The sequence below is a fragment of the Coregonus lavaretus genome, assembly GCF_964263955.1.
Source record: "Coregonus lavaretus genome assembly, chromosome: 24".
Classification (NCBI taxonomy): Eukaryota; Metazoa; Chordata; class Actinopteri; order Salmoniformes; family Salmonidae; genus Coregonus; species Coregonus lavaretus.
In genome coordinates this window covers 22,874,799-23,018,977 of record NC_140011.1, presented here as the reverse complement: position 1 = coordinate 23,018,977, position 144,179 = coordinate 22,874,799, and the positions used below count along the sequence as shown (strand labels likewise).

General features: G+C 44.0%; 5 protein-coding genes across 11 annotated transcripts; 4 read left to right on the top strand and 1 right to left on the bottom strand.

Annotated features, from left to right (window-relative positions):
• The first annotated feature begins 15,299 nt into the window (after positions 1–15,299).
• Positions 15,300–41,113, top strand: LOC311100036 (far upstream element-binding protein 3-like). 4 transcript variants are annotated; one of them, XM_084140775.1, is made up of 17 exons: positions 15,300–15,476; positions 20,173–20,284; positions 24,339–24,372; positions 26,331–26,380; positions 26,549–26,620; positions 26,984–27,041; positions 28,637–28,799; positions 29,097–29,195; positions 29,644–29,851; positions 30,376–30,476; positions 31,151–31,292; positions 35,088–35,248; positions 35,508–35,581; positions 37,385–37,461; positions 38,898–38,969; positions 39,161–39,291; positions 39,683–39,826. In XM_084140775.1, exons 1-17 carry the CDS (start codon positions 15,378–15,380, stop codon positions 39,710–39,712), a joined length of 1,683 nt encoding a protein of 560 aa, XP_083996901.1. In that variant the 5' UTR covers positions 15,300–15,377; the 3' UTR covers positions 39,713–39,826. The 4 variants fall into 4 exon arrangements, with proteins under 4 accessions (XP_083996901.1, XP_083996900.1, XP_083996902.1 ...); XM_084140774.1 differs by having other exon boundaries at positions 30,376–30,482; XM_084140776.1 differs by having other exon boundaries at positions 30,376–30,482; positions 39,674–39,826.
• A 6,074-nt stretch (positions 41,114–47,187) lies between these two features.
• On the top strand, positions 47,188–50,889 carry LOC311099453 (PR domain zinc finger protein 12-like; the record flags this gene model as incomplete). Of its 2 annotated transcripts, none has more annotated exons than XM_084140137.1 (5): positions 47,188–47,407; positions 49,043–49,233; positions 49,590–49,745; positions 50,072–50,180; positions 50,435–50,889. In XM_084140137.1, the coding sequence occupies 5 exons, from the start codon at positions 47,188–47,190 to the stop codon at positions 50,887–50,889; spliced, it is 1,131 nt and encodes a 376-aa protein (XP_083996263.1). The 2 variants fall into 2 exon arrangements, with proteins under 2 accessions (XP_083996263.1, XP_083996262.1); XM_084140136.1 differs by having other exon boundaries at positions 50,072–50,186.
• Positions 50,890–56,778: 5,889 nt separating this feature from the next.
• LOC311099307 (exosome complex component RRP4-like) lies at positions 56,779–63,752 on the top strand. Its single transcript, XM_084140028.1, has 9 exons — positions 56,779–56,926; positions 61,328–61,429; positions 61,632–61,677; positions 61,782–61,871; positions 62,074–62,139; positions 62,396–62,464; positions 62,591–62,767; positions 62,975–63,103; positions 63,349–63,752. The coding sequence occupies exons 1-9, from the start codon at positions 56,799–56,801 to the stop codon at positions 63,427–63,429; spliced, it is 888 nt and encodes a 295-aa protein (XP_083996154.1). The 5' UTR covers positions 56,779–56,798; the 3' UTR covers positions 63,430–63,752.
• Positions 63,753–68,291: 4,539 nt separating this feature from the next.
• LOC311100275 (tyrosine-protein kinase ABL1-like) lies at positions 68,292–118,401 on the top strand. Of its 3 annotated transcripts, none has more exons than XM_084141128.1 (11): positions 68,292–70,082; positions 103,839–104,003; positions 105,414–105,709; positions 107,432–107,704; positions 108,068–108,152; positions 108,275–108,452; positions 110,323–110,507; positions 111,934–112,086; positions 113,040–113,129; positions 114,974–115,099; positions 115,285–118,401. In XM_084141128.1, exons 1-11 carry the CDS (start codon positions 69,950–69,952, stop codon positions 116,928–116,930), a joined length of 3,330 nt encoding a protein of 1,109 aa, XP_083997254.1. In that variant the 5' UTR covers positions 68,292–69,949; the 3' UTR covers positions 116,931–118,401. The 3 variants fall into 3 exon arrangements, with proteins under 3 accessions (XP_083997254.1, XP_083997256.1, XP_083997255.1); XM_084141129.1 differs by lacking the exon at positions 68,292–70,082 and adding an exon at positions 95,024–95,620; XM_084141130.1 differs by lacking the exon at positions 107,432–107,704.
• A 102-nt stretch (positions 118,402–118,503) lies between these two features.
• Positions 118,504–134,825, bottom strand: LOC311100276 (ras-related protein Rab-14-like). The gene is made up of 8 exons (XM_084141131.1): positions 134,710–134,825; positions 127,893–127,951; positions 126,292–126,345; positions 125,020–125,197; positions 124,120–124,186; positions 123,378–123,465; positions 121,039–121,069; positions 118,504–120,931 (listed from the first exon to the last, which is right to left on the bottom strand). The coding sequence occupies exons 2-8, from the start codon at positions 127,942–127,944 to the stop codon at positions 120,751–120,753; spliced, it is 651 nt and encodes a 216-aa protein (XP_083997257.1). The 5' UTR covers positions 127,945–127,951; positions 134,710–134,825; the 3' UTR covers positions 118,504–120,750.
• Positions 134,826–144,179: the final 9,354 nt, after the last annotated feature.

Below are 144,179 nucleotides of genomic sequence, written 5' to 3'. Positions count from 1 at the left end.
ATCTTCTCCAAGTCATTAAGGTTTTGAGGCTGACGTTTGGCAACTCGAACCTTCAGCTCCCTCCACAGATTCTCTATGGGATTAAGGTCTGGAGACTGGCTAGGCCACTCCAGGACCTTAATGTGCTTCTTCTTGAGGCACTCCTTTGTTTCCTTGGTCGTGTGTTTTGGGTCATTGTCATGCTGGAACACCCATCCACAACCCATTTTCAATGCCCTGGCTGAGGGAAGGAGGTTCTCACCCAAGTTTTGACGGTACATGGCCCCGTCCATCGTCCCTTTGATGCGGTGAAGTTGTCCTGTCCCCTTAGCAGAAAAACACCCCCAAAGCATGTTTCCACCTCCATGTTTGACGATGGGGATGGTGTTCTTGGGGTCATAGGCAGCATTCCTCCTCCTCCAAACATGGCGAGTTGAGTTGATGCCAAAGAGCTCGATTTTGGTCTCATCTGACCACAACACTTTCACCCAGTTCTCCTCTGAGTCATTCAGATGTTCATTGGCAAACTTCAGACGGCCCTGTATATGTGCTTTCTTGAGCAGCGGGACCTTGCGGGCGCTGCAGGATTTCAGTCCTTCACGGCGTAGTGTGTTACCAATTGTTTTCTTGGTGACTATGGTCCCAGCTGCCTTGAGATCATTGACAAGATCCTCCCGTGTAGTTCTGGGCTGATTCCTCACCGTTCTCATGATCATTGCAACTCCACGAGGTGAGATCTTGCATGGAGCCCCAGGCAGAGGGAGATTGACCTTCTCACCAAGCTGCTTGGCGATGGTCTTGTAGCCCATTCCAGCCTTGTGTAGGTCTACAATCTTGTCCCTGACATCCTTGGAGAGCTCTTTGGTCTTGGCCATGGTGTAGAGTTTGGAATCTGATTGATTGATTGCTTCTGTGGACAGGTGTCTTTTATACAGGTAACAAGCTGAGATTAGGAGCACTCCCTTTAAGAGTGTGCTCCTATTCTCAGCTCGTTACCTGTATAAAAGACACCTGGGAGCCAGAAATCTTTCTGATTGAGAGGGGGTCAAATACTTACTTCCCTCATTAAAATGCAAATCAATTTATAACATTTTTGACATGCGTTTTTCTGGATTTTTTGTTGTTATTCTGTCTCTCACTGTTCAAATAAACCTACCATTAAAATTATAGACTTATCATGTCTATGTCAGTGGGCAAACGTACAAAATCAGCAGGGGATCAAATACTTTTTTCCCTCACTGTATATGTAGATCAGTAGATGACGCTGTTGCCTAGTGGAAGGTTGGTTGGTTGCACTTGTGTGTTTGGGCCTTGTTGCTAGGCTAGCTGTCATCTACTGTAGTGGAAGTGATGAGGCTATTTCAGGTCTGTGACGGCACAACTGGAGTGAAAGGACAGGCCAATTGGGGGTAGACGTATATCATGCTCAGCATGTGTGCTCTGCTTTGTTCATTATTATCCAAACTGCATATGGACAGAGACAGCCTGGAAGGGACAAACTTATGAAGCTTTTGTATTGCAGTTAAATGATACCTTCTCTTTTGAGTCTCTCCATTGACATAGATGTGTGTCTCACTGCAGAATCAATGTTAAATGATTGAATTTAAACTAACTGTTTTTAAAGTGTTTTTAAATCCAGGCTCTGTCGTAGCCGGCCGCGACCGGGAGACCCATGGGGCGGCGCACAATTGGCCCAGCGTCGTCCAGGGTAGGGGAGGGAATGGCCGGCAGGGATGTAGCTCAGTTGGTAGAGCATGGCGTTTTCAACGCCAGGGTTGTGGGTTCGATTCCCACGGGGAGCCAGTATGAAAAATATAAAAATAAGGAATGTATGCACTCACTCTGAATAAGAGCGTCTGCTAAATGACTAAAATGTAAATGTAAAGTTAGTGTCTTATTATTTTTCATTCTTCCACTCACACTATATGATCCAAACCCCCTCCAGGTCTTTGGGTGTCCCACACCGTTGAAGAGGGGGATAGGCTGGATGAGGGGTGATTGGCCGCCCTGAGCCTGAGGTGGACCCAGGCAGGAGCCCTCCTGCTGAGCTTAATGGCCGGTGGGGGATCCCCAGGTGCTTTCAGTCCCACCAGAACCCCTCAACCCTGCTCAATTACACCGCAGGCGTCTCAGTCTGCCTGGTCAATTACCAGCTAGCCCTGGCATTTAGAAACGCGTGCATACGTTCAGCAGGTCGCCTGTAATCACTGGCCTTTTGGGGGGGGGGGGGATTGCTTGTGCAGAAAATGAGTGATTCAGATTAGCCAGTGAAGCTGAAGGAGAAAGGAGGGTAGGGTAGTACGACTGTCACTCTCAATCTGTGTTCTGTGGTGGGGGCTCAGTATAGCTCTGTGTAGGGGGAAGATAGTTATGACCTTTCACCTTTGTGTCTTACCCCAGGTCATTAGCCATATAAATGAAGCAGACTGATATGTGAACACTGCTAGGTGTGTGTGCGTGCGCACATTAGTTTGTGTATGCGTGAGAGAGTGGTGGAGAGCTGTGGTCTGTGGCAGCAGTCAATGTGCCACAGTTCAGAGCATTAAACGCTAGCCTGTGCAGGGATTGGATGACATCATGAGAACGGCCTCTGCAGTGTGTACCATGTGTGTTGCCGGTGTCGTCTCGTGTTCCAGCGCCAGCCAGCCTCCTGCTCCGCTCTGCCCGCCTGCCTGTGGCTTCACGGCTACCTGCGTCTCGGCCAGGTATGAAAGCGGGGACACCTGACCAAGGGAATTAATCATCCTTGACCCTGAGTCAATTACCCCTCATTACCCACTCTGTGTCGGCCTCTCCAGGGAGCAGTGCCACAATGGGACAACATGAAAGTCAACGGCGTCACTGAATGGAGCCCTAATGGATGCTCTTCTGTCTGTCTCCGTAGGAGCCGATCTTCACTCTCTGTCACTCTCTCACTGCACACAAAGGACACCATTGTTCCCAGGTTACTGTGGCCTCTTGAGACGGAGCCTCTAGTATTCTGTGACAGAGAGGGTGCACTGGTGCAGGTGATTTGTCTCTGCTGTAGCGAAGATTCTGAACTACATGGACTGTAGTCCAATTTGTAACTGCAATATCTCAAATTGTGAATTACTTCAGTTCAAATTATAAAAAAATTATTTCTCTCGGAATTCATCTGTACCTGCTCTTCAGTATATAACTGAACGAGAAACGGTATCTTCAATCAAGTCATCCTCATAACGTTTTCTATAAACCAAAGTTAATGGCAAACATCGTAACAGTAAAGGAGGGAGAGCTGGGAGTCTATTAAACACATACGATGAGTCTATTCTCTAACATCAGAATGTCGTGGGTCATTTAATCCTAGCCTACCTGTCTGATGGAGTCTGGGGTCCCAGGTTCACTGACCTCTGCTCTAAACGTCAGACAGCACAAAAGAAGCTGGAACAATAACAGTCCGCAGGAGGTCAATTACCTGCAATTAGAATGCAAGGCAGGTCCCGTCATTATGGTGAACCTGTAACCTAAGACCACAGCCCCATAAGCTTCCTCTATTATGTCTGTAGTGCACTTCACCCTGGGATTGGGAGTGTAGACTCTGCATCACCTGTGTCCACCGTTCCCAGCTATACACCTGGAAGGGTGGCAGTAAGGCATGAGCGCATTCCTTCCCTGTGTTCTCTCCATCTGCACTGAGGTAGTCTCTCGTGACAGATGGAAACATTAAGAGTCCAGTTCTTACATGAGCTTTGGTTCTGGGTACCGAGTAGATTGGCACTGAGGAAGGAACTGGATGGGTGAAATCAAATTCACAGTATGCATTTACAGTACCTTATTGCCTTCAACTATCCTGTGTTTACAGATCAGTGCAAACGAAGATGTGTGGGGAGGCAGACATTTTTGACTGTTGAAATGCACCCAAATAATATGTATACTACCGGTCAAAAGTTTTAGAATACCTACTCATTCAAGGGTTTTTCTTTATTTTTACTATTTTCTACATTGTAGAATAAGAGTGAAGACATCAAAATGAAATAACACAATGGAATCATGTAGCAACCAAAAAAGTTTTAAACAAATCAAAATATATTTTATATTTGAGATTCTTCAAATAGCCACCCTTTGCCTTGATGACAGCTTTGCACACTTGGCATTCTCTCAACCAGCTTCACCTGGAATGCTTTTCCAACAGTCTTGAAGGAGTTCCCACATATGCTGAGCACTTGTTGGCTGCTTTTCCTTCACTCTGCGGTACGACTCATCCCAAACCATCTCAATTTGGTTGAGGTCAGGGGATTGTGGAGGCCAGGTTATCTGATGCAGCACTCCATTACTCTCCTTGGTAAAATAGCCCTTACACAGTCTGGAGGTGTGTTGTGTCATTGTCCTGTTGAAAAACAAATGATAGTCCCACTAAGCCCAAACCAGATGGGATGGCATATCGCTGCAGAATGCTGTGGTAGCCATGCTGGTTAAGTGTGCCTTGAATTCTAAAAAAATCACAGACAGTGTCACCAGCAAAGCACCCCCACACCATAACACCTCCTCCTTCATGCTTTATGATGGGAAATACACATGCAGAGATCATCCATTCACCCACACCGCGTCTCACAAAGACACAGTGGTTGGAACCAAAAATCTCCAATTTGGACTCCAGACCAAAGGACACATTTCCACCGGTCTAATGTCCATTGCTCGTGTTTCTTGTCCCAAGCAAGTCTCTTCTTCTTATTAGTGTCCTTTAGTAGTGGTTTCTTTACAGCAATTCGACCATGAAGGCCTGATTCACACAGTCTCCTCTGAACAGGTGATGATGAGATGTGTCTGTTACTTGAACTCTGTGAAGCATTTGTTTTGGCTGCAATTTCTGAGGCTGGTAACTCTAATGAACTTATCCACTGCAGCAGAGGTAACTCTGGGTCTTCCTTTCCTGTGGCGGTCCTCATGAGAGCCAGTTTCATCATAGCGCTTGATGGTTTTTGCAACTGCACTTGAAGAAATGTTTAAAGTTCATGAAATTTTCCGTATTGACCTTCATGTCTTAAAGTAATGATGGACTGTCCTTTCCCTTTGCTTATTTGAGCTGTTCTTGCCATAATATGGACTTTGTATTTTACCAAATAGGGCTATCTTCTGTATACCCCCCCCTACCTTGTCACAGCACAACTGATTGGCTCAAATGCATTAAGAAGGAAAGAAATTCCACAAATTAACTTTTAAGAAGGCACACCTGTTAATTGAAATGCATTCCAGATGGCTACCTCATGAAGCTGGTTGAGAGAATGCCAAGAGTGTGCAAAGCTGTCATCAAGGCAAAGGGTGGCTATTTGAAGAATCTCAAATATAAAATATATTTTGATTTGTTTCACACTTTTTTGTTTACTACATTATTCCAAATGTGTTATTTCATAGTTTTGATGTCTTCACTATTATTCTACAATGTAGAAAATAGTAAAAATAAAGAAAAACCCTTGAATGAGTAGGTGTTCTAAAACTTTTGACCGGTAGTGTATGTAATTCTCGATGTTATGAAACCAATGTGTATTACAATGTGACATTATCTGCATAGCATGTAGAGCAAATTAGTCCATCAATATTTTAGAATATGAAACCAATTTCACCTGGTTGGGATGGAGTGTAATGCTGCCTAATCCAGCACCAGAGGGTTTAACAACGGTCCCCAGAGGATTTCCCAGAAAGCTAATGGGCCTGGAAAAGATGATGAGGTCATCCTCTCACTGCGGAGTGAGGCGGGGAGATTTACGACAGGCCGAGACACACCACAGATTGGTTCTGACTATTACTATGTACTGTTCTACTGTGTAAAGTGGAACCACTGGGATTAATGGATGTAGGCACTATGTGACTTAATCCCACTTTACTGGGATGAGATGTGAGGACGGTACAAGGATGTTTCACAGACAGTGACATGTGACACCAAAGATGTCTTGCCAAGTCCACCACCATGTTCGACAAATCAAATCAAATGTTATTTGCCACATGCGCCGAATACAACAGGTGTTGACATTACCGTGAAATGCTTACTTACAGCCCTTAACCCACAATGCATTAATTTTTTTTATAAAAAAAGTTAAATAAAACAACAAAAAAAGTGTTGAGAAAAAAAGAGCGGAAGTAAAATAAAAGAACAGTAGGGAGGCTATATACAGGGGGGTACCGGTGCAGAGACAAGGTGCGGGGGCACCGGCTAGTTGAGGTAGTTGAGGTAATATGTACATGTGGGTAGAGTTAAAGTGACTATGTATAAATAATTAACAGAGTAGCAGCATCGTAAAAAGATGGGGTGGGGGTGGGGGGGGCAGTGCAAACAGTCCGGGTAGCCATGATTAGCTGTTCAGGAGTCTTATGGCTTGGGGGTAGAAGCTGTTGAGAAGCCTTTTGGACCTAGACTTGGCGCTCCGGTACCGCTTGCTGTGCGGTAGCAGAGAGAACAGTCTACGACTAGGGTGGCTGGAGTCTTTGACAATTTTGAGGGCCTTCCTCTGACACCGCCTGGTATAGAGGTCCTGGATGGCAGTAAGCTTGGCCCCAGTGATGTATTGGGCCGTACGCACTACCCTCTGTAGTGCCTTGCGGTCGGAGGCCGAGCAGTTGCCATACCAGGCGGTGATGCAACCAGTCAGGATGCTCTCGATGGTGCAGCTGTATAACTTTTTGAGGATCTGAGGACCCATGCCAAATCTTTTCAGTCTCCTGAGGGGGAATAGGCTTTGTCGTGCCCTCTTCACGACTGTCTTGGTGTGTTTGGACCATGATAGTTCGTTGGTGATGTGGACACCAAGGAACTTGAAGCTCTCAACCTGTTCCACTACAGCCCCGTCGATGAGAATGGGGGCATGCTCAGTCCTCTTTTTTTCCCTGTAGTCCACAAATGAGTTGCAGTATGTTTAATGTGAAGCAAACCCAGGCTGTGAAAGTATATCAGAGAAACATATAACAGCCTCTCCTTTTGCAGGCCAACCTAGCTGTCTAATATGTATGGATCCTGTGTTCACAGCGGTTGGGACAGACTTATTTCTGGTGTCAATGGACACTGGTATGTTACTTCCTCTCCCCACAATCTATAAACAGATGGAGGGCCATTATGGTCAAAGCCTTGTCTTTGTTTGGACCCAGCCAGTGATGAAATATTGATGGAAAATTAGAAATATTTTGCCTCCTGCTTAATGTTGCCCATCTGAGAGGGTTAATGAGTGTTTGGGATTCCCTGTCTCCTGTTACAGCTACTAGACTTATGGGGTCTGTCCCTCTGGGGCCAGGGCTAATCGATAGCCTTTTACAATGCCAGATTAAGTTCCCTGACTATCTATTGGTCTAGTTAGGTCTTTGTGGCCAGGCTGAATCTTGTTCACCAAAATACAATATATAAATATGTTGGGAAGTTTGGTAGATTTACAATGTGGTCCCTGCACAGACATATGGTCCCTGCACAGACATTCAATTTCATCATCGGCAAAATAATATCCAACACACTTTCTTAGCTTTTCATATTCACAATAGTATTATAACAGTATTATGTTACCTGCTGTCTACTCCACTCCATTCATACCTCTCTTTTCCTCTTTGTCACAACAGAGTGTTGGTGTAGGGATAGATGTGAATGATTGTTTTCCCTGTGCCCCATTCAGACCAATACAAATCAATAGATGACAAATCCATGGGGTTTAAAGCTTCTCTGAGAGGGGCTTTCCTCCCCCAGCCAGTCCCATAGAGGGAGTGGGCAGCCAGGAAGTCTTCATAGATCTCACCAGGGAGGAGCAGCCAGGATCAGAGGGGTCTGGTCTCTATCTATCCCATAACCAGCTGCCCTGTGGTCTCAGACCAGCCCCAAAACCCACCGCCCCCACCAACTCCCCAAGGCAGCAGTAATGTAGTATGTTTATCTCAAATCAATAGATTTATCTCCCTTGCAGTGACTACGCTCTCTGGCTCCCTCCCTGGAGTCTGCTGGTTTGTTTGCAGGCCCACTCATTATGTCCTTCGATTTGTTTCTGGAAGAGGTGGTGAATGGATGAGTGGCCTATCAGGTTCAAGGTGGTGATCCTGCTTGAGTGTGAGTGTATCGCTAGGAAGCTGATTTTAATGTTTAATGGCCCTGTTTACACTGAGTATACAAAACATTAGGAACACCTGCTCTTTCCATGACAGACTGACTGGGTGAATGCTATGATCCCTTATTGATGTCACTTCTTAAATCCACTTCAATCAGTGTAGATGAAGGGGAGGAGGCAGGTTAAATAATGATATTTAAGTCTTGAGACAACTGAGAAATGGATTGTGTATGTGTGCAATTCAGAGGGTGAATGGGCAAGATAAAATATTGAAGTGCCTTTGAATGGGGTATGGTAGTAGGTGCCAGGCACACCGGTTTGTGTCAAGAACTGCAACACTGCTGGGTTTTTCACGCTCAACAGTTTCCCGCGTGTATCAAGAATGGTCCACCACCCAAAGGACATCCAGCCAACTTGACAGAACTGTGGGAAGCATTGGAGTCAACATGGGCCAGCATCCGTTCGACACCTTGTAGAGTCCATGCCCCGACGAATTGAGGCTGTTCTGAGGGCAAAAGGGGGTGGAACTCAATATTAGGAAGGTGTTCCTAATGTTTACTATACTCAGTGTACTGTATATGTGCATATGGTGTGAGTAATGATTGATGCTGATTGGCAGTGGTCGGTTGGAGTGGGACTTGTTAGGCATTAGCATCTTCGTACATTCTGAAATCTTCATCAGAGCCACTTAGAGCCATTTTTTTCTTAATGACCACTTTACACTGCTACTCTAATCAGGGAAATACACAGTGCAATGGTAAAGTATATAAACTCAGCAAAAAAATATTATCTGTCTTTCAAAGATAATTCGTAAAAATCCAAATAACTTCACAGATCTTCATTGTAAAGGGTTTAAACATGCTTCCCATGCTTGTTCAATGAACCATAAAGAATTAATGAACATGCACCTATGGATTGATCGTTAAGACACTAACAGCTTACAGACGGTAGGCAATTAATGTCACAGTTATGAAAACTTAGGACACTAAAGAGGCCTTTCTACTGACTCTGAAAAACACCAAAAGAAAGATGCCCAGGGTCCCTGCTCATCTGCGTGAACGTGCCTTAGGCATGCTGCAAGGAGGCATGAGGACTGCAGATGTGGCCAGGGCAATAAATTGCAATGTCCATACTGTGAGACGCCTAAGACAGCGCTACAGGGAGACAGGACAGACAGCTGATCGTCCTCGCAGTGGCAGACCACGTGTAACAACACCTGCACAGGATCGGTACGTCCGAACATCACACCTGCAGGATAGGTACAGGATGGCAACAACAACTGCCTGAGTTACACCAGGAACGCACAATCCCTTCATCAGTGCTCAGACTGTCCGCAATAGGCTGAGAGAGGCTGGACTGAGGGCTTGTAGGCCTGTTGTAAGGCAGGTCTTCCCCAGACATCACCGGCAACAACGTCGCCTATGGGCACAAACCAACCGTTGCTGGACCAGACAGGACTGGCAAAAAGTGCTCTTCACTGACGAGCCGCGGTTTTGTCTCACCAGGGGTGATGGTCGGATTCGTGTTTATCGTTGAAGGAATGAGCGTTACACCGAGGCCTGTACTCTGGAGCGGGATCGATTTGGAGGTGGAGGGTCTGTCATGGTCTGGGGTGCTGTGTCACAGAATCATCGGACAGAGCTTGTTGTCATTGCAGGCAATCTCAACGCTGTGCGTTACAGGGAAGACATCCTCCTCCCTCATGTGGTATCCTTCCTGCAGGCTCATTCTGACATGACCCTCCAGCATGACAATGCTACCAGCCATACTGCTCGTTCTGTGTGTAATTTCCTACAAGACAGGAATGTCAGTGTTCTGCCATGGCCAGCGAAGAGCCCGGATCTCAATCCCATTGAGCACGTCTGGGACCTGTTGGATCGGAAGGTGAGGGCTAGGGCCATTACCCCCAGAAATGTCCGGGAACTTGCAGGTGCCTTGGTGGAAGAGTGGGGTAACATCTCACAGCAAGAACTGGCAAATCTGGTGCAGTCCATGAGGAGGAGATGCACTGCAGTACTTAATGCAGCTGGTGGCCACACCAGATACTGACTGTTACTTTTGATTTTGACCCCCCCCCCCCCTTTGTTCAGGGACACATTATTCAATTTCTGTTAGTCACATGTCTGTGGAACTTGTTCAGTTTATCTCTCAGTTGTTGAATCTTGTTATGTTCATACAAATATTTACACATGTTAAGTTTGCTGAAAATAAACGCAGTTGACAGTGAGAGGACGTTTATTTTTTTGCTGAGTTTACATTTGGATAACCTTCACCACTAGAGGGCTAGATGAAGCACATCATATTCTGATATAATCCCTGTTGAAGAGCAAATGGAATCAAACGAGACAGAATTCAACTGTAGATCCATGTCTTTCTCACACAATGAGAGAGAATAATCAATCGGAACAACTTGCATTTTATAAATACTTCCTTGACGTTATTTTCGTTTCCATGTGATATTCATTTTCATTGTTGTGGAAACAGACATACACATTAACCAGGGTTGTAAACTGTGAGCCTGAAGGGAAATGTCTGTTGCTTTTAAAGTATCAAGTATATTCTGTTTACTATTCCTGCTGATGTGGGTTTTTATTTCTGTCTGGGTGGGTTTGAGTGGCTGTAAGCACTGTGGGCTCCTGTCATCGGAAAGGATTCACTTTAGACTTTGACTTATGCAGTGATGACAGGCGAAGATTTAGCTGCTGGGAAAATGGCAGCCAAACACCCTCTCAGTCGCAGATAGACATACACAATAAAGTGAATCTTTTCAGAGGAAAGAGCTGGGGAAAGAAGAGAAGAATAGGACAGGTGGGGAGGGAGGGCAGGAGAGAGTGGTGGAGGGAAGAGGTGGGGTTGATTGGTGGCAGGGAGGGGTCATGCTGTCCCAGAGGAGAGAGAGAAATAGTGGAAAATATCCGTAATTTTCACCACAGGATCCGATGTAATTGAGCCATTTAAAATACAGATACAGAGCTGAATCAAAGCAAAGTGGCTGGGGGTTGGGGGCTGAGGAAGCTGAAAAGAAAAGGGGGGGGGGAATAAGGAGGTAAACGTGTACATTTCCTGTTATTGGAGAAAGCCAGTCTGTTTTCAAATGTTCATCCGTCAATCTTTTTTTGTATTGCAGGATTTGACCTGTCAGGGATGTTTTATTTTTTATTTTAAGGTACTCCTTCTCCAGCCATCATTCAGTTTCATTTAGTTTCTCCGTTCTTTTTCACTTTTGTATCAAAGTGATACTTACTGATCAGTTGCCTTTTCCTCCTGCCTGATATCCTTTTTCATTTTCCTTTTGTCTGTAGTTTTCTTATAATTACACTACACTGGTAGTGAAAATGATATTTCCTCTTTACTGCCTTTGAAGTTGCATTTTATGAAACTTTTTGGGGGGGAGATTTCCTCTCTCCATAGACAATGATTTGTATTTGAAGGAAAACTGAAAGCTGGACAGAGATAGGGATACTTAAGAGGGTTCTCAATGAAACAATATCCCTGTATGTATCCTGCCTTTAGAATTCCACATCCATGCTGAGAGCTACTGCAATTATAAGGCAATTACAGTTTCATATGGCCCCTTCTTGAGGGAGAGAGGGTGAAATATTCAGCGGCAACTGGGATAAGTGTGCTAGTGTTTGTGTTTAACCTTTCTATTTCCCAACAATCCCCAGAAAGGTACTGTTTTCATAATCCTGCATTTTCTGAGATGTTGTCATTTAAAATGGTGTTAAATTAGCTTCTTATTTATAGCTTCTGTCCACATATGTTTATTTTTTCAAAGTGATTACTGAACAAGCCCAATATCTGGATATTTAATGGTTCTGGGGTCATCTATAATGTAGCGCAATCAAAGCATTTATAGTATGTCTGTCATTTAATGAGTGACAGTGTCAATGTTCAAAGTATTGGCCATATGTTGTCCTCTGACCATCTGTGCTCAGTTATTCATATACCACCGATATTATAGCTCGTAAGCAACCAATATGTTTTATATTGTCTGTTGATAAAACACTTTGAGAAAGATGCAAATCCTCACTCATATCAACAAATGCATTTTAAAAGGCAAATGAGCAGTCAGATATGTATGCTTGCACTTTTTTCACAACTGCATGAATGCGTAGGCTTAGCAGTACTGTACTTCACTCGAAACCAGTTCAAACACCTGCATTTAGACAGCAGCCCGATTCTGATATTTTTCCACTAATTGGTCTATTGACCAATCACATCAGATCTTTTCACATCAGCTCTTTTTCAGAGCTGATCTGATTGGTTAAAAGACCAATTAATTAAAAAAATATCAGAATTGGGCTGCCTGTCTAAACGCAGCTATGGAGACTGACAATTGCTGGTCAATTGTATATGTGCATTTATTCCTCCTAACCCATTTATACTGTGGTAGGTCTACGTCACAAGCCTGAAGCAAGTGGAACATTCAGAGGAAAGTCATGTTTTTGTAATTTGGAAGGAATCCCACAGGCTGGTTATTCTTCAGCCTGTTGTTGTAAAGCTTAGCTCTTGCCACACACACAGACACACACAGTGAGAAAGTTTGTACATTTCTGTTGTTGTAAAGCTTAGCTCTTGCCACACACACAGACACACACAGTGAGAAAATGTGTACATTTCACCACAGACAACCCAGGAGACAAGAGACCCTTCTCAACAATGATGGAGAGGAGAGGGAGCAACATGACACTTGATCAGCCTCGTATGGTAACCACACTCTGCACGCCCCACCACCCCCTCCATTCTCATGAAAGTTCCCACTGTTGACTGGCAGGACTCCAGAGGCCCACCACACCTGCTTTGGCTATCCCTGTTCTCCTGCACCGCTGGGAGAGAGAGAGACTGGGGGCTGCAGGCGGCTGAATCTTTAATGGTTCTGTGTGAACGCCTGACTAACGCTTTGCTACCAGAATTGTACTTCCCTTCCTACCCATCCCTGAGTCTGAATACATTACCGAGCACATGGTAGTAATAGCGGCGCAAGATCATACTTCACTAAAATGTGAGATCTTAATTTAGTGGTGTCAGTCTGGCTATGGTAATAGAACCCCCTACTTCTAGGCCACTTAATTTCTTCTCTTCATTTTGGAGGTGATAAAATGCATGAGGCTGAGAAGGCAGGAAAATTGATATCTCTGTGTGTCCGTAAGAGGCAGCAGACCAAGGCAACGTCAATCTCCTTGTCTCACAGGCCACTATAATCAGTCATGTCCAAGCAACCCCCAGCATTGACACACATATGTCTATATCCCACACATACTGTATACACTGAGTACACAAAACATTAAGAAAACCTGCTCTTTCCATGACATAGACTGACCATGTGAATCCAGGTGAAAACTATGATACGTTATTGATGTCAATTGTTAAATCCACTTCAATCAGTGTAGATGAAGGGGCGGAGACAGGTTAAAGAAGGATTTTTAAGCCTTGAGACAATTGAGACATGGATTGTGTATGTGTGCCATTGAGAGGGTGAATGGGCAAGACAAAATATTTAAGTGCCCTTGAACGGGGTATGGTAGTAGATGCCAGGCGTGTCAAGAACTGCAACGGTGATGGGTTTTTCACACTCAACAGTTTCCCGTGTGTATCGAGAATGGTCCACCACCCAAAGGACATCCAGCCAACTTGACACAACTATTTGGAAGCACTAGAGTCAACATGGGCCAGCATCCCTGAGGAACACGTTCGACACCTTGTTGAGTCCATACCCCGATTAATTGAGGCTGTTCTGAAGGCAAAAGGGGGTGCGACTCAATATTAGGAAGGTGTTCCTAGTGTTTGGTATACTCAGTGTACGTACAGAGAACACATTGTTTGCATTTTCAGGGGGAAATTAAAGCACTGCACTGCCAGGAAAATAAAAAATAGGCTACTCAAACAAATGTGCTTTCATTATACATTCAGTTTGTCTCCACATTAATTTTGGACTGATGCCTACTTGTATCTTGTTCTTGTTGCATTGGGATTGGATGGAATTTAAGGAACATTAACTGTTTTGCATAAACCGTCTATAAATTTGGGGCTTTACTTGCTTCTTTCCAAAGTGCTGGAATCTGCCAGATGTGTAACAATAGATGTTTCCACATGTGCAAGGAGAAAATGAGACGGAAATTCAATATCTCTCAATTTTCATCTCTCTGTAGGCCTACATGTCAACTGTTTTGAGTCCAACCAGATTGGTTACTTGATTGTCTTCCCCCATATTACACAATAAAACATGCCTTTATTCATAAGGCATAGGCCTGCATGCAAAAACAGACATTTTGCTAACTGTGGAGGCAATTGTAACACATGCAAAAAAAACATTTTAAAAATAGTTTGCCTTGTAGCCCATTATCTGAGTAGGCTACATTGAGTGTTTAACAAAGGAGGTCACAGTGTTGTGCTACTGCATAGTAAGTGGGCAAGTTTAAAAATACACATCAGCTTGTACTTATTTTTCTATTAAAAACATTCCTAAAGAGTATTCCAAAACATATAAACACATTCACTCCTAATGCCTCATGTAATCAAATGTTTTCATATTGATCAACATGCTGCTCATGCGCTTTAAAAATCCCACCACCATCAGACCGGTTTCCACTAGTTACCACAGCCACAAAGTCAAAATTGGCTATATTGTAAATATTAATGAAAACAAACAAAAATATATGTTGGGTCTTAATTTAAAGTTACGGTTAGGCATAAAGTTAACAGTGTAATTAAGGTTAGGTTTAAAATCACATTTTAAAGCTGCAATATGTAACTTTTTGGGTGACCTGATCAAATTCACATAGAAATATGAGTCATAGATCTGTCATTCTCATTGAAAGAAAGTCTAGAAGCGGTAGATATGTTCTATGTGCGCTATTCCTATGTAGATGTGTTCAACGTACGCTATTTCTATGCTTCCTGGTCTTAAGTTTCGCATTTGCGTATTTTACTTTCGGTTTTGTACATCAGCTTCAAACAGCTGAAAATAAAATAATTGGTACAATGATTCTCTACACTATACTTGCTTGTTTTGTCACATAAACTGAAATTAGGCGAACTATTATAATTTTTGCAACCAGGAAATGCATCTTTAAGAAGATAAATGTAGAAATAGGCGGAATTTATGACTTTGTGGCTGTGGTAGCTAGTGACGACCCATCTGACCTCCATCAGTACTACTTCCGGTTAAAATGGTCACGCTATCTGTCAAGTAACGCGTGATTCCAGAAAATACAGCTATCCAAAATGGATGGTTCTGAATCTCGCGGTATTGTGTAGAAGGGGGCACAGCTTCCTCTTCCTGGGGTTGGCGCGTGTGCTGCTTGATCTGCTCGCTAGTCTCAAGTTTTTTTTTTGGTGTGTCGCTGAGCTGTTGTAGTAGGGATGATGATGATGGCGGAGTTGGTACAGGGACAGGCCTCGGTGGTTCAGCCTGGAACGAAAGCAGATGGCTTCGCCGACGCTTTACACCGGGCCCGACAGGTAATTCATTACAACGAAGAGAAACCAATTGATTTCAGACGAGAAACGAACAAAACCATTCGGCGTGCTGGAGGAGTGCACTTTTTTCTACCAGCGTACACACAGACCCCCCTTTACTCTAAAAACACACTTCTCCCGTATGCATAGCTAGCTAACTAGCCACACTAGGTCCAAGTGACTGCATGGCTGTGCCTGCAGATTAAGAGAATGCGGGCCAAAACACGCACATAAAGTCAAAAGAACAAGCAAATTAATCAGGCAAAGCATGATTGACGCAACATAGAAATCACTTGCATGAAACTAAGGTGAGGGTAACTTTAAAGCAGGGCATAAGCAACAAATTGCAACCTGTTGTAAAGCCACATAAGTTGAAGCTAGTTAGCACTAGCTAACTATTTTACCACCACTAGCCTCGACAAGCTACCGGTATGATCGTGGCCTAGTTTCGTGGTGAAGCCAGAATATCAGCTGATTTCAGCCACGCGCTGTCAAAAGTTAGCTTGCTAGCAGAAAACGTCAACTCGATGTGTTAAATTGCAACCAATCGCTCATTTACACTGGATAAAATAAGTTGACTAGCGAACTACACCGATGTAGCCATGTCAAACAATTTCAGAATTCAGTACCTAGTTAACGTTGGCGAGCTGCTAAGCTATCGAGGGATTCAGTTTGGTAGCAAAACTAGCTAGCCTCGATTATACAAATTAAGCCAGTTAACATGCACGGAAAACTAGCTAGCATTACAACGTCAACAGCTAATGTTAGCTAGCTAACTTAGTGGAAAATGTGATCACTGAACTTTTGTTTGTAGGGTGTCAGCTAGCTAGCTACTGCGTTGCCTAATAATATCGTCACTAAATAGTATTGGACGTTATCACTCAGTAGCTACTAACGTTAGCTAGCTAACGTTAATGTTACAATAACGTAACTCCAGTTTTGGAATTACCTACCGGTAGCTAGTTATCTAACCTTATCTAGCTAGTTAGCTAACGAGTTGTAACCTCATAATTATTTATGCATTTGTTTAGCTAGCTAACTAGCTACTTCTTGACATCTCAAAGTACGTCGCTTATGTCATTTGGGCAGGTGATGAACAAATGCTAGGTACTGTAGTTGATCAGAATGTATTGATCTGTAACCTCCCAAAACACCTCTGAATTCGCAATGCTATCTCATTTGTAGACTACAATATTACAATTGACCATCAAACCACACCTAGCTACATAGATACTGCAGTGCAAATTATTCAATTTAAAATGCCAGTATCATGCATGCAACATGGTGAAATTTTCCTGAGCTGACTATTGTAATTTATTATTTCAGTACATAGGCTATTGCACACAGTGAAGGAACCCTTTCAACTGCTCCCCATTCATTCCTAGTCAGTGTCTGCACTCAGGGCCGAGTTCTTATGAAGCCTTGACTCTCAGGGCTAAAACCCACACCTGTTCTCACCTTGTCATATTTCCCTGGCCCTGAGACTAAGAAAATAATTAGCTGAAATCCTCTTAACTACATATTTTAAAAGCAACTATTGGTCTTCATTACCATAACGGACACAACTCATATATTCATAAAGTAATCGCCCTGACAGGCAAAGACACATTCCTGCGAATAAACCCAGATGAGCATATGGCATAAGCACATGTTTGGGTGCTCTGGTGTCGATTTCATAATGCCTGAGGTCTCTCCCCCACTCTCTCAGCTGTGTGCCCATGCGCTACAAGCGCGTGTGGCTTTGTACTCATGCACCACGCTTGTGGGACCCCCTGATAACCGTGGCACCATGCTGTCCCTTGCGGCTTCCCTATAGGTCCCAGGTCTGTGCTTCTGAGAAGAGGAATAGGACAGCCATGCCATTCGGCCATTTAGCTTTTATGAACTCCGTAGGGGGAAAAATACAACTGGACCAGAGACACTGCTTGCCTGTACAGAGACCAAAGATATCAAAACACTGTTTCCTAGTGCTGAGCGATTAGTGCTTTTTGAGGTCAGTTTCGGTTAGATTTATAAAAAAATGATCACTGTTTTCAGTTTCAATTATGTTTTTAAACATTAAATGCATTATGTGGTTTGAATGCTATAAAACAGAATACAACTATTCATACAATATGGTAGTGACTGCCCATTACTGACTGCTTATAATTTCCATGATTTATTCACATTACTTTAATAAAATATTTCAGTTGTGCATATTACGTTTGTTTTATTTGATGACTTTATTTAATTCCAAGTAATCTCATCTCTATAGAGCTGCTGTCTGACAAAATCACTATTTTAGTAGTTCTTCAAAGTAAATAAGGCATCATTTTATGACTGCTGAATACCAATTTTCAATCACTTAGATAATGTATTTTCAGGTAGATACCTTGCGAAGCAACAGCTCTCTATTTCTCTCAATCGTGTTTTTCTGTCTCTTCTCTCCCTGTCTGTGACTGACCCATACAGACCAGACAATGGATGATGGTCATTGTAGTTAATTACCATGTTTTCTTCGCTAAACTATGTAGAATATTGGCCTATTGGAAACTACAACTACCTACTACAGCGCACAGTCCTGGCATGATCTGATTTATCTCAAGAAAACTGCACATTGAGCGCACAGAAAAACAAAATTGAATTCAAATAATTTAACAGATGTAGGTCAATTAGTTTAAAAAAACTGAAAACACACCTAACCAGAATTCTGGTTATTCGCTCAGCACTACTGTTTTCTTAAAGGAGCACACCACCCCAAAATAGCCCTAGTACGTTATGTTTTCTGTAGGCCCTGTATATCTGTATCTGGTACTGTGACTGAACAGTAGGCCTACTGTCATTCAATGTTGCTGATGAGTTGCTAATCTCTCTCTGGTCAAGTAAATACATGTAATTTCTCCTTACATTTTACATTTTAGTCATTTAGCAGACACTCTTATCCAGAGCGACTTACAGTTAGTGAGTGCATACATCATTTTTAAATACTGGCCCCCCGTGTGAATCGAACCCACAACCCTGGCGTTGCAAGCGCAATGCTCTACCAACTGAGCTACACGGGACGGCTTAAAGGTGCAATATGCAGAAATCACTCTTCCATTTACTGGTTGCAAAAATTCTAATAATTCGCCTAATTTCATTGTACAATCTAAACCGCTGTGAAATATAATTTCAATAACCAAAAATATTGTATTTTTAGCTGTTTGAGGCTGGTGGACAAAAACGAAAGTAAGAGGCAAAAACGAAACTTAAGAATTGGAATAATAGAAAAAGCTTTGGGCTGGATGTGTCAACGTGTAGTTCATACATGCAGAATTACTGTTTTACCTCAATTAGCCACAAAATCCCTTGTTTGAAAGTGACTGTTTTTCTGGAGGCTGTGCTGCGCCATTTTCCCCAACGTGTGCCAGCCCCCTATCAATTCGAGTTAAATCCAATGAGCTTCAGCCCCTCACCATTGACATCTAGCAAGAGGCACATGATGCATCCAGAGCAGAGCGAGTGAGCAATGACGTGGTACACGTGCACATATGTGATGTAGTACGCAATTTATTTTCAGGGACCACTTTTAGCTATCGCTACTTTCAGAACTACTGGCCAAAAACTATAGTACCCGGAGAATCTTTCACTTGTCAATGTTGTTTTTGATATAGCTGCATATGTTTGCAAATGTCAATGTAGATAAGTCCTTTATGTAAAATAAAGAGTTACTTTTTTTTTTTTTACTTCAAGAACCTTAACATCAATACCATAGTGTAGTATGCAGAGATTGGCTGAATTACCCCCTGGCAAACAGGCCTCACCAACTTCGAGGGCATGTTCCCTGAGCATCAGAATATCCTCTGGCATTTCTTCCCTCGTGGACCTAGCCTGCCCCAAACCCCCTTGATAGTCGGCAGCAGTTGTTTTGTGAGGACTCTACTAGACTACTAGGCCAGAGGACTATACTAGTCTACTAGGCCCAAGCCTTTTGCCAGGTAGTTGATTTATCAGTGTGCGGCTGACATACCATCCCCGACATTTCCCAGAAAGAAGGTTTAGCTCTAGGGAAGAGGTGGAGCCCTCACTCAGCCCCCTCCGTGGCCCCCTACCCAGTTCAGCCCTAACTGGGAACAGGAGCCATGTTGGAAAGCTGTTTTTCCCCTCTCACTTTCAGCGGCAGGCAGCTCTGTGGTGGCTCTGAAGTAGATAATGATGCCTGAAGTTGATGGAAGGCTCTAATTGTCAGCCTCTAATTTGTGTCATTTTATTTTCATGTTGCCAACATTTTCTGAAACTCTATACTTTTTGAAAGGCTAGAGGTAGTGGCAGATGAGGGGTTTGGGAGAAACTGGCCTCATGCTTTTGTGCACCGTTTTGATTTGAATGTCAATCTGCGGAGAATACATGTAGTTAATTGGTGTTGGCAAGGTGCTAATTTTGGGCGATGAGTTGCAGGCAGTGTGGCGCTGTTATATCTAGTTTCATAACTAGGTAGTTACTGCCTTTCAATTGAATTCAGTTGTAGGGTACTGAGAGTAAAAAATGGCTCTGTTGACCACTGAAATTAAAACTTGAAAAGTAGTACTTCGTTTTGGGTAATAGTTTGACTGGCTAAATAAAGATCAAATAAAACATTTCTAATGATATAACTAGTTAAATGATCTAGGACAGGTTATGTGCTGCTATCAGTTTGTTCACTCTACCCCTCCCTCTCTCTACATCCCTCTTGTCTCCTCAGATTGCGGCTAAAATGGGAAGTGACCAGATGCCCCACATGAACAACTCCTCTCCAGTCCTAGACCCCTCTCTCTACGGCTACGGAGGCCAGAAGCACTCAATGGATGATGGAGGTAAGCCGGCGGTGGCAGTGCGTCTCTCCCCTCTCCCTCATGCACCATACAAAACAATCTTCCCGTTTAACTTAAGCTATAACACTTACCCAGTTACAGTATACTCAACTGGGTACTCTGTAAATGGCTTTGGGGAAGAGCGCTGCACTCGAGTGTGTCCTTCTGGTTTTTATGCAATCTTACCATACTGTATGAGGAGTGTAGTACAACACTTAACAAATAGTGTTGGCTTAATCAAACCCTGTTGTCTGACGAGCCATTGCAAACACTTTTAAATCCACTCCATATATCCGCTGTCTTGAGACCGTAGTGTAGCCAACTGACCTGGATAACCAGCGACCCCAGATCAAGAGATCAGTCGTGACGGCACTACGTAATGTGAGAGATCTTGTCACTTGTTTATGTATATTCAATGTCATGTAGCCTAGCCTATTTGTGGAAGGTGTAGGAGCTAGGCAGTATGTATGTCCTCTGTAGCTCAATTGGTAGACCATGGCGCTTGTAACGCCAGGGTAGTGGGTTCGATCTCCGGGACAATCCATACGTAAAAATGTATGCACACATGACTGTAAGTCGCTTTGGATAAAAGCGTCTGATAAATGGCATATTATATTATTATTATGTCGAGCAATGGGGCCCTCTGGATAGCAGGTCTGTTGCGTTTTGAATGACATGGCATTGTACTAGTAGTGGGCAGGCTAGGATCTGGGCTGGCCTTGTGTAAATGGGAGGGGAAATGTGGAAGTGGGAAGAGTAACCACTAGCCAGGAGGAGTTAGGAAGTGCTCTGACTCTCTGTAGCTCCATTCAGACAGTCAGAGCTCTCTCATCCTCGTCCTGTGTTATTTCAGGGCAGGATTACTGTCCACCACCACAAAGTAAATTAACTGTTAGGTCAGAACAGAAGCAGATCCCTAGTTACAAAGAGGCCATTGAGGGGATTTCTCATTCTAACCCTTCCTCCTCCTGCAGAGCGATGCTCTAGCTGCGACAGATATGATTGATTGACACTGGTTGCTTGATAAACCACAAACTGCAGGTTACATGCCTCCAAAGCTGTAAGGGAGAGAACGGGCCCAGTGCAGCCAGCAGCAGCAAGTGAACCAGGTTTGTGGTTAGAGGCAAGTCCACCAAGTAGAGAAAAAGGAACTGTGCTTCTAGAAATGTGGATAATGCTGATTGAGCCCATATCAGTTGTTGCTATTCATAAACAGATTCATTTTTGTAACCATTGTCGTTATGGCTACTTTTTGTTATGCCAATTAAGTGTATTTACCGATTTTAAAACAATTCAATAGACAGCACAGCTGATATCTGGATTTTATTGCAATTGAGTGAGCCCTACATTAAGGAACTTGCATTGGCTTCACGATCACACTACCATTACTATGGCAGTGGTTATAGGAAATAGGAATTGTAATTCTGAGGTGTTAGTGTGTTTGCCCCATCTTGCTGCTGAATCAGTTCAGCAAATGGGCTGCAGCAGTCCAGCTGCCTTGAAGGAATTGCAGGGGATGAGATGAGACCAGTTCATGGGGGGGGAAAAGCCTTGATGTGGAAAATTACCTTATTCCAAGCTTACAGGCCCAGTAAAAGCAAGAGCAACATAAGTCAGCTAAACCTTATGTAAGGCTTTACTCATGACTTAACTCCAGCCTCTCCCAGAGGAAGCAGTTCTGTCTGAGCATTTGAAATTAGGATGTTATAAAATAGAAAATGGCTTGACCTAATCTAATAAGGGATTAAGAGGTATTGTCTGATGGTCACAAGAGTCAGTGTAAACATGGTTTACTATGCATTTTTGCTTTGAAGCCTTCGATTTACATTTCAGCTCAATTCTGTTTTGTTCTCGTCATTTGAAGCCTGTCAAACTAGAAATGTAACTGAAATGTATTTTCATTTTCCAACATCTGCATTTTTTTTTGGGCCCTAACGGTGGGTGTTTTTCTGATTTCAAATGTACACAGTATTTTGTCTGCGAACGAATTCATGACATGGCCTAATACATGTATCTAAAGTGTATATCTGTCATTGCTCATAGTTTTCCCACTCTGTAGGTTAGTATTTACCTACATACTACTCACTCAAACAGTCTCTGTTTAGAAGCATATGACAATGGAGCACTCAGTACATTTGAACTAGCCTATCTTGTTTACCAACTAAATGTTTTCAATTCACCAAGCAGGTTTGGCAAGCTGTCCTTAGTTATCACATTATTATTTTGTAAGTTGGCGGTTCATGCTTCTGAAATTGTAGCTAACCCATAAGGGTGTGGCTTTGCAGAATGGTGGAATGTTTCGTGTGGCTAACCATAAGCACCCAAAATGTAGATTTGGGCAATTTCATGTCCATGAAGCGGAAACTCCAGTCAGTTATTGTCCTCTTATCCTGTCATGGTTTGGTATATTTTAGCTCTGAATGCATGGCTGAATACGTTGTGTGCAATTCTGGTGGATGTTTGGCTGGCCAAATCACTTGTTTTCAACAATTTGCTCTTTCGTTTCTTAAGGTTAACCTCTTAAGGATCGGACCCTTTTTTTCAATTTTCGCCAAATCTAACTGCCTGTAGCTCAGGACCTGAAGCAAGGATATGCATATTCTTAATACCATTTGAAAGAAAACACTGAAGTGTGTGGAAATGTGAAATTAATGTAAAAAAAACATGCGTTTTCTATTTGTTTTTGTTCCATCATCTTTGAAATGCAAGAGAGAGGCCACAATATATTGCAGTTTAGGTGCAATTTAGATTTTGGCCACTAGATGGCAGCAGTGTGTGCAAAGTTTCAGATTGATCCAGTGAAGCATTGCAATACTGGACTATTTTGTATCAAGTCTGCCCAAATGTGCTGAATTGGTCAATTGATACATTTTCATGTACATAACTATAGAGAACATACAAAAATGATATGGTAATAAAAAATGTAAGTTTACACACTCCCAGGAATGTCATACATGATGGATCATTAGCTTATACACTAACTTTAACACATCTAGATGGCGGAGTGGGTGTGGAGCCAGAGACAGCAGGGGTTCAAACTGTAGAATCCAGTTCCTACATTTGATTATAAAAATGGGTTTTATCAAACAAAACTAGGCTACATTTTATCTCTGGGACCCTTAGGATGACAAATCAGAGCAAGATTACTGAATGTAAGTACATTATTTACCTTCAGAGGTGAATGTATCAAACCAGTTGCCGTGATACGTTTTTTGTTGTTGTGCACTCTCCTCAAACAATAGCATGCTGTTTTGTCACTGTAATAGCTACTGTAAATTGGACAGTGCAGTTAGATTAACAAGAATTTAAGCTTTCTGCCCATATAACACATGTCTATGTCCTGGAAAGTTTGCTGCTACTTACAACAGTCATGCTAATCACATTAGCACACGTTAGCTCAACCGTCCTGTATACGGGACACCGATCCCGTAGAGGTTAAGCTACACAAAATATGAACAGTCGGCTGTTTTGCTGTATAAATATATCGGTCATCCCTGTTAGGTCCTTAATGGTCATTTTTAAATGGTACTATTTAACACCGTTTACGCTAAGCGCAAGGCCTCTGCAGTGTAATGTCTGTGAATTGACACCACATCATACACGCTTTATATTCATAGGCATTTCATTTCTTTACCTCAATGCATTTCCAACAACCAAATACGTGCAAACGACCGTAAAATGTAGTGGACCTTGTAGATATCAGTTTATGGTGTTCTGTCAGTAGCACCATATCATTCAGTGACCCTTTAAGTCCACTGCTTATTGCAACCTGTCAAAATGCATGTCTGCGCTGATAACCAGTGACCCGGGTACTATCTCTGAACCATGCACACGCCTCATTTCCATAGCAGTGCACACCCCTGCTGTGTGTCAGACAGAGCCATCTCCATCTGTTTTTTTATCCAATCTACCCGGAGTCACTCCTCTTGGTCCTGCAGCTAAAATGGTTATTTTGTATTTTTGAGTTTTGTAGTGATTTGGAGTTAATTTGGTCTCAAGCTAATTGTTTTTCCCTTTTCTCTTCCCCTTCCTATTTTCCCATTCTATCGTTTCTCAGTAGGTAACCAGCTGGGTGGAATGGTACATCAAAGGTGAGACTCGTCTTCTCAAATGACTATTTGTATTGATGGATGTGTGAGTAGATATTGATTGATAGATCAATCAGGCTGTGAACCTCACTATTGCCCCTGTATCCAGTAGCATCTCAGATATGCCCATGTCTTGGCCTGTTTGTTCTTCTTGTCATCAAACTTGGCACAGAAAGAGACTTTCATTAATTGAAGAAATACCTAGTTTGAAGTTTTAATGTCTCAAAACTGGTCTCAAGTCGAGCGGAGTCCATGTTGTGTAGAAATCGACAGGCATAAATCCAAATGAATGGGAAACATGGGCGCAACCTAACAAGATGCAGTGTTTCTCCTATATTCATTTAGCACGCCACTGCTAGTTCATTGCCGCCACTCCAAAAAAGATGATGCATTTATTTTATTTTTGTCGTGACAGTAAAACGTTTTCAGTGTAAACTTAAACGACTCAAACCAGATATAATGTATGTAGAAAAGAGAATGGATCATCTTTGAGAACGAACAATCACCATAATAAAAACTAGACAGTCAGGGGGAATCTAAAATTCAAAAAATGTCAGTCAGATAGCATAAGAACATGGCATAAGCCATTTACTATTCTGTGTTGCTCTCCACATCCCCCAATTCGTCACACCTCTTTGAAGCAGAGGTTCTGTTGTCTTTAGGTCCTGTAGGTCTGATATCTGATTGGAGGTTCACTTTACAGTAATACTATTGGTCAACAACTCAGATTTTTAATCCAAACAGCTCAATGTTATAAAGGGTTTTTGGATTGTCTTTTGTTCTTGACCTGCTCTGGTGAGATACTGTACCTACTCTCTCTTTCAGGCCATGAACACTCTCTCCTCCCCAAGGCCTTTCAGGCCATGAACACTCTCTGCTCCGCAGGGCCTTTCAGGCCATGAACACTCTCTCCTCCCCAGGGCCTTTCAGGCCATGAACACTGTCTCCTCCCCAGGGCCTTTCAGGCCATGAACACTCTCTCCTCCGCAGGGCCTTTCAGGCCATGAACACTCTCTCCTCCGCAGGGCCTTTCAGGCCATGAACACTCTCTCCTCCCCAGGGCCTTTCAGGCCATGAACACTCTCTCCTCCGCAGGGCCTTTCAGGCCATGAACACTCTCTCCTCCACAGGGCCTTTCAGGCCATGAACACTCTCTCCTCCGCAGGGCCTTTCAGGCCATGAACACTCTCTCCTCCCCAGGGCCTTTCAGGCCATGAACACTCTCTCCTCCGCAGGGCCTTTCAGGCCATGAACACTCTCTCCTCCCCAGGGCCTTTCAGGCCATGAACACTCTCTCCTCCCCAGGGCCTTTCAGGCCATGAACACTCTCTCCTCCGCAGGGCCTTTCAGGCCATGAACACTCTCTCCTCCGCAGGGCCTTTCAGGCCATGAACACTCTCCCTCTCTGGTGCCTACATTATTGTCTTAATGTCAGTATTGCCTTATAACTTAAGCTTTAGGCCTTGTATAATGTAGTGTTCATTTTAAAGTTATTAAATAATACTTGTGTTTTGCATTCGCTTCTCATGACCATTTCTTGATCTTAGTCAGCTAAACGCATACTTATTGCATGTGGCTTTACTATAATATTAGATGGAGTCAGATTAATAAAATGTAGATTGTTAAATATTATTTAGCCTTACATTTTGTCTCAGCCCCATTTGTAAAATGAGATTTGCTTTAAAGCAGCAACATCGTCAGAGACCGTGCCGTTGGCCACGCCCACTACCAACCCAACCCCCCAACCTCACTCTGTCACTGCTGCTGAGAATACCCTAGGAGAAACACTGAGATGTATCATTGGGTTGGGGGTGAACTATCCTTTCAAGCTTTCATAAGTATGATAATAAAATCCTATAATTTATAAGTAGGCCGTACTACATCACAGTAGATACTGTATACACCCTTAATGATTTTGTACTTGGGCCTCGGTCATTGATTGTCGTCTTTGTGTCTTGCAGGGCTATTATGACAGAAGACTTCAAAGTGCCTGATAAGATGGTTGGATTCAGTAAGTAAAGCTATTTAGCTGTTGATAATACTCCCACAGACATTCTAGTGATTGTCTCCAACTTACAGTACTCACATTTACTGTTTGGGGTCGTTTTAAACTAACACGGGCTGGGATATTGACCTTTTAACTGTTGTAATTCCCTTCTCACCTCTCACCCACACTCAGTCATTGGAAGAGGAGGAGAGCAGATCACGAGAATTCAGTTGGAGTCAGGCTGCAAGATCCAGATTGCTGCAGGTAAGTTCTGCCTAAAGAAGAGACAGTGGCCTGCTATACTTTAGTCTGTCATGTCGGTACTTGACTGAGTAGCTACTAAGGTCTGTGATACCATTTCCAGGAGGCCCAGAAGCACACCCTGAGTACGAGGCAAGCGCATGACATAACCTGCTCAACAGGTTCAGCTTTGAGAAACTGAAGCCTTGTCAAATCCCGTCTGCGACCATATATACGCCCACAATTAATACATTGATGTGGCATTTTGTAGTGAAATAACCAATGCGACTTCATAAACATTAATCAATAATAATAAGGTAGCATTTAGGCTGTTAACATGGAGGTGTGTGTCTGGATAATGGAACTGTTTGTTGTGTTGTGTAACAGACAGCGGAGGCATGATGGACAGGGCCTGCACCCTAACTGGAAGTCCAGAGAACATTGAGTAAGTTACACCACATTCCCCTCAGGGACTTGGTACCAAGATTATGGCTACATTGTGATCAGATAGAAATGTATTGTTGGTCAAGTAGAGTAAGGAAACGTCAGCTCTATGCCTGACATTTCTATCAGCGACGTGGCACTAGAGCTGGGGGATACGACCATATTGGGATCAATAGAAATGTTTTGTGATAACGGTAAATCGGCAATTTAATTATGATAAATTATTTGGCGGGGAGGTCATATCGCAATACAGTGTTGTAGTCGAGTCACTAAACCTCGGTCTAGTCCCGTGTTCGAGGTCGAGTCATGAGTCTCTATGGCTGAAGTCTGAGTCCCAGTGCTCAAGTCCTGGTCCAAGTGCTCAAGTCCTGGTCCAAGTGCTCACGTCTGAGTCACTGGGTCTGAGTTAAACCAATATTAATGTGGTCATGATTGCCATGCAATAGCCTATGAAGCATAAGTTCTTCACACACAGGCTAACACATATTTTAATATAATGTTCAATAGTTATGTCAAATCAGTAATGATGTTTTGAAGGGATGAATGGTCTCTATACGTAATTGGCTATTGCGACTGTCAGATTGACCAGATAAGTATTTGCAATAATTGTGACAGGCTCTCAGCTACTTTTTTGTAATCACCCGCTGATATTTGTGTAGTTTTTTTATTCCAGAGTGAAAGCTAAATGGAGACTAGCTATTGTCCCTCTCCCCTTGAGTATTAAAAACTAGGCCATCTTTGAATTTGATCTCTCGCTCTACCCTCCCAATTTCCTCAGATTGCTTTACTCAATACTATAGTATTGAATTTGCCGAAATCTTTGTGCATATTTGCCTAAAAGCTATATTATTCACCAGCTAATAAACACTTAGCTAGATTTTCTAACTCTTCTGATATTGTTGCTATATAGCAATGTAGGCTAATTGATTAATCTATCAGTAAATGTAGGCTAATGTCCCACAAAATCTTTCCAGCGCTATGCCTAGTGTACGTGATGTAGGCCTATTCACTGCAAATGGCACGCTCGGCTCCGCGAGGGCATCAAAACCATACTACACAGCCTACTCCGGTTGTAAAGTGGTGCTATGAACTCAATATTAAGAGGTGAGAAATACAGAAAGCTGTGACTATCCTCTAACTAGAACAACATTGGTTGCTGTATTTTTCCTGCGTAGCATTTTGAAGAACGGTCATATGCTGATGCTTCTCAGAATACATCTCTCCCTCCTCCGTGTCACAGTGTGGAGAGGGAGTGAGTGTCAGCAGTTGACAGTGAAACTGGGACCGGCAGATACTTTCATAGCAAAATTGCCGAAAATTACAGACCTAAGCAAAATGCTTCGGTAAGAGGAAGGCGGTGTTGGTTTATCTTCCCAGCTCTTCTTGGTGCCCTCTTGAACTCGACCCTAATCGCCATCACCAGATGAATGTTGTAGTGCTGCTAGTAGGAGGCACCCCCTTACAATTGCTTCTTGACACTATTCAATATATCGTTTTTGCACATGGAGAAACCCACCATGTATAGTTTGTATGCATGGTCTGGCTGTTTATGAACATGGAATTGAGTGGACTGTGCCCCGCCGCCTCTCCCACCAGGCAGGCCAAGAGGCTGCTGAGCCAGATTGTGGACCGGTGTCGGAACGGCCCAGGCTTCCACAGCGAGATGGACGGCAACAGCGCCATCCAGGAGATCCTCATCCCTGCCAGCAAAGTGGGCCTTGTCATTGGCAAGGGAGGGGACACCATCAAACAACTGCAGGTATGGGGCAAGAGATGCTCGTAGTGGGTTCTGTGGTTGAGGCACACACGTACTAAGAACATGCGCGGTCTTAGTGATAGTTTTTAAGCCGCTAAATAAATGTCTTAGGCAACTGTTTTGGGTTATTGAAGTTAACTACACTAGTTTAGGCAGTTCTTCAAAAGCCTTGGGTGTTAAGATATCTACTCGTTAGTGGTTCATTGTCAACATTATTCAACCATCTCGCTTCCTCTACATCTGGAATAGGAAGTTCTGATTTGTGTTGACCTTGTGGTGTTCCCTGTTTGCGCCCCACAGGAGAGAACAGGAGTGAAGATGATCATGATCCAGGATGGCCCCATGCCCACTGGAGCAGACAAACCCCTGAGAATCACTGGGGACCCCTACAAAGTGCAGGTCAATCAGTCCCTCAAACCTGGCTCCCCTCCTTCATATCCATGCTCCACGCCTTCTCATATACTAAACAAAAATATAAAGGCAACATGTATAGTGTTGGTCCCATGTTTCATGAGCTGAAATAAAATATCCCAGAAATGTTCTATAACATTTTGTGTGCACATTTACATCCCTGTTGGTGAGCATTTCTCCTTTGCCAAGATAATCCATCCACCTGACAGGTGTGGCGTATCAAGTAGTTGATTAAACAGCATGATCGTTACACAGGTGCACCTTGTGCTGGGGACAATAAAAGGCCTCTAAAATGTGCAGTATTGTCAAAAAAACACCAATGCGTTTGAAAGAGGCAAGGAGAGAGGATTCAAGGTATTAATCAGCCTTTTTGTATGTCAGTTAAAATATGTTATATTTGAACCTTTTCTGTGCTGGTGGCATGGGTGTTTTGCAGCAAGCACGAGAGCTTGTGGTGGAGATAATCCGGGACAAGGACCAGGGAGACTTCCGGGCCGGCAGGGGAGACTTCGGATCCAGACTGGGGGGAAGCAGCCTGGATGTGGCAGTCCCCAGGTTTGCTGTGGGCATCGTCATTGGCAGGAACGGAGAGATGATCAAGAAGATCCAGAATGACTCTGGGGTCAGGATCCAGTTCAAACCAGGTGAGACCGCCCCCCTCTACTAAACGCTTTTTTCGTTGTGCTTGGCTAATACAATTGTCAAGGTTAGTGATGGCCTCAATCTTCAATCGATCTGGAATCTGTTTGCCTGTCTTGTTCTTCAATCGACTCACATGGTGGTCGTAACAACAAATGATGTCATAGAGCAGGGTTCTTCAAAAACACATCTGTTTTTTATTTCTACCTGGTAGTTAATTGCACTCACCTGGTGTCCCAGGTCTGAATTAGCCCCTGATTAGAAGGAGAGGATGAAAAACAGAGGTCTTTCGGCCCTCCAGGACCGGAATTGAAGAACCCTGTCATAGAGAATCTGTGATGTTCACAGTGAGTCTGTGCCATGATTAAACTTCAAAGCGACTTAGTCATGCATGCATACTTTTTACGTATGGGTGATCCTGTGACTCGAAACCACTACTCTGGCGTTACAAGCGCCATGCTCTACCAACTGGGCTACAAAGAACCACATTTAATATTACAGTTCTGACTAGTGTCCCCCTCTCCTTCAGACGATGGCATCAGTCCCGACCGGATTGCCCAGGTGATGGGCCAGTCTGACCGCTGCCAGCATGCAGTGCACCTCATCAACGAGCTGGTCCACACGGCACAGGTACAGGTACAGCACTCATTCCATTTTTTTTTTACTTTAAATGTTTTGCCATGAAATAAACAACCCCTTATGAAATGTATCAGATTGGTTCACTCCTGCCTTACAGTATTTCTAAGTAAGCTATGCCCCCCTTAAACTCCTTGTTGCATGTGTAGCAGTCCTCCCTAGCTGGCTGGCTCCCGGACAGGGCCAGCCTGACCCTGACTCAAGCCTCTCTGGACCCCCTAGCCATGTGGCTGGGTGGTGGGGGGGACCTCCTCAGACAGGTGTACAGACAGGTAACAGGGCAGTGGGTCTCCACCTCCTCACTAGTTTCTCTGTCACCTGATCCACTGCCCCTGAGCACAGAACTTACACTGGGTGGGTGAGCCTAGTCTCTGAGGCATGTCTCCAACCCTGGAGCATACCGACTCCCACATGGTGGCACACCTGGTCATATCCCAGGGTTTACTCTTTCTATCGGGCCCAAGGTGAAATAATGCAAGTCACATGAATTTGAAGAGAATGCCTATCAATCTGAAGTATTTAATTTCTTTAATTTGACCTCGGACATTGCTTCACTGTTGATATTTGGGGGGAAATGTTAGAGGGGAATGTGTCAAATGTTTGTGCTTTTGGGTGTGCTATGGTGTCTGTTTAGGAGCCTGTTCTCACGCTCTGGTTCCTCTCTACAGGAGCGGGATGGCTTTGGGAGTCCCGTGGGGCCCAGAGGCCGGGGCAGAGGCCGCGGAGACTGGAACATGGGTGCGCCCGGTGGACTGCAGGAGGTGACGTACTCAATACCTGCCGACAAGTGTGGCCTGGTGATTGGAAAAGGTGAGAAAGCAAACACGTTGAGTAAATAATTTGGGTAGTTTTACGTTTGTTGTTGTTGGTAATGGGTCTTGACAACCACCAATCTTTGTCATCATTTGGAAGCATTTGTGAGTGAGCCAATAACCAATTTAAAGTCCTACTCCAGTCTCCTTTTCACCCCATTTAACACCTGAGTTACTTAACAAAGGCACATCTCAATAGGTGGTCCAGGTATGAAATGGAACAAGAGGGGCGCATTTACTCGTTGGTTCTATATTGTTCCTCAAGCAAGGTGGGAGGCCAATGACGTCACATCAGACCAACTCTTTGAATGCCCTTCTCCTTGAAGTTTTCAGTTGTCAAAAAAAACTATTTTGCTCAAAACATATTTTTTGACCCTTTAGTGTGTGTACTTTACTGTATTTATACATGGGATCTTTTTTCAAAAGGAAAAGTACAAAATACATAAACTGAGGACATCCCCAACTGTGCCTACTCGGGGAAAACCGAGCGTTAATGCGTAATTTCGTCTTTCATTTGAGTCTTTCTTTTACCAGTGGTGTTCATCACTTAAGAGGCATACGCAATTTATCAAGAACCTTGATTATGCCCAAAGTGAATCATTGCCAGTCCATTAGCTTGTGCTTGTTCTCTCGTGATGAAATGCCATTTAAAGTTGCACAATGAGCCAGTATGGTGTGGGTCCAGCCACCCCCTCACCCTCCCTTCCCTCCAATCACCCCTTCACCTCACCCCCTCCCCTGGCTCATGTATGCAGCACAAGTGGCATTCTGTCCCGTCCCTAAGGGCTTAATGACAGGGATAATGCATGTAATGTGACATTAATTGTTAAAGGTTCATAATAACAGCCCTCAATCACGTGGAAGGTTTCCTGGCATCTAATGAGGCCCTTTCAGCTCAATTGAGTGGAGTGAGGGAATGAATGAGAGGAATTAGCTTATTGGCCATTCATGCTCACTCCATTGCCAGCTATTTTAAAAGTCATTGGCCATTGCGCTATGGAGGAGCCCTGAGTGTGTTCCTGTCGTATGGGTGTGTGTGCTGTGGTGGGCGTGGTTAGAGGGGGGCTCTTTACCTATGATAGAAACAAGGCAATAGAAATGTCAAGTGGCTTTTGTGAGATGGGGGGGCAAATAAACCTGGGCGTTGCGTCCCCCTCCGAACCCCCCCTCCCTGCATTAGCATATGAACTGGTCCAATATGGCTGTGGGTCTGGGCCCTGTCAGCCTAGCCTTAGAGACTGAGGTGATTAATATCTTTACGATGCCTTTATGCAGCTGCTTGACCCACTGATTACACCCCCAAAAACACACAGAGCCTGGTAACTTGGGGCTCACGCCACCCACCTACCCATACAGGGCATAAAATGTACTTTTTGGTCCACCAGCCACTGTGGCAGGTAGATTTAAAAATCTACCAGCGAGTCAGATTCTTTACCAGCCAAATAATTTTTTCCCCGCTAAAATAACACCAACAAAACACAATGGATGAGCATGTTTGTAATGTTTCTAAAACAATAAATGCATTATTAATAAGAAGTATTGTGGTACATTGTCACAAAAAATTAAATTAAACAGTCTTTTAACCAAAATATCACCTGCTCCTTTAAGGGCGGGAGGTTACCGTGGTAGGTAGCGCGACTCTAGTCATGTTTGTGCTTGTGATATTGAGTCTGACGAGTAGAAGCATTGTCTTCTTTTCCCTAGCAGTTGAAACTCAAACATAGAAAAACAACCTAGCTTGAGACAAGAACAATGTAAATTGCCAAGAAACACAAGGATAAAATCTCACCTCAGTAGACTTTTTAGTTTCAAGTAAATTAGACCAACTTTTATGCCTGTGCCGCAGCGCTTCTAAAAATGTCTTTCACTCTGGTCTTTACGTGCGCACAGCCCCCGGCTAGGCAGAGTTGCAGCGCGAGGTGGAATAGGCTATATAGGATTTGTAGTTCTTCGACTTTGTGCGATTAATTGACCAGCTATTAAACGAAACAGAAAAATACTTTGAAAGCAGTTACTGCAGCATTTATTTTTACCATAAATGTGATCATACTTGACTTTTTATTCACAAATGCGAGTGAAATGCTCGCACTGTGGAGCCCTGACCACCCGCCAACGTGGCTGGTGTAATGGGCATCTTACCCGCCAATGCCAAAATCTTCCCGCAGGTGTTGGGTGTTTAATTTTAGGCCCTTCACCCATACTCCCATGCTTTATCTTTTCTACTTTAAACGTTTTTGCTTTTTTTTATTGGGTTGAACTATACGCCTACTGGTTTTTAGATTAAATATACCATGGCTTGTACCAAGGCGCAACAGAGGGTTGTGCATTTTACCCAGTACATCACTGAGGCTGAGCTTCCTGCCACCCAGGACCTATATACCAGGCAGTGTCAGAGGAAGGCCCTAGAAATTGTCCAAGACTCCAGCCACCCAAGTCAGACTGTTCTCTCTGCTACCTCACGTTAAGCGGTACCGAAGTCTGGAACCAACAGAACCCTGAACAGCTTCTACCCCCAAGCCATAAGACTGCAAAATATTTGTCATTGTAGCTATTGGTTAACTATCTGCATTGACCCTTTTTTGCATTGTCTTGACTCATCACATACGCTGCTGCTACGGTTTTATCTATCCCATTGCCTAGTCAATTCATCCCTACCTATATGTACATATCTACCTCAATTACCTCGTACCCCTGCACATCGACTCAGTACTGGTGCCCTGTGTATATAGGCAAGTTATCGTTAATCATTGTGTATTTATTCCTTGTGTTATTTCATTTTTTTCTCTCTGCATTGTTGGGAAGGTCTCGTAAGTAAGCGTTTCACTGTTAGTCTACACTTTGTTTACGAAGCATGTGACAAATAACATTTTATTTAATTCTCACTAAACTTTAAGCGCCTGGTTGATGTTCCCATACTGGTGGCCAACTTGTCTGGGTTCCCTCACCCTTACCCTAAGTCCCTCGCCAGTTGCACTTTGTATCCCCTCCTTTTTGTCCTGCTTACTAAACCAGTCTCAATAATAAGGCCGTATGATGTGGTCCCAGCGAGGCCCAGTTCATGAAATGAATAGTGTGGCTCTTCATTCCCCTCTGCTGTCTGACTGGGGGGACCTCATAATGGCTTCATTAAGGCAGAAGTTTCATTTGGATGACAATGGGTTAATGGCCCATGTGTAGTCTATTGGCAGCAGGGAAGAGGCTACGGGAGGAGGAGAGGTTTGGATGAGCGTTTTTACTGCGAGGTCAGCTGGGGTCAGCCCAGTGTCAGCCACCAGTGAACAAATGTGTAATTGATGTTGGGACAGCCCCCTCGCTCCTTTCACTGGGATGGCAGGAGGGGGGAGAGGGGTTGTAATTGTATCCCCCCTCCCCTCGCCACACAACGCAACATGGAGTCGGGAAAGCAAAAGGAGACTAACGACATCCCAGAAAGAGGATACGCTTTAATTTGTCTCTTTTCTCCCCCAAGTTTCATTTCTTCCTGCTGGTTTAATTGCTCTCCTTCACGTCAGAAAGCTGCCGTCTGATTCGTCAGCGTGGGGGAGGAAGTGTTGTCGTCCTTTTGTCTCTGATTAGCACGGATGTTAAAATAGAGTGGGGATGAAGGTGTAGGTATCACTACCACTAATCCCCAGTCGGATGAGTTTAGCTATGTGTGGTGAAGCCTAGAGGATAGAATCAGACAGCAGAGGAAGCACTGTGTTGGTGGTTTTACTAACTGATTGATTGGAGGTCAAATTTAAACTTGCTCACTTGTTGCTGACTCAGGTTGTGAATTTCCTCTTCCCTAAAGGTGGAGAAACCATCAAGAACATCAACCAGCAGTCCGGAGCGCATGTGGAGCTGCAGAGAAACCCGCCGCCTAACACCGACCCCAACGTGCGCATCTTCTCCATCCGCGGCACCCCCCAACAGATGGAGATGGCCCGCCAGCTGATCGATGAGAAGATTGGGGTAGGTGGTCCTTTTTATTCCCCCCCAAAAAGCTATTGTCTGGCCTGATATTCATGAGGGCACATGTCAAAGGGGGGTGCAACTGGTTCTTGTGGCCCTACCGTCCACCAGTATGTCACCCGGGGTTAAACATGAAGAATCCATCAAATGGACTTAATGGAGTGCGTCAGCAGCCAGCGCTGCCCTTTGGCCTTGCCTGTTCACCCCCCGTTTAACCACAAGTGTGGTCTCTCCGGTCCTTTCTCGCTCTCTCGTCTAGGCCTCAGGAATGGGGGGCAACAGCAGTTTTGGTCTGAACCCCTTCGGCCAAGGACCAGCTACCCCTCATCAGAAGTGAGTAGCTTCTTGGTCCCCCCACCTTTTACCACTGTTACATTTGTCTAACTTGCCTTCATCTACCTTCCCGGCTGATACTTACACTGACCAAAATATGAAAACAATGATTTAACAATTCCCATGCTAAAACAATTAATATAAATACAGTGGGGAGAACAAGTATTTGATACACTGCCGATTTTGCAGGTTTTCCTACTTACAAAGCATGTAGAGGTCTGTATCATAGGTACACTTCAACTGTGAGAGACGGAATCTAAAACAAAAATCCAGAAAATCACATTGTATGATTTTTAAGTAATTAATTTGCATTTTATTGCATGATATAAGTATTTGATACATCAGAAAAGCAGAACTTAATATTTGGTACAGAAACCTTTGTTTGCAATTACAGAGATCATATGTTTCCTGTAGGTCTTGACCAGGTTTGCGCACACTGTAGCAGGGATTTTGGCCCACTCCTCCATACAGACCTTCTCCAGATCCATCAGGTTTCGGGGCTGTCGTTGGCAATACGGACTCCCTCCAAAGATTTTCTATTGGGTTCAGATCTGGAGACTGGCTAGGCCACTCCAGGACCTTGAGATGCTTCTTACGGAGCCACTTCTTAGTTGCCCTGGCTGTGTGTTTCGGGTCGTTGTCATGCTGGAAGACCCAGCCAAGACCCATCTTCAATGCTCTTACTGAGGGAAGGAAGTTGTTGGCCAAGATCTCGCGATACATGGCCCCATCCATCCTCCCCTCAATACGGTGCAGTCGTCCTGTCCCCTTTGCAGAAAAGTATCCCCAAAGAATGATGTTTCCACCTCCATGCTTCACAGTTGGGATGGTGTTCTTGGGGTTGTACTCATCCTTCTTCTTCCTCCAAACACGGCAAGTGGAGTTTAGACCAAAAAGCTATATTTTTGTCTCATCAGACCACATGACCTTCTCCCATTCCTCCTCTGGATCATCCAGATGGTAATTGGCAAACTTCAGACGGGCCTGGACATGCGCTGGCTTGAGCAGGGGGACCTTGCGTGCGCTGCAGGATTTTAATCCATGACGGCGTAGTGTGTTACTAATGGTTTTCTTTGAGACTGTGGTCCCAGCTCTCTTCAGGTCATTGACCAGGTCCTGCCGTGTAGTTCTGGGCTGATCGCTCACCTTCCTCATGATCATTGATGCCCCACGAGGTGAGATCTTGCATGGAGCCCCAGACCGAGGGTGATTGACCGTCATCTTGAACTTCTTCCATTTTCTAATAATTGTGCCAACAGTTGTTGCCTTCTCACCAAGCTGCTTGCCTATTGTCCTGTAGCCCATCCCAGCCTTGTGCAGGTCTACAATTTTATCCCTGATGTCCTTACACAGCTCTCTGGTCTTGGCCATTGTGGAGAGGTTGGAGTCTGTTTGATTGAGTGTGTGGACAGGTGTCTTTTATACAGGTAACGAGTTCAAACAGGTGCAGTTAATACAGGTAATGAGTGGAGAACAGGAGGGCTTCTTAAAGAAAAACTAACAGGTCTGTGAGAGCCGGAATTCTTATTGGTTGGTAGGTGATCAAATACTTATGTCATGCAATAAAATGCAAATTAATTACTTAAATCATGCAATGTGATTTTCTGGATTTTTGTTTTAGATTCAGTCTCTCACAGTTGAAGTGTACTTATGATAAAAATTACAGACCTCTACATGCTTTGTAAGTAGGAAAACCTGCAAAATCGGCAGTGTATCAAATACTTGTTCTCCCCACTGTATAAACCGTGACCGTAGGTCTCTTAAACTGTCTAACATGCATATCTCTTTGTTTTGTGGTGGTAGTGGACCCCAGACATTCCTGGCAGGAGGATGGGGCACAACATATCAGACATGGCAGCCTCAGGGCCAGCAGGACCCCAGTAAGTCAGTTAGGGTCAGGGTGGGATACCCATAACACTTAACACTGATATCGGTCTGCAATTTCACTACAATTCCTTGATTATATAAGGAGCCCATGCAATCATCAAAATAATGCCAGGCTTATCAGTCCCTCCCCAGAGAAATGAAAGAAGGCAAAGAGGTGGAAGGAGGACTAAAACTAGCTATGTCTTATGCTCTCTGCTCTGCTTACTGAGCTGACTGAAGCAACACAATGTTATTTCTCTAAAAAGTATTTGCCAGTTGAACAGCAAGTTTGTAGGACACAGGGAATTGGAGAGATTAAAGACTTAAGGCTGGTTTTGGCGCTGCTGCAGTGCATTTAAATACAACTGAAGAGTGGGGCAGGGTAGTTCTCGCATTCAAAATGTGACTAACCGTCCAGATAGGGGCTGACATTTTTTTTGTTTCTCTATTCTGGGAGATGTCAAATGGGGAAGAAACTTTTCAAAGCCAATTTTCACTCCATGGATGTTCTAGTTAGGGTTTAGGATAGGTTCGGGTAGGTGCCACAAGCCATAGGACACAGCGGGCCATGTCTGGATGGTATCCCTCAGCCTCCATTGAAAGACTGTCATGCAGTAACTCTGTCCTCCAACAGTGTTATCTGTCTGGTTGCAGGTCTCAATGGATCCCAGACCGGCCAGATGGATTATTCCAAAGCATGGGAGCCATATTATAAAAAGATAGGCAAGTGTCAGTCTTCTGGGGGAGAACAGAGAAGGGAGCTCAATATTAACATTGTGTACTACCCCTTCTCGCTTGTGTAACACCTCCACTAAGTCTGTCTCATTGATCCTAGCCCCATGTACTCTGTAATATGTTATTTTGTGAGGGCATTGTACTGAAGCTCATAGTCTCATAATACTTTTAATAGAAGCAAGTGCTGACTGAGCCTTTCTCTTGGTTTGGACTGGCTTCCTTGTTGGTTTGGGTGGCCTAGCAACAGTTGGCCCCTACTGGTGACCCATCTGTCAAATGTATATCTGTCTGCAACCGTTCTCCCCTTTCTCCCTTGCTGGGAATGTCCACAAGCGCCTGTGCGCAGTATACACCTCGGAACCAGACATCAAACCTTCCCTCTGCCCTTGTTTAAAGATGTTGCATGCAAAGAAACTGTGTATGGGCAGAAATGTCATGACACCTTGACACCATTTGACTGCGATGATTTGAAGTCAGAAGTTTACCATTTTGGTTACATGTTTGTGCAGCTGGATTGCTTAGTGTATCAACGCCATTTCAAAGGTGTAACGTGAGCAGATTCTTGATTTTATCAGCCATGTAGATTAGCTTTTGTTTGAATAACTGAATATATTTTAAATTGAATTTATGGAGCCAAACATATTAATTGGGGAGATCTTGGTAGCCCGTTTGGTGTGTATTGTATTGACTCATCCTTGTTTTATATTGTGCACAGGTCAGCAGAGCCAAGCCCAGAGCAGTGGCCCTGACTACAGCAAAGCATGGGAGGATTACTACAAGAAACAGAGTAAGACTACACCCACATGGCCACCAAACTCCTCCAATAGACTTGCCTTTTTGAGTGCATAACATCAGAGGAAGTAGATATCTGCTCACTGTTTGATGCTGTCAGTAGTGCTCTATGCTCTGGTGCCTCCCTCTCCCCTGACCTTCCTCTGTCCCACCCATTCCGCTTCCCTGTACTCACCCTCTCCCCAGGCCAGTCAGCAGGCCCCGGCTCCCAGCAGAGCTCCCCTCCGGACTACAGTGCTGCCTGGGTGGAGTATTACAGACAGCAGGGGGCCTACTATGGCCAGGGTGCACAGCAGACACAGGCCCCAGGCCTTCAGGTAAGAACCCAACCCAACTCTTCGCACCCTCTCCACCCCACTTCCCCCCTGAGGGCTGTTAGTGCCCAGCGTGGTACTTCAGGAATGTTTAAAATGTTGCTGAAGGCATAGTTTCATTCAAGTACGGAAGTTTGAGTTGCATGAAATTGCATGAAATGTCCCATGTAAAAGCCATTCTGGCATCAATTATGGTGTTGGTAGATGCGTTTAACTATGTTTCTGTAAGGAGATGTACTGTAACTTGTATATAATATAATAATATGCCATTTAGCAGACGCTTTTATCCAAAGCGACTTACAGTCATGTGTGCATACATTTTTACGTATGGGTACATTGTAAATGTATGTCTGTCCATTGTCACTGATGTGAACCTGTTTTGCAGGATCATTAGAGAGGACACCCTTTAGTTGAAGATTTTTGAATCACTGAGAGGATGAAAACAAACCTTTTGTAACAGAGGTTTCTAGATTTGCAACGCCTTGAAGACTTTTACTTTTTTCTTAGTGAGAAACACTAGCTGTAGAATGACTTATACAATAAATAAATAAAAAGAATATTTCTAAATCAGGAACATTTAATTGTTACTAAATACTTGTGTACACCATTATTTTGAATGGACAATTTCCGGGATCCTTTTTGGATTTATGAGAGAGCTGTTTTGTTTTCTAGTTTTTCGTTTTTGATTCAAATTACATTGCCAAAACGAACCCCGGAGTTGTAACATTTCAGTAAACGCAATATAATCTATTTTTTCTAGTTCTGTTGCAATAAAATCGCAATTATGTGCTTAGCAGTCTTGAATAAATTTTTGTTTTGTCATAAGATGTTTTAAGAATGTGTAAAAATGTTTCTTTTCCTTTTACAAAAAGCATTTTAATTCAGTGAGATGAAACTGTGATATTTTGTTACAGGAAAATGTATAATTTTGTTGCAAAATACGAGTGATGTTGGCAAATGGCAGTCAATTCCTAATTTAATTCCTGTTGTGCTTTGTATTGTTTTTCATTGTCTTTTATTGTACTCTGGTTTAAAAAAGGTGCAATATCTTATTTCATTTTTGAAACAAAGATGGATTCGCTAATATTTTGACAGGCGTTTAACTTGTAGTTCTTAGATGAATTTTTTTTAGGCATATGAAAATGTAATGAATAATTTTTTATTACAATGATCTGATATGGGAAAAGGGGATGTTGCATTTTGTGAGTTTTTTTGCCTTTGCTATCTTGTAAAACTATGTATGTATGCTCAGATACTTGACTAAATACTTTATTTAAAAAAATATATATAATTAAATCAAAAGTTTTTTTTCATGGAGTCATTATCACAGGAAAACTGTCCCTGTTTTTCTGTTCTGTTTTCATACTGAAAATGTTCAAAGATCGTGAATGTGTAATTTGAAATGTGATGTTGCATCTTGCTATGGACAAAAATGAGAAATGCTAGGTTTTTATGTATGTTTTGTACCTAAATAATTCAAGACTGCTAAGCCTCTGGATTCTACCTGTGTAATAATTAATTGTAGTTTTTTATATGCTAAGTATTACGATCAAAATTGTCTTATTTGGTACCACCCAGTTTCCCTAATGCCCCATCCAGTACACACTGTGGACTCGTGCACAGTCCAATGCTAAAAACTTTTTAATTCATTATTTTTCTTTCTACTTTGTGTGATCTAATATATGTATGATTGATTTAGTTACGAAATGAATCTAGTATTAACTTCATTGCTTAATGAAAAGGGATATTATAATTTCGAAATGTTTAATTTTAGTGTTTTTTCCTCATGTGTACAGGTAACCGTGTATTAAAAACGTCAAGACTACCTTTATTGTGTTCTGTTAAAATTGTTTTCTTTTTTGCCATTTGAAATCTTGGTTTTCTTGTCACATTCCAGTATTAAGTGTTAAAGATTTGATTGGGTTTAAACTGTGACACCTTTCCTCCGAGCTCTGTTGTATGACTAAGAGTATCCGCTATACATTGGGTAAATATAAAGGTCAAACTGTATGGTATGTTATATAAACAGAATATATATTTTTTTCTGTAGAACATTACTTTGCCAGTTCACAAATTCAAATGTTCCGCAAGCCTCTCTTGTGGTTGAAGTATACTATCTTTATTAGTTGCTACAGTGCCTACAGAAAGTATTCACACCCCTTGACTTCCACATTTTGTTACAGCCGGAATTCAAAATGGATTAAAGTTATTTTTTTTACTCACTCATCTACTACACACACAATACCCCATAATGACAGTGAAAACATGTTTCTATAATTTTTTGTCACATTTATTGAAAATGAAATGCAGAAATATCTCATTTACATAAGTATTCGCACCCCTGAGTCAATACATATTAGAATCACCTTTGGCAGCAATTACAGCTGTCTGGGTGAGTCTTTAATAGCTTTTCACACCTTGATTGTACAATATTTGCATGTTCTTTTTAAAATTCATTCAGCTCTGTCAAGCTAGTCAGCCATTTTCAACTCTTGCCATAGATTTTCAAGCTGATTTTATGTCAACTGTAACTAGGCCACTCAGGAACATTCAATGTTGTCCTGGTAAGCAACTTGTGTATATTTGGCCTTGTGTTTTAGGTTATTGTCCTGCTGAAAGGTGAATTTCTAGGATTTTGCGTGTGCTTAGCTCTATTCAGTTTATTTATTTGTATTTTTATGCATTGCAGTGATTGACAAAGTTTGAAATGCACTTGCCCATCGGGAAAGTCAGGAGTATTTTTTGGGTTGCCCAAAGACTGATCACTTGCTCGAAAATGTTAAGCAATTTACCTGCAGAAGTGCTATTTTTCCTGCCTTTCCTCCCGTATGTGTAGGTGAATCAGAAAGATCAGTACTGGAAAATCTTTGGGTTCCCATAAAACCAGATAAAAGGTGTTTTTTCTTTAACACAAGGTCCTGTGTGATCTCAGCTACATGAATATGGTAATTGTGGTTTCTTACCATTTATGTATGTAAATGCTCGTTCCCCCCAATTCGGTGCCTTTTGAGATTTGTAGCTTGGTTAAAAAAAATATGTACTTTATTTGGACCTACTTTTAACATTCTGTCAAAGAGCACATGTTCAATTTCATAAACATATTTTCCCATCGAGGTTAAATAAACAAATGACTTAAGTTCCAAATAAAGTAACAGGGTTGACTGTACCAGGGTTGACTAGTTCATCTTAAATCGTCCATAAATCCCATTGTGACGGGGAATGGAAGCTTGTGTGGCAATCGAATGCAAACTTCACCAAAAAATTGAAAGGAAAACATTCTAGCCTGCAGGGTGGAAGGCTTGACGTGTTATGCTCGACTCAGTTTTCCACCATAAAAAGGGCAGAGTAGAACCGGCTCACCTGCTTATACACTGATTTCACTATTAGTTGTTCATATTTTTATTTATTTAAAGGAATAGTTTCACCAAATTTAAAACGAGAGTTCAGTTCAGGTAACAAGGTTGACCTTAAAATGAGGGACAGACGTAAATGTTTCATGTTAGTAATTCAATCTTCAGAAATGACTTTGTCAAAGCATCAAAATAACTAGGGCTTTACAATGGTGAAAAATGTTGGAGTTAAGTGGGTTCAAATCTTCCTAGAAGTCACATGCGTGGCGGGACATGCCAAAATGCAGACTTTTGGCACTTTAGGAAGTCTTTTCATATTGATTTAATTCTCCATGTGGTCTATACTAAAGGGCACTTTATTGAATATAACAGGCTTTTAACATTCAATATTGGTGCACAATTTCTACTTAAAATATCAACGGGACGCACGCAAAAGGCACTAATTTCGTGGAACGACCCAAATGCTTTTCATAGACGTATTGGCTGATTTTAAAACAATCCCAATATCAGGGAAAGGGGATTAATTGATCAGCTCTGCTGTTAAACCCATTTTAATGCATTATCACTGTGTGAACTTAATCTTATGTGACCATGCACTAAAAGGTTTGTGGACAAATTAGTGCATGCTATTTTTGCCTTTGCCATCGTTTTCAACCTTAGTGTCTGTCCTTCTATACGCTCATGTAGTTAATGAGATGTCATTTGGACAGCGCTGTACCTACCATCGCCTCCAGACCTGGAGAGGCAGAGCCAGGCTGGACAACTTTTGCAGGTATGGCAAAACACTTGTTGGAATTCTCCTGGAGTTCTCCCATAGTTCAGTTAGGCAATGTTCTATACTATAGCAAAGCTTTATAATTCCCATGTATACAAATGTAACGCATAGGTTGAGCATATTCTTGGATCCATTTTTTAATTTTCCTTATTCTTTGCTGTAGTCTCTGTGACTCTTCTCATTGTCCCTCTCCCTTTGTGGCCAGTCCACAGGGGTGTCCCCAGAGCACCGTTATTGAGAAGCTTTGTCATCCCACATTTTTGCTCCCCGTGGGGGGCCTCAGCCACAGTGGACCCTGCTCTGCCCCGGCCCTGTCCCCCCATTGATACTGTGCAGCTGTTTCCAAATCCAGCCCTTGATTTTGATCCTCTTGCTTTTTAATATGAAGCCCCTGCGGACAGTCCCTGGCCTGGTTGTCCATTGTGAAGGCGTGATCATTTAGTTGTTCTCCAGATCACCTCCAGACTGGGGCTGAGAGCCATGATTATGAAGGGGGGACCATTCATTTTGAATAGGGTCTCTACGCTGCTGTATATGAAACCTAATCCCTATAGTATCACTAACTGTATATGTTTTGTTTTAGGTGTACGCCAGGGGGTATTCATATAGAGAATGTGATGTGGACAGTATGTATTATGGCTCATTCATTGTTCACAGCGTTGGTCCTGAATAGCTGCCCTGTACAGCAATGAATCGTTTATTAAATGGGCTTTATTGATTTGTTTATGCAGGGTTGTCCATAGAAAAATGGATTCAATTACATGTTGTGCAGTCTGTTTTCACCAGTCTAAGTCAACAGTGAAACAAATGATTTGATGAAATGCAAGCATTTGATTGTATTCTAATTAATTTGGCCATTTTAATGTGTTTACTTAGTACCAAGGCTGCCTATCTGAGTAGGGGGGAAGTGGGGGTGCTCTCTTTCTATCTCTCAAACACACACACATCTGCATTCCCCCTCTTTGCCCCCCTCTAAAGCTCCAGTTTCGTTAAGCAGGTGTCCTGCCCCCTGTCCCATTCCAGGGAAACCCCTTATGGGAGGGACTGGACCTCTCTCACCTTTCATGCAGATAAGCCGATCTACTGTATCCACCACGCTGGGATATCTATCTTAATCTCTTTTTAATGGCCCCAAGGAGGAGCCCAGGGGAGCCCTGTCTGCCCATCCCTCTCAGCTGATGTCCTGTTGAGGTTGTAGTTGGCAAGCAGCTTTTTTAGTAACAGGAATGATTCAGCTTAGAAAGTAATGGCAATTTGTCTTCCGGTTGGCAATGTTTGTTTGGTTAAAATCTAAAAGGAGCTTGGTGTATTTAATATGATTTATTCAGCCCACTGTAATGTTGAATGCTTGTTATATAATAGCATGGATGCATGGGGTGGTTTTAGTCTTTTTTTAGGACGACTGTTTTAAGGAAATAATGTTTTAAACGCTGATTTACAGTTCTTCTTAAACAAATTATAGGGTTATTATGTGCTTGGTCTTTTTCATGGGTGACTACAAATATTGAAGTAACATGCCATGTACGAAAATGAAATAAAAATGAGTCTTTGCAGCTATAATTTGGTTATTGAAATAAAATAAGTCCTTTTAAATGAAATTAGGACTGCTCTTTGTTTTAAGCTCAACTCATCTCTGCCGTTGAACAATTAATAGCCTATAGTGTGTAATGGATTGCACCCTTTAAAAAAATGGTTTAAATAATATATAGGCTAATGTACTTTGTAACGATATAAGAACATTTAATTGTTGTAGGCCTACAATATTAATCTGAAATATTTTTATTTTATACAACTACTTCATTTTTCTTTATGAATTTTAGGCCTAGTGGCTGGTTGCCCTAGGCCTAAAATGTGAGAATCTTTAGCAAAATATTGGAAAGCAATCTATGGCATATTTAAAGGCTATTGTTTAATCCATAGGCTACACTTTAAATGAGCAAATAGTGGCCTAAATTGTTTTTCAATAGATATTGACGTGTCCATCGCTTTACCAGACAGAAAAATAAAAGGTTAATGTATAGATAAGGAAATCAAATCCATGCCTTACCCTATTCAAATTAATTGAATCCCTCTTTAATAAAGACTGGTCCCTCCCCCTGGCCCTTCCATTAAACGCAAAGCTGAAGCCTCTTAGTAAAATAAATGCTGAAATGCAATAAATGTAAATCAATCTGAGAACGAATCAGATTCAGCGAGGGGGACATTTTATCTGGGAAAAGGGACACGTAGGAGGTGCCCCTCCTAACAAAACTTTTTTTTTAAAGCAGCTGTTTGCACAGTCATCCTTTTTTCGTGCTTTGTCACTCACCTTTCTTTACACTATCTCAGCATTCAAAACAACCCGTTCTATACTTTGCATTTAGAATCCATATCTTCTTTTCCATTGGAATACTAGTCCACATTCGTCAGAGACCAACTTTTCGGACCATCCCCTTGTAGTTGTTGGAATGAAAGGCGGAGTGCATGGGTGTCAAAGTGCCCTCAAAACACCATGAAAGATTGATTTGCAGCACTTTTCAGCCCCCTGACATTACTTGGAGAGGAACTGAATAGGAAACCCGCGAGCCGGGGACGGAATAAAGATGTTCTCTCTGCTGGAAGAGAAGGAAAACTGCTCATTTACCCCCAGTCCATCAAGCCCGAAAAATAGAGAGGAAAAAACAGAGAGAACTGTGGCTATTGAGAAGAAAGGGGCTGTATATACTCATCTAAACGCTGTCACAATATACTGAAGGGCTATGAACAACCATGAATATTAAACCGCTTACTTCAACAAGGGCTAGAGAAGTGAACCACGTCAAAGCAGCTTTGCATTTTTTGCATGGGAACAATGCGGTAAAGCACGTTGAGCTTGTTTCTATTATATTATTCCCGCGCTATAACTCCCTGGAAGAAAATTAATATTGCCAACCACATGAATACGGAATGCCTGAGAAAGAACGTTTAAGCAACTCCCAGACCCAATGACCTGAATATGATGACAGACAAACTTTTTAACTAATTGTTGAACCAGTTTAAAATGGACAGCATTTTCATTCTGTTAAATAAACGTGGGACTCATTGTGCTGTAGCCTATAGCGTTAGAGTGGAATATAAAAACATGCATTTTGCATGAATTATTTAGCCATATTTGCATTTGATCTACGCTATAATATGTTATACGTGTTTTAATTTAAATAGGCCCTACTCAGTAACATTAAAATGTAGAATTTATGTGTAGATTGTTATATTTTACTTAAACTATTGCGAAACTGGCGACCAAGTGTTTTTTGGAAATAGTTTTATAGAAGCCAGTCTTGGACATCTCTCATGAAGAAAAATCTCATCTGGTTGGTGTGTAAAGGGATGTTGAATAATTGTTAGCGACAAAAAATTTAAATAATACTCTAACTGATTTTTGTTCGTTTATTTACAATCATGTCTGCATTAAAGACATTATGCATTTATATTGCTGAGTAGTCTATTGGCTTAGGCTCATCGTTGTCTCGCTCCATTTCACTCTCACTCTTTCGTTCTCTCACTCACACACACACTCTCTCTCATGAAAGGGAAGGACCGCCTAATAGAGGCGGCTTTTCTTCTGCTGGAGCAGGTCCATACCATAAGGGGAGTGTCATTAATAACTAATTAGAGAGGGGTCAGACCAGCAACTTATAAAGAGGACCCTCGCTGCAGGAGGACGGCACATTTCCATCCAGCCGTCTCACGCGAAGGAATATCAACTTTGCATTTAAAGACTTTCATATCTGAACACGGCTTGCAATAGTTTGCGAGATGGGCTCGGTTTTACCTGCAGAGGCTTTAGCCTTAAAGTCTGGATTTAAATGCCAGAGTCGATCCTTGTCTGATATTATCACCTCAGATATTCTGCACAGTTTCCTGTATGGACGGTGGAGAAATGTGATCGGGGAGCACCTGATGGAGGAGAGGCAGAGCAGCATCGGTCCCAAGACAGCCTTCACGGCTGAGGTCCTCGCGCAGTCGTTTGTTGGAGGTAATTGACTCTTTTGGAATTCTTCCAATGATTTCTGTACGGGCAACCAGCCACTAGGCCTAAATAATGTATAGCCTAGGCCTATCTGTTGTAATTGTTAACATCTTAACGCTTGTCTCGTTAAATGTAGCCTAATTATTATAATACCAAATTGTGACAAATAGGCTATAACCTGGGTGAAATCTTTAAAAATATATATGGTTAATTTTACTAGGCTGCAAAACGACCTCCAAAAAACCAATACCCTCAACATGTTGACTCAACCTAGATTTATTTTCCATTTCACAATTTCTCTGTTATTTTAACAAGTGTCCCTCTTGTTAACCATAATTAACTAAAACGCGTGTAAAATAGGCATTTGGTAAGAATGTATTCAACACAAGAACCTCAGTGAGGTCTCATGTGTCATTGAGAGTGAACCAAAAAAAGTGGGAACCTTCACTCCTCTGTTCTAGATTTCTTCCCAAGGTCTCTGTGACTTTCTCATTACTGTTCTCCAGTATTTTCATTATTTGGCCCTTTTATTTCAACCCATTTAGCGCATTAAACCATTTAGTGCTTTGAGACCTTGCATTTAGAAGCTTGTTAGGCGTGTAACTGTTGCTGACTGAAAGACGAAGGGTATTAAACTCATTTGGTTAACTTTGTGCTTGACCTGAGAAAGTTTCCACTTAAACCGAAGGGAGAGAAAGGTTCCCTTTCTTTGAGATGTCCCGGGTTTTATCCCGCATTCATCAATCTCCGGACAGTCTCTTTTCCTCTTTTGGCAGCTATGGGCTCCGGCGCTTTTCTCTTTCTCTCGCCTTAAAAGATTTCTGTTCCTCAGATAATGCGCCGTGAAGGCTAATTCTATTGCCATTCATACCATGTCAACCATCTAATCGCCTTTCCATTTTTTTGTTTGAGAAATTCCTGGGCCTTTTAAACAAGTCCTCATTTCATTCAGCGCAATTTTATTGCTACAAAGTTCTTAAAAGGATAATGAATTTGGAATTAGCCGTTTCTTTCCAGTAGGGTATAATGAATATCACATCTGAAGCATGACAAATGGCTGGACCCTGAGCAATAGAAGACCATTTAACCTCTCTCCAAGCCGTCTTTTCGCAGTCCCAAATACATTTTCTTTGATTCTGACATTAAAGAAACCCAAGAGTTTTCTTTAAAAAAATTGAATGAGGATGAAAATGCTTGCGAGGGTTTTTTCTTTGAAACAATAACTTTCAATTCATCCATTTAATCGAATTAAACGGTGGATGAGATGTTAGGCTACCTAATATTTCGTGACCAAAATAAGATGCAATCTATTTGCTGTGTTGGCAATTACAAAATGTAAACACCTAATTCGTAAGACGCTTAAATAATATTTTAGACCACCCATGTAAAAATATATATTTGTTCAAATTAATGTTTTTTTTATCAAAACGCTATCAAAGCATCATATTTAAAATGTATGCACAATGCCTGACTTAAACCACTCCTATCCTCAACGTATTTTAGGCAAATTGTTTAGCTTGGGTAGGCCTTCTATTTCATGCATTTCACATTAATGCATTTATAACCATGGGATTAACCAAATTAACAGGTTTAATGAATTGTACACAGCAGTCAAATAACCTACTATTTTTCTGTTTGCAGAGGTCCAGAAGCTGTCTAGCCTGGTGCTGCCCAGTGAGGTGATCATTGCCCAGAGCTCTATCCCTGGCGAGGGCCTGGGCATCTTCTCCAAGACCTGGATCAAGGCGGGCACAGAGATGGGTCCATTTACTGGCAGGGTCATCTCCCCTGAACACGTGGACCTGCTGAAGAACAACAACCTCATGTGGGAGGTGAGAATAATCTGGGCAGCTACTGTATCTAGGGACTGAACTGCTTTCACAATTAGGCAGGAGAATAACAGCAATGAATCTCTGTATGCCATGTTTTTGTGAAGGAAGCACATGTGCAAGGGGGCATAATTGGTCTTGTTCACCAGTAAGCTGTATGTATAAGCGGCTATGTCACACATGGACAATAATAATACCCACTGGGCAAAGACATCAATTCAATGTCAATTCCACATTGGTTTAAAGTAATTTCATTAAAATAATGTGGTAACAACTTTGATTCAACCAGTGTGTGCCCAGTGGGTAATGATTTGCGTTAAAATTGTACCAGACTCCTAACCTCTTGCTGTTGATCTCAGGTGTTCAACGAGGATGGCACGGTGCGCTACTTCATCGATGCCAGCCAGGAGGACCATCGCAGCTGGATGACCTACATCAAGTGTGCCCGCAACGAGCAGGAGCAGAACCTGGAGGTGGTGCAGATCGGTAGCAGCATCTTCTACAGGGCCGTGGAGGTGAGAACCAAGCCAGATACTGTCACTCACAACTCTGACATGCAGCCTTCACAAGGACCGTTGAAAGTGTGTGGTGGCTGCCATAACAAGTTCTGCAGTTAAGCCCATTCGTTTGTAGGCCTTCTTTGTTGGTGTAGAATCTATAGACTGTATAAAAGGGTAAAATCTCCCCTAGCCTGTATAGGGCAACCTATTTCAGCTGCTGAATAGCACAACCTGCTGTCTGTACAGAGATCTGCGACTCTTGATGTGTAACGCAAAGCTGGTGGAGAGTATCATCGGAACAAAGAATCCTTCTTTAACATTCATCCTCTTGCTCTCTACAGACTATCCCTCCAGACCAGGAGCTGCTAGTGTGGTACGGAAACTCCCACAACACCTTCCTTGGTATTCCTGGCGTTCCCGGTACAGAAGAAGAGCATCAGAAAAAGAGCCGTAATGGTGAGATCCCTTTTCCTCTCGCTATGGGGGTTAGAGAACCAGATCACTGTCTGACTCAGGCCCCTTTACCTGTGGGGCCGGTGTGTTGTGGTCTCTGCTGCAGCCAACAGATTTACATCACTCTTATTTATTTCAAACTACTGCAAATAGACTGATTCTATTCCATGTCAAAATCAACATTTTATATGTGTCACATCAGTTAATGAATTAAAGATCTCACCTTCCCTCTGTTTCTCCTTCCCCTTCAGAGGACTCCCACTCATGTGACGGCTCATCATCTTGCTCCCCCTCCTCCTCCTCCTCCTCTTCCTCCTCCTCTTCCTCGTCTGCGACCAGCCGCATGCGTTGCGTCATCTGCCACCGGGGCTTCAACTCGCGTAGTAACCTACGCTCCCACATGCGCATCCACACCCTGGACAAGCCGTTCGTCTGCCGCTTCTGCAACCGCCGCTTCAGCCAGTCGTCCACCCTGCGCAACCACGTGCGACTGCACACCGGAGAGCGACCCTACAAGTGCCACGTGTGCCAGAGCGCCTACTCCCAACTGGCAGGGCTGCGGGCACACCAGAAGAGTGCCAGGCACAGACCAGGGGCGGGGGGCGCAGACACTTCCTCTCAAGTCTCACCTCCACCCCCACCGATCAGCAGCCTGTCCCAACAGCAGGTCCCCCTTGTTCACCATATCCCCACCATGGTGCTATGATAGCAGAGAGGAGAGAGAAACTTGCTAATGGAAACGGCTCTGCACTTTACCCTTGCACACTTGGGCCACAGGTTGCTTTCGTCATCATTCTCAGAGAGGCCGCTGTTTGCTGGTGTGGCAGGCATCGCTGTGTCTGGGTGTACTGTATGTCTGGTGGGTTGAGCTGATGGTACAGCCGTTCTCACATACTTTTTACTGGTTGCCTTATTTACAATCTAGTCTGCTTAGACTTACTGGGTATTATGTTTGTAATGGTCAAAAAAAATATCACAAAGAGTGTGTCAAAAACACTTTGTTGTTCCAAAGGAAACTGTTGTACTATTGCCTGTACAGAGAATCTGAACAAAGGACTGAATGTTGGTTCCAAGAGTAGGCTATTTTTAGGCTAACTGTCCATTTCTCATTTGTTTGTATACTCGATACAGTATTTCCAGGATGCAGCATATCAAAGGAAATACTTTGCTATTCTAGTGAATAATTATATTGGTCAAGACGAGTACTCTGTATTTTAGATAATTATGTTTTACCATAACAGATTTTGTTTTTGGGTGGTTCCTTCATGCTGTCATTAAATACAACTATCCTCACTCTACGTCCTGTCATCATAGGCCTACCAACTCAGGAGGAAGGTTGTTTGAAAAAGTAAAGTAACAAAGGTGAATTCCAATTAAATGTACAGTATGTAGAAATAGGAGCGCAGCAGTGTACATTTATTTCAGCCCTATCAAAATTTTACACTGTAATAAATAGTCCCTTTATCTCTGTATATTCATGAAAGTGTTGTGTAATTTTGAACTGTATGTGAATGTAAATACGTGTGCTTTCCTTATATTCTAAATAAAGAATGATATTAACACATCTGCGTAGTGGTCTTTACTTTGGACCTTTTTGTAGCCTACTATGAACTAGCGCAGTGGAGGCTACTGAGGGGAGGACGGCTCACAATAATGGCTGGAATGGAGCGAATGGAATGGCAATTGAAACCATTCCACTTATTCTGCTCCAGCCATTACCACAAGCCCGTTCTCCCTAATTAAGGTGCCACCAACCTCCTGTGAACTAGCGTGTTGTGAATGTTTGTTAGGTGTAAAGGAGAGCATGACAGACAAAAGCACACAAGCGGCTATAATGGAGCAATAATATTTATTTGGGAGGACTGTAGCTTTTCCTTGCACCACTTGGTGGGGATTCTCATCTTCCTCCCTGGGCCTCCTGCGAAAGACTGAGACTCTCTGTGGATGGGTGTGTGTTGACTCCCTGGCGAGGGGTGAATTATTTCCCTGTTCGCGTGTTGGAGGAACCTGTAGTAGAGGCTGCATGGGTTGTGGATGAGGTGCATCTGGAGGGAGGTATTGTTGGGGAGCCACATCCGGCAGTCGCAACACGGGCACCATCCTCCTGGCGGACCTGGAAGGGGGTGAATGTCTTCAGGTAGCTGGCCTGAAGATGTCCGGTGGTTGGCCCCCGGATGTGAAACATCCTACCACTGCCATCCAACTCACACTTGAATGGTTCAGACCCTGTAGTTAACAGATATCAGTTAATAAAGCACTGTCCACACAGATGTCAAACACATTTTATACTCCATACACTGAGCATACAAAACATTAAGAACACCTGCTCTTTCCATGACAAACTGACCAGGTGAATCCAGGGGAAAGATCCATTATTGATGTCACTTGTTAAATCCACTTCAATCAGTGTAGATGAAGGGGAGGGGACGGGTTAAATAATTATTTTTAAGCCTTGAGACAATAGAGACATGGATTGTGTGTGTGCAATTCAGAGTGTGAATGGGCAAGACAAAATATTTAAGTGCATATGAACAGGGTATGGCAGTAGGTGCCAGGCGAACCTGTTTGTGTCAAGAACTGCAACGCTGCTGGGTTTTTCACGCTCAACAGTTTCCCGTGTGTATCAAGAATGGTCCACCACCCTTATAACATCCAGCCAACTTGACACAACTGTGGGAAGCATTGGAGTCAACATGGGCCAGCATCCCTATGGAACACATTCAACATATTGTAGAGTCCATGCCAATGTTCCCTCTAAGCTGTGCATGCCCGGGACTGCTGAGCAGAAGAAATATCCGCTCGCGCAGAGAAGCACGAGATTGAACTTCACTAAATTTTCTAGAGTTTTCCCCCTGAGTTAACACTATCACTATAATGGTAGGACACTCTGGTAGGCCTACATTATGATCAAATAGCCACAGTAGCCTACTTGACCACTGTTAAAACTGTAACTTAAAGCGGGTACAGCCTCAGTGTTCACAGGAAACGGGCGCTGGAAGTTGCACAGAATTTTCACAATGTTCAAGTTTGCGCTCAGCAGACCTGAAATTTGCTCAGTGCTGAAAAGAATTAGAGGGAACATTGGTCCATGCCCCAACGAATTGAAACTGTTCTGAGGGCAAAAGGGGGCGGGGGGTGCAACTCAATATTAGGAAGGTGTTCCTAATGTTTGGTATACTCAGTGTACATCTCAAATGTATATTCTTACCTGAGTAATTCCAACTGGAGGCACGCTGGAGCCTCAGTCTCTCTTCAATGTGATTGGCTCTGTAATTGGGCTTGGAGGCCTTGTGGCGTTGGAATGTCCTGGAGTGGATGGCACTGGCCTGAACAAGAGCCCTCGACCTCGGCTCAGGACTCTCCCTGGGCCTCCAGACCCCAGAGCTCCCAACTGTAGCTGGAGCCAAGACCCCCAGGTGACAATAAAGAGTAACAAACTGTTAGACAGTGCAGAGAGAGGCACAATATGATCACGCCTAACAGGAATACTGCATTTCACAAGATAAGTACAAATATGACAGAGAATATCACAACGAAATGACAACAAAGCAGAAAGACAGATGCTTTACCTGGGGTGTTCCTCATATTGGAGCCATGCTGAGGCATTGGGTCCAGTGTAGCAGTGACAAAGGGGCTGGAGACCATAGCCTGAGGGATTAGGCTGGCTGGGACAGACCCACATGAAAAAAGACTACAGTTTACTATAGAACATTATAGTACTATAGAATTCAATAGTAAACTGTAGTATTCTGTAGAATACTATACTCCACATTGTAGTATCCCTCGATCATGTTAAGTACTTACTATAGGATTTTGTAGTATACTGTAGAATACTATAGTAAAACACGACAGTTTTTTAAAGCTGCAAAATGTGGCTTTTTGAGCGACCCAACCAAAATCACATAGAAATGTGAGTTATAGATCTGTCATTTTCATTGAAAGCAAGTATAAGGAGCAGTAGATCTGTTCTATGTGTGCTATTTTTTGGGGGGTACGAATTTATATATACACTGAACAAAAATATAAAAACAACATGCCACAATTTCAAAGATTTTACTGAGTTACAGTTCATATAAGAATATCAGTCTATTGAAATAAATTAATTTGGCCCTAATCTATGGATTTCACATGACAGGGAATACAGATATGCATCTGTTGGTCACAGATACCTTACAAAAAAGGCAGGGGAGTGGATCAGAAAACCAGTCAGTATCTGGTGTGACCACCATTTGACTCATACAGCGCGACACATCTCCATAGAGTTGATCAGGCTGTTAATTGTGGCCTGTGGAATGTTGTCCCACTCCTCTTCAATGGCTGTGCGAAGTTGCTGGATATTGGCGGGAACTGGAACATGTTGTCGTACACGTTGATCCAGAGCATCCCAAACATGCTCAATGGGTGACATGTCTGGTGAGTATGCAGGCCATAGAAGAACTGGGACATTTTCATCTTCCAGGAATTGTGTACAGATCCTTGCGAACTGGGGCCGTGCATTATCATGCTGAAACATTAGGTGATGGCGGCGGATGAATGGCACGACAATGGGCCTCAGGATCGCATCACGGTATCTCTGTGCATTCAAATTGCCATCGATAAAATGCAATTGTGTTCGTTGTCCGTAGCTTATGCCTGCACATAACATAACCCCACCACCACCATGGGGCACTCTGTTCACAACGTTGACATCAGCAAACTGCTCGCCCACACGATGCCATCTGCCCGGTACAGTTGAAACCGGTATTCATCTGTGAAGAGCACACTTCTCCAACGTGCCAGTGGCCATCGAAGGTGAGCATTTGCCTACTGAAGTCGGTTACGACGCCGAACTGCAGTCAGGTCAAGACCCTGGTGAGGACGACGAGCACACAGATGAGCTTCCCTGAAACGGTTTCTGACAGTTCGTGCAGAAATTATTTGGTTGTGCAAACCCACATTTTCATCAGCTGTCCGGGTGGCCGGTATCAGACGATCCTGCAAGTGAAGAAGCCGGATGTGGAGGTCCTGGGCTGGCATGGTTATAAGTGGTCTGCGGTTGTGAGGCCGGTTGGATGTACTGCCAGTTTTTCTAAAACAATGTTGGAGGTGGCTTATGGTAGAGAAATTAACATTCAATCCTCTGGCAAAGCTCTGGTGGACATTCCTGCAGTCAGCATGCCAATTGCATGCTCCCTCAAAACTTGAGACATCTGTGGCATTGTGTTGTGTGACAAAACTGCACATTTTAGAGTAGCCTTTTATTGTCCCCAGCACAAGGTGCACCTGTGTAATGATCATGCTGTTTAATCAGCTTCTTGATATGCCACACCTGTCAGGTGGATGGATTATCTTGGCAAAGGAGAAATGCTCACTAACAGGGATGTAGACAAATTTGTGAACAAAATTTGAGAGAAATAAGCTTTTTGTGCATATGGAACATTTCTGGGATATTTTATTTCAGCTCATGAAACATGGGACCAACTCTGTACATGTTGAGTTTATATTTGTATTCAGTGTAGTAATATTACAGAATTTATACCTAGTATACTATAGTATGTTTTCATGTGGGGAGGCACCAGAGAATACATTAGGACCAGTCGGCCGGTTTGCAACTGCTGTCTGAGCTGGTTATGAACGACAGAGAAATATGTCGTTAAGAAACCAACAATTTTTTATTCAAAACCTTGAACGTCTTATTGATCACTCAGACACTTACCTGACTCAAACAGACTTTGCCAGCGTGTTTTGAGTTTAAAGGCCTTCAAACACACTCTGCCGCAGAGTTTCTGGTGGGGAGGACATAACCTGACTGGGGGTCTGGGGGTCCTCCCTCAGAAATGTTTTGGACATCTAAAGCTAATCTCTACACAATCTAATCTGACCCTTTTGGGGTCACTTTTATTGTAAAGAAGAATATAATATGTTTCTAAACACTTCTACACGAATTTGGATGCTACCATGATTATGGATAATCCTGAATGAATTGTGAATAATGATGAGTAACAAAGTTATAGATGCACTAATATCCCCGCCAAAAGGCTAACCTCCCCTGTTATTGTAATGGTGAGCGATAAGCATGTCTTAGGGGTATGATAAAAATGTTTGTTTTCCCCAATTTGTGGGCGTGGTCGAGGGGAATTCCGTATTATTAGGTGGATATGGACTCGAAGTAAGGGATAGTCATAAATGAATGTGACAGTGACGCTGGAATCTCCTGTTTTTGTCAACCACTCATAACATTTGTTATAAGGAATACATACAAATAATACATTTACTATTGTTTTTATATCGACTTTTGTGATTTTCTGTTTGTTTATCTATTGCCCTCTTTACACCTAATGATAATGAAAAATGCTCTCGGTCGGTTAAAATATCGCTTCAAATCCAGATGATGGCGCAAGACACTAAAGAAACTAGCACCCTTACGTAAACAATGTTGTTTGCAAAGAAATGCATTGTCTATTTCATATTATTACTCATGCAGTTTGAAATATTGCGAAAATAAGTTATAAAATTAATGAATGTCGAGAGACATTATCTAGATTTTGTGGAAATCCGCTTCGGTACATTCTGAAAGGCCAAGTATCTGATGACGTCAATTACACGCACCGTTCACATTTACAGAAGACAGAAAACATGGCTGCGGACATGAGATTACCAATTTTTCGGAAACAAGTATCGTTATCACCCTCTCTGTCTGCTTTAGATGGAAAAGATCTAGTTGTGCCCGGTGATGTGATCACATCAGATACAGGGTTTATGAGGTATGTCTGTCTACAAGCTAGTATGAACCTCACGAGAACAAGTAAACAATCCGTCAACATGCTGCTCCCATTTTATAACATTTTGAGTCTGAGTTTTTTTCCCCTTCTCTTTACTGTAAATCAATATTAATCCACGTATTGTTTGCCTCATTTGCTTTATATAGGTAGCTAGCTAGATAGCTAGGGTGATGTTGACTAGATATGGCAGGTCTCACTTGTTAGTGCATAATACTCTGCAAGTTTCACTTGTACAGTCGTGGTCAAAAGTTCACAAAGTTCGCTGCTTCAGTGTTATGAGATATTTTTGTCAGATGTTACTATGGTATACTTAAGTATAATTACAAGCATTCCATCAGTGTCAAAGGCTTTTATGCAAAGAGTCAATATTTGCAGTGTCGACCCTTCTTTTTCAAGACCTCTACAATCCACACTGTTATGCTGTCAATTAACTTCTGGGCCACATCCTGACTGATGGCATCCCATTCTTGCATAATCAATGCTTGGAGTTTGTCAGAATTTGTGGGTTTTTGTTTGTCCACCCGCCTATTGAGGATCGACCACAAGTTCTCAATGGGATTAAGGTCTGGGGAGTTTCCTGGCCATGGACCCAAAATGTTGATGTTTTCTTCCCCAAGCCACTTAGTTATCACTTTTGCCTTATGGCAAGGTGCTCCATCATGCTGGAAAAGGCATTGGTCGTCACCAAACTGTTCTTGGATGGTTGGGAGAAGTTGCTCTCGGAGGATGTGTTGGTACCATTCTTAATTCATGGCTGTGTTCTTAGGCAAAATTGTGAGTCCACTCCCTTGGCTGAGAAGCAACCCCACACATGAATGGTCTCAGGATGCTTTACTGTTGGCATGACACAGGACTGATGGTAGCGCTCACCTTGTCTTCTCCGGACAAGGTGTTTTCCGGATGCCCCAAACAATCGGAAAGGAGATTCATCAGAGAAAATGACTTTACCCCAGTCCTCAGCAGTCCAATCCCTGTACCTTTTGCAGAATATCAGTCTGTCCCTGATGTTTTTCCTGGAGAGAAGTGGCTTCTTTGCTGCCCTTCTTGACACCAGGCCATCCTCCAAAAGTCTTCGCCTCACTGTGCGTGCAGATGCACTCACATCTGCCTGCTTCCATTCCTGAGCAAGCTCTGCACTGGTGGTGCCTCGATCCTGCAGCTGAATCAACTTTAGGAGACGGTCCTGGCGCTTGCTGGACTTTCTTGGACGCCCTGACGCCTTCTTCACAACAATTGAACCTCTCTCCTTGAAATTATTGATGATCCGATAAATGGTTGATTTAGGTGCAATCTTACTAGCAGCAATATCCTTGCCTGTGAAGCCCTTTTTGTGCAAAGCAATGACGACGGCATGTGTTTCCTTGCAGGTAACCATGGTTAACAGAGGAAGAACAATGATTTCAAGCACCACCCTCCTTTTAAAGCTTCCAGTCTGTTATTCTAACTCAATCAGCATGACAGAGTGATCTCCAGCCTTGTCCTCGTCAACACTCATCTGTGTTAACGAGAGAATCACTGACATGATGGCAGCTGGTCCTTTTGTGGCATGGCTGAAATGCAGTGGAAATGTTTTTTTGGGGGGATTAAGTTCATTTTCATGGCAAAGAGGGACTTTGCAATTAATTGCAATTCATCTGATCACTCTTCATGATATTCTGGAGTATATGCAAATTGCCATTATCAAAACTGAGGCAGCAGACTTTGTGAAAATTAGTATTTTTGTCATTCTCAAAACTTTTGACCACGACTGTGCAGTACTGTAGCTATTCAATTTATTATGCTAAACTCCATCCATGTGTTATTTAGCTAGCTTGGCGTCCCATATGGAAAATAATACTGAAAATCAAATAATAATCTTGTATGGCATAAGATTATTTGTACAAAAATCAAATAAGTCATCTGTACTCAGGATCTGGTATAATGTTTTTCCTTATATGTCAGTGGTGTATTTGTATATGTGTTAAATTATATGCCTTATATGATATACATAATTGAAATGATATGCCTTATATGATATACACAATTGAATACTTGATTGTGCTGCATTTCCTACAAATATATGGTTTGACATATTTGAATATTACAAGAAAATGTATGTTCTGAGAATGTAACCTCTACAAAATAAATGCTTTAATTATAGGTTTTACATAGGCTTTTATGTCAACATATAAAAAACATGAAAATACAATATTTGTATATCAATTTTCACTTTTAGGTATGAGTTTCCATGATTAAGGCTGGGTATTTTGCATTTTTCAAACACCTGAAACAGCTTTTTCCTGCAATCTAGAGCAGGGATGGGCACTACAAACATAAGAGGATACACAACTAAATAATAACAAAAACTGAAGGACTAAAAAGCCCCCTAAGGAAAAGCAAAGCTAAAAAGGTGTGTTTTAAGATCTCTTTTAAAAATGTCCACAGTTTCAGCCCCCCTAAGGTTCTCTGGCAGGCTATTCCAAAAGCTGGGGGCATAGTAACTAAAGGCTACCTCTCCATGCCTCTTGGTCCTAGGCTTTGGGATAGTTAAAAGGCCAGTGCCAGAGGACCTGAGGGACCTACTGGGTACATAACTTAAAAGCATGTCTGACATGTATTGGGGTGCACAATCGTGGATTGATTTAAAAACCAATACACCCAACACATCAGTTATCATATTAAAACTGCAAACATTTGCCTCCACCCTATAGTAAAATGTGTAGAATTGCAGGAAATTAGCTTTAAAACTGCTAATTCTTCTATCCGCCGCATGGCAAAATGGGTAGAATTGCATGAAATGAGTTATACAATTGCAAAATCTTCTCTCCGTCCCGTGGCAAAATGTGTAGAATTGCAGGAAATGGGTACGCAGACCCACAAGCCACTGTGGCCCCTCATGATGAGTTCTGTTTTTTTGTGGCCCCCACCCCCATCAAAGTTGCCCATCCCTGATCTAGAGTATATCATGGCTGCTATGTGTAGCACCTTTAATTAAACTAACTATGTTTCTCTGCTGAAATCTGGATAAAATATGGAATGGAATGTGAGTCTTATTCAGTACATTTAGTAATTGCTTGCCAGCAGGCATGCCAGCTAAGATAGTTAGACAAGCTAGCTACTCTAACTTTATGGATAGCCTGAAATGGCTTCTTGGTAGCTAGTTATGAGGTTAGGAGATTGGGAACCGATATGGGCTAGCTAAAGCCTAGGTGGCTAGTAGTGTTACAGAGAAATAACAACAAAAAATTCAACTATATCTATATTAAACAGGACAAATCTGAGGGGGCACGTGCCCCCTATGGGCATGATGCCTCCTCTTAGCTTTGTGATTTATCACAGACTACTACCAATGTGCTATCGAGAGAATGATTGTTAAGAGATCTCCACTTAATAACTAAATAGATTCACTGCTGTTATCAGTCATTCCTCATTCTCCTCCTCCCCCTGTCCTCTTCTCTCCTCCTCATCCTCCTGTACTCGTCCTCTTCTCCTCTCCTTCTCCCCCACCTCTCCTTCTCCTGTCCTCCTCTCTCCTCCTCCTGTCCTCCTCCTCTCTTCTCTCATCTTCTCCCCTTCCTCCTCCTCCACCACTCCTCCCCCTCCTGCTTTCCCCTTCCTCCCCCTCCTGCTTTACCCCTTCTTCCTCCTCCACCACTCCTCCCCCTCCTGCTTTCCCCTTCCTCCCCCTCCTGCTTTCCCCCTTCCTCCTCCTCCACCACTCCTCCCCCTCCTGTTTTCCCCCTTCTTCCTCCTCCACCACTCCTCCCCCTCCTGCTTTCCCCCTTCCTCCTCCTCGCGGTGGACTTTGTCACATTGCATGCTTCAATGACATCAGACAGTGGTATGCAAGTGCTTTGAAATGTCCCATGTATGTGAGACCTTAGAATGCTTCGCTTACATGTCTCTTGTATGTTTTTTATATAATACATGCAACATTTCTGTTATGTCTAAATGTTAAATACCCATATAAGTCAGATATTACAATAATATTCTATGAATCTTGTAAGTATATTTGCTGCTATATGTATTACTTACAAGTTTCAGGTAGAACATGAAACAATCTTGGTAAATTATTCCTTATCTTTTCCATATGGGTTACTATACTATTGTACTATACTAAATTTTTCTTCAATTAATCATACAACGTCTGCCAAGTTAATTTTAATTATGTTCAAATCAAATTTTATTGGTCGCATACACATATTTAGCAGATGTTATTGCGGGTGTTCCTAGCTCCAGCAGTGCAGTAATATCTAACGATTCACAACAATACACACAGATCTAAAAGTAAAATAATATAAATATTAGGACGAGCAATGTCGGGAGTCCAGAGTATACATGACATTGACATTGAAAGTGGATATATAGTGAGTCTTGATTAGACCAAACTGCTTTTCATTCTAGGGGTCATGGGACTTACATGGATGAAGAAAAACTAACAGCCTCTGTGGCTGGAGAGGTGGAGAGGGTGAACAAGCTCATCTGTGTACGGCCGCTCAAGACCAGGTAAGTGGACCAGGTGCCACAGTAATGTCTGTAGTCCTAGGCTTAGATTTACCCCAGTGGTTAGCTACTGCCTCAATGTTTAAGACAACTTTTCCATTGTGCAGCATCTGCTGTTATTGTATCACAGTCTGTTTGTCTAAAAATAAAACTATATGACTTGTTATTGATTACCTTTGCCATGTTTATCTGTTCTGATTCCCAGGTTCAATGGGGAGGTTGGAGATGTGGTGGTTGGAAGGATCACAGAGGTATGTTTCCATTTGAGGTGGTGATACGGTCAGTAAAGCTAATAATGACTTGGGGTGATCGTGCTTCTCGTGGTTGGAGCTTAGTGTTTCTCTGCCATTTGTAGGTGCAACAGAAGCGCTGGAAGGTGGAGACCAACTCCAGACTGGACTCTGTGTTGCTGCTGTCCTCTGTCAATCTGCCCGGAGGAGAGCTGGTGAGTGGAATAGACAACATAGATCTGGGAATTTGGAAGTGTCTTTGGGTAATGTGCGCTTGGTCCTCTCTTCCTATAAGCACCCAGTGCAAGCATATTGTTATGACACTGTTGGTCAAACTTCTTTGGATATTTATTTACATTATTCTCTCTTTCTCTCTGTCTTACCATCAATCAATCTTTCTGTATCTGTCCTTCTTAGAGGAGACGGTCAGCAGAAGATGAGCTCACCATGAGAGATTACCTTCAGGAGGGGGACCTCATCAGTGTATCCTCTGCTCTGACCTGAATCTGTAACCTGGGCCCTTTTGCCTTCGTAATGTCCATCCTACCCAAACTACTATGAAATACATGGAATCTTCATTATCTTTAGATTTTTTTTTTTTTTTTTTTTTTTTTTTTTTTTAGCTCTACCGTCTACTAGCAAGTGTCATTCTCTCATTGATAAATGCATTAACTTCTTTCTGCTTCATAATTCGTATGTGACTATGGTCAAGATTATCCTTGACTAGCTCTTCTCTCAGGCAGAGGTACAGTCTGTTTTCTCAGATGGAGCGCTCTCTCTTCACACCCGCAGTTTAAAGTACGGAAAGGTAGCTAAGATTAACTACCCAATGTGTGATCAACAATTTTGATGTTCTATGGTTTTTAAAGTGATTGAAAATGTAAACCATGTACCTCATATTTTCTCTTATTATTTTGCAACCACATCACATCAGCTGGGGCAAGGAGTTATTGTGCAGCTATCTCCCTCTCTGATCAAGAGACAGAAAACCCACTTCCACAACCTGCCGTGTGGGGCCTCCATCATCCTGGGCAACAATGGCTTTGTGTGGCTGTACCCCACCCCAGGACAGCAGGACGAGGAGGCTGGAGGATACTACACCAGTCTGGAGGTGAGAGCTGCCTGGGGCTACACAGCTGTGAGCGGGAATATAAGGGATCCAACTTCTATGTAGTTAATATGAAGTGTTGTGCTTATAACTGTTTGACTTTTACTATATTTATATTATCTACCCAAATCCTTCTGTTTCCCTTTTTCACCATTGTATTTTGGCTTTCCTCACTGTAACCTCTCCCTCTCTCCCACCTCACCCCCTCAGCCTGTCTCTCTCTCTGATCGGGAGGTGATCTCGCGGTTGAGGAACTGCTTGCTGGCCCTAGGGGCACACAAAGTGCTGCTGTATGACACCAGTGTGCTCTACTGTTACGAGTCATCACTCCCACATCAGGTAACGCTCTCTGTACTGATCTGGCTAATGGAAAGAGGATCTGAGAGAAGCAAACCTTTCCATTCATTGTGCCTCAGTTAGATCATTCTTTTAAAAGGGACTCGATGGCAAGCCATTTTGCATGACACACAATCTATAGCCATCCAAGCCATTCATATGATGACATTGCATTTTTAGCACCTTTCATCAGATTTCAAAGTGTTTACAAAGCATATAAATTTACCTGTCTCTCTATCTCTTTCTAGATCAAGGATATCTTAAAACCGGAGGTGATGGAGGAGATTGTGATGGTGACGCGTCAGAAACTGGTGGAACAGGAGGGTTAGAGTATCAGATTCAACCTTTCTGTGACCTTTAGCAATGGAAGGTTTGTGATCCCTGCATTCCATGTCTAGGCACCAAGGCCTTAACTGTGTTAGGGACTGAACCCCCGCCCAAGGTCTGAACTCGCCTCTCAACCAGAAGATACCTGGGTCGTTCCACGAAAAGAGTACCTTTTGCGTCCCTTTGATATTTTAAGTAGAAATTGTACCCCAATATTGAATTGTAATAGTTATATTAAATGAAGTGCTCTTTATTATAGACCACGTGGAGCATTCAATCATTTTTTTAAATATATGAATAAAGGCTTGCAAAAGTGTCAAAATTCCATCCGTCAACACTGTGTCACTTCTAGGAAGATTTCAACCCACTTAATCCAAAAATGTCTCCCACGTTTCACCATCGTTGTAAAGCCCTAGTTATTTTGTTGCTTTGACAGTCACTTCTGAAGATTATTATTTATTTAATGTGATAAGGGATTCATTTACATCTGTCCCTCAATTTAAGGTCAACCCTGTGAACTGAACTCATTTTAATATGGTGAAATTATTCCTTTTGAAATATCTTTTTCAAAAACATTGAACATCTAATAGTCAAATCATAGTGTAAAATCAGGTGAGCTGGTTATACTCCTTTTGTCCATTTTCTGGTGCTTTGTGGTGGGAAACAGAGCGGGTCGTGCATAACACGTCAACCCTGTTACCCATAGATAGACAGGCTAGATTTCTTTTGGCAATTGAATTTTTTTGTGAAGCTTGCATTCAATTGCCACTCCCTGTTGCACACAACAAGCTTCCCATTTCCCCCTGTCACAAGGGTATTTATGGCTGATGTAAGATGAAATATTCAGTCCTGTTACACTTACTATAGTCATTATTTTATTTAACCTTTTGATATGGGAAAACATGTTTTTTATTAAGTTGAACATGTGCTCTTTATGACAGGATGTTAAATTAGGTGAAATCAAACACTTCTTTTGACCAAGTTACACTTCTCAAAAGGCACCGAATTGGTGGAATGCCCCACCTGTAACCTGCAAATCCCCTTTTTGATAAACTCTTCAGGCTTGACCAGGAAATGCATTTATCTCCTGTTTAGTTTATGAAGAAAAACTACAAACTATAACTGTTTCTCAATAGAAACCTGTGTTGGAGCGGGATTGTAATTGATTTACTGTATTGGAATGTTTTTGCATTCTGCAGCCAATGACCCTGCTGTTCCTCATTTCTTTGTGATCAGTTTATAGAGAACTGTATTTGTATTTATTAGGGATCCCCATTACCTGTTGCCAAGGCAGCAGCTACTTTTCCTGGGGTCCAAACACATTAAGGCACTTACATTACATATAAAACAAAAGATAAAACAGTACATCATATAACATTATTACACCACTACATATCTACAATACAAAATGTATAATACCACCATACAACAATATTACAATGTAAGTGTGTAGAGTGTGTGTGCTAGCGCTTGTGTGCGTATGCATGTGTCTGTACCTTTGTGTGTCTCTTCACAGTCCCCACTGTTCCATAAGGTGTATTTCTACCTGTTTTTTAAAATCTGATTCTACTGCTTGCATCAGTTATCTGATGTGGAATAGTGCTCCATGTAGTCATGGCTCTATGTAGTACTGTGCCCTTCCCATAGTCTGTTCTGGACTTGGGGATTGTGAAGAGACATCTGGTGGCATGTCTTATGGGGTATGCATGGGTGTCCGAGCTGTGTGCTAGTAGTTTAAACAGACAGCTCGGTACATTCAGCTTGTCAACACTTCTTACAAAAACAAGTAGTGATGAAGTCAATCTCTCTTCCACTTTGAGCCATGCGAGATTGACATGTACATCATTAATGTTATCTCCCGTGTACTTTTAAGGGCCAGCCATGCTGCCCTGTTCTGAGCCAATTCAAATTTTCCTAAGTCCCTCTTTGTGGCGCCTGACCACACGACTGAACAGTAGTCCAGGTGCGACAAAACTAGGGCCTGTAGGACCTGCCTTGTTGATAGTGTTGTTAAGAATGCAGAGCAGCGCTTTATTATGGACAGACTTCTCCCCATTTTAGCTACTGTTCTATCAATATGTTTTGACCATGACTGTTTACAATCCAGGGTTACTCCAAGCAGTTTAGTGACCTCAACTTGCTCAATTTCTACATTATTCATTACAAGATTTAGTTGAGATTTAGGGTTTAGTGAATGATTTGTCCCAAATACAATGCTTTTAGTTTTTGAAATATTTAGGACTAACTTAATCCTTGCCACCCATTCTGAAACTAACTGCAGCTCTTTGTTAAGTGTTGCAGTCATTTTAGTCGCTGTAGTAGCTGACGTGTATAGTGTTGAGTCATCCGTATACATAGGCACACTGGTTTTACTCAAAGCCAGTGGCATGTCGTTAGTAAAGATTGAAAAAAGTAAGGGGCCTAGATAGCTGCCCTGGGGAATTCCTGATTCTACCTGGATTATGTTGGAGAGGCTTCCATTAAAGAACACCCCCTGTGTTCTGTTAGACAGGTAACTCTTTATCCACAATATAGCAGGGTGTGTAAAGCCATAACACATTTGTTTTTCCAGCAGCAGACTATGATCAATTATGTCAAAAGATGCACTGAAGTCAATTTCTCTCAGCCAATCATCAGTCATTTGTGTAAGTGCTGTGCTTGTTGAATGTCCTTCCCTATAAGCGTGCTGAGGGTCTGTTGTCAATTTGTTTACTGTAAAATAGCATTGTATCTGGTCAAACACTATTTTTTCAAACACTATAGATATGACTACTATATTGTGATCACTACATCCTATGGATTTGGATACTGCTTTAAAGCACATTTCTGCCGCATTAGTAAAGATGTGATCAATACATGTTGATGATTTCATTCCTGTGCTGTTTGTAACTACCCTGGTAGGTTGACTGATAACCTGTTCCAGGCACTGGTTACAGTTTGAAGCTTTTTCTTGAGTGGGCAGCTTGATGAAAGCCAGTCAATATTTAAGTCACCCAGAAAATATACACCTCTGTTGATATCGCATACATTATCAAGCATTTCACACATATTATCCAGATACTGACTGTTAGCACTTGGTGGTCTATAGCAGCTTCCCACAAGAATGGGCTTTAGGTGAGGCAGATGAACCTGTAGCCATATTACTTCAACAGTATTTAACATGGGATCCTCTCTAAGCTTTACAGGAATGTGGTTCTGAATATAGACCGCAACACCGCCCCCATTGGTATTTCTGTCTTTTCGGTAGATGTTATAACCATGTATTGCTACCACTGTATCATCAAAGGTATTATCTAAGTGAGTTACAGAGATAGTCAGAATATGAATGTAATCTGTTACAAGCAAGTTATTGACTTCATGAACCTTGTTTCTTAGGCTACATATGTTCATATGGGTTATTTTTAGCACTTTTCTGGGTTGCTTGATTGTTTTTAATGCTTTACTGGGAAGTTTATCAGAAGTAGACTTGCTCATGTTATTTATATTGGAGCTGATAGTGCAGGGTGAGCTGCACACAGTGGACTTCCTACTAGGGCACACCGCCTCAGTGCTAACAGTTTAACTCTCATTCATAGGCACATGATTACTGCATACAATAGCTGTAGGATCAACAGAGGTATTCAGGGCAGTTAGGGGGACATAAATTAAGTTACTTACATTGTGTCTGCCAACGCCCCTGGGATAATGTACATTTGATGCAGCATTATGACAACACTGCCACACAATGATACGGATTAACTGAGCTGGTCTTGGGTCATTGATAAATCATTGTCTCAACCCAGCCTTGAAATGTGTGGACAGAGTCCAGGAGCCAAGATGATTTGGATGGACTCCGTCATTCCTGTAGAGTATCATCTGTTTCCAGAAGGTGTTGAAGTTATCTATAAAAGTGATTCCAACAGAGCTACAATAATCTTTTAGCCAGGTGTGTAATGCCAGTAGCCTGCTGAATCGTTCACACCCGCGGCCCAACGATTGTAGCGGACCTGAAATGATTGGCCGCTTTTTGGAATCTTTCAGTGCTAGAATCAGTTCTTTTAAAATAAATTTCAGAAGTTCCGAGCTAGCCTTCCCACTGTCGTTTGACCCCACATGGACTACTACAGCATAACCTCCAGGCAGCTGTCGTAGAACGGTCGGAAGCAGCCTTGTAATGTGTTGTACTCGTGCTCCTGTGTAGCACAGGGTTTTTGTTCCGGGAACCAAGATGTTTCTTACAATAGAACTGCCGATGACGACAATGGCTGAGGAGGTCCGAGGAATGCTGATAATGTCGTACTTTTGTATGAATAACTACTCTTGTAAGAAATAAATACCAAGCTCTTAATGCATCAAGCTATCAGTGTGTGAGACCTTGATATAATCATGCTTGCAAGTGGTGTGTTTTTATTTAGAGGTTTCCCCAATACGACTATCTTACCTCAAGAGGGCACATGTTCTGAGGTTATGAGAGATCCTTGTGGAGGAATCTTAGACAGCACCTCTATGTCCATCCCAAAAAGTTCTCACCTGATTCTTTCTTTTTTGTTTACTCCTATTTTCTGAAGATGAGTTGAAACGACTCCAGTCAGTAAGGACAAAATAGAAAGGACAATACATACCAGCTTGCAAAGCCTTCATCCTAACTTTTTGATTAGTGAAACCAACTCTACTGCCTGCCCTCTACTTTACCTTTAGTGACACTGCTATTTATCAACAGTTGATACTTTGCAATGATTTTATTACAGCATGTCCCATCAAAATCAAAGAAGAGATGGGTCTGTGTGGGCCCTATCCCCATCTACTAGCCCACGCACGCTCTGACGTAAAACGTATCCCCACCCATATTTTAGCAAACCACCTTGCTTACGGAAGTAATATGGCGGCTTCAGCGGCGACTATCCGACCGAAGTTTATTGCTCATATTTTATCGAAAGCGCTATGAATAAGTGTAGAAACAGGGAGATAGCAACGACGGACTTGTTATTTGCACATGTTGAGAAGGAGCTGCGTAAACTCCCTGGCAACACACTGGCTGGCTCGAGAAGTTTGGAGTCTGCGCCTTGGTTAAAGTGCCTGGGTCGGGATGCACTGGAGAGAAACTACAGAACGGTGGACACGGAAGTTTGACAAATAATTGAATAACAAGGGTTGGGAGGACATTGAGCCAAGTCTTCATTCTTGTTGTCAATATTGACTCAAACGAGACGACAACGTACTCAGTCCGAAGTTATCATTGGTTATTAGCAAGTTAGCTAGCTAGTTAGACAGATGTTGACTGTTCCGATGTGTGTTTCCAGGGTCTCGCGCGCCATCTAGCCAGCAAGGCTAGCTCCATCGTTAGCTGTAACTAGCTAGCTAGCATTCCAAAGCTACTGAATAACATTGTTCAGTTGTCTGCAAACTAGCTAATTTAATTAGTTTTTAAACCTTTTATATTAGTTTTCTGTTAAAGCCAGCTGCTATCATCTGAGTAATGCTAGTTAGTTACGTTTCCCATGATTGCTCATCAAACTTATTTTAGCCCGTACTAGTGCCATTTGTCATGTCTAAGTGTGGCCTGATAAACATAATGGGATATGACAGCAAAACTTTAGCTAAATGTCAAATATACATTTATGCCTGTCAAATGAGTGGATTGCATGGTGCTGAAAATCAATACGTTTGTTAAAGGGCACAATCAGAACACATATTATCCAGTTATTGTAGTCTAGGAGGAAGTTGCTACAGGGCCATGTGCAGTATTGACATGATCACAACTCTTGTACAACATGTAGCCAGTATCTGACTAGGCAGATGTTATATGACTTGTGTCTGCAGAGGGACTGTGTTGGGACTACCATGATTGTTGCCTGTAGCTGTCTGCCTCGGTTGTTAACTCTATGAACCATCTTACCAGATATGGAACTGAGGTTTCTCAGCTCAGCTGGTAAATGTAGGAGTTATTGTGTCTTTTCTATAATTCTGTGTAATTCTTCATCTTGATGGTAGCTTTCTCAGCTGTTCTAAGTCCTCTTACTTTTAAAGCAACCATGTCGATGGAGCACAATAGTGGCTTAGGCCTACATTCTATTATTTCATGCTGGATGAATGTATGTCATCACGATTAGGCCTTGGATCTTCATTAATGTCTTTTGATTGGGCCTCCTCCAGTATTCTTCTATCTGACTGCCTTCCTCTTACAAATGAAACCCACAAGTGCCATTACAGATCTTATCTAACAGTAACAGACTCCACCAAAGCAGTCAATGCATGATAAAGAGGGAGGAATCAGAGTTATAAGGACCAGCCGGCCCATTCGCCACTGCATTGGCCTCCATCCAAAACTCCTGGATTGGTGTCAGCGGTGGGATGCAGAAGTGAGCATCTCCCACCTCCTCCACTTTCCAGTCATCACCGCACCAGGAGAAGCCAAACTGACTGAGGGAAATCGCACCAGGGAGGGGGTCCCTGCTCTCCATCTCCTGCCCACCAGGTTCCCTAGACCCAGGCGGTGAGAGAGCCCAGTTTGGAGACCCGGCTGCGGCCTGGCACCGTGCCCTTATGGGGCAGCAGCCGGGGAAATTTGTTGGGGACCAGAGGAGACCGAGTCTGCCGGCGCTGAACTTCATCAAGGGCGGGAAGAGGGAGTCATCACGGCATGGAGCCCATCACTGTAACGTCTTCGCTGTGCACGGTAAGAACACACTGTTTCTGTACCTACCCCCTACTTTGGTCATTAACAATAGCTTGTCTTTCTTCTTTCCCTGTCTTCTCTTCTGATCTGCTTCTACTTACCTCTTCCTCATTCACAGTTCAGTAGAGTTTGGTCATGATTGGTTTCATCATGCTTGTTCACCCTTAAGGTCAACCTTTATGATCGTTGGTGATATAGGTTTCAGCTCTGTGATGAGGCAGGTACAGTTTCTATTAGGACCTGCATCTCAGTTCGTTTTGCTATGATTGGTTTCATCATGTTTGTTCCCCCTTGAGGTCAACCTTTATGATTGTTGGTGATATACAGTTGAAGTTGGAAGTTTACATACCCTTAAGTTGGAGTCATAAAAACTCGTTTTTCAACCACTCCACAAATTTCTTGTTAACAAACTATAGTTTTGGCAAGTCGGTTAGGACATCTACTTTGTGCATGACACAAGGAATTTTTCCAACAATTGTTTACAGACAGATTATTTCACTTATAATTCACTGCATCACAATTCCAGTGGGTCAGAAGTTTACATACACTAAGTTGACTGTGTCTTTAAACAGTTTGGAAAATTCCAGAAAATGATGTCATGGCTTTAGAAGCTTCTGATAGGCTAATTTACATAATTTGAGTCAATTGGAGGTGTACCTGTGGATGTACACTGCTCAAAAAAATTAAGGGAACACTAAAATAACACATCCTAGATCTGAATGAATGAAATAATATTATTAAATACTTTTTTCTTTACATAGTTGAATGTGCTGACAACAAAATCACACAAATTATCAATGGAAATCAAATTTATCAACCCATGGAGGTCTGGATTTGGAGTCACCCTCAAAATTAAAGTGGAAAACCACACTACAGGCTGATCCAACTTTGATGTAATGTCCTTAAAACAAGTCAAAATGAGGCTCAGTAGTGTGTGTGGCCTCCACGTGCCTGTATGACCTCCCTACAACGCCTGGGCATGCTCCTGATGAGGTGGCGGATGGTGTCCTGAGGGATCTCCTCCCAGACCTGGACTAAAGCATCCCCCAACTCCTGGACAGTCTGTGGTGCAACGTGGCGTTGGTGGATGGAGCGAGACATGATGTCCCAGATGTGCTCAATTGGATTCAGGTCTGGGGAACGGGCGGGCCAGTCCATAGCATCAATGCCTTCCTCTTGCAGGAACTGCTGACACACTCCAGCCACATGAGATCTAGCATTGTCTTGCATTAGGAGGAACCCAGGGCCAACCGCACCAGTATATGGTCTCACAAGGGGTCTGAGGATCTCATCTCGGTACCTAATGGCAGTCAGGCTACCTGTGGCGAGCACATGGAGGGCTGTGCCACCCCACACCATGACTGACCCACCACCAAACCGGTCATGCTGGAGGATGTTGCAGGCAGCAGAACGTTCTCCACGGCGTCTCCAGACTCTGTCACGTCTGTCACATGTGCTCAGTGTGAACCTGCTTTTATCTGTGAAGAGCACAGGGCGCCAGTGGCGAATTTGCCAATCTTGGTGTTCTCTGGCAAATGCCAAACGTCCTGCACGGTGTTGGGCTGTAAGCACAACCCCCACCTGTGGACGTCGGGCCCTCATACCACCCTCATGGAGTCTGTTTCTGACCGTTTGAGCAGACACATGCACATTTGTGGCCTGCTGGAGGTCATTTTGCAGGGCTCTGGCAGTGCTCCTCCTGCTCCTCCTTGCACAAGGTGCAAGGAGGAGGTAGCAGTCGGAGGTAGCAGTCCTGCTGCTGGGTTGTTGCCCTCCTACGGCCTCCTCCACGTCTCCTGATGTACTGGCCTGTCTCCTGGTAGCGCTTCCATGCTCTGGACACTACGCTGACAGACACAGCAAACCTTCTTGCCACAGCTCACATTGATGTGCCATCCTGGATGAGCTGCACTACCTGATCCACTTGTGTGGGTTGTAGACTCCATCTCATGCTACCACTAGAGTGAAAGCACTGCCAGCATTCAAAAGTGACCAAAACATCAGCCAGGAAGCATAGGAACTGAGAAGTGGTCTGTGGTCACCACCTGCAAAACCAGTCCTTTATTGGGGGTGTCTTGCTAATTGCCTATAATTTCCACCTGTTGTCTATTCCATTTGCACAACAGCATGTGAAATTTATTGTCAATCAGTGTTGCTTCCTAAGTGGACAGTTTGATTTCACAGAAGTGTGATTGACTTGGAGTTACATTGTGTTGTTTAAGTGTTCCCTTTATTTTTTTGAGCAGTGTATTTCAAGGCCTACCTTCAAACTCGGTGCCTCTTTGCTTGACATCATGGGGAAATCAAAAGAAATCAGCCAAGACCTCAGAAAAAACATTGTAGACCTCCACAAGTCTGGTTCATCCTTGGGAGCAATTTCCGTTATGTTTGGAGGAAAAAGGGGGTCGCTTGCAAGCCGAAGAACACCATCCCAACCGTGAAGCACGGGGTGACAACATCATGCTGTGGGGGTGCTTTGCTGCAGGAGGGACTGGTGCACTTCACAAAATAGATGGCATCATGAGGAAGGAAAATTATGTGGATATATTGAAGCAACATCTCAAGACATCAGTCAGGAAGTTAAAGCTTGGTCGCAAATGGGTCTTCCAAATGGACAATGACCCCAAGCATACTTCCAGAGTTGTGGCAAAATGGCTTAAGGACAACAAAGTCAAGGTATTGGAGTGGCCATCACAAAGCCCTGACCTCAATCCAATAGAAAATGTGTGGGCAGAATTGAAAAAGCATGTTCGAGCAAGGAGGCCTACAAACCTGACTCAGTTACACCAGCTCTGTCAGGACGAACGGGCCAAAATTCACCCAACTTATTGTGGGAAGCTTGTGGAAGGCTACCCGAAACGTTTGACCCAAGTTAAACAATTTAAAGGCAATGCTACCAAATACTAATTGAGTGTATGTAAACTTCTGACCCACTGGGAATGTGATGTAAGAAATAAAAGCTTAAATAAATAAGTCTCTCTGCTATTATTCTGACATTTCACATTCTTAAAATAAAGTGGTGATCCTAACTGACCTAAAACAGGGAATTTTTACTAGGATTAAATGTCAGGAATTGTGAAAAACTGAGTTTAAATGTATTTGGCTAAGGTGTATGTAAACTTCCAATTTCAACTGTAGGTTTGAGCTCTGTGATGAGGCAGGTACAGTTCTATATCGTGGAGCTCCGCCCCATAGGGGAGCTCTGCTCCTATTGGTTTACCCCGCTGCCTAGGCAGCGAACAGCCTGAGACAAAATGATGCACACACCTGCAGCCAATAGGAGTACAGGTGTCCCTATAAGAGGGGACACTTCCCCTCAATCAGCCTCCCTTTATCTTCAGCGACTGGACTAGACTGAAGACGCCTACGAGGAGACGAAGACTCAGGACGAAGAAACGCTGTCGATTCCAGTTCTCGATGTCGTAATAAAATGAGCACACCTGGAGATTTTCCACCCCCAAAAGCTATTTTCAGAGCTCAATTTCGCTGTTTCTCCATGGCGACTACTGACCCTCACGACTTATGTTTTGTGTGTCTAGGGTCACAGCACGCAAGGGACGGCCTCAATGTTCCCCCTATGTGCGCCAGCTGCGCCCTCCTTTCTTTGAAGGAGAGAAAGCAGCGCTGGGCGTTTCTTAGGGAGGATATCCCCCTCGTGGACGTGCTATCGGTGTTAGCCTCAGCTTCTGAGGCGTCATCCGAGGGCGCCGACTCAGGGGAAGACAGGGATGTTGGGGAGGAGATGGATATTCCTTTGGAACAGTCTGTCTCAATGACACAGATCTTCAAGACCCCCTTTCCTTTGGAGAGCAAGAGGTCCTGTTCGTCCCTGGGCGATGACGACACGGGCTCTGAGAGATCAATAGCCCTGTCCTACGCAGCAGCCTCTCTGCGCTCAGAGTTTCCGGGCTCATTGAGAGGGCTGTAAAACGTTCGGAGATAGAGCTGCACCCCATTCCCTCCAGGTCGGAAGTGGATATGATGGAGGGCGGCCCTTATTCCCGGCCGAGGAGGGCGGCGGAGCCCCTGTCCTCTCTTGGCAAATACGTTGAGGGCTCATGGGAGGCGCCTCTGGTGGCACGTTCGCCGGCCAAGGCATACCTCCCGTTCACCAGAGTGGAAGGGAGACAACAGGGCTTCACGAAGGGAATCCCCAGGTTTGAGAGCGCCATGGCTGCGTATCTCGTACCGGGTTCGAGTCCCTGGCCCTCTTCCAAAAAGGCCACCTTGCCGACGCAAAAGGACAGGTTCACAGTGCAGCTGGTAGAAAAGTGTTTTACGGTGGGAGCCCAAGCTGTAGCAGCAGCTAATAACATTGCCCTCCTAGCGGCTTTTCTGTCCCGTCTAACCACGGGTAGGATTGAGCATAGCAGGGAGGAGGTGGAAGAGGCGTCCAGAATTTCTGCCGCTATTCTCCACCTGACACAGGCGTCGGCTGTCTGTGCGGAGGGGTCCATGGCCACCTCGGTGGTCATTGAGCGACACCTGTGGCTGTCTATGACGGCAATGAATGAAGCCAATAGAGTGTCGCTCTTGAACGTCCCCATCTCTGACGACGGCCTCTTCTGGGTCACTGTCAAAGACGCAACGGAGTGTTTTATGAAGTTGGACGAGGAGAGGAAGCAGCTGGCTAGACACCTGCCACTGGCAGGGAGGTCTGGCCACCTCCACCGCCTGCAGTAGACCTGGCTCTACTGCAAGGCGTCGTGCCCGGCATCAGACGGTGACTTCGAGCAGCAGGAGAGAGGCCCCCCCCCCAGCTGCAGCTGAGGTCCCAACGATTCCGCCGGCCAGGGAAGTCATTCGGACGCTGACCTGGCAGCCCAAGGGTAGCCAGAAGCGGCGACGCACATGACGGGACGTGGGGGAGAGAATGGAGGATGGCACGGCGCATAGTGTGACTGAGCCCGCTATTCCCCCCCCACCCTTCTGTTGAGGGTCCGGAGGAGAATGTTTGTGACGTTTTTAATAAAGAGTTGGCTCCAATTGACTTTGTCACAAGAGAGGCCCTTTTCCATAATACATCTGAGAGTGTTCAGACCTCTTCACTCTCTGTCTCTCTCTCACCACTCTGAGTGTAGCTCAGCACACCAAGGGTGCGTAGTTGAGCACACACGAGGCGAGTGTGATAAAGGTAACAAGGCGCCGCCACCAGACTCCTAGGAGTACTGCAGTGAAGGTTTCACATTTAAGTCATTTAGCAGACGCTCTTATCCAGAGCGACTTACAAATTGGTGCATTCAACTTAGGATAGCCAGTGGGACAACCACATCTTGATCACAGTAAGTACACTTCTTCAAACAAGCAGCTGTGAGCAAAGTCAGTGCAATCAGGGACAACTACATCTTGATCACAATAAGAATGATGACGCAATCGCTAGTTGGGGACGGCGCTCTTTCTCAGGCTAACGCCTCAGTCAGTGCAGTTCAAACCCGTGCTGCGTTCACGGAGGGCCGGGATATCGAGGTTACGAGTTTAACCAACGTATCTGCGCCCCCGTTTCTCTCAGAACGCGCTGATGTTTCCTCTCCCTTTCTTGGGAGGCCTGCCTTGGGCTGTTCCACCACTTCAGAGCTGGGGAATAGCGGCGGCGAGGGCCGTCGAGGAATACAGGTCCTTTTTACTGAGTGTACCACAGCTTCGCGCTCTTCCGCTTTCTCTGCATTGATGGGAGTGGCGGCGAAGCTGTACCCTCTCACTTTGGCTAGACCAGACGTTGCAGAAGGGTTATGCCATCCAATTCCATCGGACCCCTCCCCCATTCAGGGGGGTGGTGGAGACGGTGATGAAAACGCCCAAAAAAGTTGCCGCTCTCATTGCAGAGATGACGGAACTTTTGGCGAAGGAGGTGGTCATTCTCATCGACGGGGCTGTAGTGGAACAGGTTGAGAGCTTCAAGTTCCTTGGTGTCCACATCACCAACGAACTATCATGGTCCAAACACACCAAGACAGTCGTGAAGAGGGCACGACAAAGCCTATTCCCCCTCAGGAGACTGAAAAGATTTGGCATGGGTCCTCAGATCCTCAAAAAATTCTACAGCTGCACCATCGAGAGCATCCTGACTGGTTGCATCACCGCTTGGTATGGCAACTGCTTGGCCTCTGACCGCAAGGCACTACAGAGGGTAGTGCGTACGGCCCAGTACATCACTGGGGCAAAGCTCCCTGCCATTCAGGACCTCTATACCAGGCGGTGTCAGAGGAAGGCCCTCAAAATTGTCAAAGACTCCAGCCACCCTAGTCGTAGACTGTTCTCTCTGCTACCGCACGGCAAGCGGTACCGGAGTGCCAAGTCTAGGTCCAAAAGACTTCTCAACAGCTTCTACCCCCAAGCCATAAGACTCCTGAACAGCTAATCATGGCTACCCGGACTATTTTCACTGCCCCCCCACCCCATCCTTTTTACGCTGCTGCTACTCTGTTAAGTATTTATGCATAGTCACTTTAACTCTACCCACATGTACATATTACCTCAACTACCTCAACTAGCCGGTGCCCCCGCACATTGACTCTGCAACGGTACCCCCCTGTATATATAGCCTCCCTACTGTCACTTTATTTTACTGTATATATAGCCTCCCTACTGTCACTTTATTTTACTTCTGCTCTTTTTTTCTCAACACTTTTTTTGTTGTTGTTTTATTCTTACTTTTTTTTGTTTAAAATAAATGCACTGTTGGTTAAGGGCTGTAAGTAAGCATTTCACTGTAATGTCTGCACCTGTTGTATTCGGCGCATGTGACCAATAAAATTTGATTTGATTTGATTTGGTCATAGTAGTTCCCTGGGAGCAAAGGAACAAAGGGCTATATTCGCCCTATTTCCTGGTGCCGAAAAAGACGGGGAATGAGGCCGATTATTGGATTTACGCATTCTCAACGAGAGCGTAGCCAAACGGCCCTTCCAAATGCTAACGACAAAACGTCAACTGGAATGTGTCTAGAAGGGAGACTTTTGTACGAGCATAGACCTAAAGGACGCGTACTTTCATGTGCCGGTGCACCCGCGTCACAGGAAGTTTCTGCGGTTCGCCTTTCAAGGGGTGGCGTACAAGTTCACGAGGATGCCATTCGGGTACGCCCTGGCACCTCGCATGTTTTCCAAATGTATGGAGGCGGCATTGGAACCGTTGCGTCGTCAGGGAATAAGGCTACTAGCCTACCTAGACGACCTACTGGTTCTCGCCCCGTCAGCAGAGCTGGCGTTCACTCACACGACAGAGACAGTGATTCATCTCACGCGTCAGGGGTTCGCTGTGAATTGGAAAAAGGGCGCACCCTGGCTCAGTCATCAGATTGTCTATCTGGGGATACAGATAGACATTGTGACGATGAGGGCTTGAATTTCGGACCCTCGAAGTGTTGCTATGTTGCTAGCCCTACGACGGTTTCGTCCGAATCACACGGTAACAGCGCTTTTGGTCATGTCACTCTTGGGTCTCGTCGTCATCTCAGCGGAACCACAAAATGGGCCTTCTGCGCATGCGCAGAATACAGCGATGGTTCGCCCAACTACGAATAGACCCAGTGCGTCATCGTCGTCGGTTGGTGGTGGTTCCCCTCTCGCTCAGTGCAGATCTTAACTATTGGAGAGACCCGCGTGTTCTCACACACGGAGTCCCAATAGGCAAAGTGTCCTCCTACATTCCAGTGTTTACAGATGCCTCTCTGACTGGATGGGGAGGGACATGTCAGACCCAAGCGATAGGTGGTGTGTGGCCTCTCGAGTCATCACATCAACTTCCTAGAGTTGGAAACGGTTCTACTGGTTCTGACCCACTTCGCGTCTACCCTTCGGGGTCGCGATGTGCTGGTCTGGTCAAACAACCAAACCATAGTAGCCCACATCAATCGCCAGGGAGGAGTCAGGTCTCCTGCACTCCACCGGGCGGCGGGGGAATTGTGGCTGTGGGCTCACGAGCACCTTCACTCATTGAGAGCAGGACACATTCCAGGCTACTTGAAAGTAGGGGCAGACATCATGTCTCTAGGGGGTCCTCGAGATGACGAGTGGCATCTGCACCCGAACATCGTTCTCCAGATTTGGGAATGGTTCGGGAGAGCCGAGGTGGATCTATTCGCGTCACAGGTGAACGCGCATTTCCCTCTTTGGTTCTCTCTTCGAGCTCAGGACGAACCGCCACTGGGGAGGGACGCATTTGCGCACCGACTGTGCCGAGAGTTCTCCTGTATGCTTTCCCACCGCTGTCCTGCATTCTCCCACTGTTAGCCAGGGTGAGATCAGGCGGGCTGTCAATCATATTGGTGGCTCCCGATCGCCCAGGGGCTCCATGGTTCGCGGAGATAATTCAGATGTTGATTGCGCCACCTTGGCAAATTCCACATCAACGGGACGCGTTGCCCATAATCGGCCAACCACTGAAGGCTTGGCTCCTGAGAGGGACAGGCTAGAGCGCCGTGGGTTATCTGATTCTGTAATCAGAACCATACAGGGTTCACGTGCCACTTCCACTTCCAGGGTGTATGTCAGCAAATGGAATGTGTTTTCACAGTGGTGTGCCACAGAAAATGTGGACCCTGTGTGCTGTCAGGTTGAGTGTTTTCTCGTTCCTACAGTTTTTATTTGATAAGCAACGTTCGCCCGCCACCATTAAGGTGTTTGCAGCGGTGATTTCGGCTTGTCATGAGGGGTTTGGCAGAGACACTGTCTTCAGCCACCCTCTGGTGAAACGTTTCCTTTTAGGAACACGGAGGCTTAGGCCAATGCCTAGGGCCACGGTTCCTCAGTGGGATTTGGCTCTGGTACTCGGAGCGCTCTGTGAGTCGCTGTTCGAACCATTGAATCAAATTCCCATCAAGATGCTGTCTTTAAAGACAGCACTGTTGCTAGCTTTGACTACTGCTAAGCGTGTCAGTGATTTGTGTGCTCTTTCGACGAGACCCGACTGCCTTGCTGTTAATGGCGATTTGAGCAGAGCGTTGTTACGTCCTAACCCGGCATTTATGCCAAAGGTTATTAAGAGCTCATATAGATCACAGACCGTGGAGCTGTGGGCTTTTTCTCCTCCTCCTCATAGAGAGAGGAGTGAGGAAAGGCTCCATCGCCTGTGCCCAGTACGCGCCTTGGCGTGTTACATTGAGCGCACAGCAGCGATTAGGTTATCGCCTCAGCTGTTTGTGTGTCACGGTGCGGCTGCACTAGGTAGACCACTTTCGAAACAGCGTCTGTCTCATTGGCTTTGCGAAGGCATTGAGACTGCTTATGAGGCAGCGGGGTGACAATTGTCTCAGGGTATAAGGGCCCACTCCACTCGTGGAGTAGCGGCTTCTACTGCCCTTTTCAGATGAACAGGGGTAGAGGATATTTGAGCAGCGGCGTCGTGGTCGTCACCGTCTCCATTTATCAGTTTCTATCTCTTGGACTAGGTCTGTAACACTGGCTCGGTCTGTACTCAGCGTAGCTGATAGGAGGCCTTGAGCTAGGAGAAAGGAATGCAGGACTAAAGAGGTAGGTCTGACATATATGACATGACTCCTGACTGACATGTTCAGTACAGTAGAGGGAATGTTATTGATCTGCCTACCAGTATTACTGGGTTGGGGCGGAATAATAATAATAATATGCCATTTAGCAGACTCTTTTATCCAAAGCGACTTAGTCATGCGTGCATAAATGTTTGTATGGGTGGTCCCGGGGATCGAACCCACTACCTTGGCGTTACAAGCACCGTGCTCTACCAGCTGAGCTACTGAGGACCACTGATGAGGGAAATAGTTTTGGTAACTTTGTTACATTACTATTGGACCCGTCATCAAATATTGACGGAATTGTGATGTCATCTATCTGCTGGTTCAGATTAGTATGACTCATATTCTGGTTATCTGCCCACTAGACATTGGCAATGCCATTGGACTAGGTGGGGTGGATTTGTACCGAGGACACAGTATATTGTGACACAGTGTGTTACAGTACTGTGGGACTTGGTCGCAGCCATTGCTAGGCCCAACCTTTTCATTTAGGTGGGAAGTGTTGGGCTCGGCAAGGAGTACATTTTGGAGCGTTGCGCTCCGGCTTAAACCAATAGGAGCAGAGCTCCCCTATGGGGCGGAGCTCCATGATATAGAACGATAGTTACCGGAGTTGTAACTCCAGTTCTATGAGTGGAGCGGAGCCCCATAGGACTTAAGGCCCTGCCGACCCTCTCTAGTCTCGCTGAAGATAAATATCTCGGGAGGCTGATTGAGGGGAGGCATCCCCTCTTATAGGGACACCTGTACTCCTATTGGCTGCAGGTGTGTGCATAATTTTGTCTCAGGCTGTTCGCTGCCTAGGCAGCAGGGTAAACCAATAGGAGCAGAGCTCCCCTATGGGGCTCCGCTCCACTCATAGAACTGGAGTTACAACTCCGGTAACTATCGTTTCTATTAGGGCCTGCATCTCAGTTCGTTTCACTATGATTGGTTTCATCATGTTTGTTCCCCCTTGAGGTCAACCTTTATGATCGTTGGTGATACAGGTTTCAGCTCTGACGAGGCAGGCACATTTTCTATTAGGACCTTCATCTCAGCTATCATTTGACCTTGCTAGTATGCCCACTTTATTACTCAATCTTCTGTGGCAGCATTATTGATTTGTGTGAGAGGGTTCGTGTGGGTGTTTGGTCATGGAGATTGATGAATAATATCCCACTGTGATGTCAGCTGAAATGGCGATTAAAAAAAATAAAAAATATATATTATTATTTTTAACTTGATTTTTATCACTGTATTCCACTTATTGGTGGGTTGGACAGTGTTTGTGTTTACTCAGCTTTTCAGATGAAGCTTACCATAATAGGCTAATGGAGACAGCAACAGGTGATGTAAAGGGCCTGCTTTGACTGAAAGTCAGCCCGAGTTGACTGGATAAGCACCAGGAGATGCATCTTCTTGTTTTCACAGGGGCACTGTGCAAACATTAAGCATAAACATTTTCAGGTATCCTGTATAGAACACTTTGTTTTGGTAGCCTGTTTGTTGACACGTTCCCTTTTTAATCAGATTGCATGCCAATGATACTGAATGTGTCTTTTAATACAGTGAATGTCTTTGCAGGGATAGATTCTCAGAGTCCTCTTGCGTAACAATAATGGGTAAGGATGCAAATAAAAGGTGCTGCCAGTAAATGGAGAGGAAGACTGGAGTGATCTCTGGCAAAGGGTCAGTGGCAGGATTGTTTTTATTGTGTTTTTTCTCCTTTCTCCTCCAATGAGTCGGAGAGGTTACGAGGTGATGTGAGTCATGTAGCGAGAGGAGGGTGATGTCAGCACTCAGTCACTCACATCCATGTTGTTCTACCCGGGGCGCCTTCGCTAGCTAGTGAGCTGCTAGCCTACGCAAAGCTTCTCACCAGGCAGGTTTAGACCTCCGCACACAGCCAGGGAGAGCGGCAGAGCAGGGCAAGCAAAGACCTGTCTCCCCCCTGCACCACTATGTCACCACCCAAGAACCTCAGAGTTGGGCTTCTAGAGAGAGTCATTGGAGTAGGTTGGTCTTCACTACCTGATTTACTCTAACCCCTGGTAATATTGGTTTTTGTGGGGGTTCAGGAAATGGAAATGCTGTGTAAATGTAAATGACAGTTGAGGAGATGCTCTGTTTTCTTTCCCTTTGTCCCCTCAAAAACAAGCCTGAAACAGGAAGGAGGAAAGCGGTGTGGGTCTAGGATTGAGATTGTAGGGCAGAAAGGGATGTGAGAGGAGTGAGGAGGCCATTCCCCCAGGTTCCTGACTGACTTTCCAGGCTATTGCCCCCTTGTGCTGCTAGCTAGTCTGACATGGTCCTCCTGCGTTTATCTTGGCCTCTTCCAGAATTCATGTAGACTAACATAAGAAAAAGACTGTCTGTTGTATAGCTTTTAAAGACCAACTAATGCAACTGCCATTTTATTACAGCCTTGGAAGAAATCGAATGAGGCAGGCCTACTTTCCTGATGTAGGCCTAATAATTATAAGAGATTCATTTATTTTGTCTAGAAAACAACTCTGACATCTGCTTGGTCATACACTGTTGTCATTGGAATATGAGATTTTCCTTGTCTGGTGCTTTTTATCCCTCTGTGCATGTGGTCGCTTGATAAGAGTACTGTCATTTAGGCTAGATGACTACCGCAAACCAAGAGAAGGGTAGCCGAGATCAATGAGCCAGTGGGATAATAAACTCTCAAATGTTATAGACTTCGTGTATTTTACATTTACATTTACGTCATTTAGCAGATGCTCTTATCCAGAGCGACTTACAGGAGCAATTAGGGTTAAGTGCCTTGCTCAAGGGCACATCGACAGATGGGATTAGAACCAGCGACCTTTCGGTTACTGGCACAACGCTCTTAACCACTAAGCTACCTGCCGCCCTAAATTACAGCACTAAATTATGGTAGCATGATCTAGTTTAGAAGACTATTGCTTCTGATGATAGCCATGACATACTTCTTCAGTCTCTCCACATGAGGAGCATTGGCAAGACTAGTTAGCCTACCCCCCTCTAGTGTAGGCATGTTGTGATATCACCCCCACTTCCTGGTGTCCTATGCCAGGGATCTGGGCTGTTCTAGCAGCTGCATTCATCATGTACGGCCCATGGAAGAGTCAACCCTTGTTTTTTCCCCTCTGTCTTTTGTCTGGAACTCATGGAATCTGTGCAGTCTAGACACCAAAGCTAACCCCTGATCCCTTTGGGTCCTGAAGACGTGGGCAGCAGGCGCCTCCTGGTAAGATTTGCCGCTCATTCCGGCCAGCTTTTGGGCCCCTGGTGGCCTGTCCCTGGCCACGTCGCCTAGCTCTAGAGACAGACGGACCACTCTGATGTGTCAGAGGAAATAGGCCTATACTGGGCTACATGACTCTATGTTACTGTTTTACTATCTGATTCTGTTTTAGATGGATGATACATAGACTCTGACTCTTGATGTGATGTTGAGGACTGTCTCTTGAACGGTGAATAAATTTGGTCAAGGAAATGTAATTTTGTGAATAGGCCTACTTCTAATGCTGGCATGTAGTTTTTACGCATATTTTGACGGTTCTGCAATAGTTAGGCTAGCTGGTGGAACTTACCGGTAAGTAGATATTTACATTTCTCATGTCGTCTGTTTCCATGTTAGAATGTCCCACTGCGGGGGTGGTTGATTGCACAGTCGATTCTCTGTAACGGCCTTTGTGCCCCTGCTTGAGCAACACCACCTCGATGAGTCAGTTTGATCACCTGGAAAGGAGTGGTCAGCAAAGCCACTTTGGTCCCTAGCTGATGACTGGCTAAAGCAGGTATGTGTGTGTAGACAGAGGGTGAATCTCTCCTTTAGGTCAGCTTGACACGTCCCCTCTCTCTAGGGGGCAGGGTGTACCAACACTCTTTAATGGACTCCTTACCTAGTTTCCTATCCTCCATAATGTTTGGAGAAAAAAAACAGAGGTTTTGAAACTAATGTCATCACAAGTAATGCAGTCTCTTTTCACACTTGCACTTGTCAAATTGAGGCCCAGTCCATATAGGTAGAGCTCAAGGCCCCACGGACCCAGGGTTCACACACCATTAGCCTACATGTAGCCTAGCTTGAAGGCAATGAATGAACACTGATGCTTTTGCCAAATCTCTCATTTGGCTTTTCTCTGTTTTGGACTTCCTCCTCCATTCATAATGGGATGTTTTGACATCTGGGGCATATCCTCTTCACCAGTGTTCTCAATGCCAGTCTTATCTGTACTCCCCACCCACCCACCCCTCCTTTCTATTCATTAATTGGCCCAGTGTAAAGAATATTGTGTGTTAAATAGTTAACCAAATAGCTACCCAGACTATCTGCATTGACCCTTTTTGCACAAACTATTTTTGACTCTATTCACACACACTGGACTCTAGCCACACACTCACACATACTGACACTCCAACACATACTCACACATAACACTTCCAAAAAGGCACACATTTGCCACACACACACACTTCCACACTCATCACATATGCTGCTGCTACTGTCTGTTATCAATGCTGTTACCTTGTCACTTTACCCCTACCTACAGTGCCTTCAGAAAGTATTCAGACCCCTTGACTTTTTCCACATTTTGTTACGTTACAGCCTTTTTCTAAAATTGAATAAGTAAAACAATTTCCTCAGCAATCTACACACAATACCCCATAATTTCAAAGTGAAAACAGGTTTTTGGAAAATGTTGCAAATGTATAAAAAACAAGCATGGCAGCATCATGCTGTGGGGACGTTTTTCAGCGGCAGGGACTGGGAGAATAGTCAGGATCGAGGGAAAGATGAACGGAGCAAAGTACAGAGAGATCCTTGATGAAAACCTGCTCCAGTGCGCTCAGGACCACAGAATGGGGCGACGGTTGACCTTCCAGCAGGACAACGACCCTAAGGACACAGCTAAGACAATGCAGGAGTGGCTTCGGGACAAGTCTCTGAATGTCCTTGAGTGGCCCAGCCAGAGCCCGGACTTGAACCCGATCGAACATCTCTGGAGAGACCTGAAAATAGCTGTGTAGCAACACTCCCCATCCAACCTGACAGAGCTTGAGAGGATCTACAGAGAAGAATGGGAGAAACTCCCCAAATACAGGTGTGCCAAGCTTGTAGCGTCATACCCAAGAAGACTCAAGGCTGTAATCGCTGCCAAAGGTGCTTCAACAAAGTATTGAGTAAAGGGTCTGAGTACTTATGTAAATGTGATATTTCCGTTTTTTTTATTTTATACATTTGCTAACATTTATAAAAAACAGTTTTTGCTTTGTCATTATGGGGTATTGTGTGTAGATATATGAGGGGGGGAAAAACAATTTAATCATTTTTAGAATAAGGCTATAACGTAACAAAATGTGGAAAAAGTCAAGGGGTCTGAATACATTCCGACGGCACTGTAGATGTACATATCTACCTACATTTCCTCGTACCTCTGCACATCAACTCTGTACTGGTACCATTTCTCATTGTGTATTTATTCCTTGTGTTAAATTTTAAATATTTTATTGTATTCTGCATTGTTGGGAAGGGCTTGTAAGTATTTCACTCTTGGTCTACACCTGCTCTACACCGATTTGTGTTGCTCCAGAGGCAGCTTGAGTAGTATTGCCTATTTTGCAGAGCGAGAGAGTTGAACATAGGGCAAGCCACAGCAGTGGAGTCAGGAATGTGACCTCCTGTGCATTCCTCTCTCAAATAGCTGGTGCAACCCCCCCCCCCTCTCTTTCTTGCTCTCTCATTTGCTTGCTTGGTCTTTCTCTGTCTCTCTCTTTTGCTCAGGCGCCCTTCTGTTCCTTGCTCTTACTTTCCTACTGTCTCCCTCTCTTGCTCTCGTTTCATAACAATTATAGATAGACATATTGCTCAAATACCATCAAGTGAACCACTGAGGCAATTGGTCCCAGTCGCAGAAGAAGGTTTGATGGGTATGGAGTTCGGAGTTTTGATAATGTAATGTAACATGGGTCATGATCATTAGGATAAATCTGACCTAATCGCTATGATAGATAAGCAGGCAATGATTAGCGCGTGTGAATGAGATGGCTAAAAGTCATGATGGTGAAATATGAATTAGAGGGGGAACTTGAGACTGAGCTAGTTTGCTAATGGGCTAGAGAAATAGCCAACAGTGATAAATGAATACATTGTACACATTCTGCAGTGCATACACATGCTTTTATAATCATCTGGGGTACTATTGTTCGTTACCTAATGCAGGCTGTAGTGCAGATGGGACTCACCAGCAGCCTGGCTTCGGGGTCGAGGAGTTTGTTTAAGCCTAGCGTGAAATGTGTGTTTCATCACCGCTGTGCTAACCGGCAGGGCAGCAGCGGGCCCTCTGGACGGCTTTTAAAACAACAACAGAACCCTTAGCAAAAAACACTCATCAGCCCATCTCTGAGTCCGCCTGAGCAGAATGAGCAAGAGGATTTAAAGCTTCCGCCCCACTTCACATCCCCCTCTCCCTATACTCTCGTCTTCTCCTCACCCCCCTTCCCCTACTCCTCTTGGTGCTCCTCCTCCTGGTGCTCCAGATTATCGGAGCAGACACACGCTCCAAGTCGGGGCAGGAATGCGCTGTGGGAGCTCTCTGTCCCTGCCACCCTGCCTCCCCTCTGCCCTGGCCTAGGCCTGCAGCTCAGCTGTTGTTTTCTCTGTGGACAACCTGGTACCTATGATGCGAATTCCATCTTGTGATAAAAATTCCGTCCAGTCACAGCTTGTTTAATTCTAATGCCTCGGTCCCCTAACCGAATGCTGCGGCCGCAAATGTCCATTTTGCGCATTGCTTCCAAAATTCTTAGAAGGGTTAAGCTAATTTGTGAACTTTTTGAAAACGAACTTGAGGTAGCCAGCCTAATTCTCTGTATAAGTTAGACCGTAGCTGATTGCTCTTGGTCAAGAGGTCCAATTGTTGTTAATATTAGATGAGTAGTGTCTAGTAATTCAGCACTGTCCTTTCTATTCTATTTTTTAGGCAACCTGAGTAGTTTTGGAATACATTAGTCTACTGTATTACAGAGCAATAAACATTTTATTTATATATATATATATATATATATATATATATATATATATATATGTATATATATATATATATGTATGTATGTATATATATATATATATATATATATATATATATATATGTATATGTGTGTGTGTGTATATGATAATGCATACAATCTCAAAACAAAGGATCCCAGTCCAGACCAATCTACATGAGTTATCCTGTCCTTTGCATTCAAAGAACCTCCGATCCATCCCGACTGCAGCAGCGAGCTATACAAGGGGCCGCTATGCTGGCTGCATCTGGATCCACTTAAACACAAAGAAAACCAACCAGTGACTCCTCCACTGCAGCTCCCAGCCTCCTATCATAGGCTAATAACCACTCTCTCTCTCTGGACAGACAGGCCCTCTCCCTCTCAGACCTAGAAACATCTGCAGGACGTCTCGTTAAGGTCGATAGCCTGTAAAAAGAGCTGAGGCATTTACTGCATGTGCCCTGTTCACTGCGTCTGGGCTAAGTGTATACAACTGGCCTGGTTTAGACTGAAGTAACTGAGTCTGCCGCCACTACCATGTATTATTTTATGTAGATGGACCTCATAACCGTTAACAGGGTATCTGTGCTCACCAAATGGGAGATAGACCCAGGTATGGTCAGTTCTGTCATAGAGGAAAATATTCCACCAGCTACCCCCCCCAACCCCCCCCCCCCCCCCCCCCCCCACATGGTATACATGTTGGACGATGTATACCATGTGTATCCCGTACATACGAGTAATACAACTTGAAAGACACACCTTGAAAGAGTTTCGTCTGCTTCGTGTATTCTTTTTTGCCAAGGAAAATCTGGTACCGTAGTATCGCGATACTGGTATCGTGACAGCGTCCTGTTGCATTTTTCCGTGGTAGGCCTCATTTGTCTGATAGCCCTCTCCTGCTCCATATTGTTTTAACCTCCTTTCTTTCTGTGTCAGATGATTCATCATTCATGAAAACAAATGACGCTTTTGGGATCCGTAAGACTTGGCCACTCCACTACCAAAACATTTCAATTATGGCATTGTCTCTGACTATCGAAGAGGCCGTTTTGGGTTTGTGAATATGTCTGTCTGTGTGCGTAATCTAAATCCTATTCCTGTGTTTGTGTATACACAAGTGTACTGCATCTCCCTCTGCTCCTCCTACCAGTAGTGTGAGTGTGTGTGTGTGTCTGTGTGTGTGCGCATGTATCTGCCTCGTGTCTGTGTTGAAACATTTCAACTGCATTCACTGTCTCGACATTCCAGCATGCGATGAGGAGATTAGCACAGGTGCTGCTTCCTCGCCACGACTGAGAAGAAAAGGGCCATCAGTGGTATCTGGCCATCGCATCATAAAAGGCCCCATCCACCAATCACATGGGCTCGGTCTCTCTCAGCTATGCCCTGTAGGAGGTCTGGGCTGCCTGAATCAAAGGGCCAATGGAGCAATGCTGACAGAGGGTCTGTTTTGGCAACAGGTCTCCTACTATATCCTAACTCAGGCAGGTATGGCTAAAGAGAGAGGAGGGGAGTAGCAGTGGGGATACAGTGAGGGAAAAAAGTATTTGATCCCCTGCTGATTTTGTACGTTTGCCCACTGACAAAGACATGATCAGTCTATCATTTTAATGGTAGGTTTATTTGAACAGTGAGAGACAGAATAACAACAAAAAAATCCAGAAAAACGCATGTCAAAAATGTTATAAATTGATTTGCATTTTAATGAGGGAAATAAGTATTTGACCCCTCTGCAAAACATGACCTAGTACTTGGTGGCAAAACCCTTGTTGGCAATCACAGAGGTCAGACGTTTCTTGTAGTTGGCCACCAGATTTGCACACATCTCAGGAGGGATTTTGTTCCACTCCTCTTTGCAGATCTTCTCAAAGTCGTGAAGGTTTCAAGGCTGACGTTTGGCAACTCGAACCTTCAGCTCCCTCCACAGATTTTCTATGGGATTAAGGTCTGGAGACTGGCTAGGCCACTCCAGGACCTTAATGTGCTTCTTCTTGAGACACTCCTTTGTTGCCTTGGCCGTGTGTTTTGGGTCATTGTCATGCTGGAATACCCATCCACGACCCATTTTCAATGCCCTGGCTGAGAGAAGGAGGTTCTCACACAAGATTTGATGGTACATGGCCCCGTCCATCGTCCCTTTGATGCAGTGTTGTCCTGTCCCCTTAGCAGAAAAACACCCCCAAAGCATAATGTTTCCACCTCCATGTTTGATGGTGGGGATGGTGTTCTTGGGATCATAGGCAGCATTACTCCTCCTCCAAACACGGCGAGTTGAGTTGATGCCAAAGAGCTCGATTGTGGTCTCATCTGACCACAACAGTTTCACCCAGTTCTCCTCTGAATCATTCAGATGTTCATTGGCAAACTTCAGACGGGCCTGTATATGTGCTTTCTTGAGCAGGGGGACCTTGCGGGCGCTGCAGGATTTCAGTCCTTCACGGCGTAGTTTGTTACCAATTGTTTTCTTGGTGACTATGGTCCCAGCTGCCTTGAGATCATTGACAAGATCCTCCCGTGTAGTTCTGGGCTGATTCCTCACCGTTCTCATGATCATTGCAACTCCACGAGGTGAGATATTGCATGGAGCCCCAGTCCGAGGGAGATTGACAGTTATTTTGTGTTTCTTCCATTTAAGAATAATCGCACCAACTGTTGTCACCTTCTCACCAAGCTGCTTGGCGATGGTCTTGTAGCCCATTCCAGCCTTGTGTAGGTCTACAATCTTGTCCCTGATATCATTGGAGAGCTCTTTGGTCTTGGCCATGGTGGAGAGTTTGGAATCTGATTGATTGATTTATTCTGTGGACAGGTGTCTTTTATACAGGTAACAAACTGAGATTAGGAGCACTCCCTTTAAGAGTGTGCTCCTAATCTCAGCTCGTTACCTGTATAAAAGACACCTGGGAGCCAGAAATCTTTCTGATTGAGAGGGGGTCAAATACTTATTTCCCTCATTAAAATGCAAATCAATTTATAACATTTTTGACATGCGTTTTTCTGGATTATTTTGTTATTCTGTCTCTTACTGTTCAAAGAAACCTGATCATTTCTTTGTCAGTGGGCAAACGTACACAATCAGCAGGGGATCAAATACTTTTTTCCCTCACTGTATGTAGTCGCCAAGTCATCGGTACAGAGGCAGATATGCATGTACACACACACACCATTGAGTTATCACCCCGGTTGCCTTACACACTACCCTACCCAAAACCTTACACCCGTGCCCCACCCTGAGTGGCCCATCTCCCACCCCAGCTGTGCCATGCTGATGGGGGATATGTGGAACCCAAAACCCCTCTCCTCATCCCCAGGCCTGCAAGGCCGAGACACCCAGGCTGCGTTCTCCAGTGACCCTGAGTAAACACACATGCCTGGTTCCTCACTGTCTGACTGACCGAGGTAAGTTGAGGGAGTCGAACACTGATGGCGCTAGGCTAGTTAGGCACAGCGATGGAATGAGGAGGCTAGTATGGTGTAATAACACTACAAATGCTGATTTGAACTACAGCTGGGCGCCTCTCTGTTTCTCTAATTAGAATTCTGGGTCTAATACCTCACGTTCCCACACTAAGATGGGCAGGACGATGGCCAAGCTTTGCATGGCTGACATTTGTGACATTGTTAGTCTCCTGGTACATGTGAGACGTGTGTGTTAAATGTTCAGCTTAGGTTACTTACACCTAGTGTGTTTGAGAGAGACGCTAAGACGACTTGATGATAAACTGACTGACGTCCTCGCTCTTAGTCCCATGTCTGGATGTGACTATAGGGCAGTTGGCAGAAAGCTGCCAGGATTATATACAGTGCCTTCAGAAAGTATTCACAACCGTTGACTTGTTTCACATTTTGTTGTTACAGCCTGAATTTAAAATTGATTAAATTGAGATTGTTTTTCTATACACAATACCCCATAATGTCAAATTTTAATTTTTTAATTTTTACAGATTATTTAAAAATAAAAAGCTGTAATGTCTCGAGTCAATAAGTCTTCAACCTGTCATTTAGGTTAGTATTGTGGAGTAACTACAATCTTGTTGATCCTTCCTCAGTTTTCTCCTATCACAGCAATAATACTCTGTAACTCTTTAAAAGTCACTATTGGCCTCATGGCGAAATCGCTGAGCGGTTTCTTTCCATTCCGGCAACTAAATTAGGAAGGATGCATGTATCTTTGTAGTGGCTGAGTGTATTGATACACCATCCAAAGTGTAATTAATAACTTCACCATGCTCAAAGGGATATTCAATGTCTGCGTAAAAAGAAAAATCAATCTACCAATAGCTGCCCTTCTTTGGTATTTTATTAGGATCCCCATTAGCTGTTGCAAAAGCAGCAGCTACTCTTCCTGGGGTCCACACAAAACATGAAACATGACGTAATACAAAACATTAATAGACAAGAACAGCTCAAGGACAGAACTACATACATTTTGCGAGGCATTGGAAAACCTCCCTGGTTTTGTGGTTGAATCTGTGTTTGAAATTCACTGCTCGACTGAGGGACCTTACAGACATGTATAGAGATGAGTTAGTCATTCAAAAATCATGTAGAACACTATTATTGCACACAGTATGTCCATGCAACTTATGTGATTTGTTAAGCACGTTTTTACTCCCAAACTTATTTAGGGTTGCCATAACAAAGGGGTTGAATACTTATTTACTCAAGACATTTCAGCTTTTCATATTTAATTAATTTGTAAACATAATTCCACTTTGACATTATGGGATATTGTGTGTAGGCCAGTGACAAAAAAATCTCAATTTAATCCATTTTAAATTCAGGCGCATAACAACATTTGGAAAAAGTCAAGAGGTGTGAATACTTTCTGAAGGCACTGTATGTAAATGAGATATTTCTGTATTTCATTTTCGATAAATTTGCTACATTTTCTAAAAACATGTTTTCACTTTGTCATTAGGGGGTATTGTGTGTAGATGGGAGAGAGAAAATCTATTTAATCCATTTTGAATTCAGGCTGTAACACAATGTGGAATAAGTCAAGGGGGGTGAATACTTTCTGAAGGCACTGTAGATCCGTATTCCCTGGCAATACCAGTGTTTCTGTTGTGTTGGAAACCTATGGTTACTTCCTCTTCAGTTTATTGGTAATGTCTACCTATCACCACTCTACTACCTATCCGAGGAGGCCTTTTACTCCTTTTCATGGTCCTTTGTACCAGATATCGTCCATATTAGTCAAAGGTCATAGCAGCTGTAATTACCAATTGGACATTTAATATTTTTTTTTCAAATGAAGTTCTTCAAATGCATTCCTAGGTGACATACACTAGAGGGGCAAGTGTGAAATTACTCAATTTTCCACATAATTGTCACTTTTAAAATATCGGATACTACCTGGACATGGTCTGAATATTTTCCTTGTCCCATGTAATCACAAAGCTGTGTAAGGGTTTTTGTCAACACTAAAATGTTATCTGAAAGGTGTTTCCGCCACGTTGCTTTGTTTAGTTTATCTCTCCTGTGCTGGAGGGGTTGGAAAAAGGGATCAGAGAATGGAGCAAAATAGGAAAAGGGCCGAAAATCATCCTGTGTATGTCAGCTAACTGTTAACACACAGAGAGACGGATTATATGAAACGCAATGGATTAATTCTCTTAGGAGCTTATCACCAAACAATACGCTTCGTGTTTCTCCATCTGCAACCTTTTCCCCCCTCGCTTTTTCACAGCGCCTTCTCTCCATATCTCCTCATCCCCTCTCCGCTCTATGGTGAGTTAATGGAGTTTCGGGGAGATGGAGGAAGCAGGTGCGTTTCTCTTTGATTAGTGTGTGGGTGAGATGACACGTTTACCATGCCAGGCTGAGAGGATGTAGGGCCTGGTGGCATGTGACTGTATGCTCTGGGAACTTAGGTCATTACTAAGTCTCACACCATGTGTCAGGATGCCCTATAGCAGGGGTTCTCAAACTTTTTGGGGCCGGGGGACCCCTTTTGTGATAGCATATTCATCAGGAACCCCCTCATAATCAGAACACAACTTGAGTGATATAAAAATAGCATACAAGGGGTTTTACTATGACTTAGGCAGTGCATGGCCGGACAAACCAAGTCTCGGGGCCCTGGAAAGGAACATTTTAAAGGCCCATCTCTTGGCATTGAAAATAACATTTAGCAGTTTTCAAGCTAATATCCTGCAATTCTACACATTTTGCTATGAGGCAGAGAGAGAACATCGCAGTTTTAAAGCTTAAATTACAGTGCGTTTATGTAAAACAAATAATAATAGTATTGAGTTAGTGGATAATTAGTGAAGGACTGTGGATACCAATATCCCTGTGAGTCTCCCAGGCCCATGTTGCCCAGGGTTAAGAACAAAGTGTTGATGAATAATATGACCTTGTTGTATTGTGTTACACACTTTAAACTTATTCCACGGATCCCTTGGCCAAAAGTCGTTTAATCTGTTGTTGGTAACATTCAATAGCGGACCCCATTTTGAGAACCTCTGGCCTATAGATGCCTAGATGTCATCCCCCTCCACGCCCAACATTAGTCATACAGTTAAGATACAGTAACTGGAATGAAAAAGTTGACCAATACAAACCTATGATGCTTTTGGATCCACAGTCCATTGGGTAGCCTTAAAGTGGAAATTTACTTTTTTTTCAGCTGAAAGACAATGCACAGCGCATACATTTACATTGACATTTTAGTCATTTAGCAGACGCTCTTATCCAGAGCGACTTACAGTTAGTGCATACATAATTTTATCGAACCCACAACCCTGGCGTTGCAAACGCCATGCTCTACCAACTGAGCTACCCATGATGTTGCACAACGATTGATGTCAATAAGTTCCTGTTTTAGTCAGTGACATATTTGGGCTTGAAGCATGGCATTGTTTATTAATCAGAAACATCTACAAAGTTTTTCCTCTTCGGAGTCGCAACTGAGCTGAGCCAAACAGCTTTTCTTTGCACCGCCACTTTTTTACCAGAAAATTTAAATAATCCATTGGATAATTTGTAAATGTTCCCTTATTTTTGATCTAGTCTATAGCGTGTTAGCCAGCTAGCGTGCTTCTTGGCTGTGGAGTGACAGATCTAGTCTATAGCGTGTTAGCCAGCTAGCGTGCTTCTTGGCTGTGGAGTGACAGATCTAGTCTATAGCGTGTTAGCCAGCTAGCGTGCTTCTTGGCTGTGGAGTGACAGATCTAGTCTATAGCGTGTTAGCCAGCTAGTGTGCTTCTTGGCTGTGGAGTGACAGATCTAGTCTATAGCGTGTTAGCCAGCTAGCGTGCTTCTTGGCTGTGGAGTGTCAGATCTAGTCTATAGCGTGTTAGCCAGCTAGCGTGCTTCTTGGCTGTGGAGTGACAGATCTAAGGTTCCCGCCAGTCTGGAGTCACCCGCTGAAGTGGTATTACACACACTTTTTAATTTAGCGTCTGCATAAAGGCAAGGAAAGTGAATAATCAGCAGTTTTGAGGGATACTGCTCATGACTGAAGTCAGAAATCTATCCAAAGAATACCTATATTTAACATTGCCTTCTGTCTAAAGCGGTAACTCTTAATTTGCCCACAATTACCGCTGCACCTTTTTATTGTAAATGTTCTGGTTTTGGACAGACCACGTGATCGTGCCTGTTTTATAGCCTATTCATTCTAGTGACTCTTGTTGATAACATTTCAAGGCATAAGATGCAGAAGTATGACACAACCCATTGTTGAGTTAAGTATGGCCACTCTAAAAAGACAGCTGAGGGAAGACAGAGCTAGAGAAAGGCATGTCGAAAGAGTGCCTGACTTCTGCCAAAGATTCTTTGTTCCTCACAGAAATTGTCTAACATTCACTCACTAGAAGCACATGGCCCTGCATGTTTATTTTAGATTAAAGTCTATTTTATCAGTTGAGACATATTAGATTTCACAATTATCGCAGTTCACCTCCAGTTGGCAATTTAACCTTATTTGAGCAGTGTAAAAAGTTAAGGAAGGGCTCAGGGGGAGGGCATACTTTTCTCTGTTATCTGACTGCGGAAAAGCTCTCTACTCTGAGCTCAAGCTATTGTGCTTTTAAAAAGCCAGCCGGCTTCCAGACCCCATTCTTTAACCTGTAAGCATTTCAGATCTGAGCAAGAGAGAGGGGGAAACAGAGGGGGAGAAGGAAAAGTAGGGATGGGAGTTTGAAGTGTTGGAGAAAGGCTTTTGAAAAAGTGTCTTGTGACTCTCCAACAGAAGGACAAAGAGAAACATCTGACTGGATCTTTCAGTTTTAACTTACATTTACGTCAACTTCAAATTTGGTTGTCAATCATCTGTCGCTTTGGATGCGTTTTTTGTACCCTTTCTGTTTGCGTTCCTCTTGGTGTGTGTGTGTAGTAGTTCTCTCTCTCTCTTGAGTGTGTATTGGGGGAGGTGGGAGGGCCCAGCCATCTGATGTCATTCAGTGCAGCAGGCAGAGCCTGAAAGAGGCCCTTTGTTGGCAGCCTGTAGCACGAGTCCCTGTGCTTCTCATGCTAACGGACACACACACAGGGGACAGGAGAGGGAATGGCACCATCCGGACTGCCTTAATACCCACTCAACTGACACATCCGCATGTCCAGCCAGCTTTCGGCCAGAACGGGTACACTTTTGGGTCGCTTCTGCCTCCTCCGCAGAGGAGCTAACCAAAACCAGAGAGAAAAAAAGATGGAGCCGCTAGGACTACAAAGTTTGTAGACTTTGCCGGGCAGCACAGTTCGCTTTTGTTTGGTGGAAGAGAGGAGAGAAAAGGGGGTCACAACAGCCAAAGATTCTGAGAGGAGAAAAGCAGAAGCCCTTGTTATTTTTTTTGTTCTTTGTCTTTTCAAGACAGACTAGGGGACATTTTTACCTTTTTTTCTTTTGATCTGCCGGCAAAAGGAAACATAAGGGACACTGGGCCGATAAACGAACAGGATTTTTCAAGTGGAAGCGAAAGAAAGCAAATGAAAATGTTGGAGATTTGCCTGAAATTGGTGGGGTGTAAATCTAAGAAAGGCCTCTCGTCCTCCTCCAGCTGCTACTTGGAAGGTAAGAATTTGAGGAACGGCAGTAGGGGTTGGTATGGAGTATAAGGTTGTTTTGAAATTTATTCTTAGAGAAAGACAAAGATGGTCAGAGAAGGAGAGGACACTGTAGGGTAGTTAATTGCGCTGGGCAGGGGTAGAGAGAGGGAGAAGATGAGCTATCTCTCCGTGTGAGGCCTCTGTCGTTCCTGGGCTCTGGAAAGTGGAGGGAGAAGGAAGCCAGACACACTGGCTTGCTGCAGAGTAAAGAAGGGGGAGAAGAGAATACAAGGACATCTGATTCCAGGCTGGGCCTGTTTTACTTTTGTTTATGAGGGTTTCCTTTTCACTCTTTGCTAAGATTTGCATCTTGTTTATTCCTTTTCTACATTGAGTGCAAAGAAAAGTTCAACTGAGTTATAGAGGTTTAAGACTATAGGCCTTATAGTGTACCATTGTAATTATTTTCCAAGCCTACGCTCTGTCCTACTTGAAACAAAGATGAGCTAAATAGATTAGCCTGAATCAAAGATTAATGAAATTCGGGGAAATCCGGGGTACATTGAGTTTCAACAGTCTAATTGATTTGTAATGGAAGACTCTGAAATGCACCATGTGCCAAGGATTGCACAACAAAATGATTTAATAGACAATATACTGTAGTCCTGGAACACTTTCCAGCAAAGTGGATGTTGATAAATAACTTTAACACACACTTTCATATAGCGGTAGTTACATACACACATAGACCAAAAATGAAAAAACTGTCTCTAAATTGGAATGACGTTTTCTGTATTTCCTGGAAAAAATTAGCAAATCTCTCCTTGGAAGGATATCCACTTACTGAATTTGCAAGAAGAAAGTTAGCCCACAATTTACCTATCTTTCAGTTTACATTACTCATAGCCTTATGTGTGGCAAATTCTTCTGCAGTCAATAAAGCCTAGCATTTTACACCTGTCCCTCTCTGTGTGGCAGGTTCACTCACCCTCATGTTTAGTGTACCAATGTTTGACCTAATCACAGTAGAGCTGGGGGGAGAGAACTAGTCTACAGCGGGCACCAGCCACAGATCCAGATAGGATCTCTAAACAGTGGTTAGACCTCCAGATCTCATGCTTGATCCAGCGTCAAGCTCTTCGTCACCAGTCACAGGTGTCGACAGCGAGGTGATGCAACAGAATCACCCAAGCGTGACTTATTTTCCCTCCCTCCAACTTCGCCTCAAGTGGCTTGGTTCTACGTCATGGAACTGGACTGTTGTTTGGATTCTAATGGCCCTAGTCACTGTTTTGATCTCAGAGGTCAAGGAGGTAGTGATAAACTCCACTTGGCCAATCTCTGTATCCTCTGTTCTGTCAGTGTGTTTGTGGTTAGTTGAAATTCATCCCTGTTGCTCATACAAACTCTGTCATAGCTGTCAAGAGTTCCACACATAGTTAATCACTGCTTGATGGATTCTCTCCCCCATCGATCCATCCAGGATATGCTGTAGTTATAGCCTCTCCACTAGCAACTGCTGAGGGTTTCTCTTTTTCCTCTCTTTCTAGCCTCATTTTAAGTCTCATTCCATTTCTCTCCCTCTCTCTCTCTCTCTCTCTCTCCCTCTCTCTGAGTATGCTGTCATGTCATGCAGTATGTCTGTCTGCTGTCACTCCTCACTAAGAGCAGAGGTATTTGAGGTCAGTAAAATGTACATGTGTAGGCGGGATGCGCTGTTAGTGCCCACACACTTATGACCAGTCTACCCCCTCTCCTCTCATTTCTTACCCAGTACACTCATATGTTTATCTTCCTCCATCTGTCTTATTTCCTCACCAGACAGCCCCCGCCTGCCCATATTCATTCTACAAAATCTAAGCGTTGATCTTTTGCGGATTGAATCATAGCCTTGGAGTTCGATTGATTTCAGTCGCTCACTTTAAGAAATCAAGCTGTCATTCCTCATGCTCACCCTTGCACTTGTAGCCTATAGTTAGAAAGATACAGGTTCTGTTGTTTTTAGATTTTTGGTTTGGGTCGTTCTCAAATGTCCAGAATGATTATAGATTGAGAGACCTTATTTTCTGATCATTGTCTGAATGGTGAAGTTTTGCTCTGCAATCACACTCCGCCGTTATCAGGACACTCCTCTACCACAGGGGTCTTCATCCTTTTCCTGCCAAGGGACCCCCTCCCAGGCAAACTGGCGACCCAGGGACCCCCATCATACGTTAGCAAAAAATTAGCTGTCTTATCATCAGGTGAATGATAATGGCAAGGAGAAGTAATCAACATTCTCCTTGCCAAATTAATAGATTTGGTAGATAGTTTTCCATTATTTTGACCTCCCCACTAGACTTAGGCGGTATCAAGATTGTCATACCTTCATACCGACCTTGTGGTAATATTGGCACTGAACACAAGGGGCACTATTTTCTAACCCCACAGCCTCTGTAATCCGAAGGTTAGCAATGCTAACAAGTATATGTAAAATCCCATGGCGAATGCTAACTAAATGCTAATGAGCGCATCTCTGACCTAAACTACTGTATTTTCAGGACAGACATCCCAGCTCATAAATGTATACAAGTACCTACAGTTGTTTTGCTGCAAGCACAAGGTTGCTGCAAGCACAAAACAAATATTAGATAGCAAGGCTCTTGATCCAGGAGGGGATTCTCTGCTGTTACCATACAAAGCTTGATTTTGGAAGAAGCTAACACTTAGCTAGATAGCTAACTAGCTACTAAATTAGAAAACAAAATGCACAACTGCAGTAACTTAATAGTTATAGTTATAAGATATCTAGCTGGCAAACATTTAGTTGTGAATTCCATACTGTAACTAGATCACCTGGCGCATGCTGCACAACAGTGAGTGACTCACAAGGCTCCGGTCTCTAGTCATTGTGTGCTTGTATACAAACACCACATGACTGGGGACTACCGGTAAGCTTCATAATGAAAAATTATGTGACGGGTAAAATGAAGAACGCAATCTTTATCTCCTAACGTATTGCACAAGTTGACTGCAGGTATTTACTTAAAGTAGCTACAAATATTCAAGTTTATAAAAACAACTTCACAAATGGTTTAAACGGTATTGACGGTATTGAAAAACCATCCCGTGGCTATTTCCAAATACCCCGGTATATGCTATATACAGTATACCGCCCAAGCCTACTCCCCACATTATAATTGGAATAGGAAGTGTAAACTCTTAACAGCCTATTACATGCTGATTAGACCGGGCACACACATTGGGTTGTTATTTTACCTGAAATGCACAAGGTCCTTTTTTCTTGATCTTTGTAGAATTTTGACCCACTTTGAGTCACACAAAATCGTGTGTTTTCTACTCCGACAATTAATCCACAGATCAAAGGGTAACCTAGTTAGTTTCTAGTAATCTCTCCTCCTTTAGTCTTCTTCTTCTGTGGACTTTATATGGCGGTTGGCAACCAACCTTAAGGTGCATTAACACCACCAACTGGACTGGCGTGTGGACCTCAGTTCATCTTTCAATCACCTACGTGGGTATATGCTCCTAAAAACCAATGAGGAGATGGGAGAGGCGGGACTTGCAGCGCGTCAAGCCTCAAACATAGAACCAAGTTCTATTTTAGCGCCTGGGCTACGCAGATGCTCGTTAGCAGTTTGGATGAAATGATTGAATAACATGTCTGTGTAAATGTATTTATTTTGCAACGCTCGTGCATGGAACGCGAGCGGTGTGGTCAGCATGTTTGCTAGAAAGGTAACTCCAAACACATTTTTGCTAAGATCAGCTGTTTAGCCGGTAGTGCTGAGAGATTAGTGCTTTTTTAGGTTGTTTCGGTTCAATTATGAAAAAATTATCACAGTTTTCAATTTTGGTGATGAAATGATGACGTAACAATTCCAAAGCCCCAAATAGTGAATATTCAAATACAAAACATTGAAAATATTCCATTGTCTCTGATCACATTGGGTAGACATTAATAGAAAAATAGGAAATTACTATGAAATAATTAAATATTTCAGTTGTGTATATTACTTAGTGTTTATTTGATGACTTAATTATTTTAATTCCTTAAAGTAATCATCTTTCCTCAGGCAGTAGCAGTCAGCCAGCCTGGCCATCTAACATTATGTGCTCCCCATACTGTGCTGTCTTTAGCCATCCTATTTAACTAGCTTGCCTAAATATGCTGCAGAGCTGTCTGACGATATAATTGTATTAGTTCTTCAAAGTAGATTAGGCATACTTTCACAAACTGTCTCCCTCGTCATTGTGTTGTGTACATTCCTCTCTCGTGGTCTATGCAGTCTGTGTGTATCAACGTAGCAGGCGTAAAAGTGTATCAGTCCAGAGGTCTGGAAATAATGACAAGATTCTACAAAAGGAAAACCAGCCGACACCGACGTCTCGCTTCCAGACAAGCTAAACACCTTCTTCGCCCGCTTTGAGGATAACACAGTGCCACTGACGAGGCCCACTACCAAGGACTGTGGCCTCTCCTTCTCCATGGCCGACGTGATTAAGACATTTAAGCATGTTAACCCCCGCAAGGCTGCCAGGCCCAGACGGCATCCCTAGCCACGTCCTCAGAGCATGCGCAGACCAGCTGGCTGGTGTGTTTGTGGACATATTCAATCTCTCCCTTTCCCAGTCTGCTGTTCCCACATGCTTCAAGATGGCCACCATTGTTCCTGTACCCAAGAAAGCAAAGGTAACTGAACTGAATTACTATCGCCCTGTAGCACTCACCTCTGTCATCATTAAGTGCTTTGAGAAGACTAGTCAAGGATCATATCACCTCTACCTTACCGGTCACCCTAGACCCACTTCAATTTGCTTACCGCCCCAATAGATCCACAGACGATGCAATCGCCATCACACTGCACACTGCCCTATCCCATCTGGACAAGAGGAATACCTATGTAAGAATGCTGTTCATTGACTATAGCTCAGCATTCAACACCACAGTACCCTCCAAGCTCATCATCAAGCTTGAGGCCTTGTGTCTGAACCCCGCCCTGTGCAACTGGGTCCTGGACTTCCTGACGGGCCGCCCCCAGGTGTTGAAGGAAGGAAACAACATCTCCACTTCGCTGATCCTCAACACTGGGGAAACACAAGGGTGCGTGCTCAGCCCCCTCCTGTACTCCCTGTTCACCCATGACTGTGTGGCCAAGCACGCCTCCAACTCAATCATCAAGTTTGCAGACGACACAACAGTAGTAGGCTTGATTACCAACAATGACGAGACCGCCTACAGGGAGGAGGTGAGGGCTCTGGGAGTGTGGTGCCAGGAAAATAACCTCTCACTCAACATCAACAAAACAAAGGAGATGATCATGGACTTCAGGAAATAGCAGAGGGTGCACCCCCCTATCCACATCGACGGGACCACAGTGGAGAAGGTGGAAAGCTTCAAGTTCCTTGGCGTACACATCACCGACAAACTGAAATGGTCCACCCACGCAGACAGTGTGGTGAAGAAGGCGCAACAGAGCCTCTTCAACCTCAGGAGGCTGAAGAAATTCAGCTTGGCACCTAAAAACCTCACAAACTTTTACAGATGCACAATTGAGAGCATCCTGTCGGGCTGTATCACCACCTGATACGGCAACCGCACCGCCCGCAACCGCAGGCCTCTCCAGAGGGTGATGCGGTCTGATGAACGCATTATCGGGGGCAAACTACCCGCCCTCCAAGACACATACGGCACCCAATGTCACAGGAAGGCCAAAAGGATCATCAAGGACATCAACCACCCGAGCCACTGCCTGTTCACCCCGCTATCATCCAGAAGGCGAGGTCAGTTCAGGTGCATCAAAGCTGGGACCGAGAGAATGAAAAACAGCTTCTATCTCAAGGCCATGTTAAATAGCCATCACTAGCACATTAGAGGCTGCTGCTGCCTATTGAAATCACTGACCACTTTAAGAAATGGAACACTAGTCACTTTAATAATGTTTACAGTCACTTTAATAATGTTTACATATCTTGCATTTCGCTACACACGCTATAACATCTGCTAAACACGTGTGACAAATAAAATTTGATTTGATGTCTCCACCCTAATGGGAGTCGTTGTCCTAAAGGCGGGAAGGCAGGCGACAAGCTTAGGTCCAAAGTAAGCCCATAAAAACGCATTGGGCTTATTTTGAAGAGTTTGGCGAGAGTGAAACCACAGATGGAACAATTAGAACATCTTTGGTGAAACCTCTCGCTTCTCCTTTTCCCCTCTGATCCGTCTGAGCCAGGGAAAACTGGCGCAATGGATTATGGTCATTGTAGTTAATTACCACGTTTCTGCGCTGAACTGAATATTTGCTTAATGAAAACTACAACCCCCTTCAGCCCAGCGTCCTCTTGACTTGATTTCTTTCGTGAATTATTTGATTTCGCTCTAGAGACAACTACGTGTTGGGCTCACAAAAAAAAAACAGAACTAAATGGAATTCAAGTAATTGGGCCGACGTCGGTCAATTAGTAGTTTAATAACCCCCCCAAAATTAAATGACCGTTAATCGCTCAGCACTATTAGCTGGTTAAACAACGGTTAGCCATGTGTTGGCAAAAACAAATGTCCAAGTCAAGAAAGCCGAAGTAGCCTATTCGCGAGTACTTTTTCCAAAGCCTATGTCAGATACGCCAGTGAGTGTAATTTGCACAATATTAGGAGTTGACATAATTAGAAAGAAGATTATCCTCTTTTCTACTCTAGGTATGTACTTTAAAATGTGTTTACTCTGTTGTTGCCAACAATAAGTAGTTTTCTTTGTTTAAATTTTTTTTTTTTTTTATGTGCTAACCCGTGGTTGAATACCCCTGCTCTACCAGTGCTGGGGAGCAGAAAGTGTTCAGATGCCTCTATGCTCTTATCACAGACTCCTCAGGAATGTTAATCATGCACATCCCTAATCTCTGTCATGTGCCCAGTTAGAGTCCAGCGCCCAGACTGTCAGCTGTTTGTGGTGACCATGGATTTATCCCATCTTTCTCCCTTTCAGTCGATCTCATCATGTAATGTGGCTCCACAGTAGATCACCAAATAGTCTACCTCTCTGCATTTCACCAGATTGCTCTGCCAGGGCTCAGTTGACCACCCAACACTTATCACCTACACAAAAGGTGTTGGTTTGACATAAGATACAGATGAAAATCATAACAATCAAGGATCAGTGCTCAATATATCACAGCATGCCTTTCTCTTGAACTGAATATTTTTGCACAAGCTTAGTAGGCTAGCCTACTACCCATAGCTTTGTCCTTTCTCTCTGGTATCTCTATGGCCTCAGCAGATGATCAAATGCCTCTCCCTGGTCCTAGTGTCTGAGAGCTGCAAGGTGCTGAAACACGTGTGCTGACAGCGACGCTGGCCACACAATGAAGTCACTGTGTGGGCCCTCTTCTATCTCTTTCCCTTTCTCTTTCCTTCTCTATGTATTCCACCTCTCCTCTCTGCAACTCATTCCAGTTCTGGTAACCTTGACGTTGCATCCAAAGCCCTCTCAAAGTCCCATTATTTGAGTATAATGAGCATAATCTGTGGTTGAAGTGCCTGTTATTCCAGCCCTAATTGGAAGTTTAACGCAGCTCGAATTTCCCCTCTCACTACAAAATTAGAGACAATGATGGGCCAACTCTTATTGGAGAGTCTTGTTATTGAAAACAAAGTATTGAAATTGAAAGGAAAGCCTGGAACTCCAGGAAATGAAACGTACAGGTAGTGGAAAGATGGACTATGTTATTGGACTGGCCTTTTATTAAAGATCTCAGTTAATATTGCTGCCTTTAATACCATAGTCAAATCACAGCAGCTGTGCAGGGGAAATGTTCCTTCGATGTGACGTGGGGAGGTTCTCAGAAGTCTCTGGAGTATATTTTTAAAAGAACACATACAGGTGTGAATGTGTTAGTGTCTGTGTGTGTCCATGGAATAGACTGAAGCAGTGACAATACCTGTTCTGAAATGCCAGCACATTAAGCATTGCTTTCTCTTTTTCTGCTTTCTCTGTATTAGCCTGGGTGCAAGTCTGTTTCTGCTCTCTTGCCAACTCCTGATGAATTTGACATTAAGCATGACAAGGAATGAAAGCTAAACAGACTGGAACCCAGGCTATGTTTCTATGACAAGGTGATAGGAAGGCTATTCACCTTGTTGTTGGTTTATTTAACACAGATCTGAGCGACTCTCTTTTCCTCAAAGTCCATTTGTTTAATAGATAAAGACATGTTCTAATGTTGGACCTGTCTGTTGTATGTTCCAGAAGCTCTCCAGAGACCAGACTTTGAGCCCCAGGGTCTGACAGAAGCAGCCCGCTGGAACTCCAAAGAAAATCTTTTGTCCGGACCCAGCGAGAATGACCCCAACCTGTTTGTTGCACTCTATGACTTTGTGGCCAGTGGGGACAACACTCTCAGCATAACTAAAGGTAAGAGAATCGTGTGTGTGTGTGAGGTGACAGAGAGATTCTGTCTCGGTGGGAGTTGGGATCAATATCTTAAAATTCTTGTCAATTCAGGAATTGAGTTTCACTACTATGACGTGACATGAAATGGAACGGCCCCCAGCTCTGCGCTGTGAGTCCATCTCTGTGAGAGTACATTCATTTTCCATCCAGACAGCCGTCAGAAAACCATTTATCTGTGCTCTGAAACGATTAACAATAAAACCGTCCATCATAGCCCAGAGAGCATCAGGCTTTGTGAAAATACTCCCTCTGGGAATATTGTGGTCAGGGATCTGCCTCAGTCACTGGTCATGGGGTCAATGTGCAAAACGGCCCTCAGTCGCAGCAGTTAAACAGGACAGACGGAGTGTGTGTGTGCATGAGTGTTCTCCTCTTCCTTAAACTTCTGACTGTGCTGAGATGGGTACAGTGCCCTCCCAGGGGGATGGGGAGGGTTTCGAGTGTGACGTATCTGACTGGAAACCCACATATTTGCGTCCCGTTCCCTATCTCTCCCTATGACGCTCACTTCCTGGCTGTCCGCTCACACGCAAGTTCTTTCCACTGGAGCAGCTGGAAAACAATGCAGCAGTTGCAGGAGAGAGAGCGTGGAGGATGGGATGCAGAGGAAAACTTTAAAGGACTAGGAAATACAGATCCAAAACATGTTATGTAATATATTAAATAAGGTCGTCTAATTTATTTGGTCATCTAATTTATAAGAAACATTTAGGGGGTTGGGTTTGCTTCATGCCTCCAAATTGAAAAGTTCTTCCAATTTATTCAGAGTCACAGATTTAATCTTAAAGTTTAGAAATAAGTATATTATCAGCTATTGACACTTGCAGTAAAGCGTTTTGTGAATTGTAGTTTTATGCTGAGCCGCTATGTAAACTTAAGTCTAAAACTGGGAGCAGACAGTGATGTCAACCCTGCTAACCTCAAGACCAACGGAAAGAAACCTAGTGTCACAATCTGAGTAAACATTGTATTAGATACAGTGGATTCCTGAGTCAAAGATTGACCAGCCTAGCTCAGTTTCAGAATAGTGGGCATGTGGCATAGTGTCACCTCAGACTAACAACACTTTCATGTTTGTCTATGACGCAAATGGAAAAACAGTTAGCACAGTCTCCTCGTAAGCATAGCCTCAACTGTGTCAAATCTAGAACCTTTATAGAGAGGATAGTCACTATACTAGTAACTTATAGCAAGCAACCATTCTATAGCAAGTCTCTTTTACATGTGAAGTTTATCCTGTAGCCAGTTGAAATATAGGCCTACTTGGAGTGGTGTCTATGTACACCACCTGCCATACTCATATAAGGTCTCACTGTAGATACCCCCTGTAGTTTCCCCTGATTTCACCCTAATGGCATGTCCCCCGTGCAGGAGAGAAGCTGCGAGTCCTGGGTTACAACCATAATGGGGAGTGGTGCGAGGCGCAGACCAACCACGGCCAGGGCTGGGTGCCCAGTAACTACATCACTCCGGTCAACAGCCTGGAGAAGCACAGCTGGTACCATGGGCCTGTGTCGCGCAACGCAGCAGAGTACCTGCTCAGCTCGGGCATCAACGGCAGCTTCCTGGTCAGGGAGAGCGAGAGCAGCCCCGGGCAGAGGTCCATCTCACTGCGCTACGAGGGACGCGTCTACCACTACAGGATCAACACGGCCTCCGACGGGAAGGTGAGGATATACAGTACACACAGACAGTACACACAGACAGTACACACAGACAGTACACACCCAAACATCCAACATCTATTCTATCACATCACCACAGCACATCTTTATATGAAATGGTGCCCCAGAGACTATGTCCCCAAGTTCTAAACAGCCAGTGGTTTTATCTCTCTCTCTGGCTAACAGTGATTATCTGAGGCAGCTGTAAGTGGCCTGACTGTCAGTGGGCTTTAGTGGAGGTCTCCACAGAGCAGCTTATTCTACCCCCTCTGGGAAAGGCTCATTTAGAGAGGACATGGCAGGTCTGGACATGGCAGGTCTGGAGCTGGTTAAGGTCAGAGGCCTACGTTCCAACACTCTAAAATGGCCTCTCCTCTCCTTCATGACCGCTGACCTCAAAAGGTATCAGAAAGATGCTGGGGGCCAAATCCAGGTGAAGATACAGACAGTGGGAAAAATGAGGACCCAATAGTGCAGTATCAACCAAGTATATTTTCACCTCGATCATAATCATCATCTTTCATTGTAGAAGCCTGTACTGTCTACCTCAGTTTGAAGGGAGCTTGAAGGAAAGGAGGCCTTATATTACTATTAGGACACACCCTGCTTGTGTGCTACACCAACCCTTAATAGTGGTCATGAGGAAAGGAGACAGAGAAAGGAGCCATATATGAATATTAGGATAGTCAGTCTGCCAACCGTCTTCTCTCCTCTCTTGACCCAGCTGTCTGTCCGGCCAGCTGAGGTAAACCACTGCAGCATTCCTTACTGCACAGAGGTGAGCGAGTGGATCGGCAGCCACCAGACAAGGACAGACCAGCACAAGCACACACACACACACACACACACACACAGACTCACACACTCGTACTTTAACACACGCACACACAGACTTTTAATCTCCCACCCTCCCTACCCCCTGCAGTTCCACTATCTCCCACTGTACTTATATTCAGCCGTCTGGAATGCAGACTTTTCCAATATCTGTACCTCATCTCTCCTGTCTGTGGAACACTCCTCATATCACCCCCACGCAACACAGATTGAGTGATTAACAGTATTCTGATCAGCCCAGATTCCTGCGTTAATGAAATAGATCCCCTGCTGGGATGATTGTTCCTGAGAGACAGGCCCTGCTTACGTAAGTGTTCAAGCTGGAGCTTTAGTCTCTTCATTGTTCAAGACCTTCGGATGCTGCTCTTTTCAGGTTTTTCTTTAACTATCCATCTGCTCAGTCAGTACCTACCTACATTATATCCATTTACATTCTGTTAAACTATAAAAAGCCATCCATTTGTGAAGATGTGCAGACTACAAAATGTTTCTAGAGTGGAACAGGCCATGCATAGCACACTGAACACAGGATCTGGGACTGAGGTCTTATGTAAGACATGGACAATGGAAAAGACTGTGTCCAGTCAGCCTTGACCAAGATCCCTCACCAGAGATTGTCTGCAGCTGGAAAGTGCATTTCTTGCTCCCAATGCTTTTTGAGAGTGTTGCTGCTATTCCACATATTATCCAGCCAGTTCAGTTGGTTCATTTTACAGAAGAATCTATCCTCTTTGCTGCATTGTTCATACTTGCAGCAGCATATGGAGCTGGATTTAAACCCACAACTCGTTTTTCTGAATCTCCTTACTGTTATGGGTTTAAGTCATACAATCTGTTATGGGATTAACAGTCATACAATGTAAACTCAAAACGGCATCTCCCTCTCTCCAGCTATACGTGTCGTCTGAGAGTCGTTTTAACACCCTGGCAGAGCTGGTGCACCACCACTCCACGGTGGCCGACGGCCTCATCACCACGCTGCACTACCCAGCGCCCAAACGCAACAAGCCCACCATCTACGGCGTGTCACCCAACTACGACAAGTGGGAGATGGAGCGTACTGACATCACCATGAAGCACAAGCTGGGAGGAGGGCAGTATGGCGAGGTCTACGAGGGGGTCTGGAAGAAGTACAGCCTCACTGTGGCTGTCAAGACCCTCAAGGTACGCAGGGAGATTTGTTGGGAGTTCAGGGAGTGAGATTGGACCATCAGAATGAGTTAATGACAATGTCAATATCGTCTGTTAGCTGCTGAAATCTTAGTTAGGCAGATGGAAAATAAGAGTGCGGTTTCAGATGACGTGATGGGATCTGAGACTGGAAACCGTGCTGAGTATACCACCTCCTGGTGGCACATAGGTGTAGAACAGAGACATCTGCTGAGCAAACACACTTATTGTAAAGCTTCTATAGGTAGTTCCATGTAGAAAACATGTAACGATGGCCTCTAGATGTAGCTATCTGTTTGAATGTATTTTCTCCTGATGTGTGTGGTTGACCCTCTAGTCCTGTTCTCACCCACTCAGGAGGACACCATGGAGGTGGAGGAGTTCCTGAAGGAGGCTGCTGTCATGAAGGAGATCAAACACCCCAACCTGGTACAGCTACTGGGTGAGTTACTGTGGAACAACACTTTTCAGTTGCAGATGTCCTATAAGTGTCTCTTCCTGAAAAGCAACTCTGTACTGCCATTGTCAGTGCTGTAACTAACTTTGTCCCTCTCTCTCTGTCAGGCGTGTGCACGCGGGAGCCTCCGTTCTACATCATCACAGAGTTCATGACCCATGGCAACCTGCTGGACTACCTGAGGGAGTGTAACAGGGAGGAGGTGAACGCTGTGGTACTGCTCCACATGGCCACGCAGATCTCCTCCGCCATGGAGTACCTGGAGAGGAAGAACTTCATCCACAGGTGAGACATGACACTCTCTCTCTTCCCATTTCTTCCCCTTCTTCACTCATCTTTCCTGCTCCTCACTCTTTCATCACTTGTCCTCTTCTCGACCTAGACAAATAAATTATACAGTGCATTCGGAAAGTATTCAGACCCCTTGACTTTTTCCACATTTTCTTATGTTATAGCCTTATTCTAAAATGGATTAAATTGTTTTCCCCCCCTCAACATCTTTTTGTGTGAAAATTTATAAAAATGTAAAAACTGAAATTACATTTCCATAAGTATTCGGACCCTTTACTCAGTACTTTGTTGAAGCACCTTTGGCAGTGATTACAGCCTCAAGTCTTCTTGGGTATGACGCTACAATCTTGGCACACCTGTATTTGGGGAGTTTCTTCCATTCTTCTCTGCAGATCCTCTCAAGCTCTGTTAGGTCTCTCCAGAGATCGTGTTCAAGTCCGGGCTCAGGCTGGGCCACTCAAGGACATTCAGAGACTTGTCCCGAAGCCACTCCTGCGTTGTCTTGGCTGTGTGCTTAGGGTCGTTGTTCTGTTGGAAGGTGAACCTTCGCCCCAGTCTGAGGTCCTGAACGCTCTGGAGCAGGTTTTCATCAAGGATCTCTCTGTACTTTGCTCTGTTCATCTTTCCCACGATCCTGACTAGTCTCCCAGTCCCTGCCGCTGAAAAACATCTCCATAGCATGATGCTGCCACCACCATGCTTTACCGGAGGGATGGTGCCAGGTTTCCTCAAGACGTGATGCTTGTTATTCAGGCAAAAGAGGTCAATCTTGGTTTCATCAGACCAGAGAATATTGTTTCTCATGGTCTGAGAGTCTTTAGGTGACTTTTGGCAAACTCCAAGCGGGCAGTCATGTGCCTTTTACTGAGGAGTGGCTTCCGTCTGGCCACTCTACCATAAAGGCCTGATTGGTGGAGTGCTGCAGAGATGGTTGTCCTTCTGGAAGGTTCTCCCATCTCAACAGAGGAACTCTGGAGCTATGTCAGAATGACCATCGGGTTTTTGGTCACCTCCCTGTCCAAGGCCCTTCTCCCCTGATTGCTCAGTTTGGCCGGGCGGCCAGCTCTAGGAAGAGTCTTGGTGGTTCCACATTTCTTCCATTTAAGAATGATGGAGGGCACTGTGTTCTTGGGGACCTTCAATGCTGCAGACATTTTTTAGTACCCTTCCCCAGATCTGTGCCTCGACACAATCCTGTCTCGGAGCTCTACGGACAATTCCTTCGACCTCATGGCTTGGTTTTTGCTCTGACATGCACTGTCAACTGTGGGACCTTATATAGACAGGTGTGTGCCTTTCCAAATCATGTCCATTCAATTGAATTTACCACAGGTGGACTCCAATCAAGTTGTAGAAACATCTCAAGGATGATCAAAGGATGATCAATGGAAACAGGATCCACCTGAGCTCAATTTTGAGTCTCATAGCAAAGGGTCTGAATAAGTTATTATTATATATAATTTTTTTATAGATTTGCAAACATTTCAAAAAAACTGTTTTCGCTTTTTCATTATGGGGTATTGTGTGTAGATTGATGAGGAAACATTTTAATTTAATACATTTTAGAATAAGGCTGTAACGTAAGAAAGTGGAAAAAGTCAAGTGGTCTGAATACTTTAAGAATGCGCTGTATGTGTGCTTTTGCTGTGAGATTGACTTTGCCCCAGCATGTTTTATGATAGAAGGTGATATGATTTATATCCTCTCGTCGATTGTCAAGCTTGTCGAGACTCCGCTTCTTGCTCAAGTGCGCACACAACTCCAACACTTCAAGACATGGATATTAGAAGAGATTGCCATCCAAAATAAATACATAGTGCTGCCTTTGACGCCATGCCCCCTCTGTCTCCTGTCTTTGCTCCAGGGACCTGGCAGCCCGTAACTGTCTGGTAGGGGAGAACCACCTGGTGAAAGTGGCAGACTTTGGGCTGAGCAGGCTGATGACGGGGGACACGTACACGGCCCACGCTGGGGCCAAGTTCCCCATCAAGTGGACTGCCCCAGAGAGCCTGGCGTACAACAAGTTCTCCATCAAATCTGACGTCTGGGGTGAGTTTGGATATGACAAAGTAACTCAGACAAATGTATTTCTGATATTTAGAATTACTTATACTGAACAAAAATATAAATACCACATGTAAAGTGTTGGTCCCATGTTTCATGATCTAAAATAAAATATCCCAGACATTTTCCAAACGCACAAAAAGCTTATTTCTCTAAAATGTTGTGCACAAATTAGTTTACATCCTTGTTAGTGAGCATTTCTCCTTTGCCAATTTAATCCATCCACCTGAAAGGTATGGCATATCAAGAAGCTGATTAAACAGCATGATCATTACACAGGTGCACCTTGTGCTGGGGATAATAAAAGGCCACTAAAATGTGCAGTTTTGTCACACAACACAATGCCACAGATGTCTCAAGTTTTGAGGGAGCGTGTAATTGGCATGCTGACTGCAGGAATGTCCACCAGAGAATTGAATGTTCATTCAACGTTGTTTTAGAGAATTTGGCAGTACGTCCAACCGGCCTCACAACTGCAGGCCACGTGTAACCACACCAAGCCAGGACCTCCACATCCAACTTCACCTGCGGGATTGTCTGAGACCAGCCACCCGGACAGCTGATGAAACTGTGGTTTTGCATAACCAAAGAATTTCTGCACAAACTGTCAGAAGACGTCTCAGGGAAGCTCATCTGCTTGCTCGTCGTCCTCACAAGGGTCTTGACCTGACTGCAGTTCGGCGTCATAACCGACTTCAGTGGGCAAATGCTCACCTTCGATGGCCACTGCCACGTGTGCTCTTCACGGATGAATCCCTGTTTCAACTGTACCGGGAAGATGGCAGACAGCGTGTATGGCGTCGTGTGGGCAAGCGGTTTGCTGATGTCAACGTTGTGAACAGAGTGCCCCATGGTGGCGTTGGGGTTATGGTATGGGCAGGCATAAGCTACAGACAAGGAACACAATTGCATTTTATCGATGGCAATTTGAATGCACAGACATACCGTGACGAGATCCTGAGGCCCATTGTCGTGCCATTCATCCTCCGCCATCACCTCATGTTTCAGCATGATAATGCATGGCCCCATGTTGAAAGGATCTGTACACAATTCCTGGAAGCTGAAAATGTTCCAGTTCTTCCATGGCCTGCATACTCACCAGACAATGTCACCCATTCAGCATGTTTGGGGTGCTCTGGAACGACGTGTATGACAGCGTGTTCCAGTTCCAGCCAATATCCAGCAACTTCGCACAGCCATTAAAGAGGAGTGGGCCAACATTCCACAGGCCACAATCAACAGCCTGATCAACTCTAGGCCTAATTTATTTATTTAAATTGACTGACTTCCTTATATGAAATGTAACTCAGTAAAATGTTGCGTTTATATTTTTGTTCAGTGTATACCATTTATGATTACAATGTCATGAATAATAATGGACTCATCTCTGTACTTCATCCCAAACTCCCAGCGTTCGGAGTGTTGCTATGGGAGATCGCCACCTATGGGATGTCTCCGTACCCTGGCATAGACCTCTCCCAGGTGTATGAGCTCCTAGAGAAGGACTACCGCATGGACCGGCCGGAGGGCTGCCCAGAGAAGGTCTACCAGCTCATGAGGGCGTGTGAGTACACATACACTGAGTGTACAAAACATTAGGAACCTTGCTCTTTCCATGACATAGACTGACCAGGTGAATCCAGGTGAAAGCTATGATCCCATATTGAGGTTTCTTGTTAAATCCACTTAAATCAGTGTAGATTAAGGGGAGGAGACAGATTAAATAAGGATCTTTAAGCCTTGAGACAATTGAGACGTAGATTGTGTATGGGTCCCGTGTGGCTCAGTTGGTAGAGCATGGCGCTCGCAACGCCAGGGTATGAAAATGTATGCATTCACTACTGTAAGTTGCTCTGGATAAGAGCGTCTGCTAAATGACTAAAATGTAAATTCCATTCAGAGGGTGAAGATTTTAAGATTTAAGTGCCTTTGAAAGGGGTATGGTAGTAGGTGCTAGGGCGCACCGGTTTGAGTGTATTAGAAACTGCAACGCTGCTGGGTTTTTCACACTCAACAGTTTCCCATGTGTATCAAGAATGGTCCATCACCCAAAGGACATCCAGCCAACTTCACACAACTGTGGGAAGCATTGGAGTCAACATGGGCCAGCATCCCTGTGGAAGGCTGTCGACACCTTGTAGTCCATGCCCCAACGATGTGAGGCTGTTCTGAGGGCAAAAGGGGGTGCCTAATGTTTTGTACACTCGGTTTTCATCGGTCTATGGCACAGCCTGGCTTAACCAGTCAGTAAAAAAAAGAAGTGAAATAACAAGACACATTCATATCATGCACACTGTTTTTTTGACTGGTACCAAACCTAATTTCCTGGGTTTGGTCTAGAAGGGATACAGCTTTTGCAGCAGATTAAGATAATTAACGTAGCAGGTTAGGATAATTAGGTTAAGTTTAGGGAAAGGGTTAGCTAAAATCCACCCAAAAAAATCTACTTTTGACTTAATTTAACATAAGCTGTATCCCTTCTAGACATGACCAATTTCCTATTCTCTCCTCTCCCAGGCTGGAAGTGGAACCCTGCGGAACGGCCCTCCTTTGCAGAGACCCACCAGGCCTTTGAGACCATGTTTCAGGAGTCCAGCATTTCTGACGGTGAGAACACCCGTCTCGTCACAATTACACACGTTATAGCTGAATTGAAGACCGCAACTACAACTTCCATTTGAGGTATTACAGTGAGGGAAAAAAGTATTTGATCCCCTGCTGATTTTGTACGTTTGCCCACTGACAAAGACATGATCAGTCTATAATTTTAATGGTAGGTTTATTTGAACAGTGAGAGACAGAATAACAACAAAAGATTCCAAAAAAACGCATGTCAAAAATGTTAGAAATTGATTTGCATTTTAATGAGGGAAATAAGTATTTGACCCCTCTGCAAAACATGACTTAGTACTTGGTGGCAAAACCCTTGTTGGCAATCACAGAGGTCAGACGTTTCTTGTAGTTGGCCTCCAGGTTTGCACACATCTCAGGAGGGATTTTGTTCCACTCCTCTTTGCAGATCTTCTCCAAGTCATTAAGGTTTCGAGGCTGACGTTTGGCAACTCAAACCTTCAGCTCCCTCTACAGATTGGGATTAAGTTCTGGAGACTGGCTAGGCCACTCCAGGACCTTAATGTGCTTCTTCTTGAGCGTCTCCTTTGTTGCCTTGGCCGTGTGTTTTGGGTCATTGTCATGCTGGAATACCCATCCATGACCAATTTTCAATGCCCTGGCTGAGGGAAGGAGGTTCTCACCCAAGATTTGACGGTACATGGCCCCGTCCATCGTCCCTTTGATGCAGTGAAGTTGTCCTGTCCCCTTACCAGAAAAACACCCCCAAAGCATAATGTTTCCACCTCCATGTTTGACGGTGGGGATGGTGTTCTTGGGGTCATAGGCAGCATTCCTCCTCCAAACACGGCGAGTTGAGTTGATGCCAAAGAGCTCGATTTTGGTCTCATCTGACCACAACACTTTCACCCAGTTCTCCTCTGAATCATTCAGATGTTCATTGGCAAACTTCAGACGGCCCTGTATATGTGCTTTCTTGAGCAGGGGGACCTTGCGGGCGCTGCAGGATTTCAGTCCTTCACGGCGTAGTGTGTTACCAATTGTTTTCTTGGTGACTATGGTCCCAGCTGCCTTGAGATCATTTTCAAGATCCTCCCGTGTAGTTCTGGGCTGATTCTTCACCATTCTCATTGCAACTCCACGAGGTGAGATCTTGCATGGAGCCCCAGGCCGAGGGAGATTGACAGTTCTTTTGTGTTTCTTCCATTTGCGAATAATCGCACCAACTGTTGTCACCTTCTCACCAAGCTGCTTGGCGATGGTCTTGTAGCCCATTCCAGCCTTGTCCCTGACATCCTTGGAGAGCTCTTTGGTCTTGGCCATGGTGAGAGTTTGGAATCTGATTGATTGATTGCTTCTGTGGACAGGTGTCTTTTATACAGGTAACAAACTGAGATTAGGAGCACTCCCATTAAGAGTGTGCTCCTAATCTCAGCTCGTTACCTGTATAAAAGACACCTGGGAGCCAGAAATCTTTCTGATTGAGAGGGGGTCAAATACTTATTTCCCTCATTAAAATGCAAATCAATTTATAACATTTTTGATATGCGTTTTTCTGGATTTATTTGTTGTTATTCTGTCTCTCACTGTTCAAATAAACCTACCATTAAAATTATAGACAGATCATTTCTTTGTCAGTGGGCAAACGTACAAAATCAGCAGGGGATCAAATACTTTTTCCCCTCACTGTAGCTGTAGGTTTTGTGCTAGAGTTGCAAAAAAATCGGACCGAGAGATTTGGGTCATTACCATTTCAGTTTAGAAGAGTTAGTTTGCCATCTGTTTTCCAGGTGCTGTACTTCAGAGTAGTTTAAGGGTTATCAGAGGAAGTAGTAGGTTAATACAGTCTCTGATGTTTGTGTGTGTGTATTATGTGACAGAGGTGGAGAAGGAGCTGGGGAAGAAAGGGAAGAAGGTGACACTGGCCCCCATCCAACAGGCTCCACAGCTGCCCACCAAGACCAGGACCCTCCGTAGGAACGTGGACAGAGACGGAGACAGCCCTGGTGAGACTCACCTACCCCTCGTCCCAATGCGCTGCACCCTAAAGTGGATGCAACCCATATTTAACAGATGCCAAAACATCATTGGGACAATTTGTCTTTCTTCTACTACATTGTCTTCTGATGATTTTTCTGTGTTGAGTGTTACTCAAACAACTGATGATTTGCATATCTGTGTGTTCACCCAGACGCTGTGGAGCCGGAGGTGGCCGTGTCCCCCATGCTCCCCAGGAAAGAGCGTCCGTTCCTGGACAGCAACCTGAATGAGGACGACCGCCTCCTGCCCAAAGACAAGGACAAGTCCCGGAACAGCCTCTTCAACCTCATCAAGAAGAAGAAGAAGACGGCGCCCGCCCCGCCCAAACGCAGCAGCTCTTTCAGGGAGATGGACGGACACGCAGAGAGACTGAGGCTAGCGCCCGACCAACGAGACGACTTCAACAACGTCTCCATAGCCTTCAGTGATACACATACCATCGACCCCAGCAAGTTCCCGAGCACTAACAACAACGGGGTAGGGGGTATTACCAACGGGGGCCCCACCTACCCGGGCCCCCTGTTCCCCCCGCATCATGCCAGGAAGAAAGGTACGCTGGTGGTGCCCAGTGTAGTCGGTAAAACAGCCACCACCCCACCCAGTGAAGAGGATATAGTGTCTAACTCCAAGCGTTTCCTGCGCTCCTCCTCGGCCTCTAGCATGCCCCCGGGCTCGGAGCGCACTGAGTGGAAGTCAGTCACGCTGCCACGCGACCTGCACAAAGGCCACTTTGACTCGGGCACCTTCGGGGACAAGCCCGCCCTGCCACGTAAGAGGGCCAACGAGAAGCTAGAGATCAGCGCCCCTCGCATGGGCACCCTAACCCCCCCACCCCGCCTGCCCAAGAAGACAGAGGACATGTCGGACGAGGTGTTTAAGGATGCTGAGCCCAGCCTCCAGACCCTGACGCCCAAGCTTAGCAGAAGGCTTCTAGGGCTGGGGGTGGACAACTCCAAGACCAGCGCCCTGCAGGCCGAGCTGCTCAAGCCCAACGTGTTTCCTGCTTTGGGGGCAGCTGGGGACGAGTGCAGGGCACGCCGCCACAAACCCAACCTGGACTCCTCCGGCCCCAGGGAGAGAGGCAAGTTCCAGAAGCCCAAGCCTGCTCCCCCTCCACCCCCGCCCTCCAGCGCCAAGACGGGCAAGATCTCCCGCAGCCCCACTCACGAGCTCCCCTCCCCCACAGATGCCAAAGCCAAGGCCTCAGACCCCCACTACCCATCCAGCCCCAGTGACCAAGCCCGCTCTCCCCTGGAGGCCCACAAGAAACCCACCCTCAGCACCACCTCCTCCAAACCACAGCAATTAAAGACATCCTCCTCGTCCTCTTCAGTGTCTGGCTCCACCTCCAGTCCCCTGGGCTTCTCCTCCCTCACCTCCCCAGGAGACCAGGCCTCTCCCACAGCCTTTATCCCCCTCATGAACACCCGCCGCTCCCTGAGGAAGACACGTGCGCCCCCGGAGCGCCAACCCAACTCGGCCATCACCAGGGAAATGGTCCTGGAGGGCATGGAGCTGCTGCGCGCCGCCATCGGCCGCAACTCTGAGCAGACAGGCAGCCACAGTGCCGTGCTGGAGGCAGGCAAGAACCTGTCCAAGTACTGCGTCAGCTACGTGGAGTCCATCCAGCAGATGAGGAACAAGTTTGCCTTCCGCGAGGCCATCAACAAGCTGGAGAGCAGCCTGCGCGAGCTGCAGATCTGCCCTGCTGCCACCGGGGGCACCAGCGGAGCGCAGCAGGACTTCAGCAAGCTGCTCTCGTCTGTCAAAGAGATCAGTGACATCGTTCAGAGGTAGCGGAGAGGAGGCCACATTGACTGGGATAAAAAGCTGAATCTTAATGAACCTAACCTCCCCCTCTCTCTCGCTGCATGTAATGTCCCATGGTCGTGGCTCCTCTACCGTGGTCATGCTGAACTCATGTTGAGGTGGAGGGCAGGACGTGCTATAGTGCCACTGGACGGTTTAAGCATGATGCACACCTCAGAGAAAGACTATGCAGCCTTATAGGAGGTCGGAGGACACTTCAAACACTAAAGACTGTGGTTACTCGTTACTGTGCTCAGAATCAAAGGAACCTTTATTCAGAAGTTCTATGAGTTTTTCCTCATGTCAAAAGCCTTAACTATGAATGCAAGTAAAATTTGGCCTTAACCAGGGAGTCCTGGGCCCAAATCTGCATCACGTGACTTTTTCATCAATCATTGTCTAAATGATCGTCTTCTTTTTTTTATGACACTATAGACAAAACGCATGTCACATTCTTTCCTTTACTGTCAGTGGTTTACAATGGGAAGTGCACATTGTGTGTCTACACCTCCTTTTGGTAGCCACTTCATCTACTGTATCTTTTTCCTCCTTAGCTTGCTGCATCACTCTTCTCGGCCAATCTCTGATGTGATGATATGAATGGTAAAGATGTGCGACTGTCGTATGACTGTCAGTATTGCGTTTGAATGGATGCTAGTAGCAGTATTGCAGCGCTGTGCCGTAGAGGAAAGAAGACCATCTCGGAACATTTTGCGTCTGCACAATATCTGAAAAGTGCCTTAACACTATCAGTAGAATTACAATGTAATTCCCCAAAGCCAAACTAAAAACAGAGCAATATGGCCTTACAAATAGTAATGTGTCTTCAGACTGTCATATTCCATCCTGGAGAAGGACCAGGAGACCAACTAAACTCCATGGATCTGAATGTTGTTTTCATCATGTCCTCTGACTAACCATTGTATGATGTTATCAAGATGTGCCACACCTTTCACAAACCTCACAAAAGCCTTCTGGAGTTGGATGGCTTGTTTTAATGTACGGAGGACACGTATCACTTTGTCTTACGAGAAATGACCATTGAATATGAGTTATTACTTACCAAAATGAAATTCCACTGTGTAGTCAGGGGGTGACTAGGATGTTCCTTAGTGTTTTTTTCTACTTCTCATTGAAATAATGCATTTGTTTTCAGTATTAAATGTGCTGTTCCCCACACTTTTGCCCTGTCTGACTGCGATGCCTGAGGATGAAATCAACCACAAGCTGCCTTTATTTCAACACGGTACTGTTCAATATTGACTCCTTGTTTGTTTTATTCCTCACATAAAAATCATGCCACTAATTATTTGTTTTTTGTATCCAAGCCACCTCAACATTTTGTAGACTAATTTTGTTCTCCTTTGTAAATAGTTATTTTTCCTCATTTGGTTCTCCCTGTAACCTTGGTGCAATTTTGTAACATTAAAATACAAATCAATTTGCTACTTGAAACCCATCAATGTCCTCTGTTTTTACTTGACTTGCATTTCTACATGCACAACATTGGTGGAAGTGTGTGATTGTCCATGGACAATGTGACGAATGACGCAAGCAGTACAACGGGTTATGTATAATGTATTTTTGTCTAGAGCATTTTATCGTCATTGAAATCAAAATGTCAACATCTTAATCATACACATGCAAGAACGCATTTAAAATGTTAGCACAGCTCCTTAAAAATTTATACAATATGTACGTTTTAACTCATGTGGACAGACAAAGCAGAAAGTGGTCACTCCGATAGCAAAGAGGTGGGACACAGCACAAGGAGGAGCCATTAAAATAGCCCCTGCAGCCAATCCCAACTCCACAAAATTAAGACAGCAACACAGGCCCCTCCAATACAACATGTAGAGAAGAATAACCCCCCCCCCCAAAGAAAAGTGGACACATTCTCCACCACCTCCTAAAAACAAGAGTTAAGAGGAATCGACAATGCTTGCAAGACAAAGTACTAGTTTGAACATTTTCCCTCTACCCAGAGACTGAGGAGAAACAGAGAGTGAAGAAACAAAAGATGGAACCACCAGGTATCACTAGTGAGTAGAGGAAGTCTGTCCATACACATTTATTCATAGAAACTATGTTACAGAATTCCCAAGCATGAAATACAAGCATCCCACAAACACAACTGTACAGATCTCTACGAAGCCAGCATGGTTTGTCTATCCTCAAAGTAGCATGGTCACCAACATATATAAGCTATATATACAGCTGCTGAATTGGGGGAATTATTCTATGGTACAGAAAGTGAGTTTGGAAAAATTCAGACAAACTCATCCCATTTAGGGCTGTTTTGATGGGGTGTGCTGCTTGGTCTTGTAACTATACAAGCCTATGGGGAGGGCGGGCTGGAGAGATAGACCTGTCTGCACCACAGGTGTAGGGTTAAGATGACCCTTAGCGTTGATCTGGGGTCAGTTTGAATTCCTCACCTCATAGTTAAAGTAAGGATTGGCGTATGGTAAGCTGATTCTGGACTTATGGGTTTACTTCTACCTCAGTCTTTTCCTCATTGTTAAACCAGTTCCCATGTTCTCCACTACAATATCACCAAAGAGTAAAACTATTTATTTGACAGCAGTATGTAAAGCAAGCGCAGCAAATAAAATATTAAACACTAATAATATTAACATTAAATCATAATAAGGCAAACAACAACAAAGAAAATGCTGGTAAGGACAGAGATTCAATTGTTATTGGAGAGGGGTGGGGGGGGGGGGGTGCAATGAAACTGATGATCTGAAAGAATCCTTCCCATAAAATAAAACTTCTCATCTTGTTTTTTTAAGTGTCATTAACTTAGTCAAATAAATCCCCGCCCCACCTCCTGACCACACATACCCAGAGCCTTTCCTGTGATGTCATATAGAGACAAGTAGGTAGAGGAGTTTCTGGGGAATTCCACATCTCTTGGCCTTTAAATGAGTCTCTCTACTACACTAGTGTTGCCACACTGAGGTGTACTGTAGGACACCATCAGAGGGATTCAATATCTGTCTAGTATCAGAGCTTTACCATAAGGACCAGGGGGAAAGCTTTGGCTGGAGACTGCTCTAGACCCTGTTCAACAACTGGACCAAACGCGCACACACACACTCTCTCACTCAGACACACACTCAGACACCTGCCACCGCCGATAGCGACCAGTTGCGGGGCTGCGTCATACATCATTGCCTTCACTAACCATCTCCTCGACTGGGAGAGCCCTGACCATCGAGGGAAAATTAGAATCCTACACGTCATTTCAGTTTAAAACAGTCCTAGATCATTAAACCATGCAGGACTGATGCAGGGGAGACTGTCTGGACAGTTCAACGTCAATGGCAGTTATCGACTATACAGGCTTGGTTGGTTTCGGATGTGGTGGATGAGACTTGATCGGTGTATATAGTATGGTAGAAGCTATAAAAGGAAACGTTAAAAAAGTATTTATTCTGGTTTTGTTATGAACATTACCCATCTGTGTCAGTAACCCACGTCTTTATATATATGTTAAATGTGTGTGGAACTGGGATTCCATGGCAGATGAGCTGGACTGAATGGGGCAGAGGAAGAGAAGGAGAGACGGAACGAGAGAGAAGTGAAGAAGAAGACAAAGTGAAAAGGGGGAGGAGGATGGAATGGGAGGAGGAGGGAGGTACACTACTACACAACCCAGCCTATGCCAGCCCATCCCTCGTTCCCTCCCTCCACCCGTGCCCCACACTCATGCAGCCCCGGTGGGGTGGGGGTGATGGAGGGAGGATGAGGAGAGCGAGAGGGGGGTGGAGGAGGAGAAGAAGAGCGAGAGAGGAGTTGGTCATTAGCAGCCGCAGCCTTCCCTCTGGGGCTGTGGTTCGTTGGTTATTAGCCGGCCTCCCTGGGGGGCGGAGGGCTTGTGCTGGACACCAGACTCTGCAGCATTCAGGTCCAGACTACCATCCTGGATGTTCTGGTAGATCTTCTTAGCCGCCTCCAGGAAAGCATCCTCCACGTTCTCACCCCTGGGCAGAGGACACACACAGTCAGTCACACAGAGCTAGGAACACATCCAAGCACATTTCAGACCATTGAAAATGCGAGGTAAAAGCAGGCAGTCCCGCCGCCTTACGTTTTTGCGCTGGCTTCCAGGAATAAGAGACCTGTAACAAGGGATGGACACAAGATGGAGTCAGACTACTGCAGAGGAAAAATACAGTTCCCTAACCATCCTCCTTACTCATACCTATACTAAGGGGCTCAACTTTCGCTGGGGACATGTCCCCCCCACATTCTGAAATTGCATTTTTGTCCCCCCCAGTTTTATCATTGGAATGTGATACAAAACGAGACAACGGTGTGCTTTAGGACCATGCGGATGCCTCCTAGTGGTCGGGTAGGCTGTTTGGAGTGTTTATCCGACTGGATTATTATTATTTTTTAATCCCCCCCCCCATTTTCTAAAACCAAAGTTGCACCCTTGCCTATACTTACATTACATGACCAAAAGTATGTGGACACCTCCTCGTCAAACATTCCAAAACCATGGGCATTAATATGGAGTTGGTCCCCCCCCTTTGCTGCTATAACAGCCTCCTCTCTTCTGGGAAGGCGTTCCACTAGATGTTGGAACATTGCTGCGGGGACTTGCTTCCATTCAGCCACAAGAGCATTAGTGAGGTCGGGCACGGATGTTGGGCGATTAGGCCCGCAGTCGACGTTCCAATTCATCCCAAAGGTTTTTGATGGGGTTGAGGTCAGGGCCCTGTGCAGGCCAGTCAAGTTCTTCCACGCCGATCTCAACAAACCATTGCTGTACAGACCTCGCTTTGTGCACGGGGGCATTGTCATGCTTAAACAGAAAAAGGCCTTCCCCAAACTGTTGCGACAAAGTTGGAAGCACAGAATCGTCTAGAATGTCATTGTATGCTGTAGCATTAAGATTTCCCTTCACTGGAACTATGGGGCCTAGCCCGAACCATGAGAAACAGCCCCAGACCATTATTCCTCCTCCACCAAACTTTACAGTTGGCACTATGCATTGGGGCAGGTAGCATTCTCCTGGCATCCGCCAAACCCAGATTTGTCCGTTGGACTGCCAGATGGTGAAGTGTGATTCATCATTTCAGAGAACGCGTTTCCACTGCTCCAGAGTCCAATGGCAGCAAGCTTTACACCACTCCAGCCAACGCTTGGCATTGCACATGGTGATCTTAGGCTTGCGTGCGGCTGCTCAGCCATGGAAACCCATTTCATGAAGCTCCCGACAAACAGTTATTGCGGCGACATTGCTTCCAGAAGCAGTTTGGAACTCGGTAATGGTTGTGCTGCTGCTCCAGTTTCAACTGTTCTGCCTGCAGCTATGGAACCCTGACCTGTTTCACCGGACGTGCTACCTTGTCCCGGACCTGCTGTTTTCGACTCTCTCTACCGCACCTGCTGTCTCGACCTCTGAATGCTCGGCTATGAAAAGCCAACTAACTTTTACTCCTGAGGTACTGACCTGTTGCACCCTCTACAACCACTGTGATTATTATTTGACCCTGCTGGTCATCTATGAACGTTTGAAGAACAATCTGGCCTTAATGGCCATGTACTCTTATAATCTCCACCCGGCACAGCCAGAAGAGGACTGGCCACCCCTCAGAGCCTGGTTCCTCTCTAGGTTTCTTCCTAGGTTCCTGCCTTTCTAGGGAGTTTTTCCTAGCCACCGTGCTTCTACATCTGCATTGCTTGCTGTTTGGGGTTTTAGGCTGGGTTTCTGTATTTATATCTGCTGATATAAAAATGGCTTTATAAATACATTTGATTGATTGATTATTGTAACAGAGGACAGGCGATTTTTACGCACTACGCACTTCAGCACTCGGCGGTCCCGTTCTGTGAGCTTGTGTTGCCTACCACTTCACAGCTGAGCCATTGTTGCTCCTAGACGTTTCCACTTCACAATAACGGCACTAGCAGGGCAGAAATTTGACTTACTGACTTGTTGGAAAGGTGGCATCCTATGATTCTACTGCCAATGTTTGTCTATGGATATTGCATGTCTGTGCGCTCAATTTTATACACCTGTCAGGAACGGGTGTGGCTGAAATAGCCAAATCCACTAATTTGAAGGGGTGTCCACATACTTTTGTATATATAGTGTATCTATGAATGCGTCCTCCCTTATGCGTTCACCTCTTTTGTACTCTCCCTCTGTACTTGAATGCATGCGCCATTTACTCCTCTTTCACCTCTCTTTCTCCCTCTTTATCAGAGACGAGTTGCTACTTCCCTCCCTATATGGAGGAGTATCTTCCTCACATCCCTCCCACTCTCCCTTCCAGTCAACGGTGTGGGGCCCTGGGGGCATTCTCACACAGCCGTTCAGATAAGGTGGAATAGTGAGAGGCAGAGATTGATGCGAGTTAGTCCTCTTCCATCTCCCTCCATCTCTCTCATTGAGCCTGAGGGTGTTCCCTGTCTCACCGTTCTCCTCAGCGAACTGCTTGGCCTCCTCATACGTGACGTCCCTCTGGGCCTCCAGATCTGCTTTGTTACCTATGAGAATGATCACCTGGGGGAGGACAGAATGAGTCGGTCAGTACTCCAGGCACCAAACAGTAGCAGCCTGGCAGGCACTAAACTCACATCCTCACTACTCATTCACTTATAGGCAGAAAACGACATACGAGACAGCTCGCTCACTTTACTGAGCATCTTGTAAGAGAGCTCTTATAGAACTTAGTACCAGTGGGAGAAATGGATTCAGCAATACTGTATCGGCTACACACCATGAAAGATACAGATATGAATATACAACTTCCAATGCACCTGGGCACTAGTTATGTCCCATTTTCCAACGCGAGACTGTTGTCGTTGAGTACAAACAAGCTGACTTTGAGTGAGTTTAGGATGTTGCCTTTGTATAAGCAAGCTAAAAGCATATTCTACTCTGTACATGAAAGCAGTGTGATTTGGCCATAATCATATTAGTCAAAATCCAATTTAGAGATGGACGGGGCTCTCGGGGATCAATCAAACACACTGGGTGTGCTGCGGTGGGACACAGCAGAGACACAAAGAGCATTAGATGAGAGAACACAAGAAAAGGAGAGAAGCGAGAAAGAGGACAGGGAGACTACTTGGTAGTCCAATAGACATCCAAGCAGACAGTGTGTTAGAGAGTCAGACAGGCAGCTAGAGGGGAGCAGCGTGAAGCCATACTCACAGTATTGGGGTTGGTGAGATTTCTGGCATCAGTCAGCCAGCTGCTGAGGTGGTTGTATGTACTTCTCCTGTGGAACACACATACAGGGAAGAGTGGGCGTTAGTTACCATGGCGGCAGGCTGGGACAAAACAGAGTGTGCCACATCCTAAGTGGGATCAAAGGAGCGGCCGTGACAAATGGAGAAATGTTTCTTGGTCTGTATCTATATTCTTTCACTAATAGAAAAAAAACTTTCTTCAGTTTTGACAACAGTTCTTACAGTCTGAGACACGGGTGTCAATATGGAGCGCTAAAATTAGGCTAGGGAACAAATGAGCAATCGAATACCTATTCATAAAACAGAGGCAATGATATGCTGCATAGACACCAATTACTATTAGTGGGAAAACTACAATTTAGAATGGCTGCAATACTTAAAGCTTTACTCTGAGCCTGTGCTTTCTATGGGAGGAGACAGACATTCCACATGTAAAGCACTGTTAGTTTAGCAGGCCACTGATACAATCTCACAGTTTGGGGAAGAGAGGGAGGTGGGGAGGGCAACAGGATGCAGACACCATGTTTGCTCAGGAAGACTTTATGCTATCTGCCCCATTTCCTTTCCTTGTCTCCCACACAGACATATAGGCCTACAGACCTAGAGCAATCTGACTAGTACAGCTAACAGGGTGGGTGGTGTATCATAGAACAGGCTGAGGGGGCTAGGTGAGAGAAGGATGAAGTTGGCCCTAGATGCTTATCTGAGGCCAGTTTTGTGTTTTCCCCTGTATGGTTTGAGTTAGGATTGGGGAAGGGTAATTTGACCCTAGCTCTGTGCCTACAGGCTGCTTCTACCTGGAGCTTCAAAGTTTGGGCACATCGGTGTGTGTGTGTGTGTGTGTGTGTGTGTGTGTGTGTACCTGGTGATGTCGTAGACCATGAGTGCGCCTGCGGCCCCCCTGTAGTAACTACGCGTGACAGCCCTGAAGCGCTCCTGGCCCGCCGTGTCCCAGATCTGCAGCTTGATCTTCTGGCCGCTCACCTCGATTATCCTCGTGCCAAACTCCACGCCGATCGTATGGGGGCAGTCTGCCATGACTGGAGCAGAGAGAGGTGGGGAAAAGGCATATATATCGTTAGTATAGCTGTGAGGAATCCCAGGAGGCAACATTCCTCTAAAACACAAAGAAATCAATTAAAATAGTATTTTCACTTCTTTGTCAAGAGACATGAGATCTGTATATAATGACAAGAAGCTCATGTCTCCGCCCTAACAATGGGAGTCGTTTTCCCAAAGGCAGGAGACAAGCTTAGGTCCAAAATAAGCCCATAGAAACGCATTGGTGAAACCTCTTGCTTCGCCTCTTCTTCTCTGACTACATCTCTCATCAAGGAGGTCTGACTCAGTAAACCTAACACACTTCCGCAGCCTGCCTCCCTTTCTTTCTCGCTCTCCCTTTTCCTCCTCGGAGTGTGATTAGATTAGACTGCTGTGATTAACCTGCTCTCTACTCCATTTACTGTAACTACACCTCCTCCTTCCTCTGCTCAATCTCTCAACTACCATACAGAACAGTCTGCCAGTGACAACGCTAGCACCAACTTGAACTATGAACAGCACCCATATACATACGCATCTCTCCACACAGGCACATCCAACCACACAGAGAAAACAGGTGCACTCTTCATCACCTCCATTGTGAGGGAACAGAGAGAGCAGGTGGGTTGAGTATCAATTTCAGACTGGCAGATCAGTTGGTTTTTACCACTTGCATTTCAATGTTAACCAGAGACAGGGAGGAAGTCTTCAAACCTGGCATTCAGCACTCACAAAGCAGCTGCCTGTTCAGAGCCCAAGTCTATAGTCCATGCAGGATGTGATGCTAGATAGATGAATGAGGAGCAGAGCATCTGCATTTACTGCTGCCTGCTAATAATGCAATTAAAAAGCATTCAAAAGCCTGGGTGTTATAGTAAAGTGACTGAGGCTACAGCTGAGAGAGAGCACACACAAATAACATGAAGCAGACACATTTCACAGAGGCACGCAGTCACACACCCACACCCTCGCTCTCCCCCTCTCTCAATGAGCTGAAGTCATCAGAGAGGATTTAGAGTTAGACACTCCATTCCTGCAGCCTGTGTGTGTGTGTATCTGTCTGGAGTCAGTGGGGAGCCAGGGATGTACTTACATTTCTTCTCTGTGAACTGGTGAAGCAAACATGACTTCCCTACCCCCATGTCCCCTACAGAGAGAGAGGGAGATGTGTTAGGATCCATGTTCAAATCTTAACATCACATACGAGATGGAGAGAAAAAAACCACCTAGCAGACATAGCACTTATTTCATATTTTCCTATGAAGGGACAAGTTTTCCCTGACCACTTGGTCTGGCCAGGAAAAACTCTGGTTGTAACAGAGAAAGAGCATCTTCCCTCGCCTCCTCAGACATTGTTAACAGAATGCTATGGTGGTTGCCAGTTGTGTGCTTTACACATACGAGGGCACTTGAAGAGGCAGCATGAACAGGCCTGCAGGGCTTTGACTGAATGGCTGGCATGGTTCTCTCTAGTGGAGTGGGGAGAGCAGAGCATATTTTATTTTTTTAAAGCTGCAATATGTAACTTTTTGGGTGACCCGACCAATTTCACATAGAAATGTGATCTGTCATTCTCATTGAAAGCAAGTCTAAGAAGCAGTAGATCTGTTCTATGTGCACTATTTCTATGCTTCCCGTTCTTGCGTCTTTTGCTTTCGGTTTTGTACACCAGCTTCAAACAGCTGAAAATACAATATTTGTGGTTATTGAAAATATATTTCACAGCAGTTTAGATGGAACAATGATTATCTATACTTGCTTGTTTTGTCACAAACTGAAATTAGGCGAACTATTCGAATTTTAGCAACCAGGAAATGGTGGAGTGATTTCCGCATACCGCACCTTTAAGACCTATACACTAATGTCTGCTCTAGCTAAGCAGCTAAAGTGGCGCGCGTGTGTGTTGTATGACCACATTGATGTCTGGGTAACAGACAGCAAACAAGAGGAGCACACGTCAGGGCCTTTTGGCTGTTCTCAAACAAGTCCACAAAGTTCACATTGGGGTGGGGTTTTAAAGGCCTCCGAGCAGCAGGGTAAACAACCTCCAGGTAGTTGGAGATGGAGAGATATGGAGATTTAACTTCCATATTTTGAGGTGCCAAACTGGTTGGAAAATACCTTAAGGGGAAGAGTGGAATGCACAACAAGATAAAACTACCACCACAACAGAACATTTAGGCCTAGGCTATGGACCAACAATACATTAGGCTACTGTATGCTCATTGCTTCTGCTAGTAATTCAGATCAAACTGGAGAGCAATCATTCTATTTTAAGTTAATTAATAACCCTGTCACTAGAACATTGTCGGTACAGTATGTCATTAGAACACAAACCATTTAACTTTGCTTAGGCTAGCTTCCGTGGAAAACATTTATTGATGAAAATGTTTTAAATCACTTTGAGAGATGGTGGCCTCATACCGTATCAAAAGGAATCTCCTGTAATGGGGTCATGGTTGAGGCCTGAAGTAATCTTGACCACATGACCTGACCATGAAAAACTCCTGAGCTGGTTTCTAGTCTTGTGATGGGTGCTCTTCCAGGGCTTGTGTTGGGAGAGCAGCAGTAGCATCTCACTGAGCTGTGTGCTAACTGCAGCCAATGGGTGACCTACATACAGCACAGCACTATACACACACAAACAGGCCTCCACTCCACTTCAGTCAACACGCGTGCTCACGGCTCACTTACCGATGATGATGTATTTGAAAATGTAGGAGTAGTTGTACGGTGCGGTGGCCATTGTGGCTCTGAAAGAGAGAGAAAGGTTAAAGATGAGTCAGAGAAAGACAATGTGGCCATTACAGGCCTGCTGGGTGAATCAGGGTGGTGTCTATGAATCTATTCTATCTGGGCATCATGCAGAAACCACACATTATCATTTAATTCTGTCTGTCGACATCACTCACAATCCCATTTAATTTTACAGTGCTTGGGTTGACCACACACTTACAGTCAACTGCAACATTGTGTCTTGCTGCTCGACCACTGGCACTCCATAACATTAAACAACATTACATTGGCTTGCGAAAGTATTCACCCCCCCCTTGGCATTTTTCCTATTTTGTTGCCTTACAACCTGGAATAAAAAAAAAAAATCATTTGATTTACACAACATGCCTACCACTTTGAAGATGCAAAATATTTTTTTTTGTGAAACAAACAAGAAATAAGACAAAAAAACTGAAAACTTGAGCGTGCATAACTATTCACCCACCCAAAGTCAATACTTTGTAGAGCCACCTTTTGAAGCAATTACAGCTGCAAGTCTCTTGGGGTATGTCTCTATAAGCTTGGCACATCTAGCCACTGGGATTTTTGCCCATTCTTCAAGGCAAAACTGCTCCAGCTCCTTCAAGTTGGATGGGTTCCGCTGGTGTACAGCAATCTTTAAGTCATACCACAGATTCTCATTGGATTGAGGTCTGGGCTTTGACTAGGCCATTCCAAGACATTTAAATGTTTCCCCTTAAACCACTCAAGTGTTGCTTTAGCAGTGTTCTTAGGGTCATTGTCCTGCTGGAAGGTGAACCTCCGTCCCAGTCTCAAATCTCTGGAAGACAGAAACAGGTTTCCCTCAAGAATTTCCCTGTATTTAGCGCCATCCATCATTCCTTCAATTCTGACCAGTTTCCCAGTCCCTGCCGATGAAAAACAGGGATTGTGTTCTCGGGGTGATGAGAGGTATTGGGTTTGCGCCAGACATAGAGTTTTCCTTGATGGCCAAAAAGCTCAATTTTAGTCTCATCTGACCAGAGTACCTTCTTCCATATGTTTGGGGAGTATCCCACATGCATTTTGGTGAAGACCAAACGTGTTGCCTGGTCCGTGGGTTTTGGTGGGCGGCCCTCTCTTGGCAGGTTTGTTGTGGTGCCATATTCTTTCAATTTTATAATAATGGATTTAATGGTTAATGTTGAAAGTTTTATTTTATTTTTTATAACCCAACCCTGATCTTCTCCACAACTTTGTCCCTGACCTGTTTGGAGAGCTCCTTGCTTTGTGGTGCCCCATGCTTAGTGGTGTTGCAGACTCTGGGGACTTTCAGAACAGGTGAGATCATGTGACAGATCATGTGACACTTAGATTGCACACAGGTGGACTTTATTTAACTAATTATGTGACTTCTGAAGGTAATTGGTGGCACCAGATCTTATTTAGGGGCTTCTTAATAAAGGGGGTGAATACATATGCACGCACCACTTTTCCATTATTTATATTTTAGAATTTTTCATTTCACTACACCAATTTGGACTGTTTTGTGTATGTCCATTACATGAAATCGAAATAAAAATCCATTTAAATTACAGGTTGTAATGCAACAAAATAGAAAAAAACACTAAGGGGGATGAATACTTTTGCAATTACTGTATGCCTGGCAGATAGCATGGGCCTGTGAATTGGTCAATATGGTCAGTAAAGAATGATGTCACCAGGTCTCAGACCATACTAGACAGACTGAGCAGCTGGTGTGCTGTCTGAGAACTAAAACGGTGTTCTAGGTAGTATGAATAATTCCTAATTTCTCAGGATTCCTGTCATGTGATTTCTCAGTTAGACAGCAGGCCCAGGAGCACTGATCTCTCAAATGTATGGGTAGGAATCAACCCAGCTGGAGGAGCTGAAACCATCAGATAGCGATGTATCTGACCACATACAAAGTCAATGTATTTATAACTACAATATCTACAGTATGACAATCTACAGGGCCTAACCCAACTGATGTCTGTCCATCAAATCAGCATGAGGAAGTCAAGCTTCAGCCAACTATCACTGGCTATGTCCCAATTATATCTCTCCTTCCTCCCAAAGTCTGCACTTTTTCACTTCCCTTCACTGATTTGAAAGTACATTTCTGGTATAAGAAATATGGTGGAAACTCCTTCTAGCCCATGCCTCCACCAATCCAATGCTTTTATATTTGTGGGAAGTAGTGAACAAGTGTACACTTCAGGAGAAAGGAGATTTTATTGGGACGCACCCTGTGGGCAGGTTGTGTAAGAAAAGAAACCAACTAGGATCAGACAATGGCCTCTTAGCCTAGATGAGGAAGAGACCTAAAAGTTGCTCTCTGGGAAGCTGCGAAATCAGACAGGGAGGGTCATCATACATCACACACTGATGGACAGGGCCTGTCAGGGGAGTTATTCCTATTCACAACAGTACTACGGACTGTAACAAGATGAGACGTGGCAGAGCCAGAGTCCAGACTCCTTGTTATTACTATCCCATGATGCACCTACAATTTGTAGTTTTCCATTACGATCTTTAGGCCAGCAGCCAATAACTAAAGGGGTTAGTTAGATGATGAATAACCAATTACAATACGGATGTTATCAATTTGAGAGGTTCATTAATCAAATAATCGCTTAGCCACTCGTTTTCATCAAGATGAAGATGGACTACATCTACAGAGAACTTCTCTAATATCACACAATGGAAGTTAAAACAAAAACAACTGCATAGCACCAAATGGGTGTTTATGTTGAGTTGGTTGATCATCATCATGCACCATGTTCAATGGCGTGTTTCCTCTCTCTGCCTCAAACTGCTCTGAGAACTCCCACAGACAGATGTCAGAGTAAAAGGGGTGTGACAGTCATTTACAGAGAGGTTTATATTGAATGGTAAACATTAGCCTTGTCCTGTGCTTAGCCAATGGGGGAACAAGGCTATACTCTCTACAATAACAAAGGCCCATGGTCCCGGGGAGACTGAGCGGTGTGTATGAACATCATTAAAAGAACGATACGGATCTGCACAGCAAATAAGCGGCTATTTTCTAAGATACATTCAGATAAATATGAGGCTTCTAGCCAACTGTGTCATCAATACTGCAAGTACAGGCAGCAAACATCCCCAGCGGTGTTGTCACTTTGAGGCAAGAGATTTCATTATAGACTTATCAGACTTTACATTCAGGAAATTACATCATATGTGCACAGCTCCTTTTTAATCTCAAATGAAAGTAATAGACATTACATTAGGCTGTAGAAGAGAGAAGGTTAAGAGGGAGTGTTTCCTAGTGTCTCCCTAGCCCATTATACAGAGGCTCTGTCAGAACCATTAGCATGTGTCATTTCACAATAGTAGCCAAGGGAGAACAAGTAGCACCTTTCAATTCCTCTTATCAGTCTGGCTAGATACTGCACAGAAACATACAGGTCTAGGCATTAAGTAATTGGTATCCCTAGATACCAGCTACCCACACGACCCACCTGTTGCCTTTATGCTGAGCGACATTCATTCATATGGGTTTGAATTATAACTAACTACACCTACATAAAGAGAGGGTCAGGCTCAAACACACACCCACACACATAGAGCATCACTGTTAGAAGCTGCCTGCTATTTATAGCACAGACACCTCTCTCAATTAATATCCATTGCTGCTTCAATGGTAATATAGCCTATTCCATAGTCTATAAGAAAGGATGGGTGATAGCCGGGAATATAGACACATACACACACAGTCATGCACATCTGAAGAATATATTCAAAGAGAGGCTTGGATTAAATATATAGTCTCAAATTGAAATCAGCCGTGTTTATGAATACATGATCCGACTTCACTTAAGAGCATTAACTATTCAGTCAGAGAGAGGGCGTTCTAACGATCGATTCAAATAATCCACTTGTCAGTAATGCAGTCTCACACTATAGTTGAGAGCGGACATCTGTAACGCAAGTAGAAGGCACAAGGGAACAATGGGATCTGATTCCAAATCAATCACCCTGAATAATAGCCTACAAATACAAGTCTTCTAACGTGCGATTAATTGTGACTAGGCTATCCATTATCATCTCTGACAATGTTTCCCTCTATCTGGGATGTTTCTCTTAAGTCTGTGGTTCAGTACACAGCAATTATAAATGCATTGCAGTTAAACCAGTTTTGGAGATTAAAATCGCTATGCAACAGAGTTTATATGTTTGTGATATAAAGAGGCAAATTGAGTTAACTAAACACGGAAGAGTGATATTTAGGATAATCTTCCAGAATTGAATGGATTTGTGCTAAATCAGCTGAGGGGGTTAATTCCAGGTCAAGGTGTCACCTAAGCCTCATCCTCTTTGCATGGGGTTGGTCAGAGACCCTTGGGTGCCACACCCCTGAAGGGGCCTACAAAATGGCCCCACTCCCCATTCCAGCTCTGCCTGCTTGAAAAACAGAGTGCAGAGAGAGTACAGTAGAGAAGTAAACAAGGAAAAAGAGAGTTGAGGTGTAATGGAAGTCATGTAGTTAGTGTGTGCGATAAGCTTCAGTAAAGGATTTGATACACTGACCGTGACGTGAACTAGTATCACAGCCTGCCTTGCTACTAGCCTGACTGCCTCCCCTCACATGACCCTCTGTCATGTGGTGCCTCCAGACTCACGTGAGTTTTTCCCATAAGGCGAAAGCTATAGGTCTACTAGAGCCGTACACACACTCTAGGGCTACTCCTTTGGTTAAATTATAGGAAAAATTCCCTTTTTCCAGAACGAGGCCCAGGAGAAGTATCCATCTAAGGAGAGGGCAATTGAGAGCATGTGACCAGACTGCAGTCTCAGCACTTCTCCATACACTTGCACTGATTCATAAAACAGAGCGCTGTGACACCCCCTTCCTGTTGTTGAACAAATATAATCGGTGTCACATACTGTACATCTGGGCTGTTTTTCTCTTCTCTGACTCATTGTCATATTGCTATGCTGTCATACAAAGAACATCCTGCGGTAAATTGCACAAGTACATTTGGGTTGTGATTATCATTACCAAAGGCAGAGATGGAATGGCCAAATCAATTGCAAAACTTGGCTTCAGTCAATGCACATACAGTGCATTTCTTTCACTGTGTGATGTGCCATTTTAAGGGAATATCAATATAAAATTCAAGGCCAAGAAAATACCAAATGCCTCTGCTCTTGTCACACAGATGAGAGGAGTATCTCAGGTGATGACGCATCTACATGAATACATTCATATTCCACCCTAATCAAAGCCTCATTCTTACATCAAATAAATATTTCAGTGATTGACAGTAAGGGCTGGCCGAGACAAGGCCTAGATATGGATGCATGTTGTGTCGTGTGATTACTGGATAGCTGGCTGAGCTATACAGCTACTGTACTATACATTATTAAATCAAATCAAATGTATTGGTCACACACACATGGTTAGCAGATGTTATTGCGAGTGTAGCGAAATGCTTCCATTAGACCAGGGTTTCCCAAACACAGCTGATTCAAATAATCAAAGCTTGATAATGAGTTGATTATTTGAATCAGCTGTGTAGTACTAGGGCAAAAACCAAAACGTGCACCCAGTGGGGCCCCAGGCACGAGTTTGGGAAACCCTGCATTAGGCCCCTCAATCAGACCACTCCAAGACAGTCTTAGCAACATTTATGCTTGAAAAATTGTTTTTTGCTAGGAAGCTATTTTTGCTTCTTGGCCATTGTAATTGAAAACAGTCACAATAAGGTACTTAATTGTTACCCAGAAATGATTTGATATTGAGATAAACCGGCTGCGTTGGACCTTTTAATGGATGAATGAACGCCACAATTTTGCAGAACAATACAGTTGGCTTGTGACAATGTAGGCTAGTAGGAGGGCATAATCTAGCTAACTGCTCATGACAGTTCAAGTACACATCTGACTATAGCTAGTTACGTGAGATGAGAAGGTTAATAAACGAATTAACTAAGAATCCAGCACCACAAACCCTCTATCTGCTGGCTAACGTTAGTTAGCTAGCTGATGATGCTATTAACACAAACCGTGGCAACATCATCAGTCTGTTTAAATAGCTAGCTAGCATCTTGTTTTATTGTTCAGACGGGACGCTAAATGAATGTATTGTAAAAAAATCTGTTGGGAGAGGTGTGGGTAGCTAGCTGGAGCAACTAAATGTCCAGCTATGCCCATAACGTACGAGACTAGGCCCGATCTTAACGTTAGCTATCTTCATTGACCTACTAGCAATCTAACTAGCCAGCTAGAAACAGGCTAACTAACTAGTTATACGACACGCTAGCTAACTAGCGAATCAAAATACGTGTCATCATTTATTGGCGAAATAGGTAGCTAGCCATGTCGGCCAAAAGGAAAGAATACCGTTACCACGATGAGCCGTGATAACTAACTTATGCGAAATGTTGCGGCCAACAAATTTGATAGCTAGCCAGCGTAACGTTACTCTTCCGGATACTACAGTAGCTAGCTAGCTCAAAAGCAATGGCCTGTTCCCAAAAACGACAGACACCTGGCTAGATCCACAATGGATAGACAAAACCACGGGTACCTGTGAAGAATTGTAATATATTACACAGCGCAAGATAGATAACGTTAGCTAGTAGTCACCTTACTCGTTGGCTAGCTAGGCTTGACAGCTAGCTAGACGCTAACTATATTAGCGTAGTAGTTAGCATAGCTAATATAATTTGTAACAAAATGTTACGTTTTATAAATGTGTTAGCTATATGTGGATACGAACACTCCTATATTATGTTTATATTCTTACCGGGAATTGTCGGTTTAATGTCTTGAGATCTGCAGGTTATCCTGGCTGAAGTATCTACCTTGCCTGCCTGTTCAAGATGGCTGCTTGCACTGCACAGGGTTTTTCCTCTGTTGTGTGGCTTATGGGACAAAGGGCACTGCATATGGGGCGATTTGCGCTGTTTGCACTAATTATAAATGCGCAATGAAGTGCGCAAGGTGAAAAATCATTATCAATGTATTGATCAGGATAGGTAGTGTCGCCGATATTAAACAGTTTTGTGGCATGAAGAATCACTTGTGCTTTGGTCAGTGTGACGACAGTGCTGCATCAGACGGCCTCAGCCTACATGTGTGCGAGTAGACTAACCTACTATTCTACCATCAGTGTCAAAGGACAGTACTATATATTCCATTGCTGGTCCTTTTGTTGTGGACCCACACTAGGCCTATTTAAAAAGAAAGACCTGTGTTGGGAATGGGATCTAAGCCTACTACAACTTATTCCATTACTAGGCTTATGATTTGTAGATCAAATGTATTTGCTTTATGATTCATACCCAGACACAAAAAATAAGATGATCTATCTTATAAACCTCAGAGGCTATCAGACCCAATTCTCTTTTGTTGATATGGAATAGGCTATGGAGGGAAGGCATCATACTGCATGTAACTGGTTTAAAAATTACTCGACAGATAGAACTCAATGTGTATCTACTGATTGTGTTAAATCAGGTTTCCTGGATATTATGAAAGGTGTCCCGCAGGGGTCAATTCTGGGCCCTGTGCTTTTTACTGTTTTCATTAACAATATTGACTTGCACTTGTGTAACCTGCACTTGTATGAAGATGATACTGTTGTGTATGCTATTGCCCCTACGGTTGACCAGGCTCTATCTGAACTACAGTCTGCCTTCATTGTATAACAGAAAAACTTTATTGACCTGAAATGAGTATTGAATGCAGGTCAAACTAAGTATATGTTGTTCTCTAGAGCACATACAAATAACTGATGATTTAAGCATATATACTTTGGATGGTGTCCGTATTGATCGTGGCCCTGCTTTGTGGTCTTCTGTAGCTCAATTGGTAGAGCATGGCGCTTGTAACGCCAGGGTAGTGGGTTCGATCCCCGTGACCACCCATACGTAAAAATGTATGCACGCATGACTGTAAGTCGCTTTGGATAAAAGCGTCTGCTAAATGGCATATTATTACAAATATCTGGATAGATGAAAAGCTGTCTTTTAAAAACATATTGATGAGTTAAATGGGCTTCTTCTATAGAAATCGGTTCTGTCTCTCGCCAAATAGGAGAAAGCAGATGATTTAGTTCAAATCAAATGTTATTTGTCACATGCGCCGAATACAACAGGTGTAGACCTTACCGTGTAGCTCAGTTGGTAGAGCATGGCCCTTGCAACGCCAGGGTTGTGGGTTCGATTCCCACGGGGGACCAGTATGAAAAAAGGAATGCACTCACTAACTGTAAGTCGCTCTGGATAAGAGCGTCTGCTAAATGACTGAAATGTAAATGTACTGTGAAATGCTTACTTACAAACCCTTAACCAAAAATGCAGTTCAAGAAATAGAGTTAAGAAAATATTTACTAAATAAACTAAAGTAAAAAATAAAATAAAAAGTAACACAATAAAATTACATAACAGTAACGAGGCTATATACAGGGGGTACCGGTACCGAGTAAATGTGCGGGGGTACAGTTAAGTCGAGGTAATTTGTACATGTAGGTAGAGGTAAAGTGACTATGCATAGCAGCAGTGTAAAAACAAAGGGGGTGGAGGGGCCTTCCTCTGACACCGCCTAGTATATAGTTCCTGGATGGCAGGAAGCTTGGCCCCAATGATGTATTGGGCCGTACGCACTACCCTCTGTAGCGCCTTATGGTCGGATGCCGAGGAGTTGCCATACCAGGCGGTGATGCAACTGGTCAGGATGCTCTCGATGGTGCAGCTGTATAACTTTTTGAGGATCTGGGGACCAATGCCTAATCTTTTCAGTCTCCTGAGGGGGAAAAGGTGTTGTCGTGCCCTCTTCACGACTGTCTTGGTGTATTTGGACCATGATAGTTTGTTGGTGATGTGGACACCAAGGAACTTGAAACTCTCAACCCTCTCCACTACAGCCCCGTCGATGTTAATGCGGGCCTGTTCGGCCGTCCTTTTCCTGTAGTCCACGATCATCTCCTTTGTCTTGCTCACGTTGAGGGAGAGGTTGTTGTCCAGGTCTCTGACCTCCTCCCTATAGGCTGTCTCATCGTTGTCGGTGACCAGGCCTACCATTGTTGTGTCGTCAGCAAACTTAATGATGGTGTTGGAGTCGTGCTTGGCCACACAGTCGTGGGTGAACAGGGAGTACAGGAGGGGACTAAGCACGCACCCCTGAGGGGCCACAGTGTTGAGGATTAGCGTGCCAGATGTGTTGTTGCCTACCCTTACCACCTGGGGGCAGCCCGTCAGGATGTCCAGGATCCAGTTGCAGAGGGAGGTGTTTAGTCCCAGGGTCCTTAGCTTAGTGATGAGCTTTGTGGGCAATATGGTGTTGAACGCTGAGCTGTAGTCAATGTTGACGTTCCTATCGGTCCAAGACTATGGCAAAATCATCTATATGAATGAACGCAGCTGCCACTTCATTAAAGCCCTTAGATACAGTTTGTCATAGCGCACTGCGCTTTATTACGGGCAACAATTTTAGTGCTCATCACTGCATTCTCTACCAGAAAGTTGGTTGGCCTTCTTTGATGTCACATATGTTGATACATTGCTATGTTTTCATTTATAAAGCCTTTTTACAAAAGTTCCACTGTACCTAACAGCTTTACTAAACTTTAGACATACTATATGAGTTACCACACCTGGTCTCAGAGATGGCTAACTCTGGAAATTCCTTTGGTCTCTACTGAGTTAGGTAAATAAGCTTTTAGTTTTCTTGCATCTTATTTGTGGAACAATCTTCAACATTTTCTTAAATTGTATGTTTTGGTGCCTCTAGTGTAATTTAGAAAGCTGATTGAGGACCTTACTACTGATGAATGTGTTTGTTTTTTATGACAGTGTTTTTCTTTCTGCTTGCATTTTGTATTTATATGTTGATGCATTTTCTGTAATTTCTGTAATTCAGGGCTCACTGTAAAGGAGACCTTGGTCTCAGTATGACTCCCAGATAAAATAAAGCTTAAATAAATAAATAAAAATCATAGTTGCCTAATAAATCAGACTGTGATAGGAACGTCAGGGCTAGCAAGCTGATCAGACGTTGTCTTTATTCTTACCAGAAATGCATCAGCTGTCATAAAATCAACACAATACATTTTATTATTTTTCGTGCACAGAGAACATCTTTTGAATGTGCCCTCTGTGCCTTTTCCCACTTGATATATTTTTCATTATTGTGTCTGAACTTCCTAACTCCCTCACAGAAGACATCTAGTGCCCAGAGGATGTAAAGACATCCAAACTGGGCCACTCACATTCAATGCATTGATTGATTTATATTGCTCTGAGATGGAAGCATAGAACACAAGTCTCACAAAAAGGTGGTGTTTTTTCTGGCCTACTTACCTTGCCATGTAAAGAGTAACTTTTCGGTCTTCTTTTTAGTCTCTCAGTGGGCATTTTCGACTCAGTTGCATGAATTGTTGAGACCAATGTTTTAGATTGCATTTATACCATGGTTACTAATTAACAATATATAAGTGTGTATGTTATAGTATAGGATAGAGAACATGGTATGACTAAGTATTTTAATACAGTATTTCACAACATTACATGCTTTCACTGTACTATTATTTTGTACATTTTTACAATCTGAAATAAATCAACATGCAGCATGCATCTCCAAACTTAGCTTAACTCAGAGGAAACTGAATAAAAAAAGCAATAAACAATACGGCTTACGTTGAACCTTATTTTACTGTATTATCTAGGGTTTAACCCTGAATAAACATAACCCACATAAATTAAGATTTGCGCTTTACAAGCAACTGAAGCAGTACTGATGATTAGGACTAAAATGATATCAATTTGAATAAATACAGAATGTCACAGCTGTCAATTAATTCCCCAGATCACTCATTACAATGCGATTCAAGCCATATAACTAACAGCCTTGTTTTTCCTTTTCTTTGATACCCATAGGCCCTTCTGATGATTTGTTATTGAACATTACTCTCTGGGACACTTCCTAAACTCAATGACTGTATAAAAGCACCATTATATTGAAATATGAGAAAACCTTGGCTTAGTTATTTGCCTTTCTTTTCTGACATTGGGATAAGGAGTCCAGTGTAAAGCCGAATACAACAGGTGTAGACATTACAGTGAAATACTTACTTACAAGCCCTTAACCAACAACGCAAAGTAAAACAAATAAAAAAAGTGTTAAGCAAAAAAAATAAAAGCAAATAACTAAATAGCAGCAGTAAAATAAAATAACAGTACGGAGGCTATATACAGGGGGGTACCGGTACAGAGTCAATGTGCGGGGGCACCGGCTAGTCCATGTACAGTATTGTACAACCCTCTTAACATGTGGAGCTGAGAAGAGACACTGAGAACTAGTCATGTAAAGTGTCATTCATAGATGGTTTATTCCGAGTTCCATCTGTGTATTTGACCAATTGTTGAGTCTGTACAAGTTGTGACCTCATATCACAACCACAACCTCAGCAGCAGCAGGATTGCCAGGACGCAGACGTAATGCAATATGCTTGCTCGACAGCAGGGGGTGCTGTTACAGAGGTCTGAGGCGCAGCAGTGGATGCGCACTCCAGGCAGCTCATGTTGCTGGCAGTGTCTTGATGTGGCACATCCACTGGTCAGGACAATTCCCAGGGCCGCTGAAATGACAGGAAGTCAGAGAAGAGTGACAAGTAGATGGTGAGGTCATCAGGAAAGAGGCAGAAGAAGCAAAGAATGCCAGTGTATTCATGTGTGTTTTAAAGTCCTTGAGAGCCAAAGGAGTGCAGAGAGGGAGGCTGTCATAGAACGGAATTACATCATCAAATCTCTCAATTTTCCTTGTGGTAAACTGTGTTTACTGATTGAATGTAATGGTTGCTTAGGAGGACACATCGCACGTGTACAATAGATTGAAAAATATGCATGTCTGTAAGTCAGAGCAAAAAAGTTACAATTTGGCAGTTGATTGAAAGTTGTTACTGTACAACTACATAAGGGCATCCAGCCAAGCTATCAAACACTCCATAAAACTTGGTACGTAAACCATCTACAACCCTTAAGAAAAAACACCCACATCAATGCTCTCTTTAAGTCCGAGCAGACCACTTTTGTCTATCAAGAGCCATAAATCCCTCATCAGTCATAAGAAAGTGACAGCTGGACGGTGGATACAGTCCAGGTGGGGAACAGCCGCGTCAGACAAATCTCCCAGCTGGGGACAAAGTGAGGGGAGTGGGACGCTAAGCTGGTTATGAAACAGCAGCCGCCGGTCCAGTCGGAGTTGTGCCCATGGGATTAAAGTGAAGAAGAGTTCTAGATTATCCCCAAGACGCTGTTTAAAGGGATCCTGTGTCCCGTTTTAGCAGAGCCCTGTCATTCTTGTGTGTGTGACAGGCTGTCGTTACTCTTCATTGACCCCATTATTTCCCTGAGCCACTACAAAACAGTGCCACATCAGCCCTTTACGTGAGTGGCTCCTTCAGCTGTCAACAGGAGAACAGCTGGATCTTACATGCATGGATGTCAGCAGAACTCCATCAACTCTTTAATATTATGTATGGCAGTCCGTCTTCTCTATTTTGATTTTACCTACAGGATTGACTGACTGTTATTTACACATTTGGTGGAATAAAGCCTGTTGTAGCTATGTAGTAAGATGCCATGGAATCTTCACATCAAGATAAGGCCTTGCCCTTTTTACATACAATAGTATGGCTAAAGAGTGCAGAGGAGAGGTTAGGGTATTTCCTCCTGTTTAATCTCAATTTTCTGGACAATGTGGGTCAATAGACTTTCTACATATAGACATTACAGGGTTCTTTCACACAGACACATTCATTAACAGACAGAGAAGACCGTGAATGAGAAAATCTATAGAAGGGAGGGATTGGAGATGAAGACAGGCATTGATTGAGACAGTCATCAGTTCAGGAACATTAGAAACAGACTCACTGCTCTCTGTCTTGATGCAGAAGCGGTGCTTGAAGCCCTTGTGTGAGTGGGTGCAGGTGAGGACCTCTGGGTTGGAGCAGCCAATGTCCACGTACCTCTGGCCCTGGATGATGTTACAGCCATAGCACTGCAACCCATTGACTAGGGAGGAGAGAGGGGAGACATACCACTTTTAGTGCGCACTGGTAGATAGATATGTAAACGTATTAGTGTGCACCAGTAGACATGTCAAGTTGTTAGTGTGCACCCTATGTGATGTTACAGGCATAGCAGTTTAGCCCATGGACTAGAGAGGAGAGGGGACATGTCATCTTATTAATGTGCACCCTATGGGATGTTGCAGCCATAGCACTGCAGCAACATGGACTACAGGAGAGCGAGGAGATGTCAAAGTTGCTTTGAAGCAACAGGACTGACATCTCAAAAAGTCTATTATGTATTCTTTGTTTTCTCAAGTTTGCCAATATTCCCTACTTACAAAAACCATTAGGAATAAAGGCGCTACAGATAATTAATTTGCTTTTACTGTAAAAGCATCTACATCTAGCGTTTGGCTTTCTCTGAATCCAGAGCTTATTGCTGGTTGCAAATGAGGCCATGGAGAGCCACAATGGTGTGCCACCCACTCTGTCTTACAGTAACTTGGATTTAGCATATATTTAGACCTTTGCCCTGTAAAACCTCACACTTTGTTTTGTGATCAGTACTACATTGCGCTGATCTCTTGCTGGGATGGTGTTCTCTGTCAGTCATATTGGAGTCTGTCTCATTCTCATGTTGACAGCGACACCTCACAGGCTTGTACTTAACCATGACTCACTCTTAGTAGCCTATGCTGTATCCCGAGCTGTCTGTCTGTTCTGTAAGCTTGTGATCTCACGGTAAAGCCCTGTCTCCATCTGGTCCCAGAGTAGTAGAAACAGACACCCATGACCATAGAATTACACTTCACATCTGAACTGTTTTGATATGGTGTTTCTTATTCTGTGAGTCAGCTATGAAAGTAAGCAAAAATATCGTAATGATTGTCAGGTTATGTAATTCAGGTCCATGATCAAGAGCGTCACGAGGAGTTTACAAACGTACAAAAGACCCATCCATGGATCATGTCTACCGATCACTAGCCTATTGAGTTCATGAGTTCATGTTCCTCCCATCCCCCAGTTCCAACTCCTAAATGGCTTGACTTACTTTCAAGTGAGTGTCGTGCAAATCCATTAGGCCTAAGGGGATTATTCATGAGACTGGACCTTCGTACACCTGTATCTGGCCTACAAAATCCTGTGCACAAGGTGGGAGATCAGCTTTGCCTGACAGTAATCCCCTCTCTTTATCAGCATCTCCTCATCTAGTGCTGCTCAGAGCTGGGCCAGTAAGGTAATGCTGGCCTTACTCTCTGTTAAATAGCCAACCAAAAGCTCTCATGCTGCTTTCAGAGGCAAACTAATCCCACCCAAATGCTCTTACAAAAATCACTTTAGAAATCTGTTGAAATCAATGTAAAACCTCAGAGGGACAGATAACACATGCCAGCCTTCAGGGAACATGTAATATTACGCTAGTGCGGAGAAAGCACTCATATGAAGCCACAGTATACAGTCTAGCCACAGGATATACAGTACCTGTCAAAAGTTTGGACACATCTACTCATTCAAGGGTTTTTCTTTACTTTTACTATTTTCTACATTGTAGAATAATAGTGAAGACATCAAAACGATGAAATAACATATATGGAATCATGTAGTAACCAAGAAAGTAGCCACCCTTTGCCTTGAAGATAGCTTTGCACACTCTTGGAATTCTCTCAACCAGCTTCATGAGGTAGTCACCTGGAATGCATTTCAATTAACAGGTGTGCCTTGTTAAAAGTTAATTTGTGGAATTTCTTTCCTTCTTAATGCGTTTGAGCCAATCAGTTGTGTTGTGACAAGGTAGGGGTGGTATACAAAAGATAGCCATATTTGGTAAAAGACCAAGTCCAAAGTATGGCAAGCACAGCTCAAATAAGCAAAAATAAACTACAGTTCATCATTACTTTAAGACATGAAGGTCAGTCAATCCGGAGAATTTCATGAACTTTGAATGCTTCTTCAAGTGCAGTCGCACTTCAAAAACATCCAGCACCATGATCAAACTGTCTCTCATGAGGACCGCCACAGGAAAGGAAGACCCAGAGTTACCTCTGCTGCAGAGGATAAGTTCATTAGAGTTAACTTCACCTCAGATTCTAGCCCAAATAAATGCTTCACAGAGTTCAAGTAACAGAAACATCTCAACATCAATTGTTCAGAGGCGACTGCGTGAATCAGGCCTTTATGGTCGAATTGATGCAAAGAAACCACTACTGAAGGACACCAATAAGAAGAAGAGACTTGCTTGGGCCAAGAATCACAAGCAATGAACATTAGACCGGTGGATATCTCTCCTTTGGTCTGATGAGTCCAAATTTGAGATTTTTGGTTCAAACCGCTGTGTCTTTGTGAGACGCAGAGTAGGTGAACAGATGATCTCTGCATGTGTGGTTCCCACCGTGAAGCATGGAGCAGGAGGTGTGATGGTGTGGGGGTGCTTTGCTGGTGACACTGTCTGTGATTTATTTAGAATTCAAGGCATACTTAACCAGCGTGGCTACCACAGCATTCTGTAGCAATACGCCATCCCATCTGGTTTGCGCTTAGTGGGACTGTCATTTGTTTTTCAATAGGACAATGAGAGAGTGATGGAGCGCCGCATCAGATGACCTGGCCTCCACAATCACCCGACCTCAACCCAATTGAGATGGTTTAGGATGAATTGGACCGCAGAGTGAAGGAAAATCAGCCAATAAGTGCTCAGCATATGTGGGAACTCCTTCAAGACTGTTGGAAAAGCCTTCCTCACGAAGCTGGTTGAGAGAATGTCAAGAGTGTGCAAAGTTGTCATCAATTATAAAATATGTTTTGATTTGTTTAACACTTTTTTGTTTACTACATGATTCCATATGTGTTATTTCATAGTTTTGATGTCTTCACTATTATTCTACAATCTAGAAAATAGTAAAAATAAAGAAAAACCCTTGAATGAGTAGGTGTGTCCAAACTTTTGACTGGTACTGTATGTGACAGGGATGAGAATGAATAGCAGTAGAATACTCAATGGCTGTTGGCTGCCAATCTGATTTGCAGAACCAAGGTTTCGTGGTTGGTTGTTGTTTTTCTCGTACTCATTAAACATTAAAATGGCTCCCCCTCTGTGGCCATCTATCACATTAATGAAGGAATTGGGCAAAATATGGAGTGTTAACTCTAGATTCATTGCTTGATTTTGATATTATTTTAGAGAACCCATGTCCAGTTTAAGAGTC

What these genes read in the sequence shown, in the direction of transcription:
- LOC311100036 (XM_084140774.1), top strand. Translation starts at nt 15,378, where the DNA reads ATGATGATGATGGCGGAGTTGGTACAGGGACAGGCCTCGGTGGTTCAG. An exon ending in TCCACACGGCACAGGTACAG is followed by an intron (nt 30,483 to 31,150) that starts GTACAGCACTCA and finishes TCCTCTCTACAG; the next exon opens with GAGCGGGATGGCTTTGGGAG. An exon ending in TCAGGGCCAGCAGGACCCCA is followed by an intron (nt 37,462 to 38,897) that starts GTAAGTCAGTTA and finishes TATTGTGCACAG; the next exon opens with GTCAGCAGAGCCAAGCCCAG.
- LOC311099307 (XM_084140028.1), top strand. Translation starts at nt 56,799, where the DNA reads ATGGCTGCGGACATGAGATTACCAATTTTTCGGAAACAAGTATCGTTA. An exon ending in TGGTTGGAAGGATCACAGAG is followed by an intron (nt 61,678 to 61,781) that starts GTATGTTTCCAT and finishes TGCCATTTGTAG; the next exon opens with GTGCAACAGAAGCGCTGGAA. An exon ending in GATACTACACCAGTCTGGAG is followed by an intron (nt 62,768 to 62,974) that starts GTGAGAGCTGCC and finishes TCACCCCCTCAG; the next exon opens with CCTGTCTCTCTCTCTGATCG.
- LOC311100275 (XM_084141128.1), top strand. Translation starts at nt 69,950, where the DNA reads ATGGGGCAGCAGCCGGGGAAATTTGTTGGGGACCAGAGGAGACCGAGT. An exon ending in CACTCTCAGCATAACTAAAG is followed by an intron (nt 104,004 to 105,413) that starts GTAAGAGAATCG and finishes TCCCCCGTGCAG; the next exon opens with GAGAGAAGCTGCGAGTCCTG. An exon ending in CATCAAATCTGACGTCTGGG is followed by an intron (nt 110,508 to 111,933) that starts GTGAGTTTGGAT and finishes CCAAACTCCCAG; the next exon opens with CGTTCGGAGTGTTGCTATGG.
- LOC311100276 (XM_084141131.1), bottom strand. Translation starts at nt 127,944, where the DNA reads ATGGCCACCGCACCGTACAACTACTCCTACATTTTCAAATACATCATC. An exon ending in ATGGTCTACGACATCACCAG is followed by an intron (nt 124,187 to 125,019) that starts GTACACACACAC and finishes TGTGTTCCACAG; the next exon opens with GAGAAGTACATACAACCACC. An exon ending in CTGGAAGCCAGCGCAAAAAC is followed by an intron (nt 120,932 to 121,038) that starts GTAAGGCGGCGG and finishes TCCTCTGCCCAG; the next exon opens with GGGTGAGAACGTGGAGGATG.